Below are 128610 nucleotides of genomic sequence, written 5' to 3'. Positions count from 1 at the left end.
AGATTTGCGGTCCACATGAAGGAAGAGGTAAGACATTTCCAGTTTATGGCCCTTCCTTTTGGACTTTCTTCTGCCCCATGGCTCTTTACCAAAGTGATGTCTGAAGTATTAGCAGAACTTAGACTAAGAAAAATAAATATTGTTGGCTACTTAGATGATTTTTTAATATGGGGAGCATCTGCAGAAGTGGTAAATTTCCAGTTGAGGTCAACATTAGATTATCTTCAGGAGTTGGGTTGGCTTATAAATTGGGGAAAGTCCTTCCTGGTTCCATCTCAAGTTATCGAGTTTCTAGGATTTAACATAGATACTAGGAGTGAGAAGATTTTTCTGCCTAATAGGAAAATAATGACTATTCTAAACACTGTTTTTTCATTTCAGAAAGCGAGAACGATTTCACTGAGGAAAGCAATGGCAGTACTCGGCCTCTTAACAGCCTCATTTCCGGCAGTTCAGTGGGGGCAGTTCCACGCAAGAGTTCTACAATTGTGGATACTCCAGTCAGGGAACAGAAGTCTCAAAGTCCTAGACAAGAGAGTACCGATCCCATACAGCATAAAAGTGTCTTTACTTTGGTGGCAGGACCAGGTTCACTTTTCGACAGGTCGTTTATGGAATTATCCAGAACAGAGGACAATTACAACGGATGCCAGCTTATGGGGATGGGGAGCCCACCTGGATTCTCTCCCAGCTCAGGGACAGTGGCCTGTACAAATCAGTTCCAAATCCTCGAACAGCAGAGAATTAGAAGCAGTATGGAGGGCATTACTACATTTCAGGGATCAGATCAGGGGATCCCATGTTACAATAAGGACCGACAACAGAGCAGTTGTTGCATTCATAAACAGACAGGGAGGCACAAGGAGTCAAAGGTTGTGGAATCAAACATCAAAAATTATGTTTTGGTCAGAGAACAATCTCAAGTCACTAAAAGCACTTCATCTGAAAGGAATATCAAACAAGATTGCAGATTTTCTCAGCAGAGAGATGTTGAATCAAAACGAATGGTCGCTCGATCAGAAGATATTTCAGATGATAACCTCACATTGGGGAAGTCCGGAACTGGATCTATTTGCCAGGAGAAGGAACACGAAATGTCAGAAATTTTGTGCCCTATACCAGGAGGACTCTCCTTGGGCAGTGGATGCATTCACAATCAGTTGGACAGGTATGATGATGTATGCGTTTCCACCAATCCCATTACTCTCAAGGGTATTAAAAAAGATAGTCCAGGACAAAGCACGAGTCATATTGATTGCTCCAATGTGGCCCAAACGTCCATGGTTCACATTACTTCGATCTCTGGCCATATCAGAACCAATAATCCTTCCATTGACTCAGGACCTGTTGACCCAGGGCCCAGTGTCTCATCCAGAACTGAATCTTCTTCACCTCTCAGCCTGGAACCTGAGTGGGGAATCTTGAAGTCCAAGGGATTCTCGGATGGTCTCGCTGAGACATTACTTAACAGTAGAAAAAAGGTAACTCGTTTAATTTACCAAAAGGCATGGAGGGTCTTTAATGACTGGTGTACTAACAGGTCTGTCAGCAATAGGTCACTTAGATCTGTTTTGGAGTTTTTACAATGTGGATATAAAAAAGGCCTCAGTGTTAGTACCCTGAAAGTTCAGGTTTCAGCTTTAAGTGTGTTTTTAGAAAGAAGATTAGCGAATGAAGACTATATAATTCGATTCTTTCAAGCACTGAGAAGACTAAGACCATGTATAAAATCAAGGGTACCAGCTTGGGACCTTAATACTGTCTTACAGGGTCTATGTGAGTCACCATTTGAACCCTTATCGCAGATTTCAGACAAATTTCTCACGCTAAAGACTGTATTCCTTCTGGCCATTACTACAGCTAGGAGAATAGGAGAATTACAGGCTTTATCCATAAAGGAACCATACCTTATGGTTTCAGAGGATAGAATTACATTGCGTCCGGATGCAACATTCTTGCCTAAGATGGTTTCTTCCTTTCACAGAAACCAAGAGATATATATACCATCATTCTGTGAAAATCCTTCGAATGATAAGGAGAAGAAACTTCATTCTCTGGACGTAAGAAGATGTTTATTGGAATACCTGGAGAGGACTAAATCATGGAGAAAGTCAGACTCCATCTTTGTTCTATTTGCAGGCAAATCAAAAGGGAGCAGGGCCTCAAAAACAACCTTGGCACGCTGGATTAAACAGTCAATAGTGTCGGCATACCAGACACAGGGGAAAACATTAACTTCTTCTATTAAAGCCCATTCAACAAGAAGTATTTCTACGTCATGGGCAGAGAGGGCAGGGGCCTCTATTGAACAGATATGCAGAGCTGCAACATGGTCGAGTCATAACACCTTTGTGAAGCATTATCGACTTAACATATCAGCAAGTGCAGATCTATCCTTTGGAAGAAAGGTCCTGCAAGCAGTGGTCCCACCCTAATCCTGATCTCTGTTATATCGTCTCATCCAGGGGTGCTGTCCGAGTGACGATCCGGGAAAGACAACTTTACTTACGGTAACGTCTTTTCCGGTAGTCAGGAGGACAGCACCCCTACAACCCGCCCTTATTGGGTGGAGAATCAAAGGTTTGTATAAGCATCATTAGTGTCCGTGTTATCTCTTTTATTAACTGAGGTATAGTAGCAAGTAGGTACCTTTTATGTAGGAGGCTGCCAGTGCTTATGCAAATTCTTATCTTGCAGTTTCCTGTCCACGGTGGGGAGGGAGACGGGTCTCATCCAGGGGTGCTGTCCTCCTGACTACCGGAAAAGACGTTACCGTAAGTAAAGTTGTCTTTCAAATTGTTTTGTCCTTCTAAATGTTATCTGCTGAATGCACAAAGGGAGGGTAGAAACAGAGTTAAAAACAAATAAAAGAGAAAAAGGGGGCTGTGTCTTACTTCACTAATGACAAATTCATAAATAAATATAATTTTTAATAAGCACAGGCAACGCATTTCGTGGGTCTCTGCCCACTTCCTCAGGCCAAATAAAGTGCCGAAGGGTTCCAAAATCCAGGTGCTGAGCTCCTATCTACTGAATGAGTCAGGAAATGATGTATCAGGTTACATTATAGCTTCAAGGACAATACTGGTGTTATACTTTTAGGTTTAATTAACATGGCACAAGGTGCAGGCTCTCTCCATTATTACCAGTATTTGGAAAGGGAAGCTGAAGTAAGAGGAACATTGAGACTCTACTTATTAACAATGCCAGTTTCCTGACTTCTGTGCTGATGCCCCGCCTCTAATTATTTTAAGCCACTGGATTAGAATGAGCATTTCGATCAGATGCTTTATGCTGGTGTGACTCACAAACTACTAAAGCCAAAAAGCTCAACATGACAGCCAGGCAACTGTAAAGGACTGAAGATGGCAGCTCCCGTCTTCTCCCTAACTTCAGATTCCCTTTAATAGCAGTAATGCCATTTTCAGGGATCTTTCAAATTATATTATAATCAAGACTAAACAGTATTGACAGATGAATTATAACTGATATAACCAAGGGGATACATTAATGAGCATATCTTGGATTTCCTTTAAGGCAGGGGTGTCAAACAAAAGTGAGAAGGATATGGAGGATGCCATATTTATTTCAATTTAAACAATACCAATTGCTTGGCATCCTGCTGATCATTAAGCATCAGTAGTGTTTGAATTATACACCTGAAACAAGCATGCCGCTAATCTTGACATTTTTGTCAAATATCTGATTGGTATGCTTGTTCAGGGTCTATGGCTAAAGGTATTCGAGGCAATGGATTAGTAAGATCTCCAGGCAACTGGTATTGTTTAATAGGAAATAAATATGGCAGCTGTCATATTTCCCTTACTTCAGATGTCCTTTAACCTCTCTGGCGGTATGATTATTTTTGGATTTCAGGGTCTTTTCTGAACGTTTCCGAACCAGGAAAAAAAAAATGTTGCCAGAAAGCTAGCAGCAGCCCCTGCACTCACATTCCTGTGCTGCAAATTTCCCTCTGTCCTCCGAGTGGCGCTGTAACTCCGTAGTGAGATCACTGACTGCAATCTCACCAGAGTGATTCAGAGCCTCTGGAGAGGAAGTAGAATGGCTGCCTGCGTCTGGATCCCCCAGGAGGTGAGTAAAAACGTACGCTGCGCTCCATTGCTCTGCATTGAGCTCCCGCCAGCTAACTCTGGAAGCAACTCTGCAATTACAGATGTTCTCCCCACAGTAGTTTATCATAACTCAGGTAATCTGCAAAGTTTTCTTTGTTTTGAAGTACACCTGAAGTGAGAGGGATATGAAGACTGACTTATTTCTTTTCTTTTGAACAGTGCACATTGCCTGGCTGTCCTGCTGATCATCTGCCTCTAATATTTTTAGCCATAGACCTGCAACATGCATGTAGATCAGATGTTCTGACTGAAGTCTCACATGCTCGTTTCAGGTGTGTGATTCAACACTATAGATGCCTGAAAGATCAGCAGGACTGCCATATAACTGGTATGGTTTAAAAGGAGATAAATATGGCAGACTCCGTATCCATCATACCTTATGAACATTTCAGAATTCAGAGTGGTAGCAGCAGAAGCCACTTAATGGGAGCAAATCAGGTACCAGCACTAAGTCCTGGGACACATTAGCCACATTATTATAAGCACTTTTGAAAAGATGTGATTTTTTTTTTATATCACCCATAACATCACATAAGCAAGACTTTACAATCACAAACATTTAGAAAAGTGCTGCCAGTGGATCCCAGGCTTTAGAACTACTTACCACTTCTTACTTGGCCAGGAGCCCAGACACTGGCTACTTCCTGCACCAGATTGTCTTCCCTATAGACTGAAATCTCTGATTCCCTTCTCACTCACATCTAGTTGTCAGAAGTTATTTCTGGGGCCTGTCCAAATCAATGGCTGACACCCCTCCTGTGCTTCCTGTACGACAGGGAGAGTCCATTCCTTGAAAGTTAAGGATGCACAGAGGTGGGACTTGTGCAGTACTAGAGTACATTACGGCCTTTTATGCTGGGTACACATGGTGCGTTCCCGCATCTAATGCGCCGCTCGATTCCCGACAATTTGATTATTTCTGAGCGCATTTCGATGATTTTTAGGTCGAATGCCATGTAAAGTATGGCAAATCGACTTAACGATCCATCGAAACACGGATCGGACATGTCGACATTAAACGAATCGACGGGAATCGAGCGGCGCATCGTTGGGAATCGAGTGCGGGAACGCACCGTGTGTACCCAGCATTAGACTGTTCTGCATCACTCTAGCCCCTGTCTTTTCCACACTTTCTAAAATGCACATTCCCTGTCTTGTAGGATGGGTGCCAGGCATGGCATCTAACAAAGCCTAGATGCAAATGTGCTTTTTGGCCAACAAATGCCTATTTGGCTTCCTTAAAGGGAACTTAAAGTGAAATAAATGTGCCTAGTTTAATTTAACTGGGGGCTTTGTCCAGCCTCCTGTAGTCCTACTTCACCATCGTTCTACTCTGTTCCATTCAGCAGCTTTCCCTCTGATTACGCTCCTCGATCACGCTCTTGTGGCAGAGAGCATTGTGGGCTTGTGCAGTCTGTGAAAAATTACAACTGCACCTAAGCCAAACACTTCTGGCTATAATCGCGGTGGTGCAAGGCTGTGCATGCGCAGTAGGCTGCGGGCTGGCCCAGTCACCCTGTTGTCAGAGGGGCACAGCGGCTGAAAGGAACAGAGCAGAACGGCAAGGAACCTGGCGGACTACAGGGTGGCTGGAAGAAGCTCCAATGTAAATTAAACTGGCCACATTTATTTAAAGGGGCAGTATGGCTAAATTCTTCTTATATTCTCATTTAATATAAAATATGTGCAATTGTAGCAATGTGTAAGACTTGTATTGTGGCTGAATAAAACTCTGCTTCAATATTGCTTTACCCTAAATCAGTGCTGGAGTCCCGTCGCCAGAGAAAGCTAAGCGACGCTGAACCAGCACATTCCATTCTGCAGGAGGAGGCTGACTTATCAGTCGTTTCATCTGAAGTTGTAATCTCCCCCTTTGATGTATCGGGAGAGAGGTTTCACCCAACGTCTAACTGCACATTAGTGCTGTTACAGCTCCTCTGATCTGCCGTACGTCTCAGGACAATGACTTACGGCTCTGATGAAAAAAATGCTCCCCGCTGAGGTCCCCCTTCAGAGAAGCTGGCACAGGCAGGGTCACCACTTGTTGTCAGTTGCCATGGAGACCAGCTTCTCTTATGCACAGGATTCCAGCGTCTTGATTCAGCACACGCAAGTGCTGTGTAGCCAGTGTCCTGCTTGTGTCTCTGAAGGGGGGCCTTAGCGGGGAGCATTTTTTTCATCAGAGCCGTACGGTACGTCATTGTCCTGAGACGTACGGCAGATCAGAGGAGCTGTAACAGCACTAATGTGCAGTTAGACGTTGGGTGAAACCTCTCCCATACATCAAAGGGGGAGATTATAACTTCAGATGAAACGACTGATAAGGCAGCCTCCTCCTGCAGAATGGAATGTGCTGGTTCAGCGTCGCTTAGCTTTCTCTGGCGACGGGACTCCAGCACTGATTTAGGGTAAAGCAATATTGAAGCAGAGTTTTATTCAGCCACAATACAAGTCTTACACATTGCTACAATTGCCCATATTTTATATTAAATGATAATATAAGAAGAATTTAGCCATAGTGCCCCTTTAACTTAAAGGAGAACTGTAGAGAGGTGTGTGGAGGCTGCCATATTTATTTCCATTTAAGCAATACCAGTTACCTGGCTATCCTGCTGATCCTCTGCCTCTAATACTTTCAACCATAGACACTGAACAAGCATGCAGCAGATCAGGTTTTTCTGACAATTTTGACAGATATGACAAGATTAGCTGCATGCTTGTTTTTGGTGTAATTCAGGCACTCTTCAGCCAAATAGATCAGCAGGGCTGCCAGTCAACTGGTATTGCATAAAAGGAAATAAATATGGCAGCCTCCATATACCTTTCACTACAGTTCTCCTTTAAGGTTTCTTTAATGCTATGAAATAGCTGGCATTTTGTTTTGAAACGCTACGGTAGCAGTGATTTTATTTTTGCCATGGGTTGATCAGTACTGTATTTGAAAAGTCAATAGATACAAACCATAGCACAAACAGATGTCAAACATGAGAACACTAGCCCTAATACTGCAAGAATAAAAACTAATCATTGACCAGTTTAGCTCCAAAGCTATTTTATTTCAGAGTCTTCAGAGAAAGTAAATGAAGGCTATGATGATCTCTCTGTACAGAGCTGAGGTGTGGCATGGGATGGTTCTGTGTGGTAGGCATCATTTCCGTTTATGCATTTTGTTAGCATGAACTTTTTCATTCGTACCTCCAGGAATTTTTTTTTTAATTTGCAAGTTGTACTAGCTTGCATCCAAATCGTGCATGATTCTCATTGGCTCAGCATATGAAATTGAAACATTTACATACTGTTTGCAAATGGCAAAGCGGTTGTCATATATACTGGGCGCTTCTGAAAATTCACATAAAATGTCCACTTTTTCTTTTGTTGTGAACATTTGTATGCAGATTCTCATATAAAACGTAAGTGTGTAGTAGAAACTTCGCCTAAATGAAGATCTGTAACCCCCAACCACCCACCCACCTCCATTTACACTGTTCATATGATTCTACATTAGGATTAGGCCTGCTACAAAGTGATTTTAAAATAGAGGGCACACATTGTAAAAATATTCAGGTTTACGTTTTAAAGTAGCGCTACACAAACCATAAAAAAAAGTACAATTACTGTTGGCTTGTTTCTCCTCTGTAGTATGTGCCCTTATTGGTCAGTAATCTTAGCTAATACATGGTGGCTGGACCATATGGATATGACTGTTCTGAAAACAAGCAAACATTTTTTCATGAATAACACATAAAGGTTTTATCCTCTATAATAAAACCCTACTGTCTCTGCATCCCATGTCCGTGTGTGTGTCCCTGCGTGCTACTGCGCATGTGCCGCAGGGGCAGCCTTTGGATGGGAGCAGGGACAGATGGGGCCGGGCATGCGCGGTGAATGTGCGGCGGTGACGGGAGGATGGGTGGGAAGGTGGAGGGGAGGGGTTTAAACACAGACCTAGAGCCCGTTTTTAAACAGGCTTAGGTCTACTAGTTGAATATATTATGGACCCAAGCTAAAACTTGAAGCAAACCCAAGATAATGAAGATAAACTAAGCTAAATGTGCCTTAGGCAGGCAGGTGTCTAATAGTGACTGCATGGGACACCTGTACCCTTATAAACAATATAGGTGCGTCATATGATACACACACACACACTATATGTATATAGATATATCTATCTCTTCTGTAAATTTTCCCTTAACCAAAAGCCAATATTGACTACACATGCAATGGTTATCTGTCCAAAAGGACGTCTCAGTGGCCAGTAGAGTTTTGCCATTGCACTGGTGAGGATCTTATCAGCTAATGTCAGTGCAGCCATAGGCCGTAATGAAAATGACAGCTGTAGTAGCGGTAAATGGGTAATTCAGCTGCTGGCAATAGCCGGTGCGCAAATTACATGTCCCTCCCTGAGTTTCAGCGGGAGCAGGGTGAGCCATCTTTTGGCTTCACCCTGCGCCCAAATTTGGCTGTCTCCCATTTTACATGTATGACCTTGGGATAACATAAAAGTTTGACATGAATATGCTGTGCAGAGTGACAAGAGGTTGCATGGCAGTGCAGGGAAATACAGCAGTTCTGCATGGAGCTACTTCCTGTATGTCTGAGAGACGTTTAGCTTAGTGTACAATAGGGAATTGGTCACAATTGTTTGAAGCAGAAACTAATGGAGAGATCCCTGAGTACATTTGTTACAAATCAAATGAGACCCTATTTTTTTTGTTTTACTATCCTATCCACCTTCTTATCTAAAGCAGGCCTTAATTTGGCCTATTTTGCTACAGGGTCATGGCTGAATAAATGAATTAACAATTGACAACCTATCCTATTCTTCAGCATCGTTAATGCATTATTGTTAATTGGAAAGGTAAGCTTTGCAAGAGCAATATTATGTTAGATAAATAACCAGAAATCATTGAGATTACAGGTAATGGCTCCAGTGCCTGCAGGCTTTTTTAAGTGAACTTTTTTTCAGGAAAATTAAGTTTTTGTATTATTCATAGTGATTATTTTAAGGCTAAGAACATGGGAACTGGAATCCTATTTATTGCTGAGTACATTTCATAAAGCTTTTCTGCTTTGAATAGGCCCAGTATATCTAGCAGGCCTACATATCTGTGAGAGAATCATGGCACCGCAAGTGCCTCCCTCCCTCACACACAAATGAGGCAGCTAACGATCACTCAATACCTCTGTCTATGACAATGCAGTCTTGAGAGCTAGTAATGACACACATGAGGTTAAGCTTCTGAACACATCTCTCTTGCCAACATCAACCAATTAAATTGTTCAATTTTCAACTTCAACCTACACATGAACATCCAACTTCAGCCAAAATGCTTTGAACTGCTGTCTGGATTCAAGCTGAAAAGAATTTTACAGATTTTCTGAGAAAGGTGGGAAATTGGAAAAAGTGTAGGTACTTATCCGTTAGCCGGGCGCATCCGGCAGGTGGCGCTAATTACTATTCCTCCTCCAGGCCGACATGGATAGTAGGGAAAGATGTAACTCTGGTGGAGTTTTGTCGCCACCTAGAGGATGCGCCCGGCTAAGTACCAAAGTGTATTCTGCCAATACAACCACACTTTTTTTTTTTTCTCTAGACCAGTGTTCCTCAAACCTGTCCTCAAGGCCCACCAACAGTGTGTGTTTTGTGGAAATCCACAGAGGTAGTTAATCAGCTCTGCATAGACACTATTTACCTCACCTGTGCATGTTGGTGGTTTTCTGCAAAGCATGTACTGTTGGTGGACTTTGAGGACAGGGTTGGGGAACTCTGCCATAGACTGATGAATAGTTACCATTTCCATTATGTTTTGATTGTTCTTTGTCTCGTCTGCCACAAAGTATAGGAAGTGAGTGGAAAATTCCACAATGGGGACATAAACCACAATAAACTGGTTGGGTACTTATCCGTTAGCCGGGCGCATCCGGCAGGTGCTGCTAATTACTATTCCCCCTCCAGGCCACCATGGATAGTAGGGAAAGCTGTAACTCTGGCGGAGTTTTGTCGCCACCTGCCGGATGCGCCCGGCTAACGGATAAGTACCACTGGTTGTTCAAAGCCATGCCCACTCTGACAGATATTAAAAAAACAGTTTTTGTAAAGTCAAGCTTAAATATAAGCGTATTTTAAACATTTGGGTTGAACTAAGTAGTTATACAGTATGCCATAACGCCGAAGTAGGAATTCTACATGTTAGGCCAAGGCAGGAGCAGCCCCGGTAATTGTGAGCAACTGCCCCCTCACCTACCCTTTCAGCAGGAAAACTGAAGTCATTGAATTGTTTCTGTGCTTTGTCATTGCATATGTCTCCACATCTCTCATTAGCTTTCCCTAGTGGTGATCAAAAGTATTAACTGATGAGAGCAAAAGGCTACAGAAGGTCATGGAGATGCAAATTATGCTGCTTCACTGGTCCAATCAAAGAATCAAAATCAGTAGCAGGTGCATTTGATTGGCCCTCAAGCAGCACTGAATTCTGCAAGCCATAATTATTTGGATCTTAAACTTACCATCCCTACAAAGGTTACAAAGGTCAGGCAGTCTGGAAGACTGGGATCCCTGCTTCCGGTATGGAATTCCATAGACATTTATTGCAGCTACATTTTTATTACAATAACAGGAAGAGGAAGATGGCTTTACTAGCAACACAAAAGCTGTGACCGTGTCTTTCTTGATTATATGAGCCTACAAAATGGCTGTCTCCAATGTGTGTTCAGTCACTGAATATACTTTATAAATCATCATTTTACCAAAGTCTACTAAACATTGCAGGGATTTACAACTTTGCATTTTAGATGTTCATAACCAGATGAATTATATTTCATAGCATTTTATTGTATTTAACGTCAGACCATGCCTTTGCAGATAGTATAGCGGAATAGTGCCTGCTGTTCATCCTGTATTTTCTCCCAGAATCCTTTGCAAGACCACCTTTTTCAGAGAAGAAGTATCTTCTAGGGTTGCTAAATACTGACATGAACTCTATATGCCCTAGCTGTGCTTTGCTGTAAACAAAATAAACCTTTTTAATTATTCATATGAAATAAAAACTGACAGGCATTTACTGTGTCATTATTTGAAATCTTTCTAATGCTATTTACTTTGTTTTTGAATCTTGAAATAGAAGCACAATTATCTGCAGAATCAAAGAGAAACTTTTTCATTTTTACCCCAATTATTATTAAAGTTCAACTTCTATATTATATTATCAACATGTTTTAATTTCAAAATGTTTTTAATAACAAAAAAGTTATACAAACTACAAAAAGCACATAGTAGTCCCAATGGGGGGGGTAATAGCATGAATAAGGTTACAAGTTACGCATAACAACAAAAGAATCAATGGTCACGTGATATTGACACAAAGATCTGAGGTGATCAATTCACAGCTAAAAGTAGAAAAGAACCATCAGGCCAGGGACACACTTAGAAGCAGAGTGGTTTTTCCAAGCGAATGCAGAATCGTACATAATGATACGCTATGGACCGCACAAAAGACTCGATGATGTGAGTTCCTCATTGAGTTTTTAGATGAGGAGAAAAAAAATGCTCAGCAAGTCTATTTTTTTTCTGCATGCATTTCTCAATGCTTTCCTATGGGAAATGAAATGAGTTTTTGATGAGCTTTTTTTTTTTTTTTTTAAAGAGAAAAGGGGAGGGGGCGTCAGAATTATTTTAAAATGATTGTTTCATTTAATTAATGTGAATATGAATGTTCATTAAAATTGCACACAAAAAGCGCACCAGAAAAACACACAAAGCAGGAAAACTCTTTGCTTTCTGCATGGACCAGAGCCTAAGGCTCCTTTCACACCTGTGTTTTCAAAAAGCTGGCAATTTTTGCCGGCGTTTTGCAGAAGTGATTTTTTTTGCGATTTCACATGGAAAAATCACTGAACACTGCTGCGATTTTGGTGTGACTGCGTTTTGCGCTTCTATAGCACTGAAACACGATCGCCTGGAAATGGTGCAGGCTACGCATTTGCGTTTGGCGGTTTTGCCCGTTTTTGGGTGAATTGTGGCGATTAGTGCAAATCGCCCAAGTAAGAATGGGCCCATAGGGTTTCATTACGCTAGGGCTTTTAAAAAGCGCTAGCGTTTAAGCATTTTGCCAAAATCGTGGCAAAACGCTCTAGTGTAAATGGGGCCTAAAGGGAATTTATCATCAAGGGAAGGCAACCAGTAGATGACCCAATGCTATAATCGGGGGTAAAAGAACAAGAGGTCTTAGACCATGGTTATCAGTATAGGAAAGCCAAGGCTGCCACATTTTCGAGAATATTTCCATAGTATCATTAACTACAGCTATAAGTCTCTCATAAATAAAGCAAGCCAGTGATGATATTTTTATTCAATTCAATGAAAAGTAGGTTGTTGCCATTGCCTAGCTATATGCAACCTGGTAGCCTTGGATAAGTGTGCCAATTGGTGTTGTGGAAATTTCCATCCTCATGGCTTGAGGCATTAAAGGGAACCTTAACTGAGAGTGATATGGATGTTTCCTGTTAAATAATACCAGTTGCCTGGCAGTCCAGCTGATCTCTGTGACTGCAATAGTGGCTGAATCACACCCTGAAACAAGCATGCAGCTAATCCAGTCTGACTTCAGTCAGAGCACCTGATCTGCATGCTTGTTCAGGGACTGTGGCTAAAAGTATTAGAGACACAGGATCAGCAGGCGATTCAGGCAACTGGTATTATTTTAAAAGGAAAAATCCATATCCTTCTCAGTTTAGGTTCCCTTTAAGGCAGTGGTCCTCAAACTAAGGCCCGCGGGCCAAATGTGGCCCCGTGAGGCTTTTTTACCGGCCTTCCACACACAAATTGATTACTTATAGATGCGGTCAGCTACATCTTTAAATATTGTTGGTCCACATATAGAATAGCAGTGCTGGCACCACCCATCCACGTGGAAGCCAGAAAGCAGTCATTCGCTGGTTTTCAGTCAAATTCCACATCAGGTGACACTGCTGTTCATGCAGGTTGTCACCTGAGTATGCTTCACTGTCTGGCCCGCAAAGACTTCTACATCATTTTACGTATACTTCGGTCCCTCAGCAGTCTGAAGTATGTTGACCCGGCCCTCGGCCCAAAACGTTTGGGGACCCCTGCATTAAGGGGTCTGAGGAGAAGGTCTTCTCAAGAACAGTGCTAATAAGGACTGCAACTTCCACCCAGAACCCTTTAAAGGGAGCCAGAGACGCCAGCAAAAAGAGGTTATACATACCTGGGGCTTCCTCCAGCCCCATACGCACGGATCGCTCCCACGCCGCCGTCCTCCGCTTCCTGTATCAGCCAGTTCCAGGTCCCGTAGTTTCGGCCAGTCGGCGGCAGCACGCGGCCAATTCTCTGCATCACAGGGGCTCCCGGCATACCCTTACGCGTGCGGCTGCATACTACGCAGCCTCACGCGTAAGGATATGGAGGGAGCACCCGATCATGCGGACTATTGGCCGCGTCCACCGGAAGTGACGGGACCCGGTATTGGCCGATCCAGGAAGCGGAGGATGGCGGCGTGGGAGCGATCCAGGCTTATGGGGCTGGAAGAAGCCCCAGGTATGTATGAAATCCTTTTTCTGTGGCCGGCGTCTCTGGTTCCCTTTAAGAATGGTATCGGGCAGAATGATCAGATGTGGGAAAACGTGTGCATACATGACAGCACTGTCTGAAGCATAAATTAGGACTGTCAGGTGATATTCTATGTAACCGATCTGGGGGTGAGGTAGGCTTGATGGAGGATTCTGAGGTTAGTCTCAATATGAGAAATATAACTACTCCTTTTGATAACATATCACGCTTAGAACTCTCCAGGAGTTGGGAAAAGTAGAATATAAGTAGGAAATCAGGCCACCTTCAAGAGGTCCCTGCACAAACAATGATTCAAAAATACTGTCACAGTAGCCCTAGTGGCTGACCGCACTTAGCCTTCCAAACGGTGCCAGCGCACAGATCGTGCGAACTCTGGTCGCAGTCAATGCGCAGGAACCGTTAAGAATTAGCCGCAGACAACTCAGAAGGGAGCCTGTGAGACACGGGTAATTACAACGTACACACGATTCCACGGTATCTGCCACCACCACTGGTATGGGCCAGTTGACCCGATTTACTGACTGACTAGTCCTGCGAATAAAACGGTTAAACACACGGTATTCTGTCTAGCCAACAACAAACAAACAGTAGCGTATCTTCAGAGAACCGGGATCAGTTCTGTGTGTGCTGATAAGCAGGGTAGCGGAACAGTGAATGACTTGGAGGAAGTCTTTTATTCACAGCAATATAAATAATTAATATATACAGACAATTATTAAAATCAACAATTATTAAAACAGTAATAGCCAGTATAAAAAAATAAAAGAAGGGAGAAAAATACTTAGTTCCTGGAAAGATGTCCTTTTTGTGGGAAAAATCAGAGTTCTGGGTTTCAATCAAAGTTCAGAGTTCAGACCAGGTGGATGCCAGCATATCCTCAAGCTGGCACCGATGAGTTCAAGATGTTTTCAGGGTGGAGGACTAGCCCGCCTGCTGGCTCTGTGCTTTTGATGAAGCTGGTTTGGGGGTGTGGCAATGCCGGCCCCCTCTGAGCTACCAGCAAATGACAGTTCATTCTCTCAGAGGGAATGAACTGTCATTTGCTGGTAGCTCAGAGAGATTTTAGAGCTAAACTTATGAATTGCTGTAACTCCTGAACCATACACGTTACATTTAGGGGGGTAACAGCTTCATACTTGGAGGAAAATACAGATTAATATGATATCCGACATGGCTAGTGCAGCAGATCAGGGTCCTGGGTAGATTCAGACCTGGGTTGTAGGGGCCCCGGGCCCCTCTCAACTGGTATCAAGAGATCCAGCATGACCCTACAGATCCAATGATACCGCTCTCATAACCACCCTATTTATTGTATTCTGTAAATGGGCAAAAGATTATATAGTACATTCATTTCTTCCTGCTAAGGCTGGAGTCAGCCTGACTGGAGTCCAGCTGTGTCTGCTTCTTGGGATCTCCCTCTATAAAAGGAACCCTATGGTTCCTGTAATTAGCATCTGGATGTGAAATCAGCTGGGACAAGCTTTCTGAACTCAAGAGTTTGCCCCTGCTCGTTAGCATATCAAAAGAGCCATCCTGCAGTTAAGGTGATGCTATTTCTCTGCTGAGAAAGGACTGCAGACCTCCTACACAATAAATCCAGATTCTATCGATTTGAAGCGCAATCGATGCAGAGAATCGAGTGCGATCGCTTTTTCTTCACGGGCGGTTACAGGACGCGCCTGCGGCCCCGCAACCGTCCGTGACAGCACCCCCTGGGGAGAAGGCAGATAGACATTCATCAGCAAGATGTGCTTCGTTGCCGCTAACCTGCGAGATCTGATCTAGTTCCCCGTTGGCGTTCTGGGGTCGGCTGCCCGCTGCGTGTCGGCCAACCTGGCTGACGGGTCTCGGGTTGCCGGTGCGGCGGGAAAACCTATTGGAGCCTGTGGCTCGGTTCCCCTGGACCAGTCGCGGTCTGCTACCCTCAGGGTTGACCCGACATGGACCGTTCTGGACAGGGCGTTTGCGCCACTGCAGTCGGACGTGGTGTCTGCCGGGACTGCTGACAACGGGCAGTGGGTTGGTTAGGTCAACAGCCAGCCCACGCAGGGTTCCCCTGCTAAGTGGCTGTGGACCTAAGGGAACCCCGCGGGAATCCCTGGACCTTCCCAGCTCCTGACAGACGGCACATGCTCCACAGTAGTTTGCTACATCCCTGTTCATCCGGGGCCAATAAAACTTTCCGAATACCGGCAAGTGTCTTGTGGACCCCTGAGTGCCCTGTCAGAGGATTACCATGTGCGGATTTCAGCACATGTCCCCTGAAAACGCACTCGGGACCACAAGCCATTTGGTATTCGCGTGGGATCTACCTGTAGGGGGCTGTACAGACTCACTGTACAGTCTCCCACCTTCCCAGTACACCTTGAAAGCGGCCCCGTCTGCGAGGGGCTCAGCGGCTTGCTGCCTGAGCACCTCCAGGCTTGGGTCACTTTGTAGTGCGGCTGAGAATACGGCGCTGTCAGTTTCAGCCAACTGGCTCATGTCACACGAGGCCAGCGGCTGAAAGGTCTCATCCCTGCGGTCAGAAGAGGGGGAGGAGGCCGGAACCCCCTCCACCTGTTCTGAGCTCGGGTTCTGAGCAGTGCAGCTGCGCGGTACTGCTAGCACAGGTACACTGTCAGAATGGCACAGACGGACATTACTCAAATCATCATTGCATGCAGTAATGACATTGACAGGTATAGACATTTTTTCATTACAGACAGGTTGTACAGTAAACTCAGGTACAGTTACAGCATCATCACAACAGACAGTCTGTACATCAAACTCAGGTGCCTTTGAAGCAGGCACTATTGAACCTGGTACCCTTGAACTGGGCACATTCAACCCACCTCCCCCTGGTGCTCCCCCAAGTGTATAAAGTACCTGGTGGTGGGTGGAGAGTCCGTCTCCTTCCGTGAGCGACAAGGCGGTCGTGGCAGGTTCATAGTAGGACACAAGCTTGCCCAAATCAGTCCCCAGCAACACAGGGACCTTTATAACCCCAACAACCCTTTCGTGGACCCCTCCTCCCCAATCCAGCTTCACTCTCGCGTGGGCTATGTGAAAAAGGGTGCCCTCTACTCCAGTAAGGGCAAGGGATCGGCTGGAGCTGATGCTCTCCTTTGGCACAAGGTGTGAGTGAACTAACTTGATGTCAGCTCCGGTGTCTCGAAATCCGGTGACAACTTTGCCGTTCACTCTAACAAGTTGCTGCTGGTCGGTTCGGTCGTGGATTTCCTTTCCGCGGGCAAACAGGACAAAATCTGATGATCCAGGCTGTGGTTCGCTGGCGGGTTGCCTCTGCTGTGGGTGAGGTACAGGTGATGCAGATGATCCAGGTGCTGGTGGTGTCTGTCTCCGCTCCGGACAGTCGAATTTCATGTGTCCGGGCTGGCGGCAGTAGTGACAGGTGACCTCTCCAGGGGCTGCAGCCCTGGGTGCAGAAGCTGTGCTGGATGGCCTCTGTGGCTGACGGCTCACTGGGGCAGGAGAGTCTGCCGAGGTATTGGGCTGACCTCCTCTCCAGCTGGATGGGACAGTTCTGCGGGTATCAGCCACCCGGGTAGTTGCAAGGTCTGCAGCGACAGTGGCTGAAGCCGGCCTGCGTTCTAACACAAATTGTCGTACATCAGCAGGGCAAATGTTCAGAAATTGTTCGAGGACTATCAAGTCCTCCAGGACGCCATAAGACCCTTTGGTGAGGCCTAGAGTCCACTGGCGGAGTGTGGTGAGCAAGCTGCTGACCACATCTCGGTACGAATCAGAAGACTTTTTCTGCCAGGCCCTGAACTTTTTCCGATAGGCTTCTGGCGTCAGCTGGTACTTAGTAATGATAGCGTCTTTTATAGCAGCATAATCATTATCCTTCTCCGCAGGCAATTCTGCGAAGGCATCAAGCACTTTGTAGCGCAGCAAAGGTGTCAGATGTCTGGCCCACTGGTCTTGGGGCAGACGATACTGACGGCATGCTTTTTCAAAAGACCGCAAAAACAAGTCAATGTCTGTGTCTTTTTCAATATTAGCAAATTTAAATTTTGCACTTACGGGTGGTGCAGCTCCTTCAGCAGGGAGGCTGGGCAGTGAACTCCGGCTGGCCTGTTGCACTTTTGCCATGTTTAGCTCATGCTGTCGTCGGCGCTCCCGTTCTCGCTCAGTGGCATCCCTCTCTGCGTGGCGTTCAGCAGATTGGCGCTCCTCACGCATGTACTGCAGGTACTTGTCCAGGTCAGTGTCCATCAGCTTTTGTAATGCCTGCTGCATTAGCGGATCAGTACAAACGGACAGTCCAGTACTGGCCGGTTCCAGGCGAGTACTTTCAGAAACTCTGGGATTGGGGTCCATACTGACAGTCTCTGGCGTAACTGTTGCAACAGGGCCCGCAGGATGCTCAACCTCTGTACGCCTAGGATCTTCAGCCTCTGGATCCCCTTGCCTTGAGTCAGATGGGTCAGCGTCTACCTCAGCAGACACATCCAGCTCCTGCAGTTGCTGGGTATCCCATTGAAACAATTCCGTTACCAGGTCCCCTTGTTTCTTGCGGCCGACATCAATGCCTCTCTCTTGGCAAAGATTTTGCAGGTCCGCCAGGCACATTTTCTTGTAGTTCCCGGACATTTCCACGCCAAATAAAATAAAACTTTTGGGGAGGGGTACTGGCTACACAGTCTCTCTGTATATATAAAAAATATATTGCCTTCCAGCTACACCAACGAATTAGTTCGTTTCTTGATAGCGCTAGCGCTATCTTAGATACTTTCAGCACAACACAGGTCCCAACCGCTGCCTACCACAGTTACAGTAGCCCTAGTGGCTGACCGCACTTAGCCTTCCAAACGGTGCCAGTGCACAGATCGTGCGAACTCTGGTCGCAGTCAATGCGCAGGAACCGTTAAGAATTAGCCGCAGACAACTCAGAAGGGAGCCTGTGAGACACGGGTAATTACAACGTACACACGATTCCACGGTAACTGCCACCACCACTGGTATGGGCCAGTGGACCCGATTTACTGACTGACTAGTCCTGCGAATAAAACGGTTAAACACACGGTATTCTGTCTAGCCAACAACAAACAAACAGTAGCGTATCTTCAGAGACCCGGGATCAGTTCTGTGTGTGCTGATAAGCAGGGTAGCGGAACAGTGAATGACTTGGAGGAAGTCTTTTATTCACAGCAATATAAATAATTAATATATACAGGCAATTATTAAAATCAACAATTATTAAAACAGTAATAGCCAGTATAAAAAATAAAAGAAGGGAGAAAAATACTTAGTTCCTGGAAAGATGTCCTTTTTGTGGGAAAAATCAGAGTTCTGGGTTTCAATCATAGTTCAGAGTTCAGACCAGGTGGATGCCAGCATATCCTCAAGCTGGCACCGATGAGTTCAAGATGTTTTCAGGGTGGAGGACTAGCCCGCCTGCTGGCTCTGTGCTTTTGATGAAGCTGGTTTGGGGGTGTGGCAATGCCGGCCCCCTCTGAGCTACCAGCAAATGACAGTTCATTCCCTCTGAGAGATTTTAGAGCTAAACTTATGAATTGCTGTAACTCCGGAACCATACACGTTACATTTAGGGGGGTAACAGCTTCATACTTGGAGGAAAATGCAGATTAATATGATATCCGACATGGCTAGTGCAGCAGATCAGGGTCCTGGGTAGATTCAGACCTGGGTTGTAGGGGCCCCGGGCCCCTCTCAACTGGTATCAAGAGATCCAGCATGACCCTACGGATCCAATGATACCGCTCTCATAACCACCCTATTTATTGTATTCTGTAAATGGGCAAAAGATTATATAGTACATTCATTTCTTCCTGCTAAGGCTGGAGTCAGCCTGACTGGAGTCCAGCTGTGTCTGCTTCTTGGGATCTCCCTCCATGAAAGGAACCTTATGGTTCCTGTAATTAGCATCTGGATGCGAAATCAGCTGGGACAAGCTTTCTGAACTCAAGGGTTTGCCCCTGCTCGTTAGCATATCAAAAGAGCCATCCTGCAGTTAAGGTGATGCTATTTCTCTGCTGAGAAAGGACTGCAGACCTCCTACACAATAAATCCAGATTCTATCGATTTGAAGCGCAATCGATGCAGAGAATCGAGTGCGATCGTTTTTTCTTCACGGGCGGTTACAGGACGCGCCTGCGGCCCCGCAACCGTCCGTGACAAATACGTTATGGGAAATGTGATCTCAGGAAATGGTGAAACTGCATAGCTGAAAAAAAATTCAAAACGGCAAATGTGGTCATACGTTGAAATTGCTCCAACATGGGGATCTTGCCATCAGTCAAGAGCTAAAAATCAGCTAGATTCCCACCACAGAAAAGCACTGTCAACATATTTTAAAGGTACTCCGAGCTCTAAATAAAAACGAAATTGGAAATCGGTACAATTTTTTTCATGTGCTCTTAGACCCTAAAACCAAGAAAAAAAAATCATACCACAAGAGACCCTGGAGCAGCCCCTGCACTTACCTCCCTGGGATCCAGTGCTGCAGTTCTCCCTCTGTCCTCCGGGTGGTGCTCTAACCCTATAGTGACATTGCCGGCTGTCATCATGACAACAAATGGCAATCTCACCTGAGGGATGCAGAGCCTCCGTGGACAGGAAGTAGAATGGCTGCCAGCGTCTGGAACGCCCAAGAGGTGAGTGCAACACTGGATCTTCAGCTAGTAAATCAATAATAAATTAAATATCAATATTACTGTTGTTCACATGACCTTCTTAATCTATCTCTTGAAACTACTAACCCCCATGCTAGCTTCCTGAAAATAAACTTTTAAGATAATGAATTGTATGTATAGTAAAGCTAAGAAATAGAACATTAGTAGCAATGATATGAGTCTCATACGGTTTCCAGTACAGAAAGAGTTAAGAAACTTCACTTGTTATCTATGTAAAAGAGCTTCTCTGAGCTCTGAGACTCAACTTGGGTTGGAGACAGACCTGTTTTCTGAAGCACTTATATATCAAAGAAACGGTGAGACACAACTGTAGATAAGCTTTTACGGCAGGGAAGTTCAAAGGGTTATTAGCTTTGCTCTGTTTCATAGTTTAAAATACAGTGTGTGGTTTGTAATTGCAAATATAATGTAATGATGCAATGTTATAAAAAGTATATATTGAAAATAAAAATGAGACTCTTTTCTTTGCTACTAATGTTATATTAATTATCAATACTACACATACAGTTCCTTATATCATAAGGTTTGCTTTAGCTTCTCTCACTATAAAGAATACACTTAAAAAGTACATCTTAAGAAGAGCATCTCCTAACTACAGCTCACACACAAATCCAGGTCTTTTTCCCCTCCTGCCATTTACTGCATCTTCATTAACAGTTTATTGAAATGTTATAGCTGCACCACCATTAATAAAGTATGTTCCAACACATTCTTCTAGCTGTAGGTTCTCTGCAGTGGTGTTTCCTGTCTAAGTACCAGTATATTGCATTGTATCTCTACTGTGCACTCTTTCTATACACCTATAGAAAATACCTCATGTAGAGACTGCACTGACTTAGGCCTCTTTTCCATGGACTGTTGAACTGGCTGCTCAAAAAGCAGTTACCAGGCAGCAGTGAGCAGTTGTGAGAGTTTGCGAGGCATTTCGCTTCCTATCTTCCTTCACTCCACCAGGTGTTAGTGATCTCACAGTGCTCTCACCCCATGCTGCACACAACACTCCTCTATTCCCAGGAGCTCACCAGAATCTGGCCACCTCTTAACACTTAAAGCGGACCCAAACCAAACATTTTTTTAATAAAAAATATTTAGTTGCACCACTCTGACACATACAAAGATAAATAAACACTCCTTCAAACCTATGATCATTTCAGTGCATGCTTTTCACCCTTCTCTTTTCATAGCTAGGGTTATACTGGGGGCAGCCATTAGCAATTCCTCCATTGCCGGACACCATCTACTCCACCAGTTTGCCGGAAAAATGCCGGCAATTTGAAAGGAAGGGAGGGGTTCCTCCAATAAATGTAAAATATTTTATATTTGTCATCATGCAGCTGAAAAAAGGCTGCTATTTATTATTATAATTTAGAAAATAGATTTTATTTCTGAAATCTTGTATTTTTAATTTGGGTCCACTTTAAGGTTCACTTTAAAGAATACCTGAACTGAAATGTGACATAATGAGATAGGCATGTGTACGTACAGTGCCTAGCACACAAATAACTATGCTGTGTTCCTTTTTTTTCTTTCTCTGTCTGAAAGAGTTAAATATCAAGTATGTAAGTGGCTGACTTAGTCCTGACTCAGATAGGAAGTGACTACAGTGTGACCCTCACTGATAAGAAATTCCTCTTTGTATCTCTTTCTTGCTCTCAGAAGCCATTTTCTGCTAGGAAAGTGTTTTATAGTTGGAATTTCTTATCAGGGAGGGTCACACTGTAGTCACTACCTGTCTGAGTCAGGACTGAGTCAGCCACTTACATACCTGATATTTAACTCTTTCAGGCACAGAAAGAAAAAAAAGGAACACAGCATAGGTATTTGTGTGCTAGGCACTGTACATACACATGTCTATCTCATCATGTCACATGTCAGTTGAGGTATCCTTTAAGCACTTAATGTTAATTCCAAACCAAGGTGACGTTTCAAAACACCTTTGTCTTTAATCTTCTAACAGAGTTTTAAACAATACATAGCATGAAACCTCGAATATGAAGGACCTCTGCACACACACATCCAGGGGTATCAAATGGCATATCACAGTGATCAGTGATGTCCACCTGGGCACTCAGACAACCTAGTCTGTGGGGTCCTGTTAACTACTCTCCAGCTCATTGCCAACTCCCCCCCATCCCACCTCAAACCCCTTTGCTCCTCCGTCTTGTGGGCAACGATGTCAGGCGCACTGGTTGTGCTTGGCTATCTCTTTACCTAGTGTTTGCAACCACTGTGTTCTACGTTGTAATTTTGTAAGCATAGGTCCTTCCATTATTAGTTTGTGTCACCACTATGAAAACATACATATTATAATTATATAGATAGCTAATGCAAAGTAAAATTTAAACTTTCAACAATACACCTGCATTGCTGAACGCTTATATTTTACTTTTCATTAGCTTTGTATATAACTATGTATGCTCTTGTAATTTGGTATATATTTACTCATAAATCGTGTACGTCTCAGTTGCCCAGTTATGTGCAGGCAGCATAAGGTCGTGGGGCAACTTAAAAATAAAATAGTTCATAAAAATCAAGGGGGGGACAAGCATACACAAGGCCGGATTTATAATTTTCTGCCCCATGGGGCATGTATGTTTGCTTTCCCTACCATGTGCAGCAGTGCTCCAAGAGTAATGCTGGGAATACACGTTTCGTTTTTGCCTTCGTTTTAGCCTTCGATTCGTTCAGTAAACGAATCAAGTGTTGAAAACGTATGTGAAAATAGTCATAATCTCATTATAGTTTCGATTAATAGACCCCAAAAACGAACGACTAGTGATCGAACATGTTTGATATTATCTCTCTTTATCCATCTAATCGAACCATTGGTAGGCTTGATGGCTGTTCAGATCGATTATATATTCGTTTATGCCATCCGTCCCTGTACTACGTTTCGTTTCTTTGCAGCCTTCAATCATTGGAAAAACGAAACCATCAGAATCGAAAAAAAAACCAAAACCATGGGTGGTGATATTAACCGTATGATCGATTATTTCGGGATCGAAAAGGACAAAAGGCACAATCGAAACGAAGGCAAAAACGAAGGCAAAAACGAAACGTGTATTCCCAGCATAACATCCATTTACTGTAGCTTCTTTCATACAATGCCCTTGGGCATCATCTCCCCTTTCCCATGTGTTGCTCCTCATTTGTAGCCTTCTCTTTTTGTGTATAGCAACCCTTATTTAACATCCAGGTGCCCACTTGCATCCACACAAGGCCTGAGCCTTTGTGGCCTTTACAGAAAACCAGCCCTTAGCATACAGGGTTAATTAGTTAAAGGACAGCCAGAGCCGGGACATGGTCCTTCAGCACCCAAGGCTGATACACCAAAGTGCGCCCCTCCATCCCTCCCACCCCAGCTGTCACACACTGATTGCTATTGGGCCAGTGCCCCCAACCCAAGCAACCCCTTAATCTCTGGTTATCTGGCTTGCAGTCATTGCCATGTATCCCCTTTTCTTATTTCTTTCTGCTTCAAACACAATAGGGGAATGATAGCTGAGTGAATTGTGCGCCCCCTTCTACACTGCGCCCTGAGGTTGGAGCCTCTTCTGCCTCGGCCCGGCACTGAGGACAGCTGAAGCTAGAGGGATATGGAGGCTTCCATATTTATTTCCTTTTAAGCAATACCAGTTGCCTGGCTGTCCTGCTGATCCTCTGCCTCTAATACTTTTAGCCATAGACCCTAAGGGCCATTTTACACTTAGGCCTCTTTCACAGTGGGACGTTACGTTTGATGCGACAAATCACACAACGTGCCCCTAATGCAGCGCATGTAGGTTATGAAATTGGACGTTATTTTGCACTGCGTTATGTGTCTCTCTTGGTGCGCTGTTTTCGTTGCATACTGATGGAAAGAAAACGGCGCATGCGTTACATTTTAAAAAAATAATTACTGAGCATGTGCAACACACATAGTGCAGCAAATGTATTGCTAAACGCACAGCATGCAGCACTTTCTAATGCCTCTTTCACAGTGTGACATTAAAGTCGCACATTAGAAAATGTTTTAACGTGGACTAACGCACAGCAATATTAAGTCTATGCAACATTTACAGTGCACACGTTGCGTTGTGTGTAACGTGTAGCAATATTTAGAAAGTGCTGCATGCTGTGCGTTTAGCAATAAATCTGCTGCGTTGTGTGTGTCGCACATGCTCAGTAATGTTTTTTTAAATGTAACGCATGCGCTATTTTTGCTCCATCAGTGTGCGACGAAAACGACGCACCAAACGCAGGGCTAAAGGATGTACTATAACGTCCAAGTTATAGTCTTTCAATGCGTTGCATTAGGGGCACGTTATGCGACCTTAACGTTGCATCAAACGCAACGTCCCACTGTGAAAGAGGCCTAAATATTGCTACACGTTACACACAACGCAACGTGTGCACTGTGAATGTCGCACAGACTTTGTATTACTGTGCGTTAGTCTGCGTTATAAATTTTATTGCCCCACTGTGATAGAGGCCTTAGGCCCCGTTCACACTTGCGTTTTGGCAAGCAAACGGACCGGATCGTATCAGGACCTGATCCGGATTGGAACCGTACGGTTCCGATCCGGATCCGGTCCGTTTGCATCAGGACTGCTTCAGGCTGCCATCCGGATCCGTGGGGGGAAAAAACCAGCAAAATACCTTAAAATTTGTTGGGGTCTGCAGAAGGTGCACCTGGTGCACCTGTAGAATCAGGTCCTCCGCTGTGTAGGGCCTCACCTCCACCTCCGACATACTGCCAAAACAGCTCCAGCACGTGTGTCACTGCTGCTCCACTCCGGATATGATGGGCCCATGTGTCCCCATCCGAAATGGCCGCTATAAATACGCATAGGAAGTGGGGTAGAACGTCCGGTGTTGTCTCCAGTGTGTTCTGTGCTTCCGTTTCCCATTGGTTTTCTATATCCGGATGGTGCAGTCAGGCTCCGATCCGGGTGCGTGGGCCGGATGAGCCGGACCAAAAAATAGCGCATGTTGGAAAAGCCTCCGGAGTCCGGTATGGCTCCGTACTGTATGGAACGGACGCGTGTGAACGTCCGCATAGCCTTTGCATTGCTATGCGGATCGTACGTTCCGTTTGTACAGTATACGGTCCGGATCCGATCAGGCGGATCCGGACAGGGAACGCTAATGTGAACCGGGCCTAAATCAGTTGCTCTCAGTTATAACTGAAAGAAAACTGATTTTCAAAGTAAAGACCATGTTTTCCTATGGCACCTTTCACACTTAAAGAGGAACTCCAGTGAAAATAATGTAATAAAAAAGTGCTTCATTTTTACAATAATTATGTATAAATGATTTAGTCAGTGTTTGCCCATTGTAAAATATTTTAAATCCCTGATTTATATTCTGACATTTATCACTTGGTGACATTTTTACTGCTGGCAAGTGATGTAGCTGCTGCTTGCTGTTTTGGCAGTTGGAAACAGCTGTAAACAGCTATTTCCCACAATGCAACAGGGTTCACAGACAGGAAACTGCCAAGAGTACGTACTCAGAATTTCTTTGTGGGAGGGGTTTCACCACAATATCAGTCGTACAGCTCTTCCTGATGGTCTGTTTGTGAAAAGGAAAAGATTTCTCATGTAAAAGGGGGTATCGGCTACTGACTGGGATAAAGTTCAATTCTTGGTCGGAGTTTCTCTTTAACACGTTTTAACAGAAATATTTTTCACAATGCAATGCTATGGAAAAAACACGCACCAACGCGTGCTAATGGACACTATCGCGTACAAATTGATTAAGTGTAAATGGGCCCTAAACAAGCATGCAGCAGATCAGGTGCTTCTGACATTGTCAGATCTGACAAGCCAAGAGACCAGCAGGGCTGCCAGGCAACTGGTATTGTTTAAAAATAAATACATATGGCAGCCTCCATATTTTTCTCACTTCAGTTGTCCTTTGACCTCTTGAGCCCCAGAGGTTTATACCCCCATTTTTTACAGTTCAGCACTTCACAACTTTAACAGTTTATTGTTAGCTCATACATGTTAGCACCCAAATGAATTTTACTTCCTTTTCTTCTCACAAATAGACCTTTCTTTTGGAGGTATTTGATTTCTGCTGCTATTTTTAGTTTTTTTTATATTAATTAAAATAGACTGAAATTGTGTTTAAAAAAAACAAACATACAGATAAAATAATTGGCTTCCCCTAAATTGGCCCTAGACTAAGATACATACACTACACAATACATACATAGACATATGCCTATGGTAGGGATTAGATTGTGAGCCCCTCCGAGGGACAGTTAGTGACAAAACAATATACTCTGTACAGCGCTGCAGAATATTTCAGCTCTGTATAAATACTAACATATTTGATTAGTAAAAAACAGCCTGCCAGCTCCAATCTCTGGCTGGCAGGCTGATCGCTTGTGCACACTGCTTACACTGATGGGAGCAAGCGCTTTGCTCCTGTCAAATCTCGTTCCTCGCGAGATGATGTTAGGCGGTCGGCAAGAAGTTAACCCATTAGCAGCTTCAAACAAAAATTTAGTTTGAAAGCTGCTGGCGCATTCTAAACCTCTGTTGGCATATCTAAAGTGGCTGTCTAGTGCAGCCAAATGATCGGGTGGCAGGGAGCAGTTATATATAGAACGGCTTCTTCTCTTCCTCCATCGACGGCTCTGAACTTCCGACAGGTATTCTGGGTCCCGGTCACATTCGAATACATGATATGACATGATCGGGATCCATGAGACTGTGTCCGCATTACAACGCCTCCCGGTGGTGGAAGTGGGATGATAGAAGAGACTCTTCCATCACCCCTCCTCCACCACTGGGAGGCGCTGTAACGCTGACATGGTCACCTGGATTTGGATGTCGTCACATCATGTGATCGGAACTGAGAAAACATGTCAGGATTACATTGCCGCAGCAGTGGAGGAAGAAGAAGTCGATACAGCCATCTGGACAGCACAGGTGTAGAACGCTCCCAGCTTCAGGAGGCACGTGCACGGCCGAGCCTCACATGTGCAGAGAAGTAAGAGTGGCTGGACAGATTCCCAGCGGCAATAACAAGACAAAGGAGCGGCCGGAGATGACGGCGAGGGAGCCCATGCACCTCATGGGACTGGAGGAAGCCCCAGGTAAGTATAAATACACAGATATTTTAGATCCCAGGTATCCTTTAAGGCAGACCCATACTAAGGTTAACTGTTTACTCCAACCCCAGGCTGAGGATCAAATGGCATTGAAGGCCAGATGCTGATGTAATATTTATGCTCAGTTTTGCCCACAAGCTCCCTACCCATCCAGACAAAACTTGTCACATTTTCTATATAATGGCCTTGCACAGGTAAATCTATGTGCAAACACTGGTTAACTTGAACCTGATGCTCCTTAACCCCGATAACCTAAAATAGGATTCGTATTACTGTGTGTGAGACTTTCTTGTGTGCTACTAGGAATTGCTTATCTTGTATACACATTTCTGAAGCAATTCAGCAATCGCACAGAACACAAAGCACTGGCCGTACTCTGGTCTAAAATTAACTATAGTGGCTTTCGGTCCATTTAAAAAAATGTTTTCAACTTACAGACTTATGTTTCATATTATTTTAGTTATTTCTGTTTAAATGTTTGTTTTACAAATTTTAAGCCAAGGTGTTGAGTTATCCTTTAAACATAGCCTGCTGGGTTTTCTCAGACAAAAGCTCAGCACTGCCTGCAAGCCTGAAGGATAACACAAAAGGGGCAAATACTTCTCACATTTAGTGAATCTCAGCCCTGTGTCAGACATCCTGTAACACATCAGTGAACTGACATTTTGAGTATGAGTCTGTTTGGTAGCAACACTTGCTCACCGCAAATGGTATTAAAAACATTTTTTTTAATTTTTTTTAATTAACTACATGTGCCAACCTGTGGCACCAGTTCTGCCCCAAGGACATAAACATACGACGCTGCTCTGCATGATCGCTGACTACTCAGGGTAAGACTGCTGTAGAGGAATATGTGTTCCCAGAGACAGTAAGAATTCATAACCAATGAATGGTCACTGCTGCAGCCAGTAGCATTGATCATACATGAGGAACTTAGCAGGGCACAATGCTGTCCAGGAATGTGAAAACATTTACGAGACCAATGCTTCCCTTAATAATCCATCACTTATTTAGCCATTTGCAGTGATCGGTCATTTATCTTTTTGTACACATAAAGTCCACATAAAGTCCAGCAACAGGTTGTGTTGCTATGAAGAGGGGAGGAGCAGGTGGGGAGAGAGAGAGAACAATGGTCTCAGCCGGGGCTCTGCCAACTTGTTCCAGCATGGCGAATAAAATAGTCCAATGGAGGAGAAGCTACCTCCTCCCAAGGTGAGTAGCTCGTAGGAGCATTTTTTTTTTATCCCCACAGATACACTTTGCATCTCCATTTTCCACAAGTCACCAACTACCAATTAGTCAACTGTGAATTTATTTATTTTTGAAATGCCAAATTCTTACAAATAAACACAGTTCAATAGTCTCAAATGAACAAACACCAGTCCCAGAGGCTGCCCCTCTGCAGAATCCCGTTAATGTTTAACTTGCAGTTTTGTAAATCATTCAGCCTCCACTAAAAATAAGTCTTCCATTGTTACTCTTACAACCTGCAGGAAGACAAAAAGAAATATATGACTGGAGAGGTAAACATTTGATAACCATTTCTGAACTCTGAAAATGACCATTCTTTTTGAGAGATCTGAATAACAATTTATTGCCTTAAGGTGGCCGAGCATTCGACCAATTCCATAAATTGGGACGTGACATACCTCTCCGGGCTCCACTGACCATCTACCTTCCCCATCCGTCTGAGTCTCTATGATTACAGCACTCTCTCTCATCATGTAACCCACGTGATGAGAGAGGACATTTGAGGTAAGTAGATCATCGGTAGAGCCAAGAGAGGCGAGTCACTTCTCTTCAGCACTGGCTACCCTGTAGTTCAGGGGCCTGCCACAGGTCTCCATGTGGCCTGCAACAGTCCCCCTTATCACCATCAAGCCCCCCCTTGGATATGAGCCCCGTAGCAGCAGCTGTGGATGCTATGGTGTATCTCTAAGCCAGTGTGTGACAACGTATGGCCTGATTGATGTAGATGCGTGACAATGTATGGCCTGATTGAAGTGGATGTGACAGCATATGGCCAGATTGGCAGGGATGTGATACGGAATGTGACACAATGGCAAAACTGAAGTGGATGTTAGTGTGGTTTTTTTTGTTAACACTTTTTGAGGATGTCTTTATGCAGCCCAACCAGTGCAGCCAGATAAGAGCTTACTGACTGTCTAGGGAATCTACGCTGTTCTTTTAAAGCAATGTTTACACATCATTTGTCACTTTTTCAAAATGAATTGCCGAACACTGTACTTCATTAGTGTTGGTATTTGAACAATGCTCCAAATTCACCCAAACACCACACTTCAGCACTATACATCTCTGAACCTGCGGACAGGGTCAGGGGGAGTTTACATACTTGTGCTTAACGGCGCATTTCATATGACTGCGCTCTTCACCCGAAGCCTAGAGAAGGAAGTATCCAAGTCACGTGGAATCCACCATGAAGCGCAAGTAAGTAAACTCCCCCGACCCTGTTCAAAGGCTCAGTGCTGAATGGTGTGGAACCGTGGTGTGCAGGTAAATTTGGAACGATGTTCCGAATTTGAACACCAGAACTGCACTTCATGGCCATAGCATTTTTTAAATACAAAATGGGGGTCACCAACCTGGGAGTCATAGGATACCCAGCAACAAATGGGGATATATACATGCACTACTACTCATTTTATTGAGGCCGATTCACACATACCAGCTACACTGTGGGCTTGGCATCCCATTACTCACGCTGGACTGTCTTAAGAGATCTCGGCAGAAACATGACCGTCCAATCGATCTTTTTTTTTCATAATCTTTTTATTTCAGGAAAAGTATCAAATAACATACAGTGCAAATAGAGAGAATCGCATTTGGCTTAAAATGATTGTTACATAACCAATAACAATTAAACACATCAAAAAGAAAAGGAGAACTGTTTAAGGTTGTAGAGAAGCTGTTTCCTAGATAAAATAAATGCACTTAGAGTAGTTGTATCACCGGGAAGTTCAAATTGTTCTGAATTACAATAAGAATCGGAATGGGTGCGATCAGTAACAGAAGTTGCCATTTTCATATGATCTGATAGTGCCAGCTTTGTTGATATTGAAGTGTTAAAGGCTAAAATGGTGTGCCACATATAACTTATGGTACCTGAAGTTTTGTAGTATCGCCCTCCCTACCCTCCCCCCACCCTCAGTACCCTCTGAATGCATCCATGCAGTCACCATGTTCCTGTCAAACTATTGTGCGTATATTCCACTATTGCAGAAAATGAACCATCAACAACCAAGGGTAGGCCAACACTAGTAGCAGATGGACTGACTAGCCACTCATTAGTGCTATTGTGAATTCCTCCGAGTGTCTGAAGAAACTCCAGTACGCCCAGGTTTTCTTGTGTATTTCGGGCTTATTTATTGCAGTAAATGATAGGTCTTCCATCAGCTCTGTATTGTCCCACTCTTTAACCAGTTCTTCAGTGTTCGGCAGTGTCAATCGATCTTTTGATCGATATTTGGCTGAAATTGATTGAAAGGATAGATCGGACATGCTGGAAAATCTATATCGCAAGGGCTCCAGCAAGTGCACAGTGGTGACAGAGTTTGATATCAGGATCGATGCACCCCCGGCTGATGTCCCCCAAAATGCACTCCCTTCCCCCTCAGTGTTTTAATCCTAACATTTGTATAGCGCTTTTACTCATGTTGGGCTCAAAGCACTTAAGGGCTGCAGCCACTTATGGCCTGCTCAAGGGGCTACCTTGCAGTGTTAGGAAGTCTTGCCCAAATACTTCTTATTGAATAACTACTGACCCTAGCCAGAATTTGAACCCTGGTTTCCCATGTCAAAGGCAGAACCCTTAACCAGTATACTATCCAGCCACTAAAAATCCTCAGCCACCCCCCGACCTGACTCCTGGCCTCCACCTACACCAGCAGTGCCACATGATGCTGGCACATGTGTGACATCACATGTACCGAGCCACATGGTACCATCAATCTTGGTGACGCCAAACACCAGGAGAAGCCGGGAGTCACACCGGCAGACAGGTGAAACTTTAAAACACTGCAGGTGAGGGGGGTGGAACGTTACACTTTTGGGGACCCAGCATGCTGAAATCTATTGGAAATTGCTGGGCAGTAAGCGGGCAGGCAACAGATCTATTAATGGTTGATATGGCCATAGTTTGAGTGATTTATGTCCAGCTTTAGCCTTCCTCCAATCTTCTTAAAGCCCCTCATCATGCATCAATGTAGGCGCTCGGTGGTCGAGCTTGTTTTTGACTGTGTAGAAGCTCCCTGATTAACAGACATCAACAAAGTTATTTTTAAAGAACCTACCGTAGTTAGGATCCCAAACACTGGACACTTCCTTCACCACTGACTGTCATGGCTAAAAGCTGCAGTCTTCTGAGCCATTCAGTCTGTGACTGCCCCCTGTAATCTGAATATTTGGATGATGCAACCCAGGCAGCATAACTACAAAACCGCAACTGACTCAATCACATGACCTAAAGTTGCTTTAGGTCATGTGATCGACATTTTAAGATTGGCTTTTAGCTGCATAAGCCGCATTTCACTTAAAATAGTAGAACCGTGATAACAAAGTTATTACATGGTATTTCAGTTGTGTGTCTGGAAATTTGGGATCTGGTATTTAAGCTACGAAGCAAGTTCCAGCTTTTACTATAGCATTACGTGAAGCATACTTCTAAAATCAAATGACGCGGAGGAGCTTCAAAATCTTGTTTTAAATCACCCTAAGCCTTTACAACACGGAAGCCTATAAGCACAGATGTCCTGGCACACTAGACTTCGCCCTCCATCAACCTACAAACCCCTGCTGAACCGCAACGCAACGCTGGCCCAGCTGTCACTTGTCCCTTACATCCCTTGCCCATGATAGGTAGCTACAGGTGCCCCTTAGTATTAGGTAGCTAGAGGAACCGCAGTATTAAGTAGCTAGTGGTGCCCCCGAATGAAGGGAGATCTCGTGGAATGCCCACACCTGGGTGAGTAACCTCTCATTTACACTCAGCTTGGGACTCTGCATAGGGAAGGAGGGAGAAAGACAATCAGGGATGGTAGTGAGCAGCCTTTCCCTCATCAGGCGCCTGTAGGTATGTGCCTACAGTGCCTTATGGTAAATCCAGCCCTGACCCTGAGACTGGAGGAGTTTAAAGTTTGTCTCCCTCTTATTTTTTAGTGTCCAGTTTGTCCTTCTTATGGTGCCCCTTAGGCTGGTGTTACACTTATGCATAGCGCCGCCCACCACACGCCCTTCGCTGCCCCTTGCCCAGTGCTGTACTCTCTGCTGGACAGGAATTATATCGCTAGGATTCCCGGGTTACCCCGTCGTAATCATATCGTTCCTCACATGCGCACCACACTGCCGCCACCAACACATTTACATTGTCTGCACTGCCCACTGACTTACATGCATTCCGCCACCAGTGCGTCGCAGCGGGAGTCCGCCGGTAACACGCTGTTGACTTTGTGGCGGGTTGGCGGGCAATTGGCAACTTTTGGTGCAATGTGACGCGTTAAGTGTACTAGGCCACATTGCCTTGCATTGTCCTTGCGGTATCCTACAGCAAAACAGGGTAACACAATGCACACTTGCAAGGCAAGGGTAAAAGAGGCCTTGATACAATTTTTAGTGAACAAGCCTATATTCTATCAGATTTATCTGATCGTATTGATTGACAACAGAGAAGCTGGTGGGTCCAATCACTCCTGAACGATCATGTTATCAATCAGTTTCTTAAAAAATGGTTGATCGTCGTCGCGGATGTTTTATAGATATGATCGCAACTAGTTTTCATATGATCCTAAATTGAATTCTTTAGCGGTGTGGATCAAATAGTAAATTTTCTTTCTAATTGAATTACTCTATCGAAAATATCGTTTGATGAAGATAACACTGTTGATGGGCACCTACATACAATACGTGGAGGGAATCCTTCTCTCAAGGTTTACATTGAATGAAAGATAGAGAGAAGATTTTACTAAAACACTTTACATTCTATTCAGTTATTCTGTAATACTGGTCCAAGCCCTATCCCATGGAGCCGTATCCATCCCTGCCATGCAATGATGAGGTCCAGAGAGTTAGAAGCAGGCTGTCTGCATGTTGGGTTGATGTGGCTCTGTAAAAGTTATTAGCTATAGGCTTGCTATATACCAGCGAAATAGGGTATAGAGAGATCATTTGCATATTCAGAAGTGATACATTATGGGAAACAACATTTGCTCATTTAAAGAGAATCTGAAGCCTTATTTAAAATACAAAAAAACAAAACAGATACTTACCTATGGAGAGGGAAGGCTCTGGGTCCTACAGAGACTCCCTGTTCCTCTCCTCATCCCCTCCTTCCCTCGCAGGCTCCTCTGTTTAAATCTCCCGCTGTGGGAGGCTTCTAACATCTTCGGGAGCCTGAGTGCTCCTGAATATGGGCGTCTCTGTACTGCGCATGTGCAAGAACGGGAGAGAGGGCGCTCCTGCGTGCGCAGTATGTAGTGGCCCATCTTCGGGAGCCCTAGTGCTCCCGAAGACTTCCAAAGTCCATCCGAAGCGGAAGAGAACAGTCTCCAAAGAACTACTAACGGGGAATCCAGCCCTGAAACGTAAGGACCGTAGGAGAAATGGGAAGGCTCTATAGGACCTATAACCTTCCCTCTTCTTAGGTAAGTATCTGAAGCTAAAATGTAACAAAAAAAAAACAGACTCCCTTTATGAATGATTAGAAACACCATCTGTTTTAAGAAGGCAAATAACACTGTGTTCAGTTAGAAAGTAAACATGGTTACCTTTTCATGATTAGGATCTGGAAAGTTGCTTATTCCTTTGGGGAAGATGGACCTGATCAAGGATTTAATGCCATCTGGATACACATAGGTTGGACGGTCTGCACATTGTTTCCCTATTCCTGCAGCCCACTAAAAAAACAAATAATTAGGATGTTTATAGAAAAAAAAACAAATAATGTCAAAATTCAGGATTAAAGGACAGCTAAAGAGAGAAGAATTTGGGGGCTGCCGTATTTATTTTCTTTTAAACAATGCGGATTGCCTGGCTGTCCTGCTGATCCACTGCCTCTAACTTTCAGCCATAGACACTGAACAAGCATGCAGATCAGATGCCCTAACTGAAATGTGACTGGATTAGCTGTAGGCTTGTTTCTGGTGTGTGAATCAGACACTACTGTAACCAAAGAGATCAGAAAGCCTGCCAGGCAAGTGGTATTATTTCAAAGGAAATAAATATGGCGGTCCCCATATGTTTCTCACTTTAGGTGCACTTTAAAGTCATCAACTAAATTTGTATTTGCACAATGCCTTCTATTACCCACCCCCGATTCTTCACAGTGGGTTACACAAACTGCAGCAAAAAGTGTTCCCATACTTGGCATCACATGACAGACAAATGTTTAACTCTATTACATCACTTCCTGTTCCTATTGACCTTATAAGCCCTTGGAGCCCTTTTCCATCGACAATGTTTTAATCATAGTGCGTGCTGCATTTATCCTGTGGTTGCATTGGGGTTAAAGTCAATGGGAGTGCAAGAAAATCGGATACCAAATGTGTTGCTATCCAATTTTCCTTCGATTTGCCAACTTAAATTTTCATTTTAGAATGGGAACCAAGGCTGTGGAGTCGGGACAAAAACCATCCGACTCCAACTCCGACTCTTCAGTTTATGAAACCACTGACTCCGACTCCCAACACCAGGTACCCAAAAATTGCTTTGAATCCGACGCCTCAACTCCAACTCCCACTCCCCAACCCTGATGGGAACATCAATCAAACTTAATCGCAGCACAAAAACCACTGATTGCATGTAAGAACACAAGAAACCATTAGGTGAAAATGAAGAAAAATAGCACTGCAATTTTCAATGGAAAAGGAATCAAAGAGAAACCGTAACCAAGGATTGAACTTTATCCCAATCAGTAGCTGATACCCCCTTTCCCATGAGAAATCTATTCCTTTTCTCAAACAGATCATCAGGGGGCTCTGTATGGCTGATTTTGTGGTGAAACCCGTCCCACAGTGTGATGTCAGTGCCTCACAGCACTGAAGTACTGACATCACACTGTGGGAGCCTTGTGGCATTGTGGAAAATAACAGCGGTTTCCAACTGCCAAAAAAACAAGCAGCATCTCCTTCCAGTGACTTCACCTGCCAACAGTAAAAATGTCACCATGTGATAAATGTCAGGATGTAAATCCGGGAGAGGAAAGATTTTACAATGAGCAAACACTGACTAAATCATTTATATATTATTATTGTAAACATTAGGCACTTTTTTACTACATTATTTTCACTTGAGTTCCTCTTTAAGGCAGAAATAAAGGTAACTTTTAGCCCTTTCCACTCTATCCAAAACACAACTGAAAATTTGAACTGGAGTTTAGTAGGGCTATTTCACTCTAGTGGTGTGTCCTTAAAGTGTACCAGAGATGTAGAATAACAAAGATTTGATACTTACCTGGGACTTCCTCCAGCCCCATAAGCACTGCTGAATTCATAAGAGAAATAATATTTCTGATACTACAATTCTCCCAGTCAGAATAGAACCCGTGTACACTGGTCCAAAGGTCCATGTCAAATTAGCAATTTTGTCTTAGCAATTCATTGCTGTGACAATTCTCCAAAGCTGGCTGTTTTTCTAATTGTGTTTGCTAATAATAGGGAGGTCTATGGAAGTAAAAATAATTTTCAAGTTCTGGTTTATAGCAAACAACAGAATCTAAATGTTGCCAATGACTATGATGCTTCCACGAAGTATTGAGGAATCTAGTTACCTGAGATGAAATCAAGTGATAAACTACACTAATAATCATGGATATTAGTCCTATGAGTTGTGGTTCACCATAGTTACATAGTTATTTGGGTTGAAAAAAGACATCCATCCATGGAGTTCAACCAGAAAACAATGAGCTTGCTGGGTAATTTATAACAACTTATCACAGTGACTTGGAGAGCAACAAATCGCCTTGACATTATTCAACATGTGACATTCTTCATCATGTAACAAATGCCTAGATCAGGGGTCCCCAAACATTTTGGGTCGAGGGCCGGGTCAACATACTTGAGACTGCTGGGGGGCCGAAGTATACATAAAATGATGTAGAAGTCTTTGTGGGCCAGACAGTGCAGCAAACCCCCAGGAGACAACCTGTAGTCCAATTGGACAACAGTGTAACCTGATGTGGAATTTGATTGGAAACCAGCGAATTACTGCTTTCTGGCTTCATTCTATATGTGGACCACCAATATTTAAAGATGTAGCTAACTGCAGCTATAATACATTTTGTGAGTGAGGGGCCGGTAAAAAAGCCTCAGGGGGCCACATTCGGCCCGCGAGCCTTAGTTTGAGGACCACTGGCCTAGATGATGAACTCAAGATCAGTGCTTGAATATTCAACAAAAAACAGCTTAATTAGTTTACATAAATAAGATGACATTAGCTATATTACCACGTAAGTACATTCATTCAACCAAAGAAAGTTAAACAGTGTATGTAATACTCTTTTCCTTTTTTTTTAAATGCAGATCGCGTGTCTGATGTACTAGGAGTGAAAGCTATTGTTATGCTGGGAGTACACCATACAATTTAAGGGTCGATTTTAGTTTTGATCGAGAAATGCATTTGATTTTACTTCTAGGAATCGTCCGTTTTTTAGCGTTTGTGAAGGCTGAATCATATATTTTCGGAATATATGGAACGAGATCGGACATGTTGAATATTATCGATCGAAATGAAGGCAAAGTATCGACTATTTGCCGTTCGATTAGTATGACGATAATGTGTTCGATAAAGTGGCATTCCACAGGCCTGCCCTCAAATGGGACATCATCAGAAGTGGGAGTACTCAGCGGGAGGATTCCTTGGAAAGTGGGAGTGTTGTTGTTCGTACTGATTACTTCCGATTACTGCCGTATGGCAAATTTCCTTCTGCCAAGCGATTTCAAATAGTTCGTAGCACGGCAGGAACGTTTCCTAGAAAAATCTTAGTTTTTTGACCGCATTTAGTAATTTAGTAAATGTGCCACAGGAAGTAAGCGGCGATGTCTATTTCCGGTTCCGGCTCTATCGCGCACTTCAGGTGATTGAGTGAGCAAGCAAGCAATGGCGGAAGATGAGGCAGAAATGGAGGGAGGGAATCTGAATCCATCCTCCGCCACCGCCGTTCTGGAATCCGATCAGTCTGCCGAAATCCCATCTGGGCATCCTAGCACACCTGCCAGCACTGTGACGGAGAGGGGGAAAGAATGTTGTGACAGAAAACGGGAGCACTCTCCCATGGAAGCTGACTCCCCCATAAATGATGACTCTCCCATAGATGATGACTCTCCCATGGATGCTGCAGTCATGGAGAAGAAGAGACAAAGTACTGGCATTAAATGCGAGTACTCTCCCACAGAAGATGATGCTGGATCAGAACTTGAAATAGTTGTTGTGGACCGAAATACTTCAGGTGAACAGTACTGTGTCCCTGAGCAGGAAGACTTGCAAGCTGAACACCGCGCAAAAAAGCACAAGAATGTGAAGAAGAAAAAGAAGAAAAAACATCAGCACCACCAGACATCCAGCGATGAGGATACCGATGGCAAACGTGCTGATGCAATGTCCTTTGAACAGCTAGTCGTGATGGTGAAGACGTTCGACGACTGCGACTACACGTGTGCCAGAACAACAGTGCGCCATCCGAACTACAATAAGAACCAAATAATTAAGAGAGTGCAGAAAAAACTTTACAACAGTTTTGGCGTTCGGAAGAGCAAAGTTGCCCTGCAAAGAAAGTGGTTTGACCTAAAAAGAGATGGAAACTGAGTGCATCAAGTGAGGAAATAAAAAAACGTGAGTAATTGTTTTTTTGAGTTTAATTGTGCTTGAGCAGTAAAACTGTACAGCAAATAAACACTGTTTTTCTTCTCCTCTTGTGTTGTACACAGGTCGCCAGGGTGTCGAGTTGGACAGCACAGTGACTTCCACACAGAAATCCAACGAGGAATAACATCCAGGTAAGCACAGAGTGGAGGCTTTCTACTGTGTACTTTCTACTGTGAAGGAAGATGGGAATTTATGGACACTCTGAATGCTAGGGGAGGGCATTTGTACTCAAACACTGTGCTGTTGCCATAGTATCAGAAAGATGGCAACTTGGAGGATTCTTTGTTCGGGGTACAAATCCCTTCTCATAGTGTACACAACATTCCCAAATTATCTTCTTCCTGCTACTACGCCAACAGCAGAGTGTTTGTATTGTATGGAAAGGGATTTGTACTCCCCAAATTTCCATATTCTTGTTACTATGGCAACAGTACAGTGTTTGGAGTACAAATCTCTTCCCATAATGTGTACTTTCCCATACTGTTGCCATAGTAGCAGGAAGATTGGAATTTGGGGATATTACGGGAAGGGATTTGTACTCCAAACACAACACGCTTTTCAATCGCATATTCTACATGGTTAGGAGTGCAGAGATGTATATTTCCATCATAATTTGTGGTTGTTTGTATACTTTTTCTAGGGGATTACAACACCCGTGGACCTGGGAAATTGGAAGCACAACATCTGCATGCAAGAGGCTGCAATGTGCACAGACAAACTGAGGAAGAACGTCCACAAAGGCAACAAGCATGAATCAGCAACGCGTACAAACAGACAATGTTTCTGGTGCAGAGAGTTGGTGAGTTGTAATTGGTAGTTGGGTTGAACGTTCATGACACATATTCTTCATCCCTCAATCTTTCCCTTTCCCCACCCCTAGCTGCGTTTCGTGTGTGTGGTTTCATTTTTTAGGGGGTTTTGTTTGCTGGAATGTGCACACTTTTACTTTGTTACGGTGGCCCGCAGGGGCTTAGCTAGAAATAATGGGGCCCCATAGCAAAGTGTTGGTTTGGTGCCACTCCCTAAAAAAAATAGGCACATTTCTCCAAACCCCTGTAAATAGTCTTCATAGCAGGCACCTGATATTTACCATTTTTTACAGTGGGATTTACCATTTTTTAAGGAGATAAATGCATTTGCACATGGGATATTTAAGTGCATCCTTGGCACAGTGGTGTTTTGGAATTATAAAGAATTTGTAAAGCTGTCCTTTTCTCCTATCCATATGAAAAAAACATATCATGGATGTAGTAATAATAAGAATGTGATATCTGCGGAATGGTGGTGAGGAATCTCTGCTGTAGGTGAACCATAAATGGTTAGGTGGAAGAGGACAACACTTTCTGGCATTCATTCCACTCATGGTGAATGGTGAACAAAAGACGGCAGATGTCAGGTCAACGTGCTGCAAACTTGACCTAATAAAAACTCCAGAGTTGGCCGGGCGATTGCTAGCGCTTGGCACAGGTGTGGTCAGCCCCCTATGGAGCTGCAACTGAACAGTGTGTAGGAAGGTGGAAAGGACTAAAAAAGACCAGAAAGCCCTGTGTGAAAAAGTAACGCTAAATGTAATTTTGTCTTCTTAAAGAGACACTGAAGCGAAAAAAAAATTATGATATTATGATTTGTATGTGTAGTACAGCTAAGAAATAAAACATTGAGATCAGATACATCAGTCTAATTGTTTCCAGTACAGGAAGAGTTGAGAAACTCCAGTTGTTATCTCTATGCAAACAAGCCATTAAGCTCTCCGACTAAGTTAGTCGTGGAGAGGGCTGTCATCTGACTTTTATTATCTCAACTGTAAGTGAACTGTTTACTTTTTCTCTGCTAGATGAGAGGTCATTACTTCACAGACTGCTCTGAAAGACTCATTTTGAATGCTGAGTGTTGTGTAATCTGCACATATTATAGAATGATGCAATGTCAGAAAAAACACTATATACCTGAAAATAAAAGTATGAGAATATTTTCTTTGCTGCTAATCTTCTAGTAATTATTCATAGTACACAACCAATTCATTATATCATATTTTTTTTTTCGCTTCAGTGTCTCTTTAAGACAGAAGGTATTAGCGATAATTCAGCTGTAAGTTAACAATTGTGGTTTCCCATGATGCACCATTCTTGAATATGCAAATCCTCTCTTTATGCCCCTGGAAGCCAGATTTAACACCTGTCCCCACTCAGGATTAAATCGGAAAGTAGGGGTATATCACCCCTCCACCAGGGGTGGACACCGTTATCGTAGATGGTGAACAGAGGAGCCAACAGGATAAAATTTGCTAAAAACTTTAAAATTGCTATGGAGACAGCAGTGGACTCATCCCCCCAACGCAGACATGAAACTGTCAGTTTTCAAAAAAACATATATTTATTGACATACTCCAAAACTGGGGGGTTGCAACGCAGGTATATTCCTGCTTCCTCAGGCAGTAAACAATGGTGTATTAAACAGACAGCTGTCATAAGCACACCTAGTGCCTCTGTCTAGAGCAGGGGTCTCAAACTCGCGGCCCGCGGGCCATTTGCGGCCCTCGATACAATATTTTGTGGCCCGCGCCGGCAAAAGCTTCCTTATAGTTCGCTTCAGTGCTCCCAAGTAATCCGGCACATCTCCGACGCAAAATGAGGGCTGCAGAGCCCCCAAATCATCCGGGGGGCAATCCGCCTGCATTTCCTGGAAGGGGCAGAGCTGTAAGCTTCAGCTCTGCTCCTCGTGACGTCAATCGTGGCGGATCGCTGCCTCTGCCCGCCCCTCTCACTCTTCCTTCACAGAGGGACAGGGAGAGGAGGCGATGCGCCACGATTGACGTCAGGAGGGGCAGAGCTGAAGCTGAAAGCTCTGCCCCTTCCAGGAAATGCCGGCGGATTGCCCCCTGGGTGATTTGGGGGCTCTGCAGCCCTCATTTTGCGGCGGGGACACGGCGGATTACTTGTAATGGGAGCACTGAAGCGAACTATAAGGTAAAATAGGCAAAATAGTTTTCTTCAGTGTGAGTTTGATTTTGAAATAAAAATCAATGCAAGGATTGGGGATAAGGGAGGGGGTGGAGAGCTGCGGATTGACTTTTTTTGTGAAATCCCTTATGCGGCCCAGCCTCATCCTGACTTTGCCTCCTGCGGCCCCCAGGTAAATTGAATTTGAGACCCCTGGTCTAGAGAGTGTCTGTCAGAGGCGCCAGGTGTGCTTATCACAGTTGGCTGTTAAATACTCCATTGTTTACTGCCTGAGGAAGCAGGAATATACCTGTGAACCTCCTGTTTTTTGAGTATGTCAATAAATATGTTTTTTTAAAAACTGACAGTTTCATGTCTGCTTTGGGGAGCTGAGTCCACCACTGGACCACCACTGCCTCCATAGCAATTTTAATGGCATGTATTCATGTTTCCAAAATAATCCATGTATCCGCTTTTTAATGTTGCATATATATAGCTGTCTGTACTAACATCTTGTTAGAAAGTTTACTCTTTTTATGTTTTTAAGTTGGCCAATAAATGGTATAATCCTGATTCAAAACTTCTGTTTTTTACTGATGGCTAACATGGTACAAACTCTAGTGCTACTAGAAATGTATTCTTCAATTAATACATCCCTGTGCCTGTAAAAGGTTCTCATTTATAATTTTCGATCTAGAATCTATATGATTCAGTATGGGCCAAAAGACCTTGACAACCATTGGAAAAAATTCTCACCTTATAGATAACCTCTCCAGAACATAAACAGGTGGCCGTGTTTCCAAAACTGTTTGGCAACGGTGTGCAAAAGGAGGAGGTATTGACATTTGACCATTATATAATAGCAATATAAAAACCTCGGACCTGCAGCAACACTACACATTTTGTTGTGTCCGGAGCTCCTAGCTGTAAGTATAGTAGTATATATATATATATATATATTTAATGTTTATGTATTTTCTAGTAATTTAATAATATATGCATATAATATTATTAAATTGCTTTACTGTTTCAATTTTGCTATAGTATTTTTTTCTTTTATTTTGCTGTTTGCACATTGTTTTAGCACTATAGGGTCTAATTTACTTAGTTCTCCAGGACTAAAGAACACTGAAGAACATAAGTTATCCAACACACTTTAATTGTAATAAATTAAAACAGAATCTCTCTTAACCATTAGTATCACGGCTGTAGGCTGGGTGGCCAGAAGAGAAAGTCTAGCAAGCATATAGTACCTGAGCCACCACCACTCTATGGCTCATTTGCAATTAACGTTTTCTCCTGAGTTTTCTCCTAGGAGATACTTTTTCATCTTCTTTTTAAATTAACTCTTCAGCATTTTGCAATAGAAAAAGTACCAAAAGTCGGTGGAAAACTACTATCAAAATTATTTTGAGTATTTTCTTGCTTGCTTGTGGTATTAAAAGGCATTTTATTGATAAGGTGTGAAAATATTATCTAGGAGAAAATTCAGGAGAAAAAGTTACTGGTAATTGCATATGGTCCTATATAGCTTTCAACAGTATGGGGATACTTTGTGAGGAATGGGGCACAAAATCTCAACCCCCTCTCACCCAAAGTAGTATAATACCAGTGTTGTGAGATAAAGAGATTGAACCTGTTTCCTAGTTCCCCGAAAAGAAGGTTGGGGTGATTACATGTAATATCTTCAAGTGCGTTCTTCTGTTCATCCGTCATTTTCTTTGATTGAAGAACTGGATGAACCCCACTGTCTGCTATCAGTCCAAACAGCAGCTAGCAGAACTCAATTTCCTGACAAGAATTCCGATAGGTACAGATCAATAGTCCAAAGAAGATGAGTTTGGAAAGCAGACATGGATTATGGTGCTGGATTTTATGCATTTATTGTTAAAAGCAAGTATGTGTGTTTTATTTTTTACCATGGAGTGGATTTTTACTACATATTAACCACTTAACGACCAGCCAATGCAGATAGGCGGCGGGTGGTAGTTTGTGGATTTCCATGGAAACGGTTTCCTGTCAGTTCACGGCGGGGGGGGTCTCCGTGAACAGCCTGCGAGCCTCCGATCGCAGCTCGCAAGCTAATTGTTAACACCCGAGGATGAAATCCCCGATGTTTACATTGTTAGTTAGAAGGGGAGGGAGGGAAGGAGAGGGAGGGCAGGATATCGCTGCGGAGGGGGCCCCTACCCCCCCCCCCCCATTACACCAAAATAGCCAGCGGCGATCAGACCCCCCCAGCAGGACATGCCCCTAGTGGGAAAAAAAGGGGGGAAGTCTCATCGCCCTGCCTGCTACCCAATCTGTGCTGGGGGCTGAAGAGCCCACCCAGCACAGATCATAAGAAAATCATGCCGTCCTTCTTTGTGTAAATACGTAACTGTAATATTAAATACTTAACGCAGGAAGAAGTAAAGGCAAGACTAAATAAATTAAAAATAGACAAGGCACCTGGCCCGGATGGCATGCATCCTCGGGTCCTAAGGGAATTAAGTTCAGTTATAGATAAACCCCTTTATCTTATCTTTTGTGACTCTCTTGCAACTGGCAGAGTCCCAGTGGATTGGCGTACAGCCCACGTTTTCCCATTATTTAAGAAGGGCAAAAAATCAGATCCAGGAAATTATAGACCTGTAAGCTTAACATCAGTTGTATGCAAACTATTTGAGGGGTTACTAAGAGATACTATACATGACTTCATAGTAGAAAATAATCTTATTTCTCAGCATCAACATGGGTTTACTAAAGACAGGTCCTGTTTGACTAACATGCTCAGCTTTTATGAGGTAGTGAATGCTAATATGGATATTGGGAATGCTGTAGATGTGATATACTTAGACTTTGCTAAGGCCTTCGACACTGTTCCCCACAAAAGTCTGGTGCAAAAGATGAGGATGCAAGGACTGGGGAAGAGTCTGTGTGCTTGGATAGGGAACTGGCTAATGGACAGAAAACAAAGAGTTGTGGTCAATGGATCATACTCAAAATGGGAGACTGTTAGCAGTGGGGTCCCACAGGGGTCTGTACTGGGTCCAGTGCTCTTCAATTTATTTATTAATGACCTAGTGGATACAGTAGTGAGCAATGTTGCTATTTTTGCAGATGATACAAAATTGTGCAGAATCATCAACTCTAAGGAAGATAGTGTTATATTGCAACAGGATCTGGATAGGATGGCTATATGGGCACATACATGGCAGATGAAATTCAATGTTGACAAATGTAAAGTCATGCATTTTGGTCGTACCAATGGTCTAACACCATACAAAATAAATGGGATACAGTTGGGGACATCAAACTTGGAGAAGGACTTAGGAGTACTCATCGACAACAAGTTAAATAATCGTACTCAATGCCAAGCCGCTGCAGCTAAAGCTAACAAAATTTTGGGATGCATTAAAAGGGAAATAAAAACTCGAGATGCTAGCATAATATTGCCCCTGTTTAACTCTCTAGTAAGGCCACATCTGGAATATGGAATTCAGTTCTGGGCACCACATTACAAAAAAGATATTGCAGTTTTAGAGCAGGTGCAGAGACGAGCAACAAAATTGATACGTGGGATGGAAGGTCTCACTTACCAAGAAAGGTTAGATAAACTGGGTTTATTTAGTCTAGAGAAAAGACGCCTTAGAGGAGATCTAATTAACATGTATAAATACATCAGAGGGCAATATAATAGCTTGGCGGATGAGCTTTTTGTCCCTAGGCCTTCTCAAAGGACTAGAGGACATGATCTGCGCATGGAGGAAAAACGTTTTAGCCATTTATTTAGGAAAGGGTTCTTTACAGTAAGAGTGATTAAGATGTGGAATGCATTGCCACAGGAAGTCGTTATGGCAAACTCTATACCTGCATTTAAAGGGGGCTTAGATGCTTTCCTTGCGTTGAATGACATCCATGGCTACAATTACTAGGTAATGCCAATGATGTTGATCCAGGGATTTTATCTGATTGCCATCTGGAGTCGGGAAGGAATTTTTACCTTGTAAGGGTTTTTTCGCCTTCCTCTGGATCAACAGGGATATGTGAGGGAGCAGGCTGGAGTTGTACTTTGTACTGGTTGAACTCGATGGACGTATGTCTTTTTTCAACCAAAGTAACTATGTAACTATGTAACTATGTAACTATGTAAGGGGTTACACAGTAGTCCCTTTCACTTATCCACCTGGGAAAAAGTAGTTACTTGGTTACCCTTATTAAAGCAGTAGGATTAGCCATACTATGCAAGGGGAAAAAAACACATACAGTATATAAGTAGATAAATACTTGATCTACTTACATAACACATGTATTGTACTGTCCACGTTTTGATTTCAGTGAATTTTATATAGTAAATGAAGAGAATTCTGTTCCTGGTGGGAACCATGTCTTTTGCCCACAGTTTAGGCTAAATCCTGATGTCATTTCTGCCCTTTACTTTTTTTTCTTTTCTCCTCCAATCGCTGAGTCACCTCAGCCTTACTTGTAAACACAAGTTAGCAGGGGATTAGGTTTCAGATAAGCAGCTAAGCAGGAAACTAAAGGGAAGAGGAGGAATATATTATAGATAAAAAGAACCCCCAGCAGGCAACTGTTTCGCACTGACTACTAAAGGGCCAGTGCTCCTTAAGTATGTGATAACTCCAAATGATAACAGCAGAAAACGTTTTGAATGCAGGATTAGCATCTTTATCACTTAATACACTCAGACCAGTTGCTGTTGAAATTAGATTTTTATGGTGACATTCCCGCTTTAAGGGGATGACCAAAAAAATACCATATGCTCCCATTCAATCAGCCCTGTTGCTTTGAATCCTATGGCAGAAAAGCGCTTTACAAATGTTACTGTATTGTATTATAATACTAGCTGATTGCCCGGCGTTGACCGGGTATGTATTTGGCTGGTGTTGGCTCCACCTACTTTTTCTAACCCTAACACACAATTACTCACTGACCAAGTTTGTGAGCTTTGCGGTCCTTGGTATCAATAATCTGCATTGAAATGAAACAAATCTGATTGGCTGTGTGTGGCTCCACCCCCTTTTCTGAATTTGAACCCCAGTCACCCAATAACCAACTGTACCAGATTTGAGGCCTGCGCCATTAACAGTTCAAGAATGGTAGCAATTAAATATTCCCCTTGAAAAGCAACAGGTGAAGTTTGATTCACTTTTGTAGGCTCCACCCACTTTTCTGAATATTAACCCCAGTCACCCAGTGACCAACTGTGCAAAGTTTTAAAACCCTGCCATTAACAGTGTAAGAATGGCTACAGTTTACATTTTCCCAGTGAAATTTGTATTTGTCTCCACCCACTGATAACCCGGCATTGCCCGGGTATGTATTTGACTGGTGTTGGCTCCGCCCACTTTTTAACCCTAACACACAAAAACTCAATGACCAAGTTTGTGAGCTTTGGGGTCCTTGGCATCAATAATTTGTATATTCCCATAGAAATTAAACAAATCAGATAGGCTGTTTGTGGCTCCGCCCCTCTCCAGCATTTGAACCCCAGTCACCCAATGACCAACTGTAGCAGGTTTAAAGCATCTGCTATTAACAGTGTAAAAATGGCAGCAATTTAAATATTCTACTTGAAAATCAACAGGTGAATTTTGATTGGCTATTATAGGCTCCCCCCACTTCCCTGAATATTAATCTCAGTCACTCAGTGACCATCAGGGCAAAGTTTGGGAACCCTGAAATAAACAGCGTAAGAAGGGCTGCAGTTTACACTTTCCCAGTGAAATTTGTTTTTGGCTCCGCCCACTTTTTGTAACCTGGTTACAAAGTCACTACTCAATGCCCAAGTTTGTCAGTTTTGGGGTCCTTGGCATCAATAATTTGTATTTTCCCATGAAATGAAACAAATCTTATTCACTGTTTGCGGCTCTGCCCATTTTCTGAATTTGAACTTCAGTGACCCAATGACCAACTGTACCAGGTTTGAGGCTTGTGCCATTAACAGTGCAAGAATGGCAGCAATTTTAATATTCTCCTTGAAAAGTGACATGTGATTTTTGATTGGCATTTTTAGGCTCCACCCACTTTTCTGAATATTAATCCCAGTCACCAGTTATGCTAAGTTTGAGAACCCTGCCATTAACAGTGAAGAAGAGCTGCAGTTTACAATTTCCCAGAAAAATCTGTTTTTAACTCCACCCACTTTTTGTAACCTTGACACACAGTCACTACTCAATGACCAAGTTTGTGAGCTTTTGGGTTCCTGGCATCAAAATTGTGCTAATGGAAGCAGTTTAACCAGCAAAGAAATCTGGCTGTTTTTGGATCCACCCCTTTACTAAATTTGAACCCCAAACACTTAACGACAGACTGTAGCAGGTTTGAGGCCTCTGCTATTAACAGTGTGAGAATGGCTGCAGTTTCAATATTCCCCTTGAAAATCAATAGGTGAATTTTGATTGGCTCTTGTAGGCTCCACCTACTTTTTCGAATATTAATCCTAGTCACCCAGTGACCAACTGTGTGAAGTTTGAGAACCCTGCCATTAACAGTGTAAGAAAAGCTGCAGTTTACATTTCCCCATGTAAAAAGTTAGTTGTTTTTGGCTCCGCCCACTATTTCTAATCTTGACATACAGTCACTTAATGACCAAGTTTATGAGCTTTGGGGTCTTTGGCATCAATAAGTTGCATTTTACCATTGAAATTAAACAAATCTGATTGGCTGTTTTTGGCCTGCTCCCTTCAGAATTTAAACCCCAGTCTCTCAGTGACTGACTGTAGCAGATGTTAGGCCTCTGCCATTAAGAGTGCATGAATGGCAGCAATGTAAATATTCCCCTTGAAAATCAAAAGGTGAATTTTGATTGGCTGCTGTAGGCTCCACCCACTTTTCTGAATATTAGTCCCAGTCACCCAGTGGCCAACTGTGTCACTTTTGAGAACCCTGCCAATAACAGAATGGCTGAAATCAATCTAACAAATCTGATTGGCTGTTTGTGGCTCCATCCCTTTAGTGAATTTGGACCCCAGTCACCCAATGACTGACTGTATCAGGTTTGAGGCCTCTGCCACTAACAGTGTAAGAATGGTAGCAATGTGAATATTCCCCTTAAAAATCAATAGGTACATTTTGATTGGCTGTTGTAGGCTCCACCCACATTTCTGAATATTCATCCCAGTCACACAGTGGCCAATTGTGTCAAGTTTGGGAACCCTGCCATGTAAAAAATAAAGGTGTTGGCACCGCCTACTTTTTCTAACCTTGACATACAGTCACTCAATTATCAAGTTTATCAGCTTTGGGGTCCTTGGTATCAATACTTTGTATATTCCCATTGAAAAATAAACAAATTTGGCTGTTTGTGGCTCCGCCCCCTTCCTGAATTTGGACCCTAGTCACCCAGTGACCAACTGTACCAGGTTTGAGGCATCTGCTTTTAACAGTATAAGAGAATGGTAGCAGATGAAATATTCCCTTTGAGAATCAAAAGGTGAATTTTTATTGGCTGTTGTAGGCTCCACCCACTTTCCAAAATCATAATCTGTCACCCAATGACCAATAACCAACTGTGCAAAGTTTGAGAACCCTGCCATTAACGGTGTAAGAATGACTGCAGTTCATATTTTCCCAGTAAAAGTTGTTTTGGCTCCGCCCACTTTTTGTAACCTTGACACACAGTCACTCAATGACCAAGTTTGTGAGCTTTCAGGTTCCTGGCATCAAAAATGTGTGAATGGAAGCAGTTTATCCACCAAGGAAATCTGATTGGCTGTATGTGGCCCCTCCCCTTTAGTGAATTTGGACCCCAGTCACCCAATGACCGACTGTAGCAAGTTTGAAGCCTCTGCCATTAAAAGTGTAAGAATAGCAGCAGTTTAAATATTCCCCTTGAAAATCAATAGGTGAATTTTGATTGGCTGCTGTAGGCTCCACCCATTTTCTTGAATCTTAATCACATTCACCCAGTGACCAAGTGTGGCAAGTTTGAGAACCCTGCGACTAACAGTCTAAGAATGGCTGCAGTTTACATTTTCCCATTTAAAATGAACGGCTGAAATTTGATTGGCTGTTTTTATGCTCCGCCCACTTTTCCTGGATTTGTAACCTCAGTCACCAAGTGACCAACTGTGCCATGTGTGGGGACTCTGGCTTGATTACTGTGAGAGTGGCAGCCTTTTACATTTTTTCCATTGACTTGAATGGCTGGAATCTGGTTTGCTGTTTGTAGCTCCGCCCAGGTGTGCAGGGGGGGCGCGAGACCCCCAGAACATATCATCCCAGGTAGTAAGGGATCTGTGTACCAAGTTTCGTTCAAATCGGTCGAGCCATTTTCGCGTGATCACACACACACACACACACACACACACACGCACGCACGCACACACACACGATTTTATATATATAGATAAATGTTCTTTGTGAGAGGGGCATGTTTTTCCACCACCCTCACAAACCTCGTTATTTTTTGTGTTATCATTTTTTCCCCTAATTCCCTTTCTTTCATACCACACTGCATGATGACGACAGCACATTTTCAAATAAATAGTGTGGGTGGCCTGCTGAAGATGCATGGTGATCTATTCTCCAGTAATCAAGAAATTACCATTCATTACAATATAACCAATCACAACTTCTGATATACAGAGCACCATGGGAGCCCAAATAACAGGACAGGCAAAAATGGGAAGTCCTATGACTGCATTCAAAGCCAGTACTAAGCAGCAATGGGCAAAACTAACAGTCTTCACTTTGCCTAATTTTTGTGATATTAAAAAAATAAACAAACTACATTGTAGTACATGGAGAAGGTGGAATTAGGGAGATTTTAAAGGAAACCTGAAGTGATAGGAATACGGAGGCTGCCATTTTCCTTCTCTAATAAACAATACCAGTTGCCAGACGTCTGTGCTGATGCTCTGCCTCTAATATTGTAAGTCACTGGCCCAGAATGAGCATGCAGATCAGATGCTGTGACTCTGGTGTTGCTCTACTGGCTGCATGCTGGTTGCAGGAATAACAACTACACTGGAGCTAAGCATAACAGCCTGGTATTGTTTATAAGGAAATTAATATGTCAACCTCCGTATTCCTCTCACTTGTAGTGTTTATTTAGTCATGCACTACAGATGAAATTGCTTAGGGGTAGTGAGATTGAAGTGAGTACGTAGTGAGTACTTTAGAGTTGCAGGATAAGAGTGCTTTTATTCTTAAAGGTAACCTTAAGTCAGATAAAAAAATGAGTTTTACTCACCTGGGGCTTCCCTCAGCCCCCTGCAGCTGATTGGTGCCCCCGTAGAGTCGCTCTGATCCTCCTGGACCCGCCGGAGGCCACTTCCGGTTTCGCTGTCAGGACCCGACAGGCTGGGAACGCGAGTGATTCTTCTCGTTCCCAGCCACAATAGCTCCATCTATGCTGCTATAGCAGCATAGAGGGAGCTATAGCAGCATAGAGGGAGCTATTGTGGCTGGGAACGCGAAGAATCACTCGCGTTCCCAGCCTGTCGGGTCCTGACAGCGAAACCGGAAGTGGCCGCCAGCGGGTCCAGGAGGATCGGAGCGACTCTACGGGGGCACCAATCAGCTGCAGGGGGCTGAGGCAAGCCCCAGGTGAGTAAAACTCATTTTTTTTATCTGAATTAAGGTTTGAATGTCAAACACATAACATAGCATAACAACAAAAACTGCATTGACTTGTCTATTTACAATTTGGAAGAATGTGTAAAATCTGCACTTGGGTCTCTTTTGAGTGGAAATTTAAAAAATGTACACATTTTCTCATTCCATTTGTAGGGGAAGATATGGGTTCTAAGGGTGCCCATACATGGTACAGTAAAAAAAAGTTTAATTTTCCAGTTTATTTGATCAAAAAGTTCGAATTGAATGAAAGTCAAAAAGAAGTTTTTTACAATTACAGTTTTTTCAATAAGAATTTGATTGGACATGTTGAAAAATGTGATCTAACGGAGTAATCGAACAAAACTATCTAATCGAAAAAAATGAAAAAGTTGTACCATACGGGCATGAAGAGAATGATTTTTTTTTTTACAAACTCCATTATTTCAATCACCTGTCTAAATTCTTGGCAGCGATGATGGCAGCGATTTTCGTTTTTTTGTGCATTATTTTTTTCCAGCTCCCAACACTCCACTGCGCTCTACGATTTTGTGCAGAGCAATTCCATTTTTTCACTTCATGACATCAGTCAAGAAGTGAACTCATGGACCCGGAAAAGAATAAATACAATGTATGTATTCTTAAAATCGTGAACGCAATCGCTGCACAAAGCCATTTTTTGAGCATTTAGCGTTCTTCCTATACTTTCCATTAGACCAAAATCGCCCCAAAAATGTTACAGGCACCACTTTACGGAGTGCAAAGCGGATAAAACGCGCTGATATGAACCTTCTCATAGAGAATCGTTGCACAAGCGTTTTGTCGGCGATTTTGAAAATCTCCTGCGCCTGAAAAAAGGATGAAAACACCCTAGATGTGAACAAGCCCTAAATGTAGCTGATAATTATGAGCACCTCACAAAGAAAGTCTGTTTAAAGTGTACCTGAGACTAACTACATCTCAGGGATTATACTTACCTGGGGCTTCCTCCAGGCCCCTTGAGGCTACTCGGTCCCTCGCCGCCTTCCTGGGCCATCCATCCGATCCCCGTATTGTGACCAAGTTGCGAGTTATCATGCAAGCACACTACCCTGGCGCACTTCTGCGGCCGGGAGTGTTCTGCATCTGCGCAGATGCAGAACACTGCCAGCCATGTGAGAGTAAAGGGGGAGTGCGTGTGGCTGTGCTGCACATGTGTGGCGAAGAATGACTTGCCCATTAAGCGGGGGACAAGAGTGGCCTGGAGAGACGACAAGGGACTGAGCGGCCTCAAGAGGGCTGGAAGAAGCTCGGGTTAAGACAGGAGGATTAGCCATACTATGCCAGGGAAAAAAACCCACATATATAAGTAGATAAATACATGATCTACTTACATAACAGATGTATTGTACTGTCCACGTTTTGATTTCAGTGAATGTTTCTCCTCCAATCGCTTCCAATCAAGTCACCTCAGCCTTGCTTGTAAATACAAGTGAGCAGGGGATCGTGTTTCAGATAGGCAGATAGGCAGCTCGTCAGGGAAATAAATGGAAGAGGAGGAATATATTATAGATAAAAAGAACCCCCAGCATGCAACTGTTTGGCACTGACTATTAAAGGGCCAGTGCTCCTTAAGTATGTGATAACTCCAAATCATAACAGCAGAAAAAGTTCTGAAAGTTTTGAATGCAGGATTAGCATCTTTATTACTTAATACACTCAGACCAGTTGCTGTTGAAATTTGATTTTTATGGTGACAATCCCGCTTTAAGTATAAAACCTGAGACATAGCTCATCTCAGGTTTCCTTTAAAGAGAACCCGAGGTGGGGTTCTGACAATGCTATCCACATACAGAGGCTCGGTCTGCCTATACTGCCCAGCCTCTGTTGCTATCCAGATCCCCCCTAAGCCCCCCCTGCGCTCTGCTATCCCCCATAAGTCACAGCCGTGCTGTCGACACGCAGCGTGTCGCAGCAGGCTGTGTTTACCTCTGTACTGTCAGTCTCGCCGCTCCCCCCGCCTCCTGCATAGCTCCGGCCCCCGCCCGTGTCCCTTTCCTTCCCGCTGATTGGAGGGAAGGGACACGGGCGGGGACCGGAGCTATGCAGGAGGCGGGGGGAGCAGCGAGACTGACAGTACAGAGGTAAACACAGCCCGCACAGCGCGGCTGTGATTTATGGGGGATAGCAGAGCGCAGGGGGGGCTTAGGGGGGATCTGGATAGCCACAGAGGCTGGGCAGTATAGGCAGACCCAGCCTCTGTATGCGGATAGCATTGTCAGAACCCCATCTCGGGTTCTCTTTAATACAAGGTTCACACTTGACTGTTTTTGATGAGTTTTTCCACATGCAAATTTGCATTTCAAAATTAAGCCAATGTAAGTCAATGGGCATGTTAACATCTAAATGGGATTTTTGCATGTGGGAAAAAAGAAACACATAACCTGCTACGCAATTTTGCAAACCATCCAAGTTCTTTCATAAACAAGGTACAGTGGTAAAACATTTATTGTTATCCTAGCTGCTGCTCCCATTTTAAAGAGAATCTGTATTGTTAAAATCGCACAAAAGTAAACATACCAGTGTGTTAGGGGACATCTCCTATTACCCTCTGTCACAATTTTGCCGCTCCTCGCCGCATTAAAAGTGGTTAAAAACAGTTTTAAAAAGTTTGTTTATAAACAAACAAAATGGCCACCAAAACAGAAAGTAGGTTGATGTACAGTATGTCCACACATAGAAAATACATCCATACACAAGCAGGCTGTATACACCCTTCCTTTTGAATCTCAAGAGATCATTTGTGTGTTTCTTTCCCCCTGCAGCTATCTTCCACTGAAGTGTCAGGCTGTTTCTTCCTGCAGAGTGCAGACAGCTCTGCCTTTATGTAATTCCTCAGTATGTGAAAGCCCAGCCAGCTCAGAGGAGGATTTATCCAGCTTGTAAAAGATAAGAGAGAAGAGAGAAGCTGCCCTACTCTAAATAATACACAGGCAGTGTGCAGAGAGGGGCCTGGAGGGGGGAGATGCATCACAGAACCACAACACTGAAGAACTTGGCAGCCTTCCAGACACAGGCTGACAAGTCTGACAAGAGAGAGATAAGTTGATTTATTACAGAGATGGTGATAGTAGAACGTGCTGCAGTAAGCCAGAACACATTAGAATAGCTTTTGGAAGTTGTAGGATCATAAAAAACAGGATGCAATTTTTGTTACGGAGTCTCTTTAATATACTCAGTAACTGTCTGGAAGTGATCAGCTTATAAGCAGAGGTGAAAGAAGACAAAGTTCTATACAGCTATATTCAGCTGAACAAATACAGTCTTATCTGGTTTGAAAGATAAGGCACCAAGAAAAGAATTTGTTCAGTTAAACATAGCTGTATGGAACAAAGTCCTGTCCTGGCTTATCAGCCTGTCCTCTATCCACGGAGTACTTGAACATAAATAAGTGCTGCCTCAAGGCTAAAGATGGCCATACATCTATAGACTTGGCGGCCTGTCGACTATCAGATTCAATAATTATTATCGAATCTGATGAAAATTGGTGCCGACAAAAGCATGCCCAATCGACAATTCAACCAATTTAGGGTGTAAACCGGTTCCATATATTGATTGGAAATGCTGGAAAATCTCAGGCTGATATGCTTGATTGCACAGCCTCTGTCCACCCTAATATTTTAAGTCCCACCCGGTGCCCATGCACTTAAACTTTACCAGTCAGGCTGTCCCAGGCATGCTGAGTGTCCATGTCTTAATTCCACATTCGAGCCCCACGTAACTATCGCCATATAGCACTATTTTCTTTATTAACCATATTACATAGTTACATAGTTATTTTGGTTGAAAAAAGATATACGTCCATCGAGTTCAACCAGTACAAAGTACAACTCCAGCCTGCTCCCTCACATATCCCTGTTGATCTAGAGGAAGGCGAAAAACCTCCCACAAGGCATGGTCCAATTAGCCCCATAAGGGAAAATTCATTCCCGACTCCAGATGGCAATCAGATAAAATCCCTGGATCAACATCATTAGGCATAACCTAGTAATTGTAGCCATGGATGTCTTTCAACGCAAGGAAAGCATCTAAGCCCCCTTTAAATGCAGGTATAGAGTTTGCCATAACGACTTCCTGTGGCAATGCATTCCACATCTTAATCACTCTTACTGTAAAGAACCCTTTCCTAAATAAATGGCTAAAACGTTTTTCCTCCATGCGCAGATCATGTCCTCTAGTCCTTTGAGAAGGCCTAGGGACAAAAAGCTCATCCGCCAAGCTATTATATTGCCCTCTGATGTATTTATACATGTTAATTAGATCTCCTCTAAGGCGTCTTTTCTCAAGACTAAATAATCCCAGTTTATCTAACCTTTCTTGGTAAGCGAGACCTTCCATCACACGTATCAATTTTGTAGCTCGTCTCTGCACCTGCTCTAAAACTGCAATATCTTTTTTGTAATGTGGTGCCCAGAACTGAATTCCATATTCCAGATGTGGCCTTACTAGAGAGTTAAACAGGGGCAATATTATGCTAGCATCTCGAGTTTTTATTTCCCTTTTAATGCATCCCAAAATTTTGTTCGCTTTAGTTTAGCTGCAGCGGCTTGGCATTGAGTACGATTATTTAACTTGTTGTCGATGAGTACGCCTAAGTCCTTCTCCAAGTTTGATGTCCCCAACTGTATCCCATTTATTTTGTATGGTGCTAGACCATTGGTACGACCAAAATGCATGACTTTACATTTGTCAACATTGAATTTCATCTGCCATGTATGTGCCCATATATCCTATCCAGATCCTGTTGCAATATGACACTATCTTCCTGAGAGTTGATGATTCTGCACAATTTTGTATCATCTGCAAAAATAGCAACATTGCTCACTACTGCATCTACTAGGTCATTAATAAATAAATTGAAGAGCACTGGACCCAGTACAGACCCCTGTGGGACCCCACTGCTAACAGTCTCCCATTTTGAGTACGATCCATTGACCACAACTCTTTGTTTTCTGTCCATTAGCCAGTTCCCTATCCATGCATACAAACTCTTCCCCAGTCCTTGCATCCTCAACTTTTGCACCAGACTTCTGTGGGGAACAGTGTCGAAGGCCTTTGCAAAGTCCAAGTATATCACATCTACAGCATTCCCAATATCCATATTAGCATTCACTACCTCATAAAAGCTGAGCATGTTAGTCAAACAGGACCTGTCTTTAGTAAACCCATGTTGATGCTGAGAAATAAGATTATTTTCTACTATGAAGTCATGTATAGTATCTCTTAGTAACCCCTCAAATAGTTTGCATACAACTGATGTTAAGCTTACAGGTCTATAATTTCCTGGTTCTGATTTTTTGCCCTTCTTAAATAATGGGAAAATGTGGGCTGTCCGCCAATCCACTGGGACTCTGCCAGTTGCAAGAGAGTCACAAAAGATAAGATAAAGGGGTTTAGCTATAACTGAACTTAATTCCCTTAGGACCCGAGGATGCATGCCTTCCTCGGCATATTAGCTTAGATCCGTGAAGCTGTCCCCCCTACAATCATCACAAATACAAATTCCATCATGATTGGTTAGTGCTAAGTTTGTGCCCATTTTTGCTGAAAAAATTAAGAGTTGTGCTGCTTTTATTTTGAAGATAATAGCACGTATTATTTCCAAAACCCTACCATCACCCAAGCCCCATACAGCAACAAACGTAGTACTAACCAATCATGATGGAATTTTTATTTGTGCTGTTTGTAGGGGTCAGCTTCACGGAGCTCATTAAGCGTCTGTGATAAAACATGCATGTTTTCACACATACAGACACATAGGGGTTGATTCATTAAACCGTGCTATGACAAATAGCATGCCTTATCAGAGATAACACGCCTTATCAGAGTAGTATAACAAGCGCTACACACCCGCAGGGGCTCAGGGCAGGACAAGTGCCATTTCCAATTAGCAGGCATAAGTTCGTAGCGCTCACTATGTGTAATGATCCGCTCAGCTGTCTGCACAGGCAGACAGCTGTTTGACCATTCTTTAGGTCTGAGTGTTGCAGGTCTCTGGAAAAGAGATCTGTCTTCACTTTGCCACTTTCAGAGTTGCTCTGCTGGTGAGGAATTTGCATATACTTGTCATGCAAATTGTTTAGCTGCCTCCTTTGATGGCTTGCAGTATAAATACCTTTTGCTCCCAGGATTCCTTGCTGGTCATGATGGTTTGTTCCTGCTTAACTCTCCTGGAGTGTCAGCCTTGCTATTGTTTGCTAAAGATTATCTTAGAGTATTCCTTGGGTCTGCACTAGGCTTCCCTTCTAGTGCAGTCAGGTTGTATTATCTGTATTGTCTTGTTCTGTCTCTCTGTCTCAATGGTCTTGTCGCCAGCGGTGGTTCACAGGAAATCGTTCTGTCTGTCTGGGAGTGTAAGTCAGAGCTGCGGTTGCTACTGGCTGCTCCATCTGTCTGGATTGCATTCGCCCTAGTGGTAGTGGCTGTGCTTCCTTCTGTATTCTGCCTTAGGGGTGCTAACCAGAGCAGCGGTTGCTACTGGTAGCCCCATCTGTTTGTCTGTCTGGATAGCATCCGCTCTAGCGGTAGTTCCTTCCGTATCCTGCCTTAGGGGAGCTAGCCAGAGCAGCGGTTGCTACTGGTAGTCCCATCTGTTTGTCTTGTCTGGTACGAACGCTTGCTGCAGGCTCGGTGAGGTACCGTTTAGCAAGCGTTCGCATTCTCTATTTCATGTTTGTGTTTCATTGGTTAGTTAGGGTGGCACGCTTATCACTGGGCGCCTAATGCGCGGTGATCGTGTCTTAAAAGCGTTTGCTGTTGCGACTGAGTGCGGTATTCGCGTTTAGCTAGCGTTTCTTATTTTCCTTGTTGTTCTGATCGTTGTTTTGTGCTATGTCTTTCTTGTTGCATTTGTGCTCTGTCTGATTCAGTCTTGTGTCACTCTTGGCAATCGCTACACTTGCGATTGCGGTCCCACTTCGTCTCCGTTGTTGTGTATTTCTCCATCGCCGGGTGGCGACTAGAATGGTGGATATACATACATGCTATATCTGTGCTCTTTCGGTCTTGTTAGCAATCACCATTCTTGCGATTGCGTTCCCACTTGGTTTTCGTTGTTGTGTATTCACCGTCGCTGGGTGGTGACTAGATTGGTGGACACACATACATTCTGTCTCTGTGCTCTCTGTTTCTTTTAGAGCTATCTTGCCCTGCATTGCTTCAACTCGTACAATTCCCCACTGGCATCTGTAGCCGTGCAGAGGCTGTGTTCATCTGCATTCCACAGCTCCATCTGCCGGTGGGAAACGCCCTCTACAGGTGCATTGCACCCAAGCTGGGTTCTATCAAATTACACGCTTGTGGAGGATTTCCGCAGTGTCAGCGCGTATCTTGGGCGCTGACCACGGAGATAATTCCCCAAACGTTACACTATGCTACTCTGATAAAGCGTGCTAACTTTGATAAGGCCAGTTATCTCTGATAAGGAATGCTATCTCTGATAAGGCATGCTATTGGTTATAGCACGGTTTAGTGAATCAACCCCAAGGTGTGCAAAAAACACATGCAGAAAATGGTATTGGTGAAAAGAAAATAAATATGGCATTCTTGAAATACCCCTTGCTTCAAGTTCCCCTTAAAGTTAGTTGTAGGTTAAAGATTGGTGCTAAGCATTCCATCACCAATGAATCGTTTCGAGGCCCCAAGGGGTCCCCTCTGTCAAGGTAACAGCACAGAATGATTACCATGGCCCTGAAATGATTTGTTGGTGATGGAATGGATCAGTGTCACTGTTGCTGAATAAACAACAAGGATATGGTTTCATTTGGGCGTGTGGACCTTCTGGATTCTTCTGATTACGTTACTGGTCCGGCACCTCAACAGTGGTGTGCGATTCTTCTTCTGCCATTAGTGCTAGACTAGAAAAATGTGGCCCAAATGATTTTTCATCCAACTTAAGGAACAAGTTGAGCCATAATCAGGGGAACTGGATCTCTGCTATGGTCTATTAGGGCCAGTTCACATCTGGGGCGCTTTTCAAGAGCGGTTCAGTGCTTTGCTGAATCCCAGGGATCAGCAAAGCACTGTGAATCCCAGGGATCAGCAAAGCACTGTGACGCTGTATCCTCTATGGGACTATTGTCACTGCAGTGCTTGCAGTTTAAATAAATCACAAAAGCGCTCCAGGCAGCATTTTGGGGGCGATCGTGATGCGATTCTCATTCCCTGAAACAGAATTGCAAAAAATCATTGCTAAATCACAATTGCGTTTTGCAATTACAAGTATGGATGGGGCCTAAGGCGGTGGCCTAGAGGGGCTGATAGCTAAGGGGCACAAGTGTTTCCAGGAGACAGGTGTGAATGGCCTATAAGAAAATATTTGTGGTCCTATTATGCGTACACGACAACTATCTTATGTCTAAAGATTACCTGTAGTGAGAAAGGAAAAATTCTCCTGATAGCTAATTCTCCTGATAGTTTACCGCAGGACAGGGAAATTGGGGCTAAGAAATCACTCAGCAATTAACAAAGCCTCTGATTATTGCTGCTAATAGGCTTTTTTGGTCAGTACTGCAGACCCCTGGCAAAAAAAGATTAAGCAGGCAGAACCCCCAACTTTAAAAGTATTATCAGTATCTGCCCACAGTCCCTCTTTCTCCTAGCATGGCAGGAGCAACAAATATATATATATATATATATATATATATATATATATATATATATATATCCTCACACAAAAATAAGAAAAAATACCAAAACAGAGACACGTACATTTTTTTACATCAACCGTGTGAAAGGATTTGTTGCTTTTTTATGGAAAAATCAAAACACAATTTATTGTAAGTATATGTAAGGTGCCAGCAATGACTGTCTTTAAGGCTTTGTTCACATATAAAATCGAAATTGCAAACGCCAGCGTTTTGCAGTGACCCCCCCCCTCCTGGAGCTTACCTGCGCGCTACGATTTTGTGTGCAACGCTTTTCAAACTGCTTTTGCAGAGCAATTTGTTTTTTTACTTCCTGACGCAAGTCAGGAACTGAACTATTTGACCCGAAAAAGAATAAATACAATGTATTTATTCTTAGAAGCTTGAACGCAATCGCCGCACAAATAGACTTTGTGAACGTTTTGTGTTTTTCCTATACTTTCCATAGTAGCAAAATCGCCCTAAAAATGGTACAGGCAGCGCTTTGCTGAGTGGAAAGCTGATGAAACGCTCAGATATGAACTATCCCATAAGGATTCATTGCACTAGCAATTGATGGGGCGTTTTTTAAAATTGCCGAGGCTAAAAAAAATGCAAAGAGCCCTAAGTGTAAACGAGCCCTTAAAGCAATATTTGTTTGTTTCTGATCATTTTTCCGATCGATTTTCTGATCACTTTTGTACAAAATTTATCACAACATTGATTGGAAACCTGATTGGACCTGTTGGAAATTATCAATTCGAACCATTGATGACGGGAAATGTTATGGTGTGTGCCAGGCATTACACAGGTGAGAATGTTTCCATTTCTCCCCCATACATCATGCAATAATATACTCACCAGCTTCTTCCATAGCATTTTATAGGTCATTTTCCGTCGCAGCTTGTCATCTTTCATTTTGGCAGCCACCACCATAATTGAAGCAACCCACTGGGGCACCCTAATGACAATAAAAATCATAAATTGGACGAGAGTTATGCACTTTCATGTTTATGGTCTGTCCAGAGGGATGACTGCCAACATTTATCCCTGGCATTTACCCCCATGCAGGGGCGTAGCAATAGGGGTTGCAGAGGTTGCGACCGCATCGGGGCCCTTGGGCCAGAGGGGCCCCGAAGGGCCCTCCCTCAACTACAGTATTAGCTCTCTATTGGTCCTGTGCTCATAATAATCACTTCTATAGATACTTTGAATAGTGGTAATCATTAACAAACTGTTCCCCATCCCCTTCTGGCACCTCTGACACTGTAGTTGCCATTGGCAGGTTTGGTGCGCCGTATCAATTGATATGTATAGAGTGCTTGGGGGCCCCATTGTAAAACTTGCATCGGGGCCCACAGCTCCATAGCTACGCCACTGCCCCCATGGATCCTCCGCATTGTAATTGAGATGGATGGGGGCGTTCATCTCACGTCATTTGCTGTAGAATGCTCAAGCTCTGCAGTCAGCTGAGTTTTTCTGACATACTGCATGCAGCTTTTGGAGTCAGCAGCATTCACAATTACATTCTACCCCCCAAGGCAGGGCTGGATTTGTACTTTCCAGTGCCCTAGGCCTGCTGTTACCAACCAACCCCCCCCCCCCCCCCCACCACCACCACCACCAAAAACATTCTGTCCAACACTCTGACTAGCGATCACTGGTTTGAATGGGCTCATCTCAGTTGTGCTGCTCTGCCTCCCATTCAACAAACAATTCCTGTAATTTACGCTCCTGCCCAAATGTGCACAGCAGCCGATAGTGTTCTGGGCATGCATAGTTGAGAAATGACGGTGATGTATGACCGGTACTTGTCAAGAATGCATAACACTGTTCCGGCCTCGGTTGCTGTGCACATCTGGGCAGGAGCGGGAAATTGCAGGGAGTGCGAGTGGCCGGAGCATGCGCTGCTTCTTTCTCCTCTGTGCGACTCGCTGCAGTCAGAGCCACAAACAGGTGGCAGGGCAGTGCAGTGGAGAGAAGCCCATCCAAAACAGAGAACGGTAAGTAGCAAACATCCTGTCAAAACCCACTTTGGATGTTCTGTTGTAATGAGAGTGGACCTGAACTCAAGATATGCAGCAACATAACCTTTAAAGAAAAACATTTCTTTGTAACAGCTGATACAAATCCTGCAATAAATCTGCAGTTTGTCTACTTCCTGCTTTCATGGAAGCAGACATATTGTTAACATCCTGTGCTTTCAAATGAGGTTAGATGTTGTTGTGGCAGTCAGGTGACACAGTGTAGAGATCAAATTACAACTTGTGATTAGACACAGATGAGGGGGAATTAGCTCTCTAAATACATTCAGGGTACATTTCTCTATGTTTTCCTTCTGTCCTACGCAAGAGTTCAGCTTCACTTTAAAGCATCTGAATGACATTCATTTTTATTTGCAGAAAAATCTATGCATCTTTTTTGAATGTTGAATGTACATATGGCGGTGTGCTCTAACATATTGACAGTATACAGGAACAAAGTCTGAAGAAGGCTTATTAGCAGAAAACTTACTCTTTTTCTTTTGACGTTTAAAGTGACAGTTTGGCAATGAAAGGGAAGCAAACAGCATTTTATTCCTGCAGTTCTCATAGATGGTAGGAGCTGAAGGACAGAAAATGAGTCAGGAAAGAGTTAACTGATGCAGAGAAGAGATCACTGTTGGCTAAGAAGAAAAAAAAGAGAAACAGTCATAAATTAGGGTTAGATAAGAAAATATAAGAAAAGCTGCTGAGGTCAGTGTCACAGCTGTAAAAGAGAAGGTGAAGAAACTAGTAGAGGTCACTGATGTTTGTGAATGCCTGCATTAAAACTCAGTGGAACTTAGTTCTACCTGCTTTGTAATGTAATTCCCTGGCTAGTCTCACATCAACTTGTATATCCATCATACAGAGGAATGGATCATCAGGTGACAGCAGATACTGATTGTCATAACACACCAGGGAGTGTGAGCAGGGCCAGTTCTAGTAACAATGGGGCCCCAGAGCAAAATTAATATGGGCCACCCCCCCCAACACCCCCCCCAACAGGCACGTTGACCAAAAAGTGGCATTAGGGGCCCTTTGTTGCAACCAAATTTTCCTCCTGGGCCCCTGAGCCGGCTGCTGCCCCTCCCTCCCAGCCACCTCCCAACTTGACTGTGCTCCCTGGGGACCCTGCAGAGTCTTTGGTAGTGTATCGTTTCACCTGCCCACCAGCACAGAGGCCCCTACTCTGCCACAGATTCTGCAGAGGCTCTCGGGAGCAACAGTTAAGATGGGGGAACCTTTGGGGCCCTACAGGCTCTGGGGCCCTGGGGTAAATGCCCTCTTTGCCTCTATGGTAGCGCCGGCCCTAGGTGTGAAAGAGAGCTGCAGGGACTGGGGAGCTCTGAAATTCAGCTGTTAGTGCAGAGCAGGGCACTGGCTGGCTTCGCTGCGGGACTAGAAGAGATGATTTACTTTGTCATATGACCTCTTCTCTCTCCAAGTCCTGCCACCCTTCTGACCTTATCTGATTTTTATGGCCCTAGGCCATGGCCTTTGTGGCCTTTCCAGAAATCCAGCCCTGCCCCTAGGGCTGTAAACATGAAGCAATGACAAACCATGTCAAGGGTCTGTGTGGTAGCAGAAAAATGTTTGGCTGTGACAAAAAGAATGACCAGGAGGCATCCATCTGAATAGGTCCTTAAAGTGTACTTGAGATGGCCATCAGGGGTGTATTTATACTTATCTGGGGCTTCCTCCAGCACCATGAGGTTGGTGGGCTCACTCGCTGTCCTCTCTGGCCGCTCGGTTCACTTGCAATCCCCCCTGGTAAGCTGGCCAGTCACGGGCAGTCGTACCCTTCTCAGCAAGCGCGCCCCCACTGCACTTCCGTCTCTGGGAGCATTGTACTTCTGCAAAGTACTGCTGCGCAGGACACTACTGGCCGCGGGAGCAGGACACGGGGTGTGCACGGCTGGGCAGAAAAGCGCAGCCGGCCAGATTACTGGGGTGGAAAGCAAGTGAACCAAGCGGCCGGAGAGGACGACAAGGGACCCCAGGAACCTCATGGGGCTGGAGGAAGCCCCAGGTAAGTATAAAGTATAAAAACACCCAATGATGGCCATCTTAAGTTCCCCATAAAGTGACACTTGCTAATGATGCCACATTTTAGACTGACTATAGTTTTAGCCAACAGAAAGCAATCAGATCCTTCTTTACATTCTTACCTATCCGGGATTCTTATTGACCAGTTCAGTAGACCAATGAGAAAACCATGGCGAAAGATTCCACTATGTTTTTGCTGGGGTTCAATCTACTTTCAGTATAATGGCAACATGCAGTGAAATAACAGCTCTGCCATACAGGATCTTTGAATTTTCTTCTTGAGCCTTTCTGTTGACCATTGGTCTGACCAATGAGAATCCTTAGACCAATAAGTGGACAACTGACCAGTACTCGAAAAACCCATTAAATACTCACAGTGAAATTGAACTAATTGGGATGCATTTCAAGTAAGGATATAAATTGTCAACAAATCACATGGGCTACTGCAATAAAATATAGCTTTTATTACTACTAATAAAACACCCATCAATTTAAAAACCCCTATGGGAATAATGAGCAAAAGTCCTCACAGTGCGCACTGTATATGAAACAGGGTGAATAAATCTCCCCTCCACCCTGTAAGCCTACAGATTCAAAAAAGGGGAAAAAAAACAGCAAAAAATAAGGTATCTATGAGTCCAATCCAATCAGATTTCATCCTCCAAATGATCAGTATTCATCAACAACTTGTGCATCAATACTCAATGCATGCATAACTGATTGCATTTATTGCTGCGTCTCCTTGTAGTTCATAGCCATATAGTGTGGATATATAGTGCTACTGTACCTTGTAAATGCAAGGCTGCATAACTGCCCGAAAATAATTTTATTTAGGTGCGCAGTTGTCCTCACAAGTGCACCCTATTCATGCTGCCTGGCTTGGACTACTGGCGGATAGATTTGTGGAGGTATCAATCGCTTGCCAAATGGTGGGGCCCTTTGTGCGGACTGTATAAGTGATCTCAGCAGGGTGAGACGTCACCTGCAAGAAATTGGAGGACAGCCATCTCGGGCCGATAAAATGACGGTATATACCGGCAGATCCAGTGAGATGCAGCAACCTCATGGTGAGATCGTTCTATGCTATATAAACGCACGTACTGGGAAAACTGGATAAAATTAAACGCAGCAATAAATGCAATCAGTTATGCATGCATTAAGTATTGATGCACAAGTTGTTGATGAATACTGATCATTTGGAGGATGGAATCTGATTGGATTGGACTCATAGATACCTTATTTTTTGCTGTTTGTTTTTCCTTTTTTGAATCTGTAGGCCTACAGGGTGGAGGGGAGATTTATTCACCCCGTTTCATATACAGTCCGCACTGTGAGGACTTTTGCTCATTATTCCCATAGGGATTTTTACATTGATGAGTGTTTTATTAGTAGTAATAAAAGTTATATTTTATTGCAATGAGAATCCATCTCAGGAAGGATTCTCATTGGTTCTGACCAATAAAAAAATGGGAAGTTCTTGTGACAAATTTAAAGGTACTAATGCCAGGGCTGCCTATCAGTAAAGTAGCAGAGTGTAACCGTGTGCTGAGTCCTTGGTGCCATATTTATTACCTTTTAAACATGCTGCTGATCCTCTGTCTCCAATTCTTTTAGCCACAGACCCCGAGCAAGCATGCAGATCAGGTGTTTCTGTCTGAAGTCTGACTGGATTTGCCGCATGCTTGTTTAAGGTATGTGTTTTAAAAACTACTGATGCCAGAGATCAGCAGGACTATCAGGCAACTGGTATTGTTAACAAGGAAATAAATATGGCATCCCTCTCACTTGAGGTGAGAAGATCCCTTAAGTAGTACAATGATTGGGATAACGTATTGACTTGGATTCCTCCAGAGGCTTTTCCAATCCTTCTTGAGCTCACCGCTGGTCACTGAGACCCTCTTTTTAATCGCAGCAGCTCTTCTGTCCATGATTGAGCGTGGTCACACTGATGACCCACGTCTGGGCAGTAGCATGGAACCGCTCGTCACAAGGAAAAAGCCTCTACTGAGATAAGAATCTAACTTTTTCTCCAAATTTGACTTCAGCTACAAAAACAAGGAAACATTTTCAGATTGCTTTTCTCCTCAGGACCCAAAGCACATACACTTTAATATCAAAGACATTGGCCCATACGCAGTTCACTTTTTTCTCCTGAGTTTTCTCCTAGCTAATAATTTTACACCTTGTCAATAAAATGCATTTTGAACCATTTACAAACAAGAAAATACTCAAAATAATTTTGATACTATTTTTTTTATCAACTTTTTGGTACTTTCTTAATTGCAAAGTGCTGAAAAGTTATTTTAAACAGAAGAGGCCCTGGTTCAAATCTGGGCCAGGACAATACTATCTGCATGAAAAATATACAAATAGGTCAGTGGCTGTAGATTCTGGACTCCTCTGAGAGATAGTGACACAACTATGTAAAGCATTGAGGAAGATATTTATCTCTATATAAATAAACAATGGTAAGACTCAGGCGTGCTAAGGAAACCTATTCATACACCAGTTCCACTGTTCGACACAATCATTTTTTTTTGTGTTAGAACCCATCACACTGGGACAACACCTAAAACAATCCTTATTTGGCTGTCCAGATCGGGCCTATGCAAAAACAACAGGAATCGCAAAAGGGAATAACCAACTCGAAAACAGAGGAGACAGCCTTAAGGGGCAACTGAACAGAGAGGTATATGGAGGCTGTGATGTTTATTTCCTTTTAAACAATACCAGTTGCCTGGCTGCCCTGATTCTCTGCCTCTTAAAGAGACTCTGTTTTGTTAAAATCGCACAAAAGTAAACATACCAGTGCATTAGGGGACATCTCCTATTACCCTCTGTCACAATTTCGCCGCTCCTCGCTGCATTAAAAGTGGATCAAAACAGTTTTTAAAAGTTTGTTTATAAACAAACAAAATGGCCACCAAAACAGGAAGTAGATTGATGTACAGTATGTCCACACATAGAAAATACATTCATACACAAGCAGGCTGTATACAGCCTTCCTTTTGAATCTCAAGAGATCATTTGTGTGTTTCTTTCCCCCTGCAGCTATCTTCCACTGAAGTGTCAGGCTGTTTCTTCCTGCAGAGTGCAGACAGCTCTGCCTGTATGTAATTCCTCAGTATGTGAAAGCCCAGCCAGCTCAGAGGAGGATTTATCCAGCTTGTAAAAGATAAGAGAGAAGAGAGAAGCTGCCCTAATCTAAATAATACACAGGCAGTGTGCAGAGAGGGGCCTGGAGGGGGGAGATACATCACAGAACCACAACACTGAAGAACTTGGCAGCCTTCCAGACACAGGCCTGACAAGTCTGACAAGAGAGAGATAAGTTGATTTATTACAGAGATGGTGTAACGATTGTGGGATATCTCCGTGTTCAGCGCACAAAGATGTGCGCTGACACTGCGGAGGTCCTCCACAAGCGTGTCAAGATACTAGAACCCAGCTTTTGGTGCAAGCACCAGTAGAGGGAAAATTCCTGTCGGCAGATGGCGCTGGGGAGTGCAGAGGAACCAATCCTCTGTACCTCCACAAATGCCAGACAGGAATTTGTACGAAGCGCAGAACGCAATCGCAAGAGAGGCGATTGCGAATGAGATTGAGCAAAGGGATAGGTTGTATGTGTGTGCGCCAATCTAGTCGCCACCCCGCGACCGCGCACACACAACAGCAGATAGGAAATAGGAACGCGATCGCGAGAGGTGCGATCGCCAGACGTGACACAAGGCAGATCAGAATAGAATACGAGGGTAGCAAAGGCACAGCAAATACAATGAAAATATACGGAAAATAATAAACGCTAGCTAACCGCGAACACCGCACTCATTCGCAACAGTGCACGCGGTTATGCGCGGTCTCCACGTGATAAGCACAATAGAGACAAGCACGCCTAACTAACCATCAACAGACAAACACGAAACAAAGAACGTGAACGCTTGCTTAACGGTTACCTCATCGAGCCTACAGCAAGCGCCCGTATCAGCCAAGACAGACAAATGAGAAACAGGAACTAGGCAGAAAGGATCCACCGCTCTTCCGCCAGAGCAAGTGTGATCCAAGCAGGAACACAGATCAGAAAGATCCACAGCCGCTAACGCTAGCGGCTAGTGCGATCTAAACAAGACAGATCAGATGAGGTAGCCGGTAGCAACCGCTGCTCCAGCTTACACTCCAGGAACTCAGATCAGAAGGATCCACAGCCGCTACCGCTAGAGGCTAGTGCGATCCAAACAAGACAGAGCGATTCGCTATCAACCGCCGCTGGTGACAGCGCAATCGCGACAGACAAGACAAGACAGAATAGGCAGTACAAATTATACACAAACTGACTGCACTAACTAGGAATGCAAGGAGCACTCCCCAAGAATTAACTATACTAAGATAGCAGTGGCTGACACTCCAGGTGAGTCCAGCAGGAACAAACCTCTATGAGCAGCGAAGCATTGTGGGACACACATACTACTTATAGTACACGCCTCCAATGAATGTGGCCAGGCAATTTGCATGACAACGTATGCAAATTCCTCAGCAAGCACAAGCTGCAAAACTGACAGAAGGTCTACTTTCCAGAGTCCTGCAGCATGCAGACCTGAATAATGATCAAAAGGCTGCCTGCCTGCGCAGGCAGCTGAGCGGATCGTTACAGATGGTGATAGTAGAATGTGCTGCAGTAAGCCAGAACACATTAGAATAGCTTTTGGAACTTGTAGGATGATACAAAACAGGATGCAATTTTTGTTACGGAGTCTCTTTAAGCCCCATCTACACCATACAATTTTTTGTCCGATTCGATTTATTGATTCGATTCAATTCAATCCGACATGTCTGATCGGGATTTGATTCGATACAATTTGCCATTGTTTTTCAATGGCACATTGAATCGAATCCCGATCGGACATGTCGGATTGAATCGAAACGAATTGAACCAATAAATCAACTCAAATCGGACAAAAAATTGTACAGTGCAGATGGGGCTTAATACTTTCAGCCATAAACCACGAACAAGCATGCAGCAGATCATGTGTTTCTGACATAATTGTCAGATCTGACAAGATTAGCTGCATGGCTTGTTTCCGGTGTTATTCAGACACTTCTGCGGCCAAATAGGTTAGCGGGTCTGCCAGGCAACTGGTAGTGCTTAAAGTGAATGGGAACCGCATTTAAAAAAAAAATGAAGCATACACTTACCGGTACCTAAGGAGAGGGAAGGCTCTGGGTCATATAGAGCCTTCTGTCTCCTCTCTCGGTGCTCTCTATCCTGTGCTGGCTCCCCCCCATTTCAATCCCCCACCGAAAGGGTATTTGGAAGTCTTCGGGAGCCGTGTCCTCCTGAAGACATGCGGCTCCATACTGCACAGGCGTGAGCGTGCAAGATAGCGTGCTTGTGCAGGTGCAGTAAAGGGCCGCCCTTCTTCAGGAGCACGCGAGCTCCCTGAAGACTTCTGAAGCCTCCTTCGGCCGGGTAAAGCAGTATTTGACTAAATTAGTCAAATACTGCTACCGGGCAAGCCAGCACTGGAACGAAGGGACCAGGAGAGGAGCCGGAAGGCTCTATAGGACCCAGAGTCTTCCCTCTCCTTGGGTAAGTATCTGTCTCATCTTTTTAAATGCGGTTCCCATTCACTTTAAAAGTAAATAAACATGGCAGCCTCCATAGTCTTCTTACTTCAGTTGTCCTTTAAAGACAAACTGAATGCAGGAAATTATTCAGATTACCCACAATTATGGTAATTTTCCTTCTTTCAGCATCATAAACACTTCCACCTGTATATCTATATATTGCTGTATATAGCCCCACCCTCCCAATGATGCTTAGCCCAGGCTGTTTATCTATTAAGCTATGCAGAATTATTCTCCAAGAGCATTCTGAGAGACCAGGCATTATTTTCATTGGCTTCGGAATTCTCAGAAAAAAACATTCCACAGAGCTGCACCTGACAGCACTAAAGATGTCGCCACCTGTGATAAATTTCAGAATTTTGGGGTGAGAAAAGATTTTACAGTGGGCTAACACTGACTAAATAAAATCTGCAATTTAATTCATTACATTATTTTCACTATAGTTTTTCTTGAAATATACAGAGCACATTGTGGTTATATGCATAGCTGGAGATCTTTAGAAAACATAAAAATACTGTTTTATTCAAACCCAACAATATGCTGAGTCTTCTACAAACTGAAGATCCCAATCTTTAGAGTAAGCAGTCTAGTGTACTGAGGTGTGCAAAAGATTTGAACAATTAGGAGACCAAGTACCGTACTCCCTGACTAAGAGCCTGGCTATAGGAGGGCTCCTTTAGTTATTCAGTCTGCCTGGTGGATCACTGAGAATGAGATCCACATCACACTCTTCATAATAGTGCGGCCTGACAACTGACGTTGGAGATTTGCTGCACATCTGAAGACACGGTGAGCCAAGCTACAGGTATTCGATGGGGATACTCTGTCTAATTATGTTTGGAGATTTAAGGGTACCATGCCTGTTTATGTTTGGGGATGTAAAGGGGCTCTCTGTTTCCTTATGTTTGGGGATTTTTTTTGGGGGGGGGGGGGGGAGGGGGTTTGCTGCCTAATTATCATGGAGGGTCACTGCCTAATTATGGGGGGAGAGGGGGTGTTATGCTGGCTAATGATATTGGCCAATGCTGTTTTTTAAAGTCACCAGGGCTATACTTTTCATTGGGGAGAGTTAGCTTCATCCAAAATATTGCTGGGCAGGCCCTCCGTTTGTGAATATCGGTATGCAACTGCTAGGTTCATGTACAAGTGACCCCGCCCATGCCCCATCATGAGTATACCCAGTTTTTGGCACAACATTCTAAGTGTGCCACTTGTAGCTTCCTTCCTGGTTTCAAGTGGTGCTGGTGCCCCAGATCTCCCAGGATTTTAGCAATGCCTCTGCAGTCTACCTTCATCTCAGTGAGGGGGGGGGGGGGGGGGGGGTTACACCATTGGTCATCAACCTACAACACTGGTTTCTCACACAGGTATCATCTGCATAACAGTACTTGATATAATTTGTCCAGATTGTCCTTAGTCCCAGCAGAGGTCCATAGGCCCCGGAAATCAGAAACACCACACACACATATACTGTATGTTGGCTAGTCTAAAATCAGGTTCATGGAAAGATTTTTTTTTTTTGGGGGGGGTGGGGGGGTTATACATACAGAGATAGTGTTTGACCAATCAGTTTGAGACAAGTTAGAAACAGTGAACAAATCAAGTAAGGAGACAAAACAAAAACAAAATGTGACATAATCCACCTAGTACACAACGTTAAAGGACACCCGAAGCGAAAATAAACTAATGAAATAAATGATTGTATCTATCTTCCTTCACATAAAATGACTTTTTTAAGATATTCCACAGTTTTATTTTATGTTTAAATCTGCTTTTCAAGTTTAAACTGTTTTATTGTTTTTGCTCAATGACACATTTGTTGAAGTATGCCAGAGCTAAAATCTATGAACTATTGACCATTTTTATCTCTTTCCTGCTCTCAAAAGCCATTTTCTGCTAGTAGAGTGTTTTATAGTTGGAATTTCTTTTTAGAGAGGGTCACACTGTAGTCACTTCCTGTCTGAGTCAGGACTGAGTTAGCCACTTACATACCTGATATTTAACTCTTTCAGGCCGAAAAACAAAAAAAGAACACAGCCTAGTTATTAGTGTGCTTAGCACTGTACATATCCATGTCTATCTCATCATGTCATACGTCACTTCGGGTATCCTTTAAACTGTTAACTAAAACTACACCCCCTCCTATCATGATAGCAAAAGTAGAACTTATAGGTCATCTTACCCCTAGGCGATATGTGACCAGAACAGTGATATGACTTCATGCCATTGTTCTCAATATCACGCGCTTCGGAATCATGCTATCTAAAATCTACAAATGTAGACTACACTAAAATGTGTGTTTCAACATCTCAGCAATCAGAATGGCTCTTGTTTAACCACTTGCCGACCGCCCACTACCTATGGGCGTCGGAAAAGTGGCACCCCCAGGACTGCGTAACGCCCATAAGCGTCGGTACCTGGGGGACTGAATTGCCAGGGATCGGGGGACCACCAGGGCAGGAGGCAGCCCCCCTAGAAAGCACACACACACTGATCCTGCCCCATGATCGCCCACAGCACCCCTCAGACCCCCCCCCCCCCTGATCACCCCCTCAGACCACTGTTTGCACCCAATCACCCATCAATCACTCCCTGTCACTATCTGTCAACGCTATATTTTAGATTAGGTCCTTAACTGCCCCCTGGTGGCTCCTGATCCCCCCCCCACACCCTCAGAACCTCCCCAGACCCCAATCCCCCCCGTGTACTGTATACATCTATCCTCCCCTGTAATCACCCACTGATCACCTGTCAATCACCCATCAATCACCCCTATCACCACCTGTCACTGCCACCCATTAGATCAGACCCTAACTTGCCCCTTGCGGGCACCAGATCACCCGCCCACACCCTCAGATCACCCTTAGACCCCCCTCCCCTACCGATCACCTCCCCAGTGCATTGCTTGCATCTATTCCCCCTCTAATCAAACCCTGAGACACCCATCAATCACCTCCTGTCACCACCTGTTACCCTCTAGCACACCTACCAATCAGATCAGGCCCTAATCTGCCCCATGTGGGCTCCTGATCACTCGGCCAAACCCTCAGATCCCCTTCCGATCACCTTCCCAGTGCATTGATTGCATCAATTCTCCCCTCTAATCATCCCCTGAGACACCCATCAATCACCTCCTCTCACCACCTGTCACCCCCTACCACTCCTATCCATCAGATCCGCCCATAATCTGCCCCCTTCGGGCTTCTGATCACCCAGGCCAAACCCTCACCCGCCCCACCGCAGTGACAGAATTTTTTTTTTCTGATCACTGCTGCTCTCTACGACTTAATGTCGCTGAGACCAACCGTTATGCCACACAATACGCAACCGCCAATCCAAGAAGCTACCACGCCCAGCCTTTTAGGTGTTTTGGGGTGTATTTTTACACATACCCATGCTGGGTGGGAGAACTATCTCTGTAAAAGGACAATTGTGTGTAAAAAAAATTAAAAGATGTAATTTCCAGATATATATCTCTCTCACACAGCATCAGTAATTGTAAAAATACACCCCAAAACACATTATACTACTTCTCCTGAGTACAGCGATACCACATGTGTGACACTTTTTTGCAGCCTAGGTGCGCTAAGGGGCCTAACGACCTATTAGTACCTTTAGGATTTCACAGGTCATTTGAGGCATTTGGTTTCTAGACTACTCCTCACGGTTTAGGGCCCCTAAAATTCCAGGGCAGTATAGGAACCCCACAAGTGACCCCATTTTAGAAAGAAGACACCCCAAGGTATTCCATTAGGTGTATGGTGAGTTCATAGAAGAGTTTATTTTTTTGTCACAAGTTAGTGGAAAATGACACTTTGTGAAAAAAACAATAAAAATCAATTTTCCGCTAACTTGTGACAAAAAATAAAATCTTTTACGAACTCACCATACTCCTAACGGAATACTTTGGGGTGTCTTCTTTCTAAGATGGGGTCACTTGTGGGGTTCCTATACTGCCCTGGCATTTTAAGGGCCCTAAACCGTGAGTAGTCTAGAAACCAAATGCCTCAAAATGACCAGTGAAACCCTAAAGGTACTCATAGGACGTTGGGCCCCTTAGCGCACCTAGGCTGCAAAAAAGTGTCACACATGTGGTATCACCGTACTCAGGAGAAGTAGTATAATGTGTTTTGGGGTGTATTTTTACACATACCCATGCTGGGTGGGAGAAATATCTCTGTAAATGGACAATTGTGTGTAAAAAAAAAAAATCAAAAAAATCTCATTTACAGAGATATCTCACCCACCCAGCATGGGTATGTGCAAAAATACACCCCAAAACACATTATACTATTTCTCCTGAGTATGGCAATACCTCATGTGTGACACTTTTTTGCAGCCTAGGTGCGCTAAGGGGCCCAAGGTCCTATGAGCACCTTTAGGCTTTACAGGGGTGCTTACAATTTAGCACCCCCCAAAATGCCAGGACAGTAAACACACCCCACAAATGACCCCATTTTGGAAAGTAGACACCCCAAGGTATTCAGAGAGGGGCATGGTGAGTCCGTGGCAGATTTCATTTTTTTTTGTCACAAGTTAGCAATAACTTTTTTTTATTTATTTATTTTTGTCACAAAGTGTCGTTTTCCGCTAACTTGTGACAAAAAATTAAATCTTCTGTGAACTCACCATGCCTCTTAGTGAATACTTTGGGATGTCTTCTTTCCAAAATGGGGTCATTTGGGGGGTATTTATACTATCCTGGAATTTTAGCACCTCATGAAACATGACAGGTGCTAAGAAAAGTCAGAGATGCTTCAAAATGGGAAAATTCACTTTCCAGGTGCCTCCATAGCAGCATACTAATTGGGTTAGGCCCCGCCCCTAACCCTCAGGACAATTTAGCTATAAAACTGACAGTCACCATAGGTTCCGTAATCTTTTTTTTCTCTGTCTTCCCTCAGGACAAGTTTTATGTTTTTTATAAGACTGATGGGCTCTTTATATTTTATTTTTTTTTCCATTCAGGTTTACCCCTTTCCTGGATGATGTCACTACGTTTGTTCTCCTAAATGGGGAATTGTTAGTGAACTCGATAGCCTGTGCCGAATAGAAGTGTTAGAGGCCTTTAAATAAGGTGTGACACTTCTGGGGTAAAGAGACGTTCCATATCGATATTTTCTATTACTGTATCTATCTTTTTTCTTTTACCTTTTTTTTTTTTCTTGAATTGTTCAGCATGGATGGCAGGCTGACATGGGCTGGCAGGCTGGCTGGGGCTGGCAGAATGGCGAGCTCTTCCGTTTGGCCTCTCAACTTCACCTCGCACCTTCACAAAAGTGTTGCAAGCCTCCATCGTGATATTAAGAAAACTGGGGGTAAGAATCTATCATTATTTGGACGACATCCTGATACTGGCACAGTCAAATGTGTTGCTGGAAGAGCACAGAGAACTATCCTTGAAACTTCTTCAAAAGATGGGCTGGATCATAAACTGGGAAAAAAGCCAGTTGAGTCCAACAAGATCGATGATTTATCTGGGAGCACAGTTCGATACTCAGAACTATTCAGTGGCATTGACACAAGAGAAGACATCAAAGATAACTTCTATGACGAGAGCAGTGCTTCACTTGTCGCATCTCTCAGCAAAGGAATGTTTACAGCTGATAGGCATTTATTCTTCAGCAATACCGATGTTGAGATGGAGCCATTGGCATCTTCGACATTTTCAACTAAACTTCCTCACACACTGGAACAAGTCATCCTATCATCAGAGGATAAAGATTTCATTAGCAGTAAAACGCTCTCTTCTTTGGTGGATGGAAGTAAAGAACTTACTCCAGTGTCGTTCACTTCTTCCTCAACAATGGATAGTAATTACAACGGATGCCAGCAGCATTGGTTGGGGAGCCCATCTCAAAGACTGGTCTGTACAGGCTCTATGGTCGGTCAAGAAGGAACTTCCTCCTGCAAATATTCTGGAACTCCGCGCTATCAAGTTAGCCCTTCTGGCTTTTGTTCACCTGATCCGGGGTAAACCGGTTTGGATTCAGTCAGACAACAGAGCGGCGGTGTCCTATATTCAAAGGCAAGGAGGAACTCACAGTGCCTCAATGATTTCGTAGTTGGAGCCACTGATGTCTTGGGCAGAGAAGAACGTTTACAATCTTCGCGCTTGATACATTCCAGGGGTACAGAATCTGAAAGCAGATCAGTTGTCCAGGAACTTCCTGGACAACAACGAGTGGGAGTTGAAACATCCAGTGTTCAATCATCTGTTGGAGATTTGGGGAAATCCTCGGATGGATCTCTTTGCATCACAGACAAACAGGAAAGTCAAGAGCTTCTTTTCAAGGTTCCCTTGCAAGGAGGCGGCAGGGACGGATGCATTACTTCATCCATGGCCGAGGGGTCTGCTGTACGCCTTTCCTCCAGTGCCTCTAATCTACAAATTTCTGTTGAAGTTGAAACAAGAGTCAGCAACAGTGATATCAATAATCCCATATTGGCCCAAGAGGATCTGGCTTCCTCTTTTACTGCAACTGAGTCAAGGCCGAGTATTCACGTTACCGAATGAGCAGGATCTCTTACACCAAGGACGAATGCTCCATCCATGTCCTCACAAACTACATCTGACAGCTTGGCTGTTGAAGGGAGAAGGTTGAGAACTATAGGGTGTTCAGAAGCAGTGATCCAGACTCTGTTAAAGTCTAGAAAAGTCTCAACAAATTCCTCTTACTCCAGAGTATGGGAAAAGTTTTCTCAATTTGCTTCACCAGCTCAGTTTGATCCAATCAATCCCTCAGTGGTGAACATACTTGCTTTCCTACAAGGAGGTCTGGACATGGGACTGAGTTACAACACATTAAAGCTTCAAGTGTCTGCACTATCAGCAACCACTGGTGTAAGATGGTCTCGAGAAATGCTGATACAACAATTTCTGAAAGCAATGTTAAAATTAAAGCCTCCTAAAAAATTGTTCTTTCCTAAGTGGGACTTATCGATAGTCTTGGATTACTTGTCAGCAGCTCCATTTGTGCCTTTGTCGGAAATATCATTGTGGAATATTACCTTCAAGACAGTCTTTCTTGTGGTGGTAACCTCGGCAACAAGAGTGTCGGAGATTCATGCCTTAAGTGCAAAAAGTTCTTATCTGACTATATTTGATGATCGAGTTGTTCTCAGACCGATGACTCATTTCCTGCCAAAAGTTGTGACAACTTTTCACATTGCTCCTGAATGGACATTACCCTTTCTGCCACCAGGGGTAGAGTCAGAAGTTCCTAATTCATTGGACATGGTGGCTCTGCTGAGGTCATATCTCGATATAACCAATCCGTTCAGAAAAACGGATCATCTTTTTGTCCTACCAGCTGGTCCGTGGAAAGGACAACCAGCTACTGCAAGAACCATTGCATCTTGGATTAAAAAGGTCATTCTAAAAGCATATAGGGCTAAAGGGCTTAATTTGCCTGATCTTCCTACAGCTCATTCCACGAGGGGAGTCGCCTCTTCCTGGGCATCAGTTGCAGGGGTCTCTGCCGCCATGATCTGTAAACCAGCAAGTTGGTCCTCACGACACACCTTTATAGACCACTACAGAGTTGACTCGACTGTACTCTCCTCAGTGATGTTTGGGAAATCTGTTTTGAGTTCTGCTTCTACTATTGTGTGAATACAATTTTGTTTCCCTCCCTTGCAAATTGTGGCGAGTTATTACCCAACTAGTATGCTGCCATGGAGGCACCTGGAAAACAGGAAAATTGTATACTCACCTAAAAGTAATTTTCCTTTCCTGGTGCTACTCCATGGCAGCATAAGCATTCCCTCCCAGGATAGTCCTTCGGGAGGACGCTATTTAATTTAATATTACGGAACCTATGGTGACTGTCAGTTTTATAGTTAAATTGTCCTGAGGGTTAGGGGCGGGGCCTAATCCAATTAGCATGCTGCCATGGAGTAGCACCAGGAAAGGAAAATTACTTTTAGGTGAGTATACAATTTTCCTGTTTTTTGCACCATAGTTTGTAAACGCTATAACTTTTACCCAAACCAATAAATATACACTTATTGGATTTTTTTTTATCAAAGACATGTAGCACAATAAATTTGGACAAAAATGTATATAGAAATTTTACTTTATTTGAAAAATGTCAGCACAGAAAGTTAAAAAAATATTTTTTTTGACAAAATTCATGTCTTTTTTGATGAATATAAAAAAAACTAAAAATCAAATAGCACCAAAAGAAAGCTGTATTAGTGACAAGAAAAGGAGTTAAAATTCATTTAGGTGGTAGGTTGTATGACCGAGCAATAAACCGTTAAAGCTGCAGTGGTCTGAATGGAAAAAAAGTGTCTGGTCCTTAAAGGGGAACTGAAGAGAGAGTTATATGGAGGCTGCCATGTTTATTTCCTTTAACGCAATACCAGTTGCCTGACAGTCCTGCTGATCCTCTGCCTCTAATACTATTAGCCATAGCCCCTGAACAAGCATGCAGCAGATCAGGTGTTTCAGACTTTAAAGTCAGATCTGACAAGACTAGCTGCATGCTTGTTTCTGGTGTTATTCAGATACTACTGCAGAGAAATAGACCAGCAGGGCTGCCAAGCAACTGGTATTGATTAAAAGGAAATAAATATGGCAGCCTCCCTATACCTCTTACTTCAGTTCCCATTTAAGGGGTTTTATGACTGCAGTCCTTAAGTGGTTAAGACAGGGCCTCTTTAGGAAAATCTTGACAACTGAGAGGCCATTTTTAGTACAGTATCAGTTAGCTAAACTGGAGCAAGTACAGAAGCCTGCAACACACCAAATGTATATAAAATCCAGAATTCTTTATTGTTCAGGCCTGTTTCTAGGGGCAGGCAAGGCGAGTCGCCGCCTGAGGTGCAGCGCTAAGGGGAGAGGGGAGGAGGACAGGCGCAGAAGGAGAAGGAGCAACATCTGTCTCAGGGAGTGGCATCTGGAGTTGTGTAGCCTTAAAACTGCCCTACTTTGGGTAAATAGCATTCTTCATTGCTTGTTCCAGTGCTCAGTGCTTTCTAAATAAAATTAATTTTCAACAACAACAGTGTTTAGGAGGTACTAATTTCTCTAACAATTAGCTTATCCATACTTTATAAATTGCCTCCATATTTGGGGAGAGGGGTAGTCTAAATTTTGCCTTAGGGACTATGGTGCTGCAGCAACACCACTGCTAAACAACTAGTATTGATATTAAGGATGTTACCTGATTAAAGAAAAAGTGTGCATGCACTCCCATATGCTGTAAAGATCTATAGAAAAAGGGGTGCATGCAGTAAAAGGTCAGATCAGTTGGGCACAAGCTGAGGCTCATAGTAGAATATCAGAAGTCACACTTTACCAATACTCTATCTGCTTTATAACAGAACTTTTGGTGCTTCTCCCTGTCAATTAGCTCTATCCCCTTCTTATTTATTTTGCCTTACTCCAGACCCTCCTCCTAACCTAAACTTCCTAATGCTTAAAGGGAACCTGAAGTACGTAAAATTATTTAAAATAAACACATGACGTAGCTGAAAATAAATATTACATTCTAACATCGCCATCAGTTCCTCTCAGAAGCTCACCATTTTCTTCGTACAGTGATCCCTTCCAGTTCTGACAATATTTTGTCAGAACTTAAATATACCAGTTACTGTCAGTTACCAGTTACTGTCAGCAGCTGTCACTTACAACTGAATGTGCAAGGTAATATCCATGTTTCCCTATTGCTCAAGTGGGTGTTATTACAGTTAAACAGTGTGCTGACCAGCTGTTAGGGGGTAGTGACCATTTTTAAAATGGAGGATGGAGAATTCCATTGATCACAGTAGACAAACAGCACACGGGAGAGGAGAAAGAGATTGAGGAGTAGATTACACAGGAGGTAAGTATGACCTGTATATGGTTATTTTGACTTTTTATTTTCAGTTCAGGTTCCCTTTAATGCTAATGTATAGTCCTTTCTGACACCTCACCCTAACCTTCCAATCCCAACTATTAGATATTACCACTTCCTACCTTGTACCCTAGCACTCACTATCCACCGTCTTCACTGCTAATGTAGTGCTTGGGCGCTGGCGCTCAGTTATTGAATAGTCAGACGGCTGATATCAGCAATATGCAACAGCTGATTTAGTTGTTAGGCTAACAGCGGTTTCTAACATTGGACCTATGACTGCACCCAACCGAGACTGCGTTAAAAGGCCATGCTCTGTAGTAAGAGTACAGAGAAGAAAGGAGCAAAAAGACATAAGGATAACGTTACCAAAATTAAAAGCTGATAAAATCTCCAGCACAGTAAGGCCCCATTTACTCTTAATCAGTTGCTGTCAGTTATAACTGAAAGGACAACTGATTTTCAAAGTAATGCCCATGTTTCCCAATGGCTCAGTTCACACTATATGCGTTTTAACTGAAAGATTTTTCATAATGCACTGCTATGGAGAAGAAAAAAATGCATACCAACTGATTAAGTGTAAATGGGGCCTTAATGCTGTTACTATGGTATTATCCAATGGAGCTGCTGCTAATTCACACCAACACAAGTTTGCCAGTGCCATAGACTTGTATTGTGTACCTACAGTATTTCAAAAAATTGCTGTTGCTGCAATAAAAGTTTAATGGGAATGTAAAGTGAATTAAATCTGACCAGTTTAACTCAAGTGGGGCTTCTTCCAGCCTCCTGTTGTCGTTCTAGTCCGTCACCGGCATCCTGCTTCTCTCTCCCTCCAAAAGCTGCATGTGCGCCCCGGTTTTGTGTGCCTTCTCCATCGCACGTGGCCAGAAGCATTCTGTGCTTGTGCAGTAGTTCACAGGAGGTCCGGACACGTATACGTAGCTCCGTTTTTCAGCCCGGATTAAAACCGGAGCCACAGATAGCAATGTTAAAAATAGCAGACGTCTTCACCCAAAAAAAAAACGGACCCGTTTTCAAAACCTGAACGAACGGTCTGGTTTTTCTGCCTTTTCTCGGACCACGGATACACTGAGGGGTAGTGAAAAGCAATGGGAAAATGGATCCCTGTCTACACAGGCAGTTTTGGACACAGAAACGAATCTGTTTCTGTGTCACAGCCTGTGGGTGAGTGGGGGCCGCCATGCAAGAGGGGTATAGCAGGCAGGATGGGGGTGGCAGCGGGGAGGGGGGACCCCCCCAGGGCCGGGCCGAGGCATAGGCTGGAGAGGCTCTAGCCTCGGGGCGCAGGGTAGGAGGGGGCGCAGAATTCATTCAGCTGTCATTCCTAATTGTGTTTGAAGCAGAAAGAAATAAGAAAAGGGGATACATGGCAGTGACTGCATGCCAGATAACTAGATATTAAGGTGTTGGGGAGGTTGTGGGCCCTGTGGCGCCTCTTAGTCTAATAGCAATCAGTGTGTGACGGCTGGGGTGGGAGGGATGGAGGGGCGCACTTTGGTGTCTCAGCCTTGGGTGCTGGAGGACCTTGTCCCGGGCGGCTCTGGACCCCCCCCCCCCTCACCTGGGTCCCCCGTCCCTGCTACCCTTTCAGCTAGTTTCACATTTAAAAATAATTTAAAATCAATATAGTGTAGCAGGCAGCGAGCGGGGAACTTACTTCCTTGCATCCCACCGCTGCCGCATCACTTCCTGTAATGCCGTCCTATGATGTTCATTGGACGGCATTACAGGAAGTGACGTGGCAAGCAGTTGAGCACAAGGAAGTAAGTTCCTCGCCTGCTACATTATATTGATTTTAAATTATTTTTAAATTATTGAAACTAGCTGGAGGGGAACCGGGGACCCAGGTGAGGGAGGAAGGGGGGACAACCCCCCTCCCCACCACTGCCTCCTTCCTGCCTGCTCTCCCCTTCAGCATGGCAGCCCCCCCACACACATGGCCAGGGCTGGGGAAGTTTCCACAGACTGGAAACGCCCTTGCAAAAAAAGTAATTTCTCTCGAAACGGAGAGAAAAAAAATGTTTACAAAAACAGATCCGTTTTAAACAGATCCGTTCTGCAGGAGACAAGTGTGGACCTAAGTAAACAATTCTACTGTGCATGCGCAGAATGCTCCCAGCCACAGGAGCGTGGTCCAGGAAGCATGCTGTCAGAGCCACGCATGTGCAATGGCCCGGGACTGGCTGAGTTGGCCACCTTTTGGAGGGGAAAGTGACTGAACAGAGCAGCACAGAATGACAGCAAGGGACAAAGGACAGATAGGAGGCTGGAAGAAGCCACAAGTAAGTTATTAACCCTCCTGACGGTTTGCTAAAAATCCGCCAGGGGGCAGCAAATCCGTTTTTTTTTTTTTTTAATTTTCTTTTTCATGTAGCGAGACAAGGTCTCGCTACATGATCCCCCCAGCCCCTTCGATCACCTCCGGCAATTTGAGATCAGGAGATCCCGTTCAAAGAACGGGATCTCCTGGAGGGCTTCCCCCATCGCCATGGCGATGGGCGGGATGACGTCACCGACGTCGTGACGTCAAAGGGGACTCCGATCCACCCCACAGCGCTGCCTGGCACTGATTGGCCAGGCAGCGCACGGGGTCTGGGGGGGGGGGGCGCGGCCGCGGCGCGACGAATAGCGGTGGATCAGCGGGTAGCGACGGCGATCGCATTGCACACGCAGCTAGCAAAGTTATGCAAATCGGCCCAGCAGGGCCTGAGCGGTGCCTTCCGGCAGCATAGCCCGTGCTCAGGCTTACCGCCAGGGAGGTTAAGTAAGTTAAACTGATATATTTATGACATATTTATTTCATTTTAGGTACCCCTTAAAGAGGAAAAATAATGTAAAGAATAAACGTGCTTATTTTTTACTATATTCATTTATATATTATTTTGTCAGTGTTTGCCCATTGTAAACAGGTGACATCTTTAGTCCTGTCAGGTGATCTCCGGGAATGTTTGTTTACTGAGAGCTCCAAAGCCAGTATATACCTAGTCTCCCAGAATGCTCTAGGGGTGGGGTGAATTCCACATAGCTAATCAGCCTAGGCTACACATCACTGGGATGGCAGGGCTACATACCAATATTCAGTAATATACAGATATACAGATATGGGAAGTATTTTTAATGTTGACACCAGACAAATTACAGTAAAAGTGGGTATCCTGAATAATTTACTGCATGTTACTACGTGTCACTGCAGTGCCTCTCTAACTAGTTATTGCACTGCGTGCATTATATCTACGCCCTGATAGACTTCATCTGAGGTCCCAGGGACGTAGATATTCGCTTCCCGCTGTAATCGCACATGCCCATGCATGCTCCCGCATACTAGTACAGTTCCCATTCACTGATTTATGTGTCTGTGATCAATGACCACCGGCATAGTTACCAAAATAAAACAATTTTATTTAAAGAAAAAAAAAACAGCATTACCAGCGACACCCAGGCCGGGTGTCGCTGGTAATGGGGGCTGGCGGAGGCACACGGAGAAGAGCAAGGAGGACACCGGGGGACCTCGGTGGGCTGGAGGAAGCCCCATGTAAGTGCAGTCTTTTAAATTCGGGCACTCCTCAGTGTCCCTTTAAATGTTGTAATAACTGGAACAAATGGGCAAATAAAATGTGTGGGTTTTGTCCACAGTAGCATGTTTTATTTTAAAACTATAATGGTTGAAAACTTGCGTCACTTCCTGCTTGGCCCAATGCCAGATGGGGAATACTGCATAGTAACACGGTATTCCCCAAAGTCCTGTTTCTGGTAATGCGGTGGAAACGACGCACCGCATCGTTGCCGCCAGTTTACAGTGTGAAACCGGCCTCAGTGGTTAACTAGTTAAAGAGCAACTGAAGTGAGAGGTACAGTATATGGAAGCCACAATATTTATTTAATTTTAAACAATACCAGTTGCCTGGCCGTCCTGCATCATTAGTGACTGAGCCACACTAGAAACTAGCATGCAGCTAATCTGTCAGATCTGTATAATAATGTCAGAAACACCTCATCAGTGACTGCAAGTCGGATAACTAGATATTAAGGTGTTGTGGGCCCTGGGGCACCTCTTAGTCTAATAGCAATCAGTGTGTGACGGCTGGTTTGGGGGGATGGAGGGGCACACTTTGGTTTCTCAGCCTTGGCTTCTGGAGGACCTTGTCCCAGCTCTGCATGCAGCTAATCTGGTCAGATCTGAAAATATTGTCAGAAACACCTGATCTGCTGCATGCTTGTTCAGGGTCTATGGCTAAAAGTATTAGGGGCAGAGGATCAGCAGGACAGCCAGGCAACTGGTATTGCCTAAAAGTAAATAAATATGGCAGCCTTCATATCCCTCTCACTTCAGTTGTCCTTTAAAGCAGGTTGTGCACAAGGGGATATCTTCGCCATTGTGCCACACGTGCGGTGTATTCCTATGGGCTGCATTTTATTTGTTTAGTTTCTGTTTTCCCATTTGCATTGTGGATAAAAAAAACGACCTGTGTACAGCCCTTTTCCGCTACGCTGCAAGCATTTCTAATTCAATGTATTTTAACTCAATTTGTTAAAGCATTTTCAGGGCCCTTTCACACTGGTGTGTTGCAGTGGCCTCGTTTCACCGCAGGCCACCGCTACACCAATGAAAGTCTATGGGGCCTTTCATACCGACGCGGTGTGATGCAACGGAAGTGAGTTTTTGCTGCATCACCTGCCACGAGCACTTGCCCATGTTACTATGCAACCTCTGCGGCAACCTTTGGTGGACCAGAAGTCAAGTCCATGGCGGCGCGTGTTTTTTAAAAATGACCGCCCAAGTTTAACGTGTCGCACAAATGCGGAAGCGTATTTTAGTAATACGCTTCCGCGCACTTGATCGCTTCAGCCACAGGAACTGAGCATCATTCCTGCTTGGACGGCTGCCAGACAGGGTTGACCACATACTAATGCAGTAATCCCCGAAGGCCTGTTTTTAGCTGCTGCAGCCAATATTCAGTGTGAAACTGGCATAAAGGGGCCCATACACTGGTTGATTTCATCAATCGATCGATTTTATAGAATCGATCACAAATCGATTATATAGCATCGGGCGATCGATTGATTTGTGGCTGATTTTGATCGATCGATTTGATCTATCTGACTGGATGGAAAATCTAGGTCGATCTGCTGCTGGCAGCACATCGATGGCCCATAGAGTTGCCTTTGCTCTAACGGTGCAGTAATGCATTTAGATCGATTTTCAATAGATTTTCTGAAATCTATTGGAAATCTGTTCCTAGTGTGTGGCACACATCAGATTCCTGTCAGATTCGACCTGACGGGCATCTGAGAGAAATCTAACCGATGGTCGAATCTGCTGCAAATCTATCAGTGTATGGCCACCTTAAGCCTTACCATACATGACTAGAGGTTTCAAACAGATGAGCCACTCAGTCCAATAAATTACTGAATTAAACCAGGACCTATGAAAATGTAGAGACCAATTGGCTAATTTTTGATCAAATAGTCATTTTGATTTGATCATTCATTGATCAGGTAAATTGTATTAGCAAAATAATATACAGTATGACATTATGGCTCCAGCCATGGGTGCTGCATTTCACATTACTAAAGATAATGAAGAATGTGTACTGCTCATGCCTGCCCTGTTTTCACTCAAGACATGCAAATTCTGCATTGCAATGCCATAAATGTAGATCACTGATGCACAAAAAAGTACAGTCCTATTTTACCATACATTTCCCTTCCAAACCTAACCTACCCAGATTTCTGGCACTTCTTGAAGATCCTCTCCATGAGTGTCACTGCAGAGCCAGAGATTATAGCTGACTGTGATTCCACCTCCTGGCCTTTCTGTGACCCCTCCTCACACAACTAATGTAACAGTCACTACAGTGTCAGCTGTACCTGCTTCCTACACCAAGCACACAGCAGCTAACTCAGAAAATGACTAGAGAATGCAGCTCAGCTATCCCTGAGCATATCCAATGGAGATGTGAGAGCTCCATCTAACCTGGATTGTTTACTTAAAAAAAAAAAGGTGAAAAAAAATCAGCCCTTTCCTGCCATATCATAGTGAGTTTTGCTGATGGGCTGGTAAATTAAGATGTGTATGACTGCTATAGATGGTCAGCCAGGCCCAGTGCACACCGAGCGGTTTTAGCAGCGATCTGCCAACCGCATCCACCTGTGAAAACGCTTGGCTAATGTATTTCAATGAGATGGTGCACACCAGAGGTTTGAGGTTTTTAGCAAACTGCAAATGTGCCTCCTGCTGCACGCTTGCAGTTTGCAGAAGCATTTCTGCCTCAATGTAAAGTATAGGAAAAACGCAACCGCTCTGGAAAATGCTAGATCAGAGCGGTTTTCCAGGCGTTTTTGTTACAGAAGCTGTTCAGTAACAGCTGTACTGTAACAATATTTGTAATCTGCTACACAAAAACGCTCCCAAAAACGCTAGGCATGTTTAGAAAATCTCTCTAAATATGCCTAAAATCGCTTTGAAAATCTGCTTAAAAAACCTCTAGCCTAGCAGATCTGCTAGAGGTCTTTGGTGTGCACTGGCCCTGAGATATAATTTACCCACTTTACTGCCAGCACTGCTCAGCTAGTGCTTACAGTATGATCCTTATCGATCTGACTTGTATCCTAACGCTTGCTTATTTCCCTGCTACACATCACCTTCATGTACTTACTTCCTGATAACTTAGCTATACCTGAGCTATGCTTAAAATCAAAATTGGGACTTACCTGGCGCTTCCTCCAGCCCCCCGTAGCCCGCGAGGTCCCCCGGAATCTTCCTGGCCTCTTCTGTGGTCCCAATGTCTTGCCCAGTAATCCAGCGACTTCCAAGCAAGTTGCACGTGCGCGCTCCCAAATCGCGCCTGCCGCGTCATTACGCTGGATGCCGTCAGTCTCCTGTGCATGCATGGTATAGTGAGAACCGCGCATGCGCAAGAGGCTGACACCGCCTGGCGTGATGATGCGGGCCAGGAGCACGCTTCGGGAGCGTGCACAGGCAACTCGCTTGGAAGTCGCCAGGTCCCTTAAAGGACAACTGAAGTGAGAGGGATCTAGAGGCTGCCATATTTATTTCCTGTTAAAGAGACTCTGAAGTCTCTAAAAAAATGTTTTTTTTAATTTAATAAATATCTTTAATACTTTATCCCTAACTAAACCGCCGCATCCCCGCTGCAGTACGCTATCTAAATCCTCCCAAACTCCCCGGGGGGCGATCCGGGCAGCGCTTCCGAGTGAGGCAGGGCTATGAGCTGCAGCCCTGCCTCACAAGCGTCTGTCAGCGGCGGATCGCCGCCTCACCCCCGCCCCTCTCAGTCTTCCTTCGCTGAGGGGGGCGGGGAGAGGTGGAGATCCACCGCTGACAGACACGTGTGAGCAGGGCTGCAGCTCATAGCCCTGCCTCACTTGGAAGCGCACAGGGGCAGCAAAATCCACAACCAAGAAAGTCGTGGATTTTGCGGGGGAGAGGTAGGGGGGAGTTAGGGGGAATTTAGATAGTTTACAGCGGCGGAGATGCTGCGGTTTAGTTAGGGATAAAGTATTAAACATATTTATTAAATTAAAAAAAGAGTCTCTTTAAGCAATACCAGTTGCCTGTCAGCCCTGCTGGTCTATTTGGCTACAGTATTGTCTGGACAACACCAGAAACAAGCATGCTGCCAGGGCCGGGCCGAGGCAGAGGCAAGAGAGGCTCCAGGCTCAGAGCGCAGTATAGGAGGGGACACTCAACACTCAGCTATTATACCCTATTGTGTTTGAAGCAGAAATAAATAAGAAAAGGGGATACATGGCAGTGACTGCAAGTCAGATAACTAGATATTAAGGTGTTGGGGGCCCTAGGGCACCTCTTAAGGTGGCCACACACCATACAATTTTTTAAATATCTGTTCAATTTAAGAATTGCAATCAATTTTTCTGACTGATTGTAACATTTTAAAAATATGACCAATGTACCACACACCTATGTTCAATATTTTCCTCAATTATGATAAAAATGATTGGAAACTCAGAGAAAATTGCTAGGGTGTGTATATTAATAAATTAACAATCCAACACACACCATACAATCTTTAGTAGAGATTGAAGAAAAATATCTGGCATTCCGGATCGATTTAAATCGAAAAAAATGGGAAATCCGATCGGATTTTTCAGTCGAATGAAAAAAAAGCTTTCAATTTTTTCGAGAGATACGATCGTTTTTATCGAATTACTGTAAAATCGGATCATTTTATTGTATAGTGTGTGGCCACCTTTAGTCTAATAGCAATCAGTGTGTGATGGCTGGTTTGGGGGGATGGAGGGGCACACTTTGGTTTCTCAGCTTTGGGTTCTGGAGGACCTTGTCCCAGCTCTGCATGCCGCTAATCTGGTCAGATCTGAAAATATTGTCAGAAACACCTGATCTGCTGCATGCTTGTTCAGGGTCTATGGCTAAAAGCATTAGAGGCAGAGGATCAGCAGTACTGTCACACAACTTGTATTGTTTAAAAGGAAATATATATGGCATCCTCCATATCCATCTCGCTTCAGTTGTCCTTTAAAGTGTACCCAAACAAAACTTGGGTACAAAAAATTATACTTACCTAAGATGGAAGGAAGTCTCTGGATCAGAGGATTCCCACACTGTTCTCCAGTCCCTCATTAGCGAGCGTTTCTCTTCAGATATGAGCATGGCAGTATTGCGATTCTCAGTCACACCTGTGTAAGCCGGAGCCACTCGTACATGAAGAGGAAGCGGCCCTGATGTCTCGGTGGGCAGCAGCGAGCCTCATTAGGATCCAGAAGCTTCCCTCTTCTTAAAGAGGAACTCCAGTGAAAATAATTTAATAAAAAAAAGTGCTTCATTTTTACAATAATTATGTATGAATGATTTAGTCAGTGTTTGCCCAGTGTAAAATCTTTTAAATCCCTGATTTACATTCTGAAATGTATTACATGGTGACATTTTTACTGTTGGCAAGTGATGTAGCTGCTGCTTGCTGTTTTGGCAGTAGGAAACAGCTGTAAACAGCTATTTCCCACAATGCAGCAAGGTTCACAGACAGGAAACTGCGAAGAGTACCTACTCAGAATTTCTTGGTGGGAGGGGTTTCACCACAATATCAGCCATACAGCGCCCCCTGATGGTCTGTTTGTGAAAAGAAATAGATTTCTCATGTAAAAGGGGTATCAGCTACTGATTGGGATAAAGTTCAATTCTTGGTCGGAGTTTCTCTTTAAGTAAGTATGTGTTTCTTTACCCGAGCTTTAGCCTGGGTTCTCTTTAACAAGTGCCACTGTAACGAAATAATCAATGTTAATCACATCTGATGCTCAATCCTCTCCTTTTTGTTGTGTCTGTTGTAACTGACATGTCATAGACAGCATGCTATCTACATACATGTCCATCTGGTATCATGTAAAGTTGTACAGGACAGGACTCAAACAATGGATGCGGACATAATAGGGCAGCACGGTGGCGTAGTGGTTAGCTCTCTCGCCTTGCAGCGCTGGGTCCCTGGTTCAAATCCCAGCCAGGGCACTATCTGCAAAGAGTTTGTATGTTCTCTCTGTGTCTGCGTGGGTTTCCTCCGGGCACTCCGGTTTCCTCCCACATTCCAAAAACATATGGATAAGTTAATTGGCTCCCCCTAAAAAAATTGGCACAAGACTACAGTACTTACACTACATAATATAGACATATGGCAATGGTAGGGATTAAATTGTGAGCTCCTTTGAGGGACAGTTAGTGACAAGACAATATATATTTATGTACAATGTACAGCGCTGCGTAATATGTCGGCGCTATGTAAATACGAAATAATAATACTAATAACACACGAGTGCATGGATCCTAAAGTTATAATAGGATCCATTGAGATGTTTGTTGGTCTGTTTCAGAAAATAGACTGATTTGGAGCCAAGTTTAAACCTAGTCTAGCAGGTGTAGGTGTCTGCGTACCTGAGCACCCTTATCTGATGAGAGGTTTAAGTGCCATAGAATGGTTGTATTCAGAGAGGTGTCTAGAAAAAAGTTTAAGTAGGAACTGCAACCAAGGATTGAACTTCATCCCAATCAGTAGCCAATATTGACTTTCCCACAATAAATGTTTATCTTTTCTCAAACGGATCATCAGGGCTGTATTATTATTTATATAGCGCCAACATCTTTAGCAGCGCTGCACAGAGTATATTGTCTTATCTCTAACTGTCCGTCAGAGGGGCTCACAATCTAATCCCTACCATAGTCATATGCCTAGTGTAGTGTATGTATGGTCTAGGGCCAATTTTGGGGGAAGCCAATTAACCTATCTGTATGTTTTTGAGGATGTGGGAGGAAACCAGAGTACCCAGAGGAAACCCCCGCAGACACGGGGAGAACATACAAACTCCTTGCAAATGTTGACCTGGCTGGGATTCAAACCAGGGACCCAGTGTTTACAAGGCAAGAGCGCTAACCACTACACCACCGTGCTGCCCACCATGCTGTATGGCTGATATTGTGGTGAAACCCCTCCCACAGTGTGATGTCAGCACCTAGGTACTGTTATCACACTGTTGGAGCCTTGTTGCATTGTGGGAAATAACAGCTATTTCCAACTGGCAAAAAAGCAGCATCTACTTCCACAGAGAACATCTGCCAGCAGTAAAGATGTCACCATGTAATAAATGTCAAAATGTAAATCAGGGAGAGGAATGATTTTACAATGGGCAAATACTAACTAAATCATTTATGAATAATTATTGTACAATGTAAGCACTTTTTCATTACGTTATTTTCCCTGCAGTTCCTCTTTAAGGCTGGTTCATACTGTATGCTGAAAAACGTATGCGTTTTAACTGATTAGTTGTCCCTCAGAAGTGCATTGTGAAAAAACTTTCAGTTAAAATGTAAAGGTGTGAACTGACCCATAAGAAGACATGGTCATTTCCTTCACTTGGACTGTACATCAGGTGTCTGTTCAATTATAGCTGACACAGTGGCGTACCTGAGTATTTGACGCCCAGTGCTAATTATTTACAGACTCTGCCCACCCAAACAAATTTTTATTGAGGGGAGTTTGACATCCTCAGTGGTCTAAGTGGTCTAGTAGTATTCCCATGTGACGTCCCTGGTGGTCTGGTGGTACACCCCCTTCCCCATGTAACTTGCCTGGTCTGGTGTTCTAGTGGTACCCTGCAGGAAGGGGGGCCCACATCTTTCCACCCACCCTCTCCATGGGTTCCCGCCTGTGTCCCCCTGCGGAGTAGGGTGCAGCAGTGTGGCTTGTGAGTGAATCTGCAGCCTACTCCGCAGGGGGGACACAGGGGGGGGGGGGGCAATGGGAAGGGAGGAATGATGTCTGCCCCACATCCCCAGACTCTCCATGGCATAGAGTACTGTTTTGTTCTTTGCTACCCAGCAGGTTTAGCACTGCCTCTTTTTTTTACCATTGTTATGGTTTCCTACAAGTCGCATTTGCACTGCCTCGGTTTGTGAAATATTACACATTTTTATATTGTCACTATTTGTTTTTCAGTGTGGAAGATCAGACTGTGGAGATGCTCAGCTTTTCGCTCTTCATTATTTGCTATTTTGCTCTCTGCTGCCAGGCTTCAGGTAATACATTAGACATTTAGCAAACTGTTTTAATGAAGAGGCAAAAGCATTTATTCATGCTGCTAAAGGGGCGATCCATGTAACATCGGTGAAATAGCAAGTACCATAATGTATGGTACACTAGAGATTGTGCTATGTGCACAAGATTTGCAACGTAATTAGTACTGGCAAAATTGTCATGTGCTACCTGCGTTAAAGAGGGACTCCAGTGAACATTTTAGTGTTGGCAGGTGATGTAGCTGCTGCATGGTTTTTGGCAGTTGGAAACAGCTGTAAACAGCTATTTCCCACAATGCAGCAAGGTTCACAGACAGGAAACTGCCAAAAAAAGTACATACTTTTCTTGTGGGAGGGGTTTCTTGTGGGAGGGGTTTCACTACAATATCATACATGTCATACAGCGCCCCCTGATGGTCTATTTGTGAAAAGGAACAGATTTCTCATGTAAAAGGGGGTATCCGCTACTGATTGGGATAAAGTTCAATTTTTGGTCAGAGTTTCTCTTTAAGTCAATCAACCCCAAGGTTTCTCCAGCAATATTGCAACAGTATCAGGTAGATACCCATAAACATCAAAGAGCAGCCAGTCACTGAAGACATCTAGCCAGCCTTAGGATGCTCTGTGCCTGATTGACTAAAGCATCCAAAGAGAGGCTATCAGAAGTTATCCATGAAACCTGGAATTGACTGCTCGAAAAGGTTATGACCTGCCTACATGTTGTTAACAGGTTTGAGAATTAGTGGTTGTTGGGTTGCAGTTGCATGCAGTATCCACAGCAACATATTTTTCTCTATAAATAAACAGGGCAGTCTGGAGTTTTGTAAAGTTTTCACGGTTGGTCTCACACAATCAACCAGTATGTTTCAATATTAAAAAGAGGGGACACCGATAGCCCAATATGGTGTAGTATGCATTGGCAGCAAGAAGGAATAGTTAAGGTAAGTATAGTTATACTCACAAGCATGGGTTACCATTCAGGCAACCACTGTAAAGGCAGATGTGAAGATTAAGATTAGACCTGTTCCCACTCAGGGTTAAGAAGTCGCTCTCTGTAGATTGGAAGTAGGAGAACATGGTGTAAAACAACCCTACACCAAGGGTGGACTGTAAAACAGTAAGAGAACAGAGGCACCAGTAAGATAAAAGTACACACAGTAAAATGTTTAAACATGGGAGAGGCAGTGGTAGACTTACCTACTCCCAAGGACACCAGTTACACATAGTGACGTGTTAAACAAAGAAGTTTATTTCAATACTCCACACAAACTTGCAACGCGTTTCGCAGGTGTGACCCCGCTTCATCAGGAGTGTAAAGATTATAGTACTTGGAGCGGAAAAACAGGAACATAAACATTAGGAGGAGCACCATGGGATACCCAATTTACAATATGGCTCCCATCCTCCACAAGCAAACATGAGGGAATATGGCTACATGAAAAATATATTTTCTGGTCACAGAAACAGAGGAAATGATTTTAGCATTGACAATTGGCAACACTTCCTGAGGAAATGTTTATATAGGATTCTGGCCCACATTAATATCTCATATTTTGTGTTTTCTTTTGTATTTTAGAAGACTGGTGCTATGCAGATGTAGCATGTGGTAAGTATTTTATGAGTTTATTATGTGTGATATAGTCATACTGGTCTTTACTGAAGCATCTCTAGAAAGGAAAACATCAAAGGACATAAGTGGTCCTGGCCGTGACTGTGTTCAGTCAACTGCAGTCACCAAACTTCCAACTTTATTAGCAATCTGATTTTTTTATTCAAATGGAAAGCCTTTACCACCTAACAGCTTACCATTTCTTGAAGCAAAATTATACAGTTTATGTAAGTTACCAACAGATTTGTCACACCCCAACTAAGAAAAATATCCTGTTTTCAAAAAGTGCCTTAAATGGTTAATAAAATGACTTTCACTTTCACCTCAAGCCTTATCAGGGATCAGCAGGAACTGAGCATCACTCCCTGTCATGAAGATGGTCTCCTGTGTGACACAGATAACCTGGGTTAAAATCTCTGCTCTTCCTAATCAGTAAGCCTGCACCTATTCAGTAAGGAGACTTTAGGCGAGACTCCTTAACACTGCTACTGCCTACTGTGCACACCCCGGTTGCTGCAGCTCTGGTGCTTTGAGCCTGCCAGGAGAAAAGCACATTATAAATGTTCTGTGTCTTGTCTTGTATGGACTGCATAAGAAAATAAACTTATTTAGATGCCTCATGTGATATCTACACTGATCCTGGAGCTCCTTCTGGTACAGCAGGATATAGGGTATAAATGCAGTGGATTATTCTACCACTGTGACATGGGAATAATTGTGTTTTTTTTTACACAGATTAAATTACTTTGAAACCAAGGCAAGCAGGCTAACTATATGTGCAATATGGAGTTGGGAGACACTTTTTTGTTGTATGTAAAGCCAGACTGTAACTCTGCCTAAATAAATCCATATGGACAAGGGGCTCATTCCCATCTCTGTTCGCCAGATGTAGATAGGGTTACCTACACCGATGCATGTAGATATAGTCCCCTGTGTGATTTATGGTGGAATATTTAATTCTCCTTTAATAACAAGGCTACCAGATACCTTTATACTTTATTAGAAAATCTTAAAAACAAGTTTTGAATCAGGACGATACCATTTATTGGCTAACTTAGAGGTAAATAAAAAGTAAGCTTTTAGCTAATAAGCCTTCTTCAGACTTTGTTCCTGGATATTAACAAGATGTTAAAAAACACAGCTTGTATACACTAGAAACATGTTATTAGATGCCTACAGTTATCCAATAACTTGTATCATCCTGATTCAAAACTTCTTGCTGTTACTGATGACTTAAGTCGGCTGAGGTGGCTGATAAAGCCTCAGCCAGCAATCATATGTGTGTATGGCACCTGACGCCCAACCCGTGAGCAATCTGCTGGAAGGATCTACTCAGCCCCAGCGATGCTGATCCCCCCCCACTATTCCATTGTTCGTGCCCCTCCCCCCCACCGTGCGATGACACACATGCACTGCTCGTCTCCTCTCTTAGCAAGACAGCATATCATCAGCTACACAGCTGACATGTGTGTGTGGAGCCGGGCAAGCAATGTCGCGCAAGAGGATCAGCTCCTCATCCCAACCTGTGACTTATGTAGTCAGTGTGTATGGGTCCTTAAAAATAAAAATCTGAACACATGTTTTGTTTGTATTACCTGTCATAGTCCACTTCTAAGCTGTTCCATTTGTAATCCTCAGGGGTCTCTACATCTTCACTGAAGCTGCATCTACAATGCTGCACTGCACTGCTAAATTGAAATGAAGGGAACCCTGACCTAAGCATCTTTGGATCCCCTACTGGGGCTACCATTGGTCCATTGACCTAGTCCTGGACCTTCCAGGCAAACAGTTGGTAATTGTTAGTATGCCTAGGTTCTCACCCCAAGGGGTACATCTGATGGGCCCAGGGATTACTTGGGCTTCATATAATTATATTAAATTTAGAGTTTTAGAAAATGATAAAGTAAACAAAAGTTACTTAGATTTAAAAAAAAATTGACAAGGTTTGGTCAAAATGGCTAGATCTCCATGACCTTTCTTTAGACTAATGACCTTAAATGCATAGTCTTATGGCGAACCTATGCCAGATTTAAGCCTCACTCTGCGAGAAGTCCAAATGTAAACTAAGTGTATGTCTCAACATGTCATAGTTTTGTTTTGTTCTGTTGCATCGGTCCGTTGACAGACTGTGGACAGACTGTTGTACCTAAAATGCAAAACTCAATAAAGTCTTTAAAAAAAATTATAAAGTAAACAACATCAATTTAATATTTTAATTAAAAGCAATAGTAGAAACTTGGAAACTGTTTGGAAACAATTACCATGTACTGCTTTTAAACATACCGTATGTGTCTGGATGTACTTTGTAAGCACGGGCTTTCTAAAGGCATAAACATCAATGAAATATTGAGAAACACTTGACACACAGTTATGCATTAAGTATTTCTTAAATTATTTTTTCTGATGGAAGATATGTTTATTTTGATATCTTAGCTCCTGGAACCTGGCAGACACATTATCCAACATGTGGACTGAATTCACAGTCACCAATTGATATCATAACATCAAGGACCAGTTACAATTCTGCATTGGGCTCTCTTCAAATCACAAGTTTAACAACACCTTCCTCAGCTGTGGTCACTAATAATGGCCACTCAGGTAAATTTATAATGTTTGATTAATATTTTGCCATTTAATACTTTATAGGTTTTTAAAGAAATTGCATCTATACCTTTTTCCCCTCAATGGACCAGAGCAGTTTTGAGGTTTTAGATATGTCCCTATTTAATCAGCAATAACTTTATCCCTACTTATGACACCTAAATGATACATATATTGTTGTTTTTTTTCAAGAGAAACCAGGCTTTCATTTTGCTGTATTTTTTTCCCAAAAACGATTTTGTTTTTTATTCATTGTAATGGGAAAAATTAGAAAAAAAATGAAAAATTACATTATTTCTCAGTTCTTACCAATCTCAGTTTAAAAATAATAAGTTCTACTGTACAGAAAAAAACACAAATTTTATATGGCTATTTCTCCAGTTTTTTTTTTTTTTTTTAAGTTCCTGTCACAATATTTTAAATGGTAAAAATTAGGCAGCCCACCCCCAATATAAGTAGCCAAATGTGCCCCCAGTATTCACCCCCCCCCCCCCCATAGGTAGCCAGGAGTGCATCCACTATTAGGTTCTCCCCAGTATAGATAACCAGATGCCCCCCTCCCCCCAGTACAGGTAACCAGATGTCCCTCAGTATCAGCACCCCCCCCCCCCATAAATAGCTAGATGTGCCCCCAGTATAGTCAGATCTGCCCCCAGTATAAGGCCCCCACTTTAGATAGCCAGATGTCCCCCCAGAATTAGGTCCCCTATAGGTAGCTAAATGTGCTCCCAGTATTAGGTCATCCCCCAGTACAGATAGTCAGCTGTGCCCTCAGTATCAGGTCCCCCATATAGACAGTCACATGTGCCCCCAGTACTTCCCCCAATTATAGATAGCCAGATGAGCCACCATTATTAGCCCCTCTCCCAATATAGCCAGAAGTGTCCTCCAGTATTAGGTACCCACCCCAGCATAATCTAATGTGCCTCCTATTGTCACCCCCTCCCCAGGGTGCCCCCTTGTGTTAGGCAGTCCCTCATGCCCCCACCTGTAAACAAATACCTAAAAAGAAAAAGCAGGACTCACCTCCCTGGATCTAGCAGCAATCATGCAGCAGGAGCCACTGTTTATAGCTCCGCAGTCAGCCCCATACTTTCATATACACAGATTCCCAGCTTGATGACGTCCTTAAGCGGGGACCCGGTGTACACGGAAGTACAGGGCTGACTGCAGAACTGCGAGCAGAGGATCCTGCAGCACCTTCACCGCTAGATCCAGGGAGGTGAGTCCTGCTTTTTTATGTTATTTAAAGGTGGGGGCATGGAGGAGGGAGGAATGAGCAATGCTAATAGGCAGAGCATTGATAATTCCTCTGAGGGGGGTCTGCTAATTGGCTAAGGAAATTCTGGTGATGGCAGCATGCCCGATCGTCCATAGCACTGCTTCTGCTAAAAATCATATATCTACATCCTTGTGGCTTGGATGAAGTCACAGAGGACGTAGGTATACTGTAGTAGAGGACAAAGCGGTTATTGTTCACAACCCTTTCCTTGCCTCCCTTGGTGACCCTAACATCATGGGGGTTTATGATACAGGGGTCATAAAAAAGTGTGGCCATCAGGATCTTCACACCCATAACATGTGTAGCAACAAAAAAACTGATCTGGGGTATCAGAGAAAGGGAAGGTTAGTGGTCAGGCCCTCTCACACCTCTGGGCCCCCCTGCAGTCGCAAGGGCTGCTCCCTCCTAGTTATGCCCCTGGGTACAAACAAAAAATGATAGCTGCAATACAATCAGCACCTAACCATTATGCTGATGCTTGCCTTGTGATGCCTGTACAAACAAGCACACTTGGGCTGGAACATGTACTGTGTGGGTGTGTAGGAATAAAAAAGTGAACTAGTGAAACAAAATCCAGTTTCTCCAGGATTAAAACAGGGTCAACTGCGTAATTCGATACGTGCCCATCAATCAAGAATCAAGTCATTCTAATTTGTGATTATTTTTGGATGTTGGCATTTTGATCTCAACCACAAACCCAGAATTTGACAAAGAAGTACACTGTCCTCAGAGTCTGGTAACCAGGGCCAGCGCTACCATAGAGGCAGAGGAGACAATTGCCCCAGGGCCCCAGAGCCTGTAGAGGCCCCCCAGTGGCTACAAGAGGAAACATTTTTTTTCAAATAGATCTTATAGTTTTTGAGAAAATTGATTTTAAAGTTTCAAAGGAAAAAAAATACACATTTAAAAATCTGCCGACTTTAACGGTTAATAGCAAATCCAACTTAAATGCTAGAAACCTTAAATTTGCAGGATATGTTAAGGAGATCATTGGGAATAAGAGGACAAACAATTTTTTCAAAAAGACCTTATAGTTTTTGAGAAAATCGATTTTAAAGTTTCAAAGGAAAAAAGTATACTTTTAAATGCAGTAAATGTCACTTTTAGTAGCATACCTAACGGTAGTGTAATTTTACATGTATCAAAAGAAAGAGCAATAAATTTCCTGACGGGGTTTCCAGGGGGTCCATACTCAGCTGCAGCGCTTTGGCCAGGGATCGCTATACAGCCGCAATATGGCTGTATGAAGATCCCTGGTATTTTTTCCTATGTTCCTAATTTTTTTTTATGTTTAGAGTGTGGGATTTTTTTTTTAATTATGTGGGGTCCCCCCTCCTGAAACTTTTTAACCCCTTGTCCCTTATGCAAGCTGGGATAGCCAGAATGTGGAGCTCCGACCGATTGGGGCTTCACACCCTGACTATACCAGCTGCAAAAAAGGTCCCCTTAATGCCGATTTTTTTCCGGGGTATCTGTTACGGGGCCCCGCAGGTTTATTTTGCCCTGGGGCCCCATTGTTGCTTAAACCGGCCCTGCTGGTAACCAAGCGTTTTGGATCAAGTATGCTGTATTTTTCTACTTCCTGTTTACAATCATAGTCACTCAGTGGTACACAAAGCCTTATGCTGGGGATACACGGTACGTTTCTGTACCATGTATTGACCAGCTGATCCGGCCAGCTGATAATATTCAGCTGGCCCGGTCAAGCCGCTCGACCCCTGCCCGCTCGATTCCCGCCTGCGGACAATGGCAGGGAATCGAGCGCTGATAAGGAAGCGCCGGCGGGGGCAAGCGTTAATCCATCCGCGGGGACGCGCCTGGGTTCGATCCAGCGGCTAATCAAGCCGCCGGTCGACCCGTATATTCCCGGAATTAGATTGCCAACAGGAGTTGTAGACAAAAGGTGCTGATTAGTCAGAACTGTAGGTCTTTCAAATTATAGCCAAAGCCCTGCAGCTTTGCTTCTAAGCAAACCAAATGGGCCTATACCGACAGTCATGGGAAAGTGACCTTGACATGTGAATTTGATAGGATCAAGGTCATACCTCCCAACTTGCTTGGAGCATGCTATAATAAGTTCTAGCTTAGTAGGCAAGATGGAATAAGTACCCTCATGGACATGAAAATTGTAGGTTAGTGCACTATTTAGACCAATGCTTGCGTGGCTCTGTCGGTCACACAGCATATGGAAAAAGAAGCAGGAAACATTCCATTGCAAGGGAATACATTACCAATTAGCTGAGTAAATCTAAACGGCCAATTGAAGAAAACACAAAGGGCAAGTAACACTGTCCAGGCATAAGGCTGATGCTAAAAATGACAATTTCAGCTACAGAGGTTGAATGTTTCTGTTTGGCATATCTCTCTCCAGTGTGTTTGTGGATAGCACCACCCAATGACTGTGATGTTTACTCAGAACATTCAGCAGACATTTGGGCCCCTAACAGAAATCAGAATTATTGCAGACGCATAGGCAAAGAGAAGGCATCTGGAAATTTGAGTGCTAGGCAATAGCCGATAGTAGAATATTGGTAACATTTACAGATATTCTATTATTTACAGTGGTAATATTCATTAGTAACAATCCGTTAGTAAATATTACCAATATTTTACTACAGCTAAACCTAACTCTACACCCTTCCCCCCTTAATGCTTAATCCCCCCTCCCCCCTCCGACACCTAACCTCAAACCCGCACCCCAAGCCTAAACTTAAAACCCCTTTCCTGATGCCTAACCTTAAAACCCCCCTTCCTAATGCCTAACCTTGACCTAGCAGTGATTGTGGTGATAGCTGCCAGAGCATTTTACATGTGCATAGCTTCTTGGTATTGACAAAGTATATTATGTGTCCTTACAGTGGAAGTGGCTTTGAATTCAGAACACATTCTAAGCAGAGCAGGACTTAGTGATCCCTACAGGCTTGCTGCCTTTCACTTTCATTTTGGAAACCCAAATTCTGCTGCTCAAGGTTCAGAACATCTGATCAATGGACAAGGTTTTCCACTGGAGGTAAGAAATAGTCACTTATTCTAGCATGCTGGAGAAAAAGAACCATGTACTGTTTTTGAGTTGTACCAAGCGTAAACCATGGTGGCTCGAAAGTAGATGGACTTCCTAGTATGGAGATCCAATGATGGCTCCTCCATGAACTTCCTTCCTTGTCACACAGAGGGCTCCCAGAAGTGGCTAGTGGCTGGAAATCCTGGTATGGACTTCCTAGTATGGAGATCCAATGATGGCTCCTCCATGAACTTCCTTCCTTGTCACACAGAGGGCTCCCAGAAGTGGCTAGTGGCTGGAAATCCTGGTATGGACTTCCAGCCACTGTCCCAGCCATGTACACAGTGGGTTCCCAAAGGTGGTGGGCTGTAATATCTGGTATAAAATCTAGCCACATCCACTTTTTCTGTATTATCTACACCTTATGCAACAATGTCGAAGAGCAGTAAGGTGGTGGATGGTATAAAAGTCTAGCCGCTATCACTTTACTGTCTGTCATCCAAAGCCTCTGGTTTAAATGCCTGCTATAAAACCCACTCATGTCAACTTCTCCAGTATGTCATCAACAGGCTCTACACCTGTTGTAGAGCAGTGATATGGCCTTTTGGCTAAGATCAAGTGTAGTATCTGTTCTTTTCAGTTTCAGGGCAGGCCGGGCCTAAAGTAAGCTCCGACAACCCCGAAAGTGGGGGGGCACCTCGAACGAGTGAGGAGAGGGAGGGACACCCCCAAATCCTTTAGTACGGGTGTCCACTGTTGTTCTTACATTCCCTAGATTCTGACCAGATGGATCTACCATGGTCGAAGCTGGAAGGCTGTGGGCTTTGCTTAGGTGTACTGCCCCTGGAAGTGGCGCTCCAGGAGTACCCGAAAAACCCGGGACGTGGGAAATCCTGGGCGGAGTAAGGTACTTAGGTCTGTACTGCCCATAAGCATTGCCGACTAACGCAGCTCCCCGGCCTTTTGGCTAGGGAGAGTGCAGAATTTTTATTATGCCGGCCGCAAGGGGACTTGTCCCCTGAGGACTTCGGTTCCCGGCTCCCTCTCGGGGGAGCCACCCGGACCATGTGGAATGCCACATGGCCAGGCCCTGTGGGTAACCACAGGGCAGGGTCCTCCAATCCTTTGGGTGTTGGAGGACCCCATGTACCCCCTGCGCCGAAGGCAAAGGGGGAGGTTCCCTTCGGGGAACACCGGAAAGGGCCCTGCTTTTGTGGGGCCTGGGGCTGCTCAGGCAAGTTTTTGTGAGGTGTTTATGCACTTCCACTTTTTCTGTGCATGGGCGTAAAGCCTTGCTTACTTCGGGCTCCTGTTGTGCGCAACAGGAGCCAAGAAAGCTTAAAAAAAAAGTGATATGGGGGATGGGTGTCCTGCAACTGGGCATTACAAGGTTGAAAATGTAAATTATATATATATGTATATATATATATATATATGATTGACTGTACCATTCATAAAATATAAATTTTTAATTTGTAAATTTCAACAAATCATCCCTTGCACCTCCTCAGAATTTCTTAATAACATGTACAGAGGCTTATGGACAGTGCCGCTGCTAACCCACTTTGAAAATGACTTGCTGATGTACTAATCCTCTGCCTTTTATAGATTCTGACACAGAATGTTTTTGCAGAGGAGGCTTTCTTAGGATGCATATTCACCCCTAATCAATGAATGATCACGTCAAAATGATTGGATTCTCTATGGATGAAGAATGATTTCTTCTGGTGACCAATGTGAATAATAAAAAAATAAAATAAACAAAAAGCAGTTTCTTGGTTTCTTACCAGTCAAATGTGTTGCTAAATATTGATAGGTCCTGTACAGATCATGTATGGTTTTAAGCAGGACTGGTGAATATGAAGGCAGTGGAGATGACGTGGGTAGGATATGCATAAGGACTTTTGTGGGCAGTGAAGGTGGTGGAAGTAGGATGTCACTAGTGTTTGAAACACTAGGTTGTGGCATGTCTCACATGGTGCTGCTAATTCCGGCACCAGCACCTGGTTTGGCCATGTTCCCATGGCACACAAGTTTCCCTGTCCTGTGTGCCCCAAGGATGTGGGCAGGATACGGTTGTGGCTGGTCATGTTAGTGGGACGTGGCTGTTGATGTAGGCCAGACATGGCTGGTCAAGTAAACAGGACAACGCCGATAATGTGGACAGGACCTGAACATGTGTGGGTATGCAGAAATCAACAGGCAAATGATGCCAGCAAGTCCAAATCCTCCCTGCTTTTGCCTTGTCCCGGGGTGCCTGGAGCTTGCCTCACCTGTGTGCACCCAAAGGGACAAAACAATAGATGGGAAAGCAAACATGGATGTTGGTTTGACCTATTGTGTACATAACATATTGGATTCTTTACAGGAGTTGACTTTATGGTCAGTACTTGCTGGGGTGATGCTTCAATATTTTTTTTTTTTTCTTTTAGGCTCACTTTGTGTTTTACAACACCAAATATGGAGATTTAACAACAGCCAAAGCAAATTCTGATGGCCTGGCTGTGGTTGGTGTACTTTTTAAGGTAAGTTGTTTCCTATATTGCATATGTTTTTTTAATAGAGAGACTAATCCATAGCTCCCAACTGACCCTCTTTTGGAGAGACAGTCCCTCTTTGGGATCCTAATCCCTCGGCCCCTCTTTCTTCCTTATGCGTCCCTCTTTTAGGACTCACGTATAGATCTATGTAAAGATTTGTATTTTATCTACTGAAAAATGTGTTTAATTGACTCTAAACTTTATTCACAGCCTTTAAATTGCAGTATTTAAATATGAAGGAAAATGAACAAGCATAGAAAGGACCAGTGTGGATTGAATTATAAAACAACATATTTTTCTTTATTGTATACAATGAACAGAGGCGCCAAAAGTATAAGATTAGATTAAATGAGCTTAAAAACCAACTTAAATGGCAAAATTGAAGGAGGAAGTGGTGGTCTTACCTCTCTCAAGCAGACACGACAACGACTGCGATTCAGACAGTCAAACACATTTATTAGGAACTCCAAAAAGAAATGCAACGCGTTTCGCAGGTTCAACCCCGCTTCATCAGGCAATATAGGGAGGAGTATCAAACAATCTGCACAAGGATTCAAATTAAGCATTGCATTTCTTTTTGGAGTTCCTAATAAATGTGTTTGACTGTCTGAATCGCAGTCGTTGTCGTGTCTGCTTGAGGGAGGTAAGACCACCACTTCCTCCTTCAATTTTGCCATTTAAGTTGGTTTTTAAGCTCATTTAATCTAATCTTATACTTTTGGCGCCTCTGTTCATTGTATACAATTTTGAGTCCACCCTTGGTGGAGGGTTGCTACCCTTTCTTCCTGTCTACAGACAGGCGACTTCTTAATCCTGAGTGGGGTCAGGACAATCTCCCCACCTGCCTTTAAAGTGGTTGCCTGCTGGTGACCCTGACTTGTGAGTATTTAGCAATACAAACTTATTGCCACCTTGTCCAGTACGAATTACACTATTGGGGCTTTTGGTGTTCCCTGTTTTTATATTTTTCTTTATGCTGGGTGTGATTAGGGGTGTGGCAGGGGCATGGCTTAAAGTGGATCCGAGATGAACTTTTTCTCATTGCATAATTGTGTTCCTTTCCTATTTATAGTTTATAGGGCATTCCTCAAGCCAAATACTTTTTTGTTTTTGTTTTAATACTCTAATTCCCTAAAAACTAAATAAGCCCCACCCACAGTTTTCAGAGAGCCTTGGCAGTAGCAAGGGCTCATGGGAGCTCAGTCTGGGCAGGAGGAGGGGGAGGTATTACTAGTAAGAGATATCAGAGGCAGAGCTGAGGAGGGAGGAGGAGGGGGGATTAGGTTTTTTCAGTCTGAGTGCTGATGGTGCAGATAAGCCTGCCTCTGAGTACTGTATGCAAACAACATGGCTGCTGTCATTGTATCACAGGAAGAAATAATCATATTCTATTAAAGCAGTATGCAGACAGATTTGCTATTTAAACCATCTAAACTGTACATAAGATATATAGACAAGTTACTTGTTATAGTTAGTTTTTCATCTCAGATCCGCTTTAAGTGTCCCTCTTTCTTACCTCAAAAAGTTGGGAGCAATGCTAATCCACATTTTGTTGAATTCCCAATTGTCCATGTGGGGTAAATTCAAACATGTCTGATACCATGAAGCCTCTTCTACGTTCTGTACAAGAATGTATATGTTATTGTATATACCAAATATTATACGGCATTGACTACATACTTATGGAAGAGAGAGAGCGAGAATCAGGTACGTACATCATAGAGGCATTCCATCGTATGCAATTTATCAAGGATAAAAGTGGCCACAACCATTACAATTTTTCTGTTCAATTTTACTGCAATTGGCTGAAAACGATTGGTTGTACAGAAAAATCTAAAGGTTTTTCTTCTTTTGTTTGACTGAGAAATCTGATCACATTTCCAGTTTTTCTTAATTTTTTGAGATGTAATGTGATGGAAAATCCAGACCAACTTTACCAAGAATTGTATGGTGATGTAATGGATTGTCAAGTTGTATATAACTATTCAGTACATATACGGCAACAACAGGGATTGACTGATGCTGGATAAGTGTAGTTTCTGGTTGCTTGAAAGTCAATGTTAAAAAGAGGCCTAGCTAAAAAACAGTACTATACTCTACAGTCTACACTGTACACAAAGCCGGATTTGTACTCTTTACCGCCCAAGGCCACTGCCAGCAGCCGCCCCCCCTTTATCATAGGTAGCTAGATGGCCCTTTCCTTTAGTATAGGCAGCCAGATGACCCTTCCCCCCCACCTCCGGTATAGGTAGCCAGTAGGGATGCTCATTTGTATTACGCGAAAATTACATCGGAATGCGGAAATCGGTAATACAAGTGCAATAGGCGGATTTCCGCTGGAAATCGCGGAAATGTCCGCCGACATTGACATCAATTTTCTCAAAAACTATAAGGTCTTTTTGAAAACTTTTTTTTGTATCTTGTTCACAAGATACAGTTTAATAAACCCTGAAGTCTGCGGATTTTTACTGTAATGTAAAATGCAGAGAATCTGCATTATCCGATATGCGGTAATATCGGATCTCGAATGAATAAACCAATCAGAGAATGGGGATTTAGGCGGAAATGTCCACATTCTCTGATTGGCTTATTCATTCTGCGTCTTCTGATTGGCTTAAAATTACCGCATATCAGATAATGCAGATTTTCTGCATTTTACATTACAGTAAAAATCCGCCGACTTTAGCGGTTAATAGCAAAGCCCCCGTAAGTCCTAGAAAACAGATTTTCAGGGTTTATTAAACAGAATCTTGTGAACAAGATGTAAAAAAAGTTTTCAAAAAGACCTTATAGTTTTTGAGAAAATCGATGTTAAAGTCAGGGTGAATTTCCGCGATTTCCAGCGGAAATCCGCATCGGAATGCAGAATGCGGAAATGGTAGCAGTAGCGGTAATTGGCAATGGCGGAATGCGGATTTACCGCGGAATCGGAAATGGCATTTCCGGTCATCCCTAGATAACCCTTCCCCCCTCCAGTTTAGATAGCCTGATAAGTCTTCCCCCACCTTTCCTCTAGTATAAGATGCCAGACCCTTCACCCATCTAATATAGCTTGCTGCCCACCCGCCCTTGATCCTGTGGTGCCCTAGGCCATGGCCTATGTGTCCTTGGCTTAAATCCGGCCCTGACTGTACATTTACCATAAACTCTGTATTCATGTTGAAATAAAGTAATTAAAAACAAATTGGGACAAAGGACAGGCTTAACTTAATGTAACAGAGGTTTATTATTGTATAATCAGAATCAGAATCAGAATCTCTTTTATTCGCCAAGTGTAACAGGTGTCACACCCGGAATTATTTCTGGCATACACGGCATGGCAAGGAACAACAGTTTACAAGCGGCTGTTAGTCATACAGATACATTGATACAAAGAAAGACAAAAAGACAAAATCAGCTATGTCACGAGGCAGGAGTGGCGAGAGTGGAAGGCTAGGGGACCTCGTATGAGAGGGAGCGAGAGTTCAGGTGCAGTACAGCTTGAGGGAAGAAGGTATTCCTGTGCCTGGTGGTTCTAGTGGGGATGGTGCGGAAGCGACGGCCTAAGGGAAGCCGATTAAAGCGGTGCCAGCCAGGGTGTGAAGGGTCATTCACTATCTTATTTGCCCTGGACCATAGTCTGGAGGTGAACAAGAGGTTCAGTGGTGGCAGGGGTGACCCTATTATCTTCTCCGCAGAGTTGATAACCCTTTGAAGTTTGAGTCTGTCCCTTGCAGTTGCTCCAGCATACCATACGATAATCGAGGAACAGAGGATCGACTCAATGGTGGCCGTGTAGAAGCAAGTCAACAGTTCCCTCGGCATTCCAAACTTCCTGAGTTGTCTCAGGAAGTACATCCTTTGTTGCGCTTTTCTTTGAGTGTTTGTGGTGTTATCCAGCCATTTCAAGTCATTTGTGATGGTGGTGCCCAGGAACCGTACGCTAGACACCCTGTTAACCTCAGTGCCCTCAATGGAGACAGCGTTGATTGTGGAAGGGCGCCTTCTAAAGTCGATAACCAGTTCAACTGTTTTCCCTGCGTTCAGTACCAGATTGTGTTCCTTACACCAATTGCAAATGCGTTCAATCTCGTTTCTGTAGTCATTCTCCCCATCACCCCCAATGAGGCCAAGGATGGTAGTGTCGTCTGCAAATTTAACGACCTTGACAGAGTTTGTGGATATAGAGGTATAAAGAGGTATAAAAGGAAACTTTTGCCTTCTGTAGGGCCAGGATTTTTTTTTTTCTGGCTGCTTGAGACTTCTGGTTTCTTGAGTTTTGGATAAAAGGGGGTTTTACTGTAAAAATAAAAAGCAAAACGATCAAAAGTTTATTATTAAAGATACTCTGTAACAAAATTGTCAGCCTTATTTTTCCTATCCTATAAGTTCCTATACCTGTTCTAATGTGGTCTGGATTACTGCAGCCTTTTCTAGTTGCACTGTCTCTGTAATATATGTAATCTTCTTTTCTTTGTCAAGCTTTGTCGCCCTAGGGAGGAATGGGCTGCCTCTGTTTTAATGAATACAAGTTATGCATACCCCCTGCAGGCTCACTCCTGTGTGCTTTGTTTATTACTGTGATGCAGTTTGTGAGGCTGAGGGGGAAGGGAGTTGCCGGTCACATGCTGAGAAACTGTGAGAATCCCAAACTGGAATAGTGTATTAGTGTGTGTCAGTGGCGGCTCCAGGATTTTTTTTGGGGGGGTTGCTATGCAGGTGCTGGATAATTTCGAGGGGGAGCAAAACATTTTAGGGGGCATGGCGAAAAAAGAGGGGCTTGGCCAAAAGCAGGTGTGTGGTAAAGTGCTGGAGTACATTCCAGTGCTATATACATACATAAACACATAATTATATGGTAGGACATAAGAGTATGGTCGGATTAGATTGTGAGCTCTTCCGAAAACCTGACTATGTACTCTGTAAAGTGCTTGATAAGATGTTACTGCTATATAAATATAGTATGGACATTAGACTGACAGGATTAGAGTGTGAGCTCCTCTGAGGACACAGTGACATGATTATGTACTCTGTAAAATGCTGCAGAAGATGCCAGTTCCATTTATAAATACATAATATGGCAAAATATTGTACTATGACTATAGTGGGATAGCTCCTGGGATTGCTGTGTCCCAGAACAGCAGATATAATGCCTGGTACAAACGGTGAGATTTTCTGGCAGATTTACGGTCTGTTTGCTTATTTCCACCATGTCCAATCAGATGTGCAATTGATTTTCCCTTGACTTCCAGGCAAAATCGATCGCTAATCACATTGGACATGTTGGAAATTATTGATCTTAAAGTAAATCTGCCATAAAATGTCATTGTGTGTACCAAGCATTAAACATTGCAGCACCTCCAGTAAAAAACAGTCTTTTCCCCCCAAAAAAGTGATCACAGTACTGTAAAATCACCTCACAATATAACTGAAATTTTAAGAATGGGTCAATACACAAAGAGAATTCAAACATCAACAGACTCACAAAATGGCGCCAGACAAATCGCCCCTGCCCCCACCATCACAGATTCACTCTCAGTGTCTGTCACTATGTGCTGCTGCAGCTGCACCACTCCAGTCCTGGCACTGCAGTCCAGTCTCTGTCTCTCTCTGGCCGGGAGGTGTTGTGTTAGGCTTCGGCCTGGCCACTGGCGTCATTTTGACTGCACAGTCAGATCTGTCTGTGCAATCAAAATGGCGCCAGCGCCCAGGCCAGAGCCCAACACACACACACCCACCCGGCCCGGCCCATCCTGATTCCCCACACAGCGGCCTCACAGTCAGTCAGGCTCAATCAGAGGCAGCCAGGCCCAGGCAGGCAATGACGCAGCAAAAATTAACAAGACCCCCCCACCCGATGCCCGCGCTGAACCGGCTGGGAGACTCACACAATGGGACTGGCTCTCCTCTCCAGACTCCAATCCTCCTCTCTCTCTCTCTCACCTCCAGGCTCTGACGCGCTCTCTAGTCTCGCTCGTCTCCGCGCTGGCTCCCTCTCTCCTCACGGCTCCGCCCTCACCACGCCAACACCACGCGGTGTGCGCAGTTTTATGCTGCCTGGCTGAGTGACGTCACGTCAGCGTGCGCTGCGCACGGAACGTTTGACGTCAGTCGATCTGTGACGCCGCAACCGCACACAGCAAGGGAGCCTGAGCACAGCGTGAGTGCCAGACGGGGTTGGGGCTGGGCTAGTGGGCTGCAGGGGCTGGGCAAAAAATTAAAGCGGCAGTGCGGCACCACCATATTGCTGCTGCGGAAAAAAAAATTAAATCAGCACCTGTTTTTTTAGGGGGTGCTAATAGGGTGCTTGTACAAATGTAGGGGGTGCTTCAGCACCCCAAAGCATCCCCCTGGCACCGCCCCTGGTGTGTGTGTATGTATATATATATATATATATATATATATATATATATATATATGTACAGAGGGGCTGCAGCACACAACAAGAAAACAGCGACAGGGGCTCTTGGTTACGCTTTAACGCGCTTAAGCTCACCAACTGCGCCAAAGTGTCCCCAATCTGGTGAGTCCTACTCTACCATGCAAAATGCCAGTTTTTATAAGCAGTCTAGTGGGAACTAAACCAAAAACCCTAAAATGTCAACTAGATGGGAAAAAAAGGAAATTAAAAACACCTCACCCTTCACCTAGCTACCAAACGAACTCTCTGAACATGTGCAATGCACTTATTTATATACTTAACTGTGCTAGAGGTGGGCGTGGTCATGCAGGCTCACAGGGGAAAATTATAAATAAATTACCAAGGGGTGAGCAGCACAAACCAAATTTTTATGCAATTCTATGCAAAGCATGCACGCAGCGCTGGAGGTCCCCAGACTCCATAAGAAATATATAAGTACAGAGGGGCTGCAGCACACAACAAGAAAACAGCGACAGGGGCTCTTGGTTACGCTTTAACGCACTTAAGCTCACCAACTGCGCCAAAGTGTCCCCAATCTGGTGAGTCCTACTCTACCATGCAAAATCCCAGTTTTTATAAGCAGTCTAGTGGGAACTAAACCAAAAACCCAGCGCTGCGTGCATGCTTTGCATAGAATTGCATAAAAATTTGGTTTGTGCTGCTCACCCCTTGGTAATTTATTTATAATTTTCCCCTGTGAGCCTGCATGACCACGCCCACCTCTAGCACAGTTAAGTATATAAATAAGTGCAGTGCACATGTTCAGAGAGTTCGTTTGGTAGCTAGGTGAAGGGTGAGGTGTTTTTAATTTCCTTTTTTTCCAATCTAGTTGACATTTTAGGGTTTTTGGTTTAGTTCCCACTAGACTGCTTATAAAAACTGGCATTTTGCATGGTAGAGTAGGACTCACCAGATTGGGGACACTTTGGCGCAGTTGGTGAGCTTAAGCGCGTTAAAGCGTAACCAAGAGCCCCTGTCGCTGTTTTCTTGTTGTGTGCTGCAGCCCCTCTGTACTTATATATTTCTTATGGAGTCTGGGGACCTCCAGCGCTGCGTGCATGCTTTGCATAGAATTGCATAAAAATTTGGTTTGTGCTGCTCACCCCTTGGTAATTTATATATATATATATACACACACGCACAAACATCACTTCCTGGTTAGCGGCCATGTTTTTTGTTTGTAATCACTGCCTAAAGCTGGCGATTAAAAGCCAGGATCGTGGCGGAGATGGCAAAGAGGGATCCAGGGGATCAGAATGACTCGATTGGTATGTTTTTTTTTACTGTACAAATTGGATAGTAGTACAGATTCTCTTTAAGTGAAATGCTTTTCAATTCAACCAATTTTTACACCATTTACAGTCTTTTTTTCTCTAAATTGTGGCAATCTCGAACACACGTGTGGTACCTCGAACAATTGATTCAAAACTTCCATTCAACCAAAAAATTGGATCGGATTGGTTGTATCGAAATGTCATCCGTTCTGTTGGTTTGATCTGGAACTGTCGCAGACTACCCAAACTTGCATTCTGTTCGTTAGATTGACACAAATGGTTCCAATCCGAACGGACTGATGTGAAGCTGGGTGCACACATAGCAGAGACCCTTGTTGACAAGGAATTACAGCCATAAAACACTTTCCTGGCAGTAAATGGCTTCTGAGAGCAGGAAAGAGATAAAAACGGTCTATAGTTCATAGATTTTAGCTCTGACATACTTCAATGAATGTGTCATGGAGCAGAGACAATAAAACAGTAAAAAAAAAATAAAAGTAGATTTTAATATAAATTAAAAATGTGGGATGTCTAAAAAGGTCATTTTTAGAAGAGAGTGGATACATAAAATTGTTTATCTTATCAGTTTATTTTCACCTTTTTTTTTCCCTTTAAGGCTACTCATCAGTTTATTTTAACTTTTTTTTTTCCTTTAAGTTCTACTGACATCCCCTAAATCAAAGGTTTAACTTACCGTATATACTCGCATATAAGCCGACCCCCCTACTTTTACCCCAAAAAAACAGGAAAAAATGATTGACCCTCATATAAGCTGGGGGTAGGAAATGCTGGCCGCGTGATCCCCCCAGTGTGTCCCAGTATAGCTAGTATAGTGCCCAGTATGGGTAGGTAGTGCCTCAGTATAGCTAGTATAGTGCCCAGTATAGCTAGAATAGTGCCCAGTATGGGTAGGTAGTGCCTCAGTATAGCTAGTATAGTGCCCAGTATAGGTAGGTAGTGCTCAGTATAGCTAGTAAAGTGCCCAGTATAGCTAGTAAAATGCCCAAGTATAGCTAGTATCGTGCTCAGTATAGCTAGTATAGTGCCCAGTATAGCCAGTATAGTGCTCAGTATAGCCAGTATAGTGCTCAGTATAGCCAGTATAGTGCCCAGTATAGCTAGTAAAGTGCCCCGTATAGCTAGTATCGTGCTCAGTATAGCTAGTATAGTGCTCAGTATAGCCAGTATAGTGCTCAGTATAGCTAGTATAGTGCCCAGTATAGCTAGTAAAGTGTCCAGTATAGCTAGTAAAGTGCCCAGTATAGCTAGTATAGTGCCCAGTATAGCTAGTATAGTGCCCAGTATAGCTAGCATAGTGCCCCAGTAGAGCTAGAATAGTGCTCAGTATAGGTAGTATAGTGCCCAGTATAGCTAGCATAGTGCCCCAGTATAGCTAGCATAGTGCTCAGTATAGGTAGTATAGTGCCCAGTATAGCTAGCATAGTGCCCCAGTATAGCCAGCATAGTGCCCCAATATAGCCAGCATAGTGCCCCAGTATAGCCAGCATAGTTCCCCAGTATAGCCAGCATAGTGCCCCAGTAAAGCCAGCATAGTGCCCCAGTATAGCCAGCATAGTGCCCCAATATAGCCAGCATATTGCCCCAGTATAGCCAGCATATTGCCCCAGTATAGCCAGCATAGTGCCCCAGTATAGCTAGTATAGTGCCCCAGTATAGGTAGATAGTGCTCTAGGTAGGTAGGTAGGTAGGTAGTTCCCCCTCCCCCCCGGCCGCCGCCACCGCTATTACCTTACCGGCGGTCTCTAATATTCCCATCTCCGTCTCTCCGTGCAGGCATGTAGATAGTTCGCAGCAGCTCGCCCTACGGCGGCTGCTGTGTGATGACGGAGGAAGCGTAGAGAGCGGCTTCCTGTAGCGGCGATATGCATCGCCGTTACTATGGGAACCGCTCTCTCTATGCTTCCTCCATCATCACACAGCTGCCGCCGTAGGGCGTGCTGCTGCGTACTATCTACATGCCTGCACGGAGAGACGAAGATGGGAATATTAGAGGCCACCGATAAGGTAATAGCAGCGGCGGCGGCGGCCGGGGGGGGGGCATGACTCGCAAGCAAGCCGACCCCCAACTTTTGGCCCACTTTTGAGGGGTCAAAAATTCGGCTTGCTTGCGAGTATATACGGTAGTTGTTGGATGTATAGATTGTATGAAAACTGTACACCAAATCAAGTGATTGGTATCTGATTTAGGTCCGTACATAACTGTAAATATTTTTTTCCTTTAGATTGGAGCAAAAAACTATGCTCTTAGTCCTTTAATTGAAGCTCTGCCTAATGTGGCTAATAAAGGTAAGCTCATATTACTGTGCAACTTAGGTCTCTTGTTTTCTTTAGTCTGGGTACACAGTTGCATTGGCAATTTTGCAGGCAGTTTCAGGGTTTATGCTCTCTGCGTTTGTTTTATGTTCACATTTTTTGCATGCAATTTTTTGGGTTGTGGCGAAGTCCATTGCAATCCAAAATGTGTGCATGATGCGGGAAAAAGCAGATAGTCATATTTAAAAATGCATTCAAAAATGTGACCGCAAAGCATGAATGAAAATAAATGACGTGACTCCCGAGCAGGCCATTTAAATCAATGGCCAGAGCGGAAGAGCACGTTTTGCCCATGTATAAAGTGGCAATGGTGGATAGCACTCTCGCCTTGCAGTGCTGGGTCCTGGGTTTGAATCCCAACTACAGCATTATCTGCACAGCATTTGTATGCTCTATCTGTGTTTGCCTGGTTTTCCTTGGGGCACTCTGGTTTCCTCCTACATCCCAAAAACCTTCAGGTATGTTAATTAGCCATAGCCTACAATGTACATATGGCTATGGTAGGGATTAGATTGGGAGCTCCTATAATGAGTGCACATGATGCAATTTTCTGACAGATTTAACGTCAGATCGATTATTTCCAACATATCCGGTCTAGTTTTCGATCGATTTTCCGTTCACTTCTATGGAAAATCGATCGTAAATCAGATCGGACATGTTGGAAATAATCGATCTGACAGTAAATTGTATCATGTGTACCTAGCATGAGAGACAGTGCCAAGACTATATACTCTGTGAAGTGCTGTGGAAGATGTCAGTGCTATATAAATACTAAATAACATTAATCAGGGGCGTTTATAGCCCCAAAGATCAGTGGCACGTGCCCCGGATCTATTCTGGGGTGCCCCGGATGTCCCAGAGGCAGAGTCAGCTGTGGTGCCTCAATGGCAGGCCAGGGCCGGTTCAAGTAACAATTGGACCCTAGGGCAAAATTAGCCTGGGGGCCCCCCAACAGACACCCCTCGACCAAAAAGCATCATTAGAGGCCCTTTGTTGCAGCCAAATTTCCCTCCTGGGCCCCTGAGCTGGCTGCTGACCCTCCCCCAATCACCTCCCGACTTAACAGACTCTGCAGAGTCCCTGGGGAGCAACAGTTAAGATGAGGGAGGGACACCTTGGGGGCCCCTACAGGCTCTGGGGCCCTGGGGCAATTGGCTATTTTTTTCCTATGGTAGCTCCGGCCCTGTGGCAGGCATGCTGATAGAGTGCATCAACTGGGGATATTCTGGGCGCTGTGGTGCCTCTATGTGGGCATACTGGGTGCTGTGGTGCCATGCTGGGTGCTGTGATGCCTTTCTGGGGGCATGCAGGAAGCTGTGGTTCTTCTATGGGGGCATGCTGGGAGTTATGGTGCCTCAATGAGCGGCCTGTGGGAGCATGGGACCTAGAAGGTCAGGGAATGCTATGGGAGGACTGCCAGACAACCTGGCAGCAGGCCAGCCTGCCCAGCAGAAAGCCAAACTAGCCACCACAGAAGCCAGGTAACTCTGCCTAGTTATGTTTCAGTGACAATGCCTATTAATGTGATATGCAGCATTTTAGATTTTTTGAATTAATGGAGAGGGGGCTTCATCCAACATTTTGCTGGGCAGGCCTACTTAGACTACTGTTAAGTTCATGTAAGTTTGGCTTCACCCATGACCACACCCACATGCTGGTGCATGGCCACATCCTTTTTCTGGCTGGATTGACCAAAAGTGCCCAGGATTTCCAGGAATCCTAGCAACGCCCCTGACACAAATAGTAATTAAATAAAAACAGATGCATAAGGAATTAAAGCATTTGACAAAAATAGTTTCTAGGATTTAAATAAAAATATTTGTGCCGTACTTATACGTTTACAGCTTTATTAACCAAATGTGGAATTTCACCAGGGTCACATGTATTAAAAGTCGCTGGGGTTTTGCTGTTCTATCTAAAGGCAATCGCTGCAAATATTAAGTATTTCAATGGCATCACATTTTATTTTTCATTTCATTTGTATGCAATTTGCGTTTTCCTAATTTATCTGTGTTTAAAATTTTTATGGCAGGACTTAATAAAGACTTGAAGAAAACATCTACTCAGCAATCATCTTTATTCATCAATGTAAAGCCAAATGTCAGTGGCTGTGGATGCAGTAAAGGCATTTGACTGCCTGTCAAGAAGTTTTAAAGAGAGTCTGAAGCTTTATAAAAAACCCTGTGTTTACTTAACAGTCTTCTTTAGCATTAATGCCATATCTGAAATGCTGCATCCCTGCGGCTGAACTCTCAATTAAAACCCCCAAAATCCCCAGGGAGGGGGGATTCGGGGCTCCTTCCGGGTAGAGGCAGAGCTTTGGACAGTAGCTCTGCCTCTACTCACGTCAATCTGCGTGGAACTCCGCCTCCTCCCGCCCCTCTCAGTCTTCTTTCACTGAGAGGGGTGGGGAGAGGCGGCGATCAGCGCAGATTGTATAGCGTTTAAGGTATGGCATTAATGCTAAAGAAGACGGCTAAGTAAAAACATTTTTTTTTAGGTTTCAAACTCTCTTTAAAGGATACCTTAGCCCAAAAGAAAATTTAAAAGCATTACTGCGTACCAACCCTCTGAAGCTACTTTTTGGTCGGGAGGGTCAGTGAAGACTGCGCAGATGCTGTGTGTCCTTGATCGCATGCCGGCGGCTGGGAGCGCTCTGCACATGTGCACTATGTAGTTGCGACGTAGTGCACACGCGCAAAACGATCCTGGCCGCAGGTGCGCGATCCAGGATGCGCGTCGCCAGGCAGCGCCTGCACAGTCTTCACAGACCTTCCTGTCCAGGAAGTAGTTTCGGAGGGTCGTTACACAGTAACGGAGGGCGCCGGAGGAGAAGGGGGAGTGGTGGGCATGAGGAGAGCCCACTACACATGCCTGATCCCCCCATTTTTAAATATTCTTTTGGGCCAATGAACCCTTTAAAGCGGTTTGGCATAGATGACTTCTTTAAAAGCATAAAAAAACTGTACTCAAATCAATCATCTAGCATTAAAATAATAATCATATACCCCTCCCACATTGTGATGTCATGACCATGGGTCTGCCAGTTTGCTGTCTGTGAACCTCGTTGCATTGTGGGAAAACAACAGCTTTTTCCAACTGCAATATCTCCCTCTGTGCATACAACTCTCAGAAATGAACATTCCATACAGACCACCTGGCAGAAATAAATGTCCCAACCAGTGATGCATTTCTGAATGTAAATCAAGGAGAGGAAAGATTTTACAAATAGGCAGACACTGACTAAATAATCTATAAATGAATTTGATTGAAAATGGAAAGAGTATAATAAAACTTAGACTTTGATAAAGTTTTTTAATAGTTACCGAATAATACACGCCAGATCTATAGCTGCATGGCACAACCATTAGTCAAAGCTACACTCAAAACCTTTCTTGAAATTATAGAAAATTGGTGCAGAGCTACAGGATCCTCACTGAGGACCACAGTAAGACTGCTGTAAGAAACAACCCAAAATTCTCACCTGGGCAGACAGCTACATGGTTTACAAGATATAGATGCATATGCAATTCACTTTTTCTCCGGAGGTTTCTCTTACGGCTATGGTGGGAAATTTAGGTGCTTGTGCCTGATAGTTTTAACTACAGTTTGCATAGTGCCCTTTTATCGATCGCCTTTGGTGACAAAGTTTCCACCATGGCGGAAATGGCGGTGCCCAAACTTCCATGGAGGCTTCCGGCATCCAAATTTCCTTCTTCCGCATAGGGGTTCTAGTTCTGGCAAACATACAAATTCAACCTAAGAAAAAATCTACAGTCCTTATCTCGTTCATAACCTGGGGACAGCCTGTACACAGTTGTCCGGAGAATTCAGAGGTGTCCTCTCCAGTAGTTTATGCAGCTGGAAAAACCTGGTCAGCTGCTACAATGTTTCTCCAACGTGGCTTGCAGCTGCAAGCTCCTTCCTCTCAGCTCTTATTAGGGTAGTAAATGTCTCTCTGCAAGGAGCTCAGTAAACATCCACATGTGTAGTACCACGGAAACAGCTGTTCAGGTATATGAAACCTGGCAATCTGCTGGTGCCAAGCCTCGACCGGATTACTCAAAGCGGTCCAGGAACCAACCAAAGTAGAGAAGAAGCGGCACACCACTGGCAGCAAAAAGTTGCTTTGTATTTGCGGAAAACAGAGGCACTACATGTTGCGGACACCCAGGTCAAGGACCTGCGTGTCCGCAGCATGTAGTGTTTCTGTTCCACAAATACAAAGCAGTGTTGCCAACTCATCCCTTTAATTACTGACACATGTAAGTTATACAGGTTCTGTGGCTATTTGCACATAATCAGTGCCTTAACTGCATCTACCTAGCCACAAATCCTGCATAATTCATATGTGTCAGTAATTAAAGGGATGAGTTGGCAACACTGATACAAAGTAACTTTTTGCAGCCAGTGGTGTGCCACCTCTTCTGTATTTTGGTGAGCTCAGTAAACATGTCTGTGTAATGCCTGCTGCCAACAGAAATGAAAGGTATGTACATAGCTCGAAGCCGAGGTCCAAGCTCAAATGTTTACCCAAATCTTTGAAGACACTCAGTGGCAAAGCTTATTGGTATGTGTCTATAAATTTCATAATTAGCTCATATCAAATAAATCACTTGTCAAAACCCCATCTTGGCCCCCTCTTGTACCACAGTGTCATTTTTACAGGCAATTGTCTTCTCAGAGAGATTCAGTCTGTGTACTGCAGCTTTGAGGTCTGATAAACAGGTTGATGCAATCCAGGGCGTTGCAACAGCCACACCCACTGAGTCTAAAAACCTACTCTTTGTATTCAGTGGCTCTAGTCAAATGATTTTAAGGCAGGTTTATTGGCTGCAGGAGCCTCATTTCACACAAAATGTAACATTTGAGCATTCTGATTACTAAGCCATTACGCTATGTTTAGATCTCTGCCTAGAGATGGGCTATAAGATTGCTGAGTACAAATAATAGTAGACAATTGTGTTGATACTGGTCATTGGTTTGTAATTTTATTTTCATATTGTTTTTTTCAGAACAATCGGTAACAATTAACTTCAACTTGGGAAGAATTCTTCCATATCGCTCTGGACAATATTACACCTACCAAGGATCCCTCACAACTCCTCCATGTTCAGAGAATGTAACATGGCATGTCCTGGCTGACATTCAACAGCTGGACTTGGCGCAGGTAATAGCACTTAACGATACACAGACCCCTAGCATGCACTCTATCTAATATACACAGACCCCTAGAATGCACTCTTATACTATACACTGACCAATAGCATGCACTCTACCTACTATACACTGACCTATAGCATGCACTTTACTTACGATACACTGACCCATAGCATGTACTTTACCTACTATACACTGACCCGTAGCATGCACTCTATCTATTATACACTGGCCCATAGCATGCACTCTATCTACTATACACTGACCCATAGCATGCACTCTATCTATTATACACTGACCCATAGCATGCACTCTATCTATTATACACTGGCCCATAGCATGCACTCTATCTACTATACACTGACCCATAGCATGCACTCTATCTATTATACACTGACCCATAGCATGCACTCTATCTACTATACACTGACCCATAGCATGCACTCTATCTATTATACACTGGCCCATAGCATGCACTCTATCTTTTATACACTGACCCATAGCATGCACTTTACCTACTATACACTGACCCGTAGCATGCACTCTATCTATTATACACTGGCCCATAGCATGCACTCTATCTATTATACACTGGCCCATAGCATGCACTCTATCTACTATACACTGACCCATAGAATGCACTCTATCTATTATACACTGACCCATAGAATGCACTCTATCTATTATACACTGACCCATAGCATGCACTCTATCTATTATACACTGACCCATAGCATGCACTCTACCTACTATACACTGACCCATAGCATGCACTCTATCTATTATACACTGACCCATGGCATGCACTCTATCTATTATACACTGACCCATGGCATGCACTCTATCTATTATACACTGACCCATAGCATGCACTCTATCTATTATACACAGACCCCTAGCATGCACTCTATCTACTATACACAGACCCCTAGAATGCACTCTTATACTATACACTGACCAATAGCATGCACTCTACCTACTATACACTGACCTATAGCATGCACTTTACTTACGATACACTGACCCATAGCATGTACTTTACCTACTATACACTGACCCGTAGCATGCACTCTATCTATTATACACTGGCCCATAGCATGCACTCTATCTACTATACACTGACCCATAGCATGCACTCTATCTATTATACACTGACCCATAGCATGCACTCTATCTACTATACACTGACCCATAGCATGCACTCTATCTATTATACACTGGCCCATAGCATGCACTCTATCTACTATACACTGACCCATAGCATGCACTCTATCTATTATACACTGACCCATAGCATGCACTCTATCTACTATACACTGACCCATAGCATGCACTCTATCTATTATACACTGGCCCATAGCATGCACTCTATCTATTATACACTGACCCATAGCATGCACTTTACCTACTATACACTGACCCGTAGCATGCACTCTATCTATTATACACTGGCCCATAGCATGCACTCTATCTATTATACACTGGCCCATAGCATGCACTCTATCTACTATACACTGACCCATAGAATGCACTCTATCTATTATACACTGACCCATAGAATGCACTCTATCTATTATACACTGACCCATAGCATGCACTCTATCTATTATACACTGACCCATAGCATGCACTCTACCTACTATACACTGACCCATAGCATGCACTCTATCTATTATACACTGACCCATGGCATGCACTCTATCTATTATACACTGACCCATGGCATGCACTCTATCTATTATACACTGACCCATAGCATGCACTCTATCTATTATACACTGACCCATAGCATGCACTCTACCTACTATACACTGACCCATAGCATGCACTATCTATTATACACTGACCCATAGAATGCACTCTATCTATTATACACTGACCCATAGCATGCACTCTACCTACTATACACTGACCCATAGCATGCACTCTATCTATTATACACTGACCCATGGCATGCACTCTATCTATTATACACTGACCCATGGCATGCACTCTATCTATTATACACTGACCCATAGCATGCACTCTATCTATTATACACTGACCCATAGCATGCACTCTACCTACTATACACTGACCCATAGCATGCACTATCTATTATACACTGACCCATAGAATGCACTCTATCTATTATACACTGACCCATAGCATGCACTCTACCTACTATACACTGACCCATAGCATGCACTATCTATTATACACTGACCCATAGCATGTACTCTATCTATTATACACTGACCCATAGCATGCACTCTATCTATTATACACTGACCCATAGAATGCACTCTATCTATTATACACTGACCCATAGCATGCACTCTATCTATTATACACTGACCCATAGCATGCACTATCTATTATACACTGACCCATAGCATGCACTCTATCTATTATACACTGACCCATAGCATGCACTCTATCTATTATACACTGACCCATAGCATGCACTCTATCTATTATACACTGACCCATAGCATGCACTCTATCTATTATACACTGGCCCATAGCATGCACTCTGTCTACTATCCATTGACGTATAGCATGCACTCTACCTACCATACACTGATCCATAGCATGCACTCTATCTATTATACACTGACCCATAGCATGCACTCTATCTATTATACACTGACCCATAGCATGCACTCTATCTATTATACACTGGCCCATAGCATGCACTCTGTCTACTATCCATTGACGTATAGCATGCACTCTACCTACTATACACTGACCCATAGCATGCACTCTATCTATTATACACTGACCCATAGCATGCACTCTATCTATTATACACTGACCCATAGCATGCACTCTATCTATTATACACTGACCCATAGCATGCACTCTATCTATTATACACTGACCCATAGCATGCACTCTACCTACTCTACACTGACCCATAGAATGCACTCTATCTATTATACACTGGCCCATAGCATGCACTCTATCTACTATACACTGACCCATAGCATGCACTCTATCTATTATACACTGGCCCATAGCATGCACTCTATCTACTATACACTGTCCCATAGAATGCACTCTATCTATTATACACTGACCCATAGAATGCACTCTATCTATTATACACTGACCCATAGCATGCACTCTATCTATTATACACTGACCCATAGCATGCACTCTACCTACTATACACTGACCCATAGCATGCACTCTATCTATTATACACTGACCCATGGCATGCACTCTATCTATTATACACTGACCCATGGCATGCACTCTATCTATTATACACTGACCCATAGCATGCACTCTATCTATTATACACTGACCCATAGCATGCACTATCTATTATACACTGACCCATAGCATGTACTCTATCTATTATACACTGGCCCATAGCATGCACTCTGTCTACTATCCATTGACGTATAGCATGCACTCTACCTACCATACACTGATCCATAGCATGCACTCTACCTACTATACACTGACCCATAGCATGCACTCTACCTACTATACACTGACCCATAGCATGCACTCTATCTATTATACACTGACCCATAGCATGCACTCTATCTATTATACACTGACCCATAGCATGCACTCTATCTATTATACACTGACCCATAGCATGCACTCTACCTACTCTACACTGACCCATAGAATGCACTCTATCTATTATACACTGACCCATGGCATGCACTCTACCTACTCTACACTGACCCATAGCATGCACTATATCTACTATCCATTGACTTATAGCATGCACTCTACCTACTATACACTGACCCATAGCATGCACTATCTATTATACACTGGCCCATAGCATGCACTCTATCTACTATACACTGTCCCATAGCATGCACTCTATCTATTATACACTGATCCATAGCATGCACTCTACCTACTATACACTGACTTATAGCATGCACTCTATCTACCATACATTGACTTATAGCATGCACTCTACCTACTATACACTGACCCATAGCATGCACTCTATCTACTATACACTGACCCATAGCATGCACTCTATCTATTATACACTGACCCATAGCCTGCTCTTTTCCTACTATACACTGCATACCCTTGGTGACCATTACAGCATAGGGGCCCATCTTGTAAGGGTCATGAGACAAGTGTGGCCATCATGAGCTTCAATACATGTAGCCATAAAACACCTTATCTGGAGGATGGACCCCTGTATCCAAGGGAGGGAAGGTTACTAGTTGAGTCCCCCCCCCCTCCACACACACACACACACACACAACTCTGGGCCCATCTTCAGTCACAGGGACTGCTCCCTTACAGTTATGTCCCTGTATTCAGGTCACTGCAGAGTGTGCAGCGGAGTGCCCAACCTCCTTCTCGCCAGTCCTTTAGCCAGTTCTGGTGTCCCCCTGTAATATTACAATTCAGAATGTGCAGAAGAATGAAGTAGAGGTGTAGGGAGGGTAGAGGTAAGGTGGTCTACTGAATACTCTTCAGTGTAATATTACAGGACAACACCGGGGACTGCTGGACTGATGAGGGGGAGGGACAAAGTGTGAAGATGCTCTGCTACTGACTCTGCATTGTAGTATTGTAGGACAGTCTCATGGCACCAGCCAGGGGCATAACTACAGGGGAGCAGCCGCTGTGAGTGCAGGGGGACCAAAGCTGTAAAAGGGCCCCAACTACTACTTCACTCTCAGTATTTTTTGGCCATACTTGTTATAGGTTTGAAGATAGCGATGCCCACACTTGTTTAATGACCGTCTCCAGGGATGGGCTCACGACTAATCACAGGGCCAAATTTACTATAAGGCGTTGTAGGCACGTGCCAACAGGCGCCTGATGATGGAAAGACGGCTCACTCCACTCCGCCTCCCTCCTTCCCTATGCAAAATTCTGATGAGAATGTAAATGAGAGGTTACTCACCCTGCTGTCTTTATTCCACTGATGAGATCTCCCTTCAGTCAGGAGTACCTCTAGGTACTTATTACTGCGGTTCCTCTCGCTAAATACTTAGGGGCACCACTAGCTACTTATTATTGAGGGTACTTCTGGCTACCTAATTTTAAGGGACACCTGTATAGAGCAAGGCAAGTGAGGGAGAAGTGACAGCCCGGGCCAGCCAGCACACTTGCGGTGCAGTTCAGCGGTGATATGTAGATTCCTGAAGGGTGAAGTCTAAGGTGCCAGGAAATCTGTGCCTATAGGCTCCTGTGAGGTAAATCCGGGCCTGACTAATCACAAATTCGTTATTAAAATGAGCCGTAATTGCCACAGCTATGCGTCTGGATAGTAAGGGGTTATTTACACAGAATTCTGCCATCCTGCCTGCACTCCAAATAGCTTGCAGGTGTCCTATTGGACGCTTTGCAAGCCTCCCTATGTGCACTTTCTCCTTCAAGGAAGGGGGAAGTGCGCTGTGGTGAGGCTTGCAACACGTCCAATAGGACGCCTGCAAGCTATTTGGAGTGCAGGCAGGACGGCGAATTGTGGGTAAATAACCCCTTATCATCCAGCCGCAGCAATTACGGCTCATTTAATTATGAATTCGAGTCTTTACGGACTCGTGATTAGTCGTGAGCCCATCCCTGACCATCTCAAGATTGGCCCCCGGGCTGTGAGGGTCACAAGGGGTAGGCAATGGAAAGTGTGTGAACTTTGGAGGGAGGGCCATCAAAGTTCAGCTGGGAGGCCCCATGATTTGTAGTTACAACCCTGGCGGCTGGCACAAGTATTCCAAACAATGTACTGTTGCCATGGTTGCAGAAAGCAAAGTTTTAGATTACTACACTACACTACTAAAATTGGTATGATAATGTTTAAAACATGATATTACACAAATACTTTTATAAGAGATTTGTAACAAAAGTGGAATCCCCTCTTAACCCCCCCCCCCCCCCCCCCCAATATATTAATAGTGAAATGAGTATACTAACACTCTGTGCTTTATTTAAACAGTACAATGCAATCACAACCTCACTCTACTTCACCCCATCTGGCTATGGACACCCAGAGCAAATGGCGGATAACTTCAGACCTGTCCAGCCTCTCAATGGAAGACCTGTCTACAAATATTAGTCATGAACATATTTGTTTTCTGTACCAGAGACCAAAGGCTTCAATAAGTACTAAAGGCAAGTAAAAAAAAAGTTGCTGGTCATATAGCAAAGTCACAGTAGTAACAATCATCTATCATTTATACTTTCAAAACCTTCTTGTGCTTCAAAGGTTATCAGTTGAAATAGTACCTTAGGTAAGAATGACAGAGCCTCTTATGACATAATAATGGAGGGGACTGGTGTCATCCCTCTAGGCAGGTGATCGCTCCACACCTACCCCCCCCCCCCCCCATCTTTGGAGATGTAATCCTGGCCATTTTTTTCAAAATAGTCGCTGAGGGCCCCCCCATCTGCGTTGCTGTGGCCCGCCCCCAGCTTAGCAGCCTCAGCATAATCGGTAGCTGACAAGCCGGGGGCAGGGTGCGGCACCGCAGATGGAGGTTTTCAAAGAACTTGGTCAGTCTTTGGAAACATGGACATGCCTGACTACATTCCTGTGGATGGGGGCAGAGCGTCACCTGTGTCCCGATGACATCGAATCAGGTAAGTATTTAAGCCTGAGACCACCACCCCTTCCCCAATCCGTTATCATTAAGGATGAGCCTGTCAAGGCTCTGTTATATTTACCAGAGGTACTTTTTAAACATTCTTTACATCCATCTGGCCGATTCAGCCAGCTAAATGATTTGTGGGATAAGCAGATAAACAGATTATTTACAATGCTGCTTAACGGACAATAGTGATTCTGAAGCCTAGGTAGCCATACACTGGTCGATTTGCCCTCAGATCGACCAACAGATAGATCCCTCTCTGATCGAATCTGATCAGAGAGGGATCATATGGCTGCCTTTACTGCAAACAGACTGTGAATCTGTTTGGTTCCTGGGGGACAGATGGGACACAGGCATGTTCTCTGCCTCTTGACATGCCCCTGTGTCCCCACAAAGCCGTTTCCTGCCCCCCCTCCCCCCCCACCGCCGAGCTATGGCCCCCGAGATTAGTGACAATATTTGTCGCTATCTCAGAGGTAAACAGGGGAGAGGGATTCCCTGTTCAAAATGCCCGCAAGGGGCGTTCCTACAGGGTCTCCAGAGCTGCCATTGGGCAGCTCTCTCTCCCTAGCCATACCTCCTGCCGCTCCCCCGCCTCCCTGTGTGCTGGTGAGAGAATTAATCTCTCTTTCCAGCGTTGTGGCCCAGAAAGTGAAAATGGGCCATTGTGGCCCACAGGAGCGGCGGTGGAGGCTACTTGATCCGTTTAGCCCCCGGATCAAGTAGCCTACTTTTTAATTTTATGAGCCCACCTCGGGCTCTCTTTAAATATTGCAACTACAGTGACTTTGCTATAGACAGGGCTGCTTCCTTATTTGGCTTTAGTGCTGCCTTCATAATCATGTACTGACCTTTGTCTGAAATAAATGTTACCATGACTACACAGAGTGCGTAACCAGACCTGTTTCTTTAAAGGCCGCCATCTTCATAGTCTGCCAATACAATACAATCTGACTGTAATTAATGTGTTAATAAAATGGTCAATAAATATTGTTCTTCCTATTCCCAGTGCATAGAGAACCCGTGTGTCATACTGTTTATGTGCCCGCCCCTTTCTGCATCACTAAAACCAAAAGAAAGGCAAAATCCGGGCACTAGATGCGTTGCAGATACCACCACTTTATTTAATCCCACCAAACAGATACAAGTCACGGCTAGTCTGACAGCTGTTTCGCAAAAAAACACTTGCTTCTTCAGAGACTAATAGCCAAACAGACACGCACATATATATAAAAATAAAGTACATTGAAATTGGACATAGAGAGGAGGGACTCACCACCGCCACTTCCAGCTCATTACCGAGTGTTCGTCCCGTAGAGACCTCACCCCGAGTCACTCAGCCTGCACAGCGGAAAGAGGGCGGGGTTGGGTCGGTCAGGAGTTTCCTCCTATCAGAGCCCGTTAAAACCATAAAAGGTCGTTAGACCAGAATAGAAAAGGTTCATTTACAAAAGAAATATATATTGCAAACCTCATAGGCATTGCTTGTTCGCTTATGTTTAAACAACCTATCCATACACATGGCATATTCAGCTATAATTCATTTTAGGGCAGGGAGAGAAGGGGGGCGGAAAAACCTTTAAACACCCAAAAGAAAGCTCGGTCAAATATATGACAGAGTAAAGGTCCCTCAAGTACGAAAGGACCAAGCATAAAGAGGAACCCCACACATATCACTACAATCAATGTTTATCTAAGAAGCAATGTAACTCATTGCGTTCATTAAATCTTAAATTGCTACAGGCATTGGTGATCGATATTAATCTAGCTTCCTCCCTGCGTAGACACTTCTCCCTATCCCCCCTCTGTGGGGAATATCAACAGTTTTCAATCCAAAGAATCTCAAAACATCTGCATTCCCACCATGGTCCTCTCTGACGTGCAGTATTAACCTAGTTGCCCCTTTTCCCGTCTCAATGGAATGATAGTGCTCCTGGAAGCGAGTCCCCATCTGTCTCGTCTCTCTGATATAGAAACGATGACAGGGACAGACCACTGCATACACCACAAATTTAGATCTGCAGTGCGTGAACTGCTTAATTTTCAGGGTAACACCCCCCAGGGAAACAGACTTAGGGCCTGTACACACTGCTGCGCTTGCATTGCGTTTTTAAAAAGGTCTTTTGAAAAAGAATGAAAATCGTGATGACTTGTACATACTTGTGCGATGCATTTTTAGAAGAACGCAATCGCAGTGCCTGCTGCGCTTTTATAAGCGCAGCGCTTGAAAAACGCATGCGCTTGTGTTTTTGCCTGCGTTTTTCAGAAATCAGTATCCCAGAAGACTCTGCAATTTCCTGATTCCTGTTGAAATGTAAACTAGAAAAAAAAACTAAGGATTCTTTAGCCAATCATACGATGCGTTTTTAAAACTACATGCTCTTGCGATTTTAAAAACGCATGCGCTTGCGATTTTGCTTGCGTTTTTCAGTGTATACAGGCCTTTACCCGGGATGAATTGGCTGCAATGTGTGCAATTATGACATTTAAAATTGCCGACCGGTCTCGACCGTTCCAGCCAATTCAATTCACGTGGTACCCTGAACTCGCTACGCATTATTATGTCCCTGATTGTACGAGCTCTGCGGAGCGGCACAAGTGGTCTGTCCCCCACCGTTGACCTCAAGCCTGGACTCTCCCTTAAACTTGACCAGTTCCTATGGATACTTGAACGTACCTTGTCGGCCATAGGTGAGTAATTGAACACAAATGGGACAGCTTTCTTTGATGCCTGCTTGGCTTTCTTTGATGCCTGCATCACTAAGCTCCTCCCAATCGATAAACGTCACCATTTCTAGTTATGTGATTTTGGTGACATCAATAGAGGGCACTGTTCTAGTTATAGGTGGCAAGTGGGAGCAGCTCAGTGAGGCAGAAATGAAAATGGATGGCACAATTTATGACCCAGGTCTAAGTCCATACACAGCTGAACTCAAGTTCACTCCAATAGGAATCTATTTCAAACTATGGTAGTTATTAAAAATGTAGAATTTAAAAAGTAAAAATGTAAAATACACACTGCACCAATTCTAGTCTGCTTGAGCACCACTGGGGGTTCGTGTCAAGTATTGGAGAGAGAGTCTTCATCAAGCATACATTTTAGCAGGGCAGTGTCCCATAGGTTAAAATTTCACGCATTTCTCATGCGGATTTCCGCAATGCAAATCCGCATGCAATGGAAATGTGCCCTGGATCCCTGACAAAAAAGGCCTCAATTCACGGAGCATTATCAAACGTTTATCAAACACTTTGTCAAACGTTTGATAATTTACCTCATGGGTAAAATCTCACTAAGGTGTTATATATTTGTTGAACGTTTTATTGGTAAAACATTCGATAAATATATAACACCTTAGTGAATTCAAAATTAGATTTTACCCATGAGGTAATTTATCAAACGTTTATCAAACGTTTGATAAAGTGTTTGATAAACTCCGTGAATTGAGGCCAATGTTGGCATTTCAGCTGTGTCGCTATTGATACCAAAAAAAAAACTGTTCAACTGCTTATACCATCTAAGTGACATACCGTTTGTTTTTTCAGGACAATCTAGGCTTTCACTTGGTAATCATTTTTTTCAAAAACATTTTTACTTTATATTATATTATATATTGTATTATTTATTGTCATTTTACAGGGACAAATATAAGCGTAAATGCAGAAAATAAACTTTTTTTTTCTAATTTTCACATGACAAGACCCACAGTTACAAAACACAAAAAATACAGTACATTCCTTGGCTCTTCCTAATTAAAATAATACCACATGTGCCTCGTTTCATTATCAGCTGGGCATGTGGCAGACTAATTATTCCCAGCCTGTGTGATTGGATGAAATTGCCAGGGTGACACTGCAGGGGATCCAGTGCTGCACAGATGCATCACTATACAATGTCAGAGCAATGTATCTGTAGAGCTTTGGGGCCCTGAACTGTCGCCCTAGTGATTGCATCCGATTGCCACAGGTGGCAGTCATTAACCACTTGCCGACCGCGCACTCATAACGCGCGTCGGCAAAGTGGCAGCTGCAGGACCAGCGACGCAGTATTGCGTCGCCAGCTGCAGGCTGATTAATCAGGAAGCAGCCGCTCGTGCGAGCGGCTGCTTCCTGTCAATTCACGGCGGGGGGCTCCGTGAATAGCCTGCGGGCCGCCGGTGGCGGCTCGCAGGCTTAATGTAAACACAAGCGGAAATAATCCGCTTTGTTTACATTTGTACGGCGCTGCTGCGCAGCAGCGCCGTAAGGCAGATCGGCGATCCCCGGCCAATCAGCGGCCGGGAATCGCCGCCATGTGACAGGGGACGTCCTGTCACTGGCTGCACAGGACGGATAGCGTCCTGTGCAGCCCGGAACACCAGGGGGGCCAGGTAGGAGAGGGAGGGGGAGGATTTCGCCGCGGAGGGGGGCTTTGAGGTGCCCCCCCCCCCGCAACACCCGCAGGCAGGAGCGATCAGACCCCCCCAGCACATCATCCCCCTAGTGGGGAAAAAAGGGGGGCGATCTGGTCGCTCTGCCTGCACGCTGATCTGTGCTGGGGGCTGGAGAGCCCACCCAGCACAGATCAGCAACAACAGCGCTGGTCGTTAAGGGGGGGTAAAGGGTGGGTCCTCAAGTGGTTAAAGGAAACCTGAGAGTACGGAAGTAAAAGATTTGTTACTTACCCGGGGCTTCCTCCAGCCCCATGAGCACTGATGCTTCATCCTCCCGAGTACGCAGAAGAGCCGAATGGCATGACTGAGCCAGAATACCGGAAGTGATGGCGGATGAATGGAGGCACTCGGGAGGACGTGCTCATGGGGCTGTAGGGAGCAGGGTTGCTCTCCAGGACTCCCGAATGCGAATTTACCCAAATTATTAATTTCAGCGTTCCCGAAGTCGAAGCCGAAGCCGAATGCGCCGGACCCGAAGCCGAAGGTGGGCGAATGTGCGCATTTGAATTCGGCCGGATGACGCGTGGGGTTCGGCTTCGGGTTTCGGGAGTGACGCAGGCCAATCAGAATTCCTCCAGTCGAGTCCCTGGCAACGCTAGCAACCAATCAGAGGAGGGGAGCCTGACCCTCCCCTCCTCTATATAAGGCGGCGGCCATATTGCGGAGCTACGCACTTGTGTGACTGAGCTGGTACTGAGAGCATCTCCAGTGCTGTGGTGCATGTCTGATCAAGTGTATTCTGTGCTAAACCTAGCGTTTTGCTTCCTAAACACCTCCTAA

The 128610-nt window shown here is 43.9% G+C and overlaps 1 protein-coding gene across 1 annotated transcript; it reads left to right on the top strand.

Moving 5' to 3' along the window:
* Positions 1-29185: 29185 nt before the first annotated feature.
* LOC137528461 (carbonic anhydrase-like) lies at positions 29186-123202 on the top strand. Its single transcript, XM_068249751.1, has 9 exons — positions 29186-29238; positions 90554-90633; positions 92207-92236; positions 94673-94837; positions 98981-99132; positions 101556-101648; positions 111581-111644; positions 116687-116841; positions 122749-123202. The coding sequence occupies exons 2-9, from the start codon at positions 90576-90578 to the stop codon at positions 122866-122868; spliced, it is 837 nt and encodes a 278-aa protein (XP_068105852.1). The 5' UTR covers positions 29186-29238; positions 90554-90575; the 3' UTR covers positions 122869-123202.
* The last annotated feature ends 5408 nt before the right edge of the window (positions 123203-128610 follow it).

This window comes from Hyperolius riggenbachi, chromosome 8, assembly GCF_040937935.1.
Source record: "Hyperolius riggenbachi isolate aHypRig1 chromosome 8, aHypRig1.pri, whole genome shotgun sequence".
Classification (NCBI taxonomy): domain Eukaryota; kingdom Metazoa; phylum Chordata; class Amphibia; order Anura; family Hyperoliidae; genus Hyperolius; species Hyperolius riggenbachi.
Note: the sequence above shows the minus strand (reverse complement) of the source record. Positions and strands in the feature narration are given on the sequence as shown.

What these genes read in the sequence shown, in the direction of transcription:
- LOC137528461 (XM_068249751.1), top strand. Translation starts at nt 90,576, where the DNA reads ATGCTCAGCTTTTCGCTCTTCATTATTTGCTATTTTGCTCTCTGCTGC. An exon ending in TCTCTGCTGCCAGGCTTCAG is followed by an intron (nt 90,634 to 92,206) that starts GTAATACATTAG and finishes TTTGTATTTTAG; the next exon opens with AAGACTGGTGCTATGCAGAT. An exon ending in GCCTAATGTGGCTAATAAAG is followed by an intron (nt 111,645 to 116,686) that starts GTAAGCTCATAT and finishes TGTTTTTTTCAG; the next exon opens with AACAATCGGTAACAATTAAC.